General features: G+C 40.1%; 3 protein-coding genes across 4 annotated transcripts; 2 read left to right on the top strand and 1 right to left on the bottom strand.

The window, feature by feature from the left end:
- Nucleotides 1-3,791: 3,791 nt before the first annotated feature.
- On the bottom strand, nucleotides 3,792-58,243 carry bltp3a (bridge-like lipid transfer protein family member 3A). 2 transcript variants are annotated; one of them, XM_056249767.1, is made up of 21 exons: nucleotides 58,077-58,243; nucleotides 36,944-37,106; nucleotides 36,796-36,834; nucleotides 35,483-35,574; nucleotides 31,857-32,046; nucleotides 27,862-28,002; nucleotides 27,360-27,530; nucleotides 26,061-26,241; nucleotides 24,980-25,066; nucleotides 21,932-22,102; nucleotides 21,548-21,696; nucleotides 18,457-18,607; nucleotides 17,942-18,135; nucleotides 11,710-12,971; nucleotides 10,272-10,456; nucleotides 10,039-10,184; nucleotides 8,597-8,753; nucleotides 7,360-7,625; nucleotides 6,473-6,581; nucleotides 6,304-6,389; nucleotides 3,792-5,327 (listed from the first exon to the last, which is right to left on the bottom strand). In XM_056249767.1, the coding sequence occupies exons 1-21, from the start codon at nucleotides 58,118-58,120 to the stop codon at nucleotides 5,217-5,219; spliced, it is 4,095 nt and encodes a 1,364-aa protein (XP_056105742.1). In that variant the 5' UTR covers nucleotides 58,121-58,243; the 3' UTR covers nucleotides 3,792-5,216. The 2 variants fall into 2 exon arrangements, with proteins under 2 accessions (XP_056105742.1, XP_056105743.1); XM_056249768.1 differs by having other exon boundaries at nucleotides 21,548-21,693.
- Nucleotides 58,244-59,247: 1,004 nt separating this feature from the next.
- On the top strand, nucleotides 59,248-82,914 carry ap4b1 (adaptor related protein complex 4 subunit beta 1). Its single transcript, XM_056249766.1, has 11 exons — nucleotides 59,248-59,374; nucleotides 59,847-59,977; nucleotides 60,666-60,890; nucleotides 65,191-65,321; nucleotides 67,133-67,280; nucleotides 68,304-68,800; nucleotides 75,878-75,961; nucleotides 76,218-76,321; nucleotides 78,161-78,368; nucleotides 81,515-81,787; nucleotides 82,377-82,914. Exons 2-11 carry the CDS (start codon nucleotides 59,865-59,867, stop codon nucleotides 82,805-82,807), a joined length of 2,214 nt encoding a protein of 737 aa, XP_056105741.1. The 5' UTR covers nucleotides 59,248-59,374; nucleotides 59,847-59,864; the 3' UTR covers nucleotides 82,808-82,914.
- Nucleotides 82,915-94,994: 12,080 nt separating this feature from the next.
- zgc:101663 (alpha-1,3-mannosyl-glycoprotein 4-beta-N-acetylglucosaminyltransferase C) lies at nucleotides 94,995-108,570 on the top strand. The gene is made up of 4 exons (XM_056249765.1): nucleotides 94,995-95,116; nucleotides 98,007-98,121; nucleotides 105,178-105,292; nucleotides 107,278-108,570. Exons 2-4 carry the CDS (start codon nucleotides 98,020-98,022, stop codon nucleotides 108,459-108,461), a joined length of 1,401 nt encoding a protein of 466 aa, XP_056105740.1. The 5' UTR covers nucleotides 94,995-95,116; nucleotides 98,007-98,019; the 3' UTR covers nucleotides 108,462-108,570.
- The last annotated feature ends 16,845 nt before the right edge of the window (nucleotides 108,571-125,415 follow it).

Genomic DNA, 125,415 nt, shown 5'->3' with positions numbered 1-125,415 from the left:
TAGGAACACCATACTAATGCTGTGTTTGACCCCCTTTCGCCTTCAGAACTGCCTTAATTCTACGTGGCATTGATTCAACAAGGTGCTGAAAGCATTCATTAGAAATGTTGGCCCATATTGATAGGACAGCATCTTGCAGTTGATGGAGATTTGTGGGATGCACATCCAGGGCACGAAGCTCCCGTTCCACCACATCCCAAAGATGCTCTATTGGGTTGAGATCTGGTGACTGTGGGGGCCATTTTAGTACAGTGAACTCATTGTCATGTTCAAGAAACCAATTTGAAATGATTCGAGCTTTGTGACATGGTGCATTATCCTGCTGGAAGTAGCCATCAGAGGATGGGTACATGGTGGCCATAAAGGGATGGACATGGTCAGAAACAATGCTCAGGTAGGCCGTGGCATTTAAACGATGCCCAATTGGCACTAAGGGGCCTAAAGTGTGCCAAGAAAACATCCCCCACACCATTACACCACCACCACCAGCCTGCACAGTGGTAACAAGGCATGATGGATTCATGTTCTCATTCTGTTTACGCCAAATTCGGACTCAAACCATCTAAATGTCTCAACAGAAATCGAGACTCATCAGACCAGGAAACATTTTTCCAGTCTTCAACTGTCCAATGTTGGTGAGCTCTTGCAAATTGTAGCCTCTTTTTCCTATTTGTAGTGGAGATGAGTGGTACCCGGTGGGGTCTTCTGCTGTTGTAGCCCATCCGCCTCAAGGTTGTGCGTGTTGTGGTTCACAAATGCTTTGCTGCATACCTCGGTTGTAACGAGTGGTTATTTCAGTCACTGTTGCCCTTCTATCAGCTTGAAACAGTCGGCCCATTCTCCTCTGACCTCTAGCATCAACAAGGCATTTTCGCCCACAGGACTGCCGCATACTGGATGTTTTTCCCTTTTCACACCATTCTTTGTAAACCCTAGAAATGGTTGTGCGTGAAAATCCCAGTAACTGAGCAGATTGTGAAATACTCAGACCGGCCCGTCTGGCACCAACAACCATGCCACGCTCAAAATAGCTTAAATCACCTTTCTTTCCCATTCTGACATTCAGTTTGGAGTTCAGGAGATTGTCTTGACCAGGACCACACCCCTAAATGCATTGAAGCAACTGCCATGTGATTGGTTGATTAGATGATTGCATTAATGAGAAATTGAACAGGTGTTCCTAATAATCCTTTAGGTTGCGTGTATATGACGATAGTGTACATAAAAATATAGTTACTCAACAGTAACGTCATATCACACACACTCGTTCTGAACAAAAGTACCAGTATCTATCTAATAAAATGTTGGTCATGCAGTTCTCAACTGAATAAGTGTATCATTAGAGAGAGCATAACTGACAGAAGATACACAAAGTTCAACTTTAAGAAACATTTTATTGATCATCATTGGTGACATTTTCACACAGTTATGGTTCATAGAACCAACAAAATATCAGTTTGGTTTCAATTTTTTGTTCCAGGACTTTAATGGTGGTGATGTAAAATGTTAAATGACATTAGCGTACTTTAATGAATAGATCAGAGGTCAAAATAAACATTCTATCCACAGCAGGACAGCAGGGCATTTACTGGGATGAACATGTGACATTCAATTAACCAAAAACAAGACAATCAGAAAAAAGATAACCAAGGACAAATCAATTCCACAATTTAAAACTTCCCATAAACCTGATAATCCCAGCAGAGTTTGCTGTCCAAAGTCATTCAGTAAACATTCAGTTTAGACAAAGCACATGCCATCTTCTGGAGAAGAATATGTATTCACTGTAAAAAAATAAAAAATAAAAAAAAAAACTCAGATGTTTCTCTAAAAATGCCTTTGGAGAAATAGTGACAATATATGGATGGCAGCTCGGATCATTTTGTGAATTTGAGAAATATTTGAGTTCATATTGAAATCTCTGACTTTTGACTACAGACTTTGGTATCTTGGCAAATATAACTTGAGATCTTTTCTCAAACTCTAGAGGAGAAATGTAAAATAAGTGTGTATCTAAAGGGCATTTCTGATCCTTAAAAATATATTGCAAATCATTACCTAGAACTACTTTCACTTTTCACACAGATGAAGAGACCAATCATCCTGCTCTTGAGAAAAGATCAAACTTAAACGAAACATTCGTCGTACAGGACAAATAATCTGATTTAACTGCACACAGAAATACAAGTTAAGTTAGTACCAACTACACAGCTAAAACAATCATTACAATTAGTCAAATCAGGTCAATATTTAACATATGCTCATATTATGCTCATTCTGATCACATATGCAGTACTCATCTACGAAAGTCAAATAATGACCCTTAAATAAATGATTAAATTAAAATTCTCACTCAACAGTCTGTGACCTTGATGATGTTGCACTTGTGAAAGATTTCAAGTAAAAATCATGCATTAAACACCAACATTTTTTTCTCTCTTCCATGCACTGAATGAAGTTTTTTGATCGTGAGAATAATGTTTCAATTACTACCGTCTACAGGAAATGTCTTTACAGTTTTTAGACAATTGTAACCGTTAGTTTTCCAAAGATTTTTGGAAGACATGATGGATCTTAATACACTAACAGAGAATGTTTAGTGTATATAAATGCTACACATTTCACTGAAAGCTGAAGCACAGACACACTGGAACCATCACAGGTTGATACAGAAACAGAAAGATAAAAATTAAGCGTCACATTTGAAACTAACCGGACACTTGCTGATAAATCAATCAAGATGTTTGAAGACAGAAGGATGTTGATAGGACATACAGGAGCCACGTTCATCCAGCTGTTTCCTATAAACCCACAAGATTTATCAGCCTCATAATACTGATTTAACATGAAAAAAGCCTCGTGACAGTCCTAAACATTACAACACACAACTTCAAGGAGTCAAAAAGCTGTAGTTGTAAAGCAAATAACGTACAGGACATCAAACAGAAACACGTTTCACGTCATCCTTATGTCACAGCTCCTAGTCAAACATTTTAAAAGGGGGTTAGCTCAACAATAAAAAATATGAAATCATTTCCATTATTTTTATATAAAACAAAAAATTGCCCACGTCATTGTTGCTCTACTTTGTAACAAACATCCAGTCACAAGAAACCATCTCCTCATACAAACAAAGTTCAAGTATGCATTAACATTAATATTTTAACTCTACGGATTAGTGAAATGTCTCAAAGTGTCTTATTTTCTGTAACAGACTATGAACATACATAAACACTAAACAAAACGATTGTGTGTAATTAATGCTGGATTCACGCCATGTCGCAATTACCCAGTTGACAATGTAACAACTCTAGATCGTTCTGAATGTGTGTTACATTGACACAAGCGACACTAATACTGAATAAAAGTGACTTCACAACTTCACAAAAGACCCTGTGCAGCAACTCGTGTGAACACCAGCATTGGGACTAATGCTACTTCAATGTGTGCTCATCCTTTCAGCAGTGCGGTATGAGACGTGAGATCTTACACTACAGGAAATGGACATGATCTCAATACAGAGACTCTGAGGACGTGTCGGTTAATACAAGTACCATCTGTTGTACATTAAACCTCAGATCAAGGGCGATATATAGCAGTGAACATTCAAGTCAAAGTGCTTCTGTTTCAGCTCCCTTCATCAATAACACACACATCAGCTCAACTCTACACACCGCACTGATTCAGATGAATAGCAGCTAATAAGAAACTTACTACACAGTACACTAGTCAAATCCGTCGCTCTGTTCCCTAAACCTACTAAGCTGCTTTGCAGTCTACTCTTACTAGTAAGCTTCAAATACAACATCCTCACAGTCATGGAACCTCATAAGTGACTGATTTGACTTTTGATTTATTATGTTTGAGAGCAGCATCATTTGCGGAGTACCTTTCGTATTAACGACACGTCTACTATGTCTCGATATTCTGTATATTAGGGCTGGGTATTGACAGATTCCACGAAGATTTGATTAAATTCTATATTGATTCGTTTGTATAAAAATACATTCCTTTTCTCAAAGAATTCCATATTCAATTGCTGTTTATTTTGAGGTATAATGATAAATGATATAGGCCTAAGACAGTTATTAGATCAATGTTTAATTAGAGGCTACTGTAAGTTGCTCTGTGAACGGTAGATTTCAAGACTCACACCTGAAAGTAAATGTGTTGTCAATCCCAAAAATTGACAGTGGCCCTGTTGACACCTGGTATTAAGATGCGTTTCGGTCGATCGGATCACAAGTGGACGACACTAAGGTGTAAACGGGTCTAAAGTGCTTTGAGCTTGACCACTTTCCACCGCTTCCAGAGGGAGTTGAAAACACATTCGACCGGATTGCTTTAGTAGTGTGAACGCTCATGTGGTCGAATGTGTTCAAACAGCCACAAAAGACCGTCTACTCTCCACATACTGACCTAATGAGTAACATTATGAGACGAGCTCTAGCCAGACGGGATTCAAACTGTCGGCTGAAGACCCAAGTTTGGTTTAAAGATGAAAAATGTACCAAGCACAATGTTCTCTCACCATTCCTGATTTCTAACACACACTCACAGCGTTCGGCGTGGTCTTGGTTGAAAGTGGACAAAAGAGACGGATTAAAACACCAGGTGTAAACGGGAATGTGTCCCCCTCGAACACTTGTGATCTGATCGACCAAAACGCATCTTAACACCAGGTGTAAACAGCATCAAATTGAAAACGAAGACAGATTTAAATTTTCGATAATCTATGTATGCTCACACTAGGTTTGGGAACAGAGCTTGTGTCTACCAGCACTACACAGCCTTGGTACCAAACAACACTCGGACGTGTCTATAAAATCTAAAAGCTTTACATAGTCCAGTCATGAAATCAAAAATGACTAATGTGCAAGAAGCATGCTGACCAGAAGTGAAGAGATGATCTATTGTGCGGTAAACAGGGTCTGCGGCAGCGAAAGAGCTTCACTTCAGTCCTCCTCCAACTGGAAACTTGGAGAGCCGATGTAGTTCAGTCACAAAGAGAGAAAGTCACTGTACAGGAAGACTGGGTGGAGGACGCCCACAGAGACTGAAGAGAGGAGATGGCGTCTGGACTCAGATGTTAGAGAAAGGGATGGATGAGAACTTTGAGTCAGAAAAGGCGAAGGTCTTGTTCTTCTGGTTTATCTACAAGACATGTTAGCTTGTGCCTCATTTGGATTGAAGTCTGGTTTCTTTCCCTTTGTACATCATAAGGTGAATGAGGGGTTGTGTTTCCTGACTTCCTGTAGCAGGCGCTCTCGGTCCGACAGAGCTTTCTCGAGAGCCGACTGGACGTCAGTGAGTTTGGACTCCAGAGACTGAACCAACAGAGAAACACGTACATATTACATCCATCCTGAACTAAATATTAAATAACAAATGATATCAGTTATGATCAGTTGAAGCACACAAACATACTAAAAAGAGACTATTTTAGAGAGAAGTTGAACTTGCAACAATACACCTTCATCCATGAATAATAAAAGACGTTTAGACTTCAAAAAGGTAATTAAGATATCGAATGCCACGGTTGATGTTCGAGAGTCTTCTCTTGTTCTCGAAAGGAATCATAGCCAAGCACTGGAAAATTACAATCACTCTATCGCTCTGAATTTGGATTTTGATTCCTCCGAAAAAGAACTCAATATTTGCACTCAAAATTATGAAAGTCCATTTTTGCCAGATTAGAAGAAAAAAATTCATGCTTTGGTAAAAAGTCATAATTACAACATAAAAAGTCGAAATTGAGATACTAAGTCATAATTCTGACATTCAGTAAAAAAAAAAAAGACTTTTCTGACAAAAAGTTGAAATTCACAAAAATAATTATGATATAATTATCAGGCAAGTCAATTATGACAAGGTTGATACGAGTCAAAATTAAGAGATAGTATGAATTTCTTTTTAGACCATGTCAAAATCTCATATTTATGCCTTAGTATCCCATAATTTTCACTTTTGTATGACTCACCTAATTTTTTAACGTTTTATCTCAATATATCATTTTTATATGACAATATAAAAGAAGAATTTTTTCTTACATGGCAGAAATGGGCTTCCATACAAAACTCATTCGCACTGTTTATTTCAAATATGGTGCATCAAGATGCATTACGTTAGATTTGATGCCCTTGATTTGTCCATGTCCAGCCTTACGCATCTTGACATGCCATATCTGAATTGAATGTAAGCACAAATGAGATTTGAAAACTACAATGAAAAGGGATATGTTCTAATAGGCCAAATATGGTAAATACAATGTCTCACTGCATTTAATCTCCTAATATACCACACCTTGCTCATCTCCTCAGCTCTGAAGCAGGATTGGTCAGCTCTCTCTTGGTCCACTTCTGTCTCAATCCCTGATTGGCTCTGCGCAGCTGATGCGTGAGAGAGAAACAGAGGCGGCAAACGTTAGTTCAACATCTGAGCAGCTGCAGTAACCCAAACCCGAAGGACTCACATCTCAAGCGGAGGATGCCGTCATCCAAACGCTCCAGCACAATGCCGTCCAGAGAGAAGAGCACAGGAACTGGTTGAGGAGCAGTCGGGAAGACTGGAGGATTATCATCCTGACAGAAAGAGAGAGAAACCAGAGAACATTTAGTCAGTTGGGGTTTTGGAGTAAGTTGATATACTATGATAGAGCAAATAATAAAATTAAACTAATATTGCAGTGTTTATTATTATAAACGGTTTATCCATGGACATCTTTTTTTCAGTTTATGCCTTCGTCATGTCTAACTGTCACGAGGGCGGGGCGACCTGTCACTCACACGAGATCCACCAATAGCAAACCACGACTATCCAATCAATTCCCCTTGAACAAAATCAAGCTCCGCCCCACATTTGTTCTTGTTCGAGAAGCCATTTCACTCGCATATACGTCACAATAGGAAAGAAAACACTTTCGCAACTTCTGTTTCATGTTTCACTTTAAACCAGCACAATTTAGGAGAATATGTTTAAAGTCCCCCTGTGATTTATTTGTCCATGTCGTGTTTTAATATGCTTTAAGACAAAATGGGCTAATTAGCATATTCATAGATCCGCGTATACTAAATGAGGCAAGGGTGTAGAGTTAAATTTTTCACAGGAAACAACGATTAAATATGTCATTTTGGTGATCAAAAGGGATACAATTACAGGGGGACTCTAAGAGATGCTGGAAAAAGAGACCAGAAAACATACAATGTCCTTCATTACCTTTGTCCTGTCTTATTACATAAGACGTTGTAGCTTGTAAAGTAAACAACTAAGCACATAACAGATCATCTATAAGGTTATCCCTAGTCTTCCATTAGCTGGAAATGATGAGAGATGTGGCCATTATTTGACCCTCATTCTGACCTTTAGTGTAATGGCAGTGTCCCGTAACCACAGTCTCATTGGCTGGGGGTCTGCGCTGAGCTCGTCCTCCAGGAAGGGTCCCAGTGTGTTTAAGGTAGAAGCCAGGAGCTCTGCCCTGCACCCTGTCAAGCACATCTCCATGAACCCCACGCTCTCGGAGAGAGGAGAGTGTCTGGCGGCCCGCGGGCCCATCTCTAGCCTGAGGGCCGCTGCGGGGGGGCGGGAGGGAGGGCGGGGGCCCGGAGACAGAGGAGAGGAAGCAGCAGCTGTGGCGACAGAGAGAGAGTGAAGATGTTCTGAGAGGATGTCGTGGTAAATCTGAGTATCACACTGCGTGTATATCTGCAAAGACATGATGTTCACAGCAGATTGAGAATCAGTTACCATAGAAATAAAGAGCGAGAGAGGCAGTTATTAGGGGTTGTTGCCAAGATAAATATACGGTACCCTGTGTGTTGTGAATAATTAGTGGTTTGGAATACAGACTTCATAACCAGGGAGTGAAAAGAGACGTACTATGAGTAGCATGGGTGTATCACCTGATCTGTGCCTAAACAACACATTTGCGAACAGGGATCGCTTTTCTGAACAGGGTGATCTTATGAAGCAGACGTGTCCAACATACTCTAATGGCAATTCAGAACAATTTTTCATTTTGGTTTATTAGTGGCTTCATTTAGTTTAACTCATTCATATGTGTCCGTACGATCTGCTTACATCCCACTGATGATTAGATTTAGGTGTGGACCTTCAAGCTTACTTTTTTCAAAAAAGTTTAAGTTTCTGTACAAATCACATCACACAAAATTGCCACCTCGTAAAACAGTTACGTTTTCTCATGAGATCAGGTTGGATGGGCCTGTAAACGCTCCCACAGAAACTGAAAGCGTCTTTTGTTTGTCCATTTCACATACAGTATATCATAACCGCAATCGCATGTACATTTGTCGACTTCTGAAAAGCTGAATTAGCACAAGGGCATTCAAACACCGAGGGTCAATCGTGGCGCTCGTAGTGAAAGTGATCACCAATGGAATACTGGAAACGTTTGGGCGGGCGATAAATGCAAACTCAGAGTTACCTTAAGTTAATGTAAAAAGGCGAGACAAAAAAAAAAACACTGTCAAAAAGAATGGAGAAGGATGTGTGGGTTATGCCTTGAAGTGTAAACACAGCCTTAATGACATCCTGACAATTCTTCTGCAATCACAATTATGGACACATTTAGCATCCTAACCCTGCATCAGTGTCAGTCCCACCAGCAGGTCTGTGAGTTTGTGGTTGCCTTGTTGTTTAGGCACAAGCTCCTGGGCTTCCAGCGCCACCACGATATCTTCACCGCGCATCTCCGTCAGGCACTCCATTCGACTCAGACACACAACTAACACAGACACCTGAAATAAAAGCAGAGCGTTCAGCAAAGATCAGTCATGCAACCAACTAAGAGTAAGGGAAGAAAAGACTATCGCAACTTCTGTTTTATGCCGACTTTAAACCAGCACAATTTAGTAGAATAAGTTTAAATATGGTGATAATCCAGCTTTTAATGTTGTTTGTCTATGTGATGTTTTAATATGCTTTAAGGCGAGACACTACAGGTGAATAGGGTAACATTTTTAAATAATAGATATCACCATGAAACTTTCTCAGTTGATTACTTACACAAGTTTTTGAAATTTGTATGTTTAATTATGCAAATTAGGCATTATCTCATTAAAGATGCATAATTTTGCATATATTTTCGGTAGATAGATCTGAAAATATGATAAAGCCAGGTGCAAAATTATTTTTTCAATTTGTTTACACACAAGATGAAAAAATAATTTCAGAGGGATTTCAGGATATATGCTTTCATTACCTAGGAAATCAAAATATACTGTCCATAGCCTTAAAAAGTCAATTCTCGCCATATTTTTTTATTAAAATGTCACATAAATCAGGCCAGGAATGATTTATAAACAAATCCCTCAGAAAATATCTTCAGAATACTGCTAAGTGTATAACTGGAAAGTTTGGTGTACATAGGTGCTACACAGGCTGAGATGTTTCTACTGGAGAATGACAAAAAACTCATTTTGAGAAAACAGCATTTAAAGATTTGTAATGTAAGAATTCATACTTTTTTTTAGTGGAAACAACTATTTACAGACACAATATCTTATCAAATCATTAGCAACAACAATACAAACCACCTAAATCACATTACAACTTATAACACAGCATTTATGGCCTTCAACTGAACAGAAAAAGTGTCAAAAACACACATCTAAATGTCAGAGCACGTCACGTGATGCATCTGAACGAATCACGTTGTCAGAAATTGACATCAGCCAATGAGATTTCGGTTTTAGAGTTAAATGCCCATTGTACTTTCACGATTGGTGGCTGATATATTAGGACGTAGGACGATATATTAGGCCTACGAAGTTATGACGAACTATGTGTGTTTCTCCACTGACCGTTCTGAGTTGTTCAAAGCATTTCTAAGGATGCTGATTGGCCGCTCTCTGACTCTGAGGTAAATATTAAATGATTTATAAAAGTATAAATAAAACATAGTACCTTGCTGTTTTTCAGACTTTTAGTCCGCGAGCACTGCCTTTTCTCAAGGTCTTCCATGCAGTGGACAAGTGGCAGGTGTTTAGGCATCTAGATGTCATTACACTAGATACAACTCACCATATCTTGGGCAATGTCTTCGATGCTCTGGGACAGAGAGCTGCTGAGGTCTGCGGATGACCCACCTTCTGTTCCTGGAGCGGGACTCACACAGCTTCCCGAGAGGACACCTGTACCATTAGGACGCAAAGACTCCACACCAGACTCTGAATCATAACAACACAAATATACATCAATTAAAGACACTGACAGATATAATCGTTATAGCTTTTAAAATACAAGTGCTTCAGTACCAGAGTCCATTAGGATGACAAAGTTTTCACTGATGTCACTGTCAATGGATAAGCCATCGTCCGCCAGACTACCCTCTAAAATGGCACTGTCATAGGAATTCTGGGAAGGCGACTGTTTCATGGAGTGAAGCCGCAGGTTCCCCATGATGGAGGGACTGGAATCCTCTGGCCGTGAGCTTTGCTCCCTACAGGAGCCATATCATGTTAAACACGTTAAAAGGTTAATTCATGGAAAAGTAGAACAATTCTGTCATGATTTACTCGCCCTCATGTCGTTCCAAACCCATAAGACTTTAGTTTATTTTCTAAACACAAACAAATAATTGTTTTAAGATTTATTTTTGGCGTTTTTGCCTTTATTGAGATGGGACAGTACACCGCGCTACATGTCGGAGCGCTGATCACGAGGCTTTTGGCTTCGACAAACAAAGACATTTTAAAAGAAACCTGTGAGATTTCTGTCCCTCCACTGAAAGTCCACACAACCAAATAGAGAGGTTTAATCTGCAGATAATTTAATTTAGGCTTTTATTTAAATATAACATTGAACACCGCACATACTTAATCTCAATCGGACTTTCCTGATGCATGGAACAAACCTCATTGGTTCTTACTTTCAATTAAGCACGTTTGAGCTGCCGTTGTCTGTATTTATATATGTGTTCAAATTATGTGAGTTGATCAATGTTTATGTGTGAATGAAAGCCTAAATTAAACCTGTTCATCATATAAAGCGTAATTCAGGAAACTTGAATCAAACTGTTCGATTCATTTGGATTACTTTTACAATGTCTTTATGAACTTTTTGAAGCATCAAAGTTTTGGTGAAAAGGACTTTCAATGGAGGACAGAAATCCCACCGGTTTCGTAAAATAAAAATAACAAAAAGAGTAAACTTTTCGAAGATGACCGAAAGTCTTATGGATTTGTACCAATATGAGAGTGAGTAAAGATAATATAACTTAATTTTTTGGGTCAACTGACCCTTTTAGACTGATAACATACTAACAATGAGAACATTTACTGTAACAATGCCCGAACACTTTCAAATACAGACCAATGTGTCTTCCTTAAAATATAAGCATTCACTAGAACAGCCACAAACAGCATCAGCTCTTTTCAATTATGTACTGTGTGCACTGTATGTGAGCTCATCTAAAAGATGGCCAGAGAACATATGATACATTGTTTCAAGCTTAATCACAAATTAAATGGCTCCTCAGATGGAATCAACCATGGCCAAGTTATAGAATTTATGGCCCTTACAACTATTTTAATTAGCTATGGAAAGAGTTCATTAGCAGTTGAATGAGATGAAGTGTGAATTGTGTACAGGAAAATTATCAGTATCAGCTGATTATCAGCATCAGTATAATTTGTCTATATCTGCAATCCTAAGATCAAGACCACAACAATGCAAATGGCTCAAATGTCTCACTTGTTTTGAGTGAAGAGTTTAGTCATGCCAGATCCTCGGCTGAGGAGGCTGAAGGCATCTTTCGTCATGGACAGCGCCCCTTTGGTGAGATCTTTAGTGACCCCTCTGGTGGCATTCAGGGCACTGGATAGCTCCCCCTCCAAGCTGAAAGTGGAGCTATGCCGGGACAGTAATGCAGGATTCACTGGAGAAAGCAGAGGAGACATGGCAGGAACAACGGCCTGAGCGTAACCATCCTGCCCTGTTTGTCCATCTATTCCCTCTTCAATGGCTTCGTAAGCCTCCTCTACCGAACCCTCCTGCTCGGCATCATCTTCTTGATCCTCGTTCCCTCGCGTCCCACTGTCCTCCAGCAGGCCAGGCTCACCACCATGGTGCGATGGCGAGAGATCAGAGTCCGTCAAGCTGGGAGTGTCCGTTTCCACTGGGGAATGGGCTTCTCCTGGCTCACACGTTGCAGGAGGAAGAAGTAGAGCAAACTCTATCGCCTCCATCAGGACCGAGACACAAACCGAAGGAGGATCTGAAGGTTTATGTGTGGATTGTCCCAAACCCTGGAAGTCCTTGGTCAAATCTCCAGCAAGTCGGGCAAGGTAGTCCTTCATCCGCAAGAGGGCTACAAATTGGTAGTGGTTGAGCCACATTTTGACAGGAGTGATCGATTGGGCCAAGATATGGATGGAGGCCAAAGGATAGTTGACTAGACCCTCGGTCTGGTCGAATTTATCAGATATGACGTCATTTACATGCTGTGGCGAGTCAAGGAGGGGATGTTTGCTAGAACCGGTGGGGGATTTTGAATCGCCATCTATACTTGAACAATGAGAAACTTTTTTGAAGGCAGAAGGGTGGCACAACCACAAAGACATGGCAAAGGGCTCCACAAAGGGAAGGGCTTTCCCTCTGAGCCCTCGACGAGCACCCTCAAAGCCTAGAGTCACTCGGGACAGACTGACAGACCAGACGTCCTGCGAGCGAGAGGGACGTTTGTGCTCTAACGACAGGGACTCGTTTTCCACAAAGCGTTGAAGGAATGCTGATGGCAGGGGATGTAGGAGGCTCTGATCGCGAGGGAACGGTTGGCAAGCTGTGGGATGGAAGAAAGGACAGGCGGAGAAGCTGCTGTAGGTGCTGTTGAGGTCCGAACGGGAACCGTGAGGAGAGTGACGCGTGTTGCTGAGGACGATTTGAGGAAGACTGATGCTCAATGACTGAGGGCGGTCTGGGTGATCCATAATGGAGGATTCCAGAGGAATGACCAGCTGAAGAAAACAAAATAAGTTTCAGCCAAAACACTTGCAAAATGTTATTAAAATCACAAAGAGGGTAAGGGTGGGTTGCACCGAAAAGGATTGAATTAAGTAAATTTATGTCTAGAATTTGTTGATCTGGGTTTTATTTAAATCGAGTTGTGTTGCACCACTTAAAGGAGAACTCCGGCGCAAAATGAACCTGTGGTCTAATTACACATTGTTACCTAGTCAACCGTTATCTGAGATTTGTTTTCATGATTATCGAATGTAAATAGTTTTATCTCTACAAACAGTTTAGCCTATAAAGCTAGTATAACGCTAGTATATTGGGCATAGATCAATGACAAATAAAAATCGCTGAACGAGCTATAAGATGTGATAAGGTGAGCGCGAACAGCAGGCTTGGATCGGCGTTCGTAGATCGACTGGTAAAGACTGTATTTCAAAGATGGCTTCTGCCTGTATATGCGAAGTTGACTGTATGTTTAAAATATCTTCTTATTAAACTGTCTGGACACTGACAAAGTTCTCAATGCTTCGGTTTGAAGGTAGGGACCCTCATTATGCTACCGTGCTAGTGTGGGGCTATTTTCAGCCTTGTTAGTGGTATTAACAAGCGATTTTTATTTGTCATTACACTATGCCCAATATACTAGCGTTATACTAGCTTTATAGGCTAAACTGTTTGTAGAGATAAAACTATTTACATTCGATAATCATGAAAACAAATCTCAGATAACGGTTGACTAGGTAACAATGTGTAATTAGACCAAAGGTTCATTTTGCGCCGGAGTTCTCCTTTAATTTAAAACACAGAGGATTACAATTCTAACTTGTGATTAAAACCTTCATCTATGATTAATTTTCTCCGTCATAATGGATTCGCCATTCTAATTAAACAGTAACAATGTTAAAGCAACACCAAGGAACTTTTCCTCTGCGGTCGCCCTACAGGTTGGAAGCGGAATTGTCCTCATTAGAACTACAGAAACGTGACCCGATCTGGCAATCTTACATAGCGTGGATATACCAGATAAAGGACCGCAAAGCGGTGGCTTAAGTGCATTTCACCATGTCATGACTTGATGAACCACTGAAACGATTTTGGAAACATTATTTGAAGGTAAAAAAATCCTACTTAGGCCGTGTGTCCACCAAAGCGTTTTAGCCAGCTGAAAACGCTAGACGCTCTGCTGAAAATGCCTAGCTTTGGGCGCTTGAGAGCGTTTTGGCAGCGCAGCGTTTTTTCAGTTGAGACGTTTCGTTGCTATGATACAGAATATCCGCAGCATAGTTTACTTGTAACTGATTTCGCAGATAATTTGTTTCATACTAAAAATTTATTTTTCATCCATTTTGTTCGGTTAGCTCTGCCAGTTGATGTCGTTGTACAGAAATAATGTTGTGACAGTTGGTCGGTGTGGTATTAGTCCCGCCCCTCCTCCACTGTGATTGGACGGCTGGGTAAAAAGTGACAGTGATGAGCGCTGCATTTACCCAAAGTTGAACATTTTTCAACTCTCGGCGACCAGTAAAAAGCGCCGAGCTCTCAGCGCTTCAGCGTGAAAAAAACGTCCAGCGCCTCGTTGTGCTCATGGCGTTCTAAAATCGCGGCGCTCCCATTGAAAACAATTGAAAATATACGCCAGGCGTGTGGAAAAACGCTTTGGTGAACACACGGCCTTAGTGTTGCTTTAATATTTCATTTCCTTTTTTTTTGACCACCAGAAACTCTCTCTCTCTGACATTAGTAGCTCTTGCTGATGAACGAATTAAACTTGTCAACTGTCTTTATAAACTGCTATGTAGAAAGACTGTTAAATAAAGGTCTGATCAAGTAGCATAGGAAGAGAGTGAACCGACTCCAGGCTACGGAGATGTGCTTCCCCTTTAAAAACATTTAAACAGTTAAAATAGTTTTAAGTTATGTCTCACCGCACAACATATACATCCCATACATGAGGAAAAATGTATTCTTGGTCAAAACCACCTATCGTGCAGGCGTGAATTAGCAGAAGGCAATCAATCGTTTCGCCTTCATTGTGAAAGTGCCGTTCGTCGGCGATTTGCTTAGCTTTATTGCGTTGTGCTCAGGGTGAAAGGGCATTTAATCTAGATTTAAGCTTAATACCTTATTGGTGCAACCCACTCTTAGATTGGGATTTAAAGTCCCCCTGCAGTCAACAATTTCACCCCTAAAACTCATCTTTGATAATCACTACATATGTAAATGTTTTTTCCTGTGAAAATAATTTCTTCATAACTTAAAATAGCTTGAATGTAACTCTACACCCTTACTTCATTAAGTATATGCGCAGAACTATGCTAATTGGTCCCCACCTCCACTCACTCACACCAGTTCGGACTACCTGATCCCCTCTGTCAACTGTAGTAAACGCTGCACAATGGCAAGTGGAAATATCAGTTTAATTCAGCCATATTATGTTCGAACCAAAAACTGATTCAGAAGAAGAAGAGTGAATTATACAGGCCGGTTCTGCGGGGGTGCGAGAAGGTGCCAAGCACCCTCAAACGAAAGCAAGAGCACCCTCAGTTGATACTATACTAATATAATATTGACTAAACGGATTTGGTAAACGCCCCCAGTGCATATTTGTGTTTGCGCTCAGGAGAACATCAAACGTTTTTATTTACAACGTGTTTTTGCAGCGTTGAGAAATGTAGCCAATCACAAACATGTTTGTTGATCTCTTGAATGCAGAAGCCAATCAGGTGTTTAAGCTCTATAGACCTTATGTAACCCCGCCCCTTTTCAGCGCTGCACTCGTAATGTTCGTTCTAGTGGTTTTTATTTCCACAGCATGAAGGTAAGATCTTATGGATTTATGAATGAACCGCTCGTTTTAAAATCTTTAAGGTCTACTGACATTTTTGTTATGACATCCACTTCAAACATTACAATGCCCATGATAAATTTCATTACCTCTACAATAAGCAAATCACCTTCCCTAGCTAATTACTCTTTGACAGTGGTGCCATAGAAAAGTACAGAGCTAACGCAAAAATCGGAAGTTCAAACACAAAATTCGAAAGATGTCTGCGCTCATAAGGTCTATATAATTGGAGGGGATCACAACCAGTGGTGGAAAGAGTAATAAAATATTCTACTCAAGTAAAAGTACTACTACTTCAATGAAATTTTACTTAAGTACAAGTAAAAGTACTGGTCTAAAAATCTACTCAAGTAAAAGTAAAATGTAGCCCATTTAAAATTTACTCAGAGTAAAAGTTACTGAGTTACTTTTTTAACAGCGGGGGTGGGGTGGGGGACTCTCCCGTGTAGGCTTGTAGGAGATTTTCACAGTATGATAATGTCTCAGAAAATATCACGGTTTACAGTATTAATGAATTATTAAATAAACTGAATTATTAAATTATGGTTATTATTATTATTATCATCAGTTAAAATGACAGTTAAATTAATGAAAACAGGGGTTTTTTTTGGTTGAAAAAATGCTTTTTCTATAACAAACTTGAAACCATTTGTTTGTTTTGTTTATTAAAATTTCAATAAAACATGTCTAATCAATTAAATTCAATTATTGATAATGAATTAGATTAACAACTTATTTTTTAACATTAATAATTTATTAAAATGTTTAAGAATTATATAATCCTATGAAATGTATTTTATTCAGAAAATTAATGTTTCTTTTAACGATTTAATCCAAATATATTATCAAAAACGGTGGTAATCAAATGTAAATTTAAACTTGTGTCCTTTTATTTTTTGGAGAAGCGCTGCAAAAACAGATTTACTAAATGAAACCATGGACAAAAAAATATATCCCTTTAAATAATGTTTAAATAAAATGTATTATTATTGTTGTTATTATTATTATTTTGAGAAGTACGTTCTATTGTAGCTATGCCTACAATAGTAATATATTTCGGTTAGAATTTCTCCTAGTAAAACGTACTTTTATTTTGACATGTTGTAGTGAAGACCTGTTTCAAAGTTTATTTGACAATGGTTTTTCTCAATTATGAAAATGCTCATTAGGCGTTCTCTCAGAGCAGCTCTGGAAATGTTCATGAATTCATATCCTCAAATGGTTTGTGAGACGCTGAAAACACCATGAACGTTACGCGTACTTGAGTATGTAGTAGACAAAGCGGCGCAGCTCAGCAGAACAAATAGGTTATATATTTACATGCAGTATTTTTGTGCTTAACTATTCACAGACCATGTCGCGATTGGATTTATTGCACAGTTCTACTTTCCATGTATTCATCCATCCATTATTTTGCGTGTTTTACGTGACATCTGCGTTGTAAATTCCATTTTCATGACTGGATTCCGGGATTCCCTCTGCATCACGTAAGTCATTCGGCCTTAAGTTATACTAATCGGGACATAGCCTAAGTTACCTTTATCTGCAGGAGGGATGGTGTCCTATGTATCCTCCTTTTGTAGCCACTTTGCGTCCACATTTTTTGCAAATTGGATATCTATCCTCGAGGACAACCACGCGTTTTTTCTACAAAGTATTTCCATACTGGCCATAATTCGCTTCACAAGAATTCGAGGGCGCTTCACTTTCAGCTTTCAGCTCAGCTGGGTCTGCGTCACCTTTCTTGCGCGTTTGTTCTCCCGCCCTTCAACCAATGCAGTTGTTTCCGGAGAGTGATTTTTTTTTCTCCCTTGTATAATTATTTTTTACTCAGTAACGGATATGATTTCAAATGTAGCGAAGTACAATACTTCAGACAAAACGTACTTAAGTAAAAGTAAAAGTACAGATTTGAAAAACTACTTAAAAAAGTAGAAGTACACAAAAAACCGACTCAATTACGTAACGCGAGTAATTGTAATTCGTTACTTTCCACCTCTGATCACAACTATAAACCATTCAGGTGTAAATGACACCAGATGATCAAATGTCTAGCACCACAAGCTTCTTTACAAGATCCATACATGACATTCCTTTCAAAGCCTGTCAGATTTCGTGGTTTACCTTCAGCTGTGTTGCATCCAGGCGGATATCGATGTGTTCATCTGTCTTGCTGCTGTCCTGGAGGTGGTAAAAGGCTTTGACCTGATCTAGGGTCCTGTGTAGACCCCGTGAAAACAGAGTCATCCACAAGATGCTTGGAGCATCCAGACACAGCTGCAGACCATTCAGCTGGGCATAAAGATTAGAGCAGGGCACTAAAGAGAGAGAATGGGACAATGGGTGGAAAACAAAAATGATAACTCTTTCCAAGCAGGACAGATCAAACTTCATTCTGGATGTGACTTTGTAAATATAAATGACATGCATCCGATGGATTTTGCAGAAAATCCGACCCGGAGACTTATAGAAATAGCAATACTGGCCTTCAGAGGTAATAGCAAAACCCGACAAGTGGATCATTGTAATGTGTGATTACAACCCCTTCACACACAGGCAATAAAAAAGGATTCATTTTAGAAGAAAAGTTACATTTAGCACCTTTAACAATAGTGATCAATGAATGTGAAAAATCCTACCTAAGACACCAGGAAGTCCAGGCTTATCAGGGAAGTAGTATTCAGTGAACTGAAGGTGAATTGCAGGAGTGTTTTCTGGGAGATGAAGGGATTTGCGGTTGCAGGAGAGGAGAGACTGCGTTCTCTTGCTGTGACGGCCCCCGGTGGACACCTAAACAAACAGATGTGTTTTACTAACAAACATACACATTCTGTGGACTTCAGCTTCCTGGCTTTCCCACATAATCTTTCCTTTTGCAATTTCATTTTCATGTTGTGCTCACCAAGGGTGCATTTATTTGACCAAAATGTGAAATATTATTACAATTTAAAATAACTCTTTTCTATTTGAAATTTTCAGCATCATAACTATAGGATTCAGTGTCACATGATCCTTCAGAAATCATTCTAATATGAGGATTTGCTGCTCAAGAAACATTTCTTATTACTATCAATGTTGAAAACAGTTGAGCTGCTTCATGGAAATTGTGATATATATATATATATTTTTTTTTTTTCAGGATTCTTTTTGATGAATGGAAATGTCAAAATAACAGCATTTATTTGAAAAAATATATATATTTTTAAGTCTTCACTGTCACTTTTGATCACTTGAATGTGTCCTTGCTGAATTAAAGTATTAATTTTTCAAACTGGAAAAAAAAGAAAGAATCTTAAATACCTCAAACCTTTGACCGATAGTGTAACTTAGGTTTGTTTGTGCCAGAAAATTTAGCAATGGCAATTTCAGTTCCAAAAGCGAGCTGTTGAATAACTTTATACTTAGTGAGCGCTAAATGCATACATGTAACATTTATCTAGTGCTGTTATATTCCCACATTGTATCTGTTTATTCACCCTTGATAACTCAACTTTGAGTTATAGCTTTAACAGTAAACACTTCGGTCTCTTTTGAGCTACTGAGACAACTGTGAACACAAGAAAACATGCATTATATCATAACTGACAGCACTGATGACATGTAAAAGCCCTAAGGATGCATCATGTTAAAAATTAAAGTCTCACATGGTCTTGTTGAGGCTATTGTTCTTTACTCTCATTTAACAAATACCATGTAATCTCAATGAAAATTTTCAAATACATTTTTTGTACTTGAACTTCCCAGTTCTGTGCTCAATTTGATATGAGCGTAGTTAACCAAACCATAACATCGGCAACATATCACAGGCTGCTTTCTCCTTGTGATGAAAAAGGGATGACATAAGCAGGTTTCTTTTGCAAGACGAGACTAATTTAGATCAAACTGACTTGTGTGTCACATAAAAAGTATGAGTAAACAAGCTTGTGGTAAGGAAAAGCAATAACAAAATGCATACTTCCTCTTTTAGCAGTCTCAGTGTAAGTCTATGCATAATAGAACAAAAGTACCCATAATTACAGGCTTTTATAATAAACGGTTTGCTGTAATATGCTTAGACATCTACAGTGTTGTTCAAGTCACACATTATCCACATCTGAGATTTAAAATCTAATTTAAACCTGGCAATTCAATTGTATATTTGTAAATATAACTTTAAAGTGCCCCTATTATGCCTTTTCAAATATTGCTTTCATGTAGTGTGTAATATAGCTGTTTGTGAATGTAAAAGGTCTGCAAAGATTTAAACATCAAAGTCCACAACAAATAAAGTTATTGTCTCCTAAAAGAAAGAATCGATTCGGAACTGCTGAAACGAGTCGTCAGTAATTCCAGTCTTGCTTCTTGCTAAAACCTACGTAGGGTTGTAACACATTTGCATAATGCCAGCCCACTTTGATACACTTTAAAGGATGAGAACACGGGCTGGAATTGATATGGTAAAACCGGTGCCATCATTACGGTTCGTATCATTGACTACGTTTACATGCAGCCAAATTTCGGGTTAAGGTCGGGTTAAGGTCCCTATTCGGGTTTCTGAAACATTAGGGATAACCCGTTTACATGCGTGAGCAGAGAGAGTTACTCCTGTATACATGGAATTGCAATATCCCGATGTAAACGCGACGCGCGGTTAGCGTCTGGACGTACGGACAACCTTAAGACGCAATATGCGTCATTTACGATTCTTCTTCCTGTATCCAAAGACAACAACAACAGCAGCACGCGGATAATGAATAGTTTGGGGCACATAGCGATCGCCTTTGTTTGCGCTTTGGTGCTGGTAACGTTACTGACCTCGCTCCAAAAGTATGCTGTGCTGCGTCTCGCCATGTTTACTTCCGGTACACTGCACGCGGGTTTTTGTATGCGCCGAGAAGTTTCTCTACTCAAAAGACCAAGATTCCTTGCGAATAGAACATGCGCAGAACACACATCACTATGGGGATATGCCGATGCGCGTTTACATGACCAAAAATTCGGGTTAGAAAAGGGGTACCCCAGGTATAATATCCCGGTTTTTAAAATCCGGGATATGAGCATATTCAGGTTTTTGCCGGTGTTTACATGGCCGTTCGCGACCGGGTTATTGCTAATATCCCGGTTTTAAACGGGTTATTGGCTGCATGTAAACGTAGTCACTGTGTATGAAGTGCTGCGGAAGAGCTGAAATTCAGATTTGGTAATGGGCGTTTGGTTTCCAACACATGCTGTAAGCGGAAGACCAATCACAAACAGACTGGGCCATCTGACCAATCAGAGCAGAGCAGAGCAATCACAACAGACTGGGCCATCTGACCAATCAGAGCAGAGTAGACCAATCACAACAGACTGGAGCATCTGACCAATCAGAGCAGAGCAGAGCAGAGCAATCACAACAGACTGGGCCATCTGACCAATCAGAGCAGAGCAGAGCAATCACAACAGACTGGGCCATCTGACCAATCAGAGCAGAGTAGACCAATCACAACAGACTGGAGCATCAGACCAATCAGAGTAGAGTAGGTTTTCGGAAAGGAGGGGTTTAGAGAGAGCGAATTCTTTATCAAACCGTTTCAGACACTGTGAGAAAAGAGGTGATGTTGCAACGAGAAAATGGATTTATTAAAATGGAGAAGTTTTATGAGAATATTGACTTTTGATCTGCATTGCATATAAGCATATAAAGGCTGTCACTGTCAACCGTGTGTCTCAATAACCTTTTTGTATGTTTGTGCAGTAGATGTCTCGAACCTGATGGATGTCCAGATCGTCCACGCGGATCACCATACAGCTGGAGCGAAGCTTCTTCAGTGCGGTTCCTGAGGACGGGGCGGCTGCTGATGTCCGGCGCGAGGTCGGAGTCCGCTCAGGACTGAAATTAGACAGTGATTCCCCGTCTGCTAAAAACAAAACAAGACCAATTCAAATTCAAATCATGAAATTAACAAGAGAACTTCTCAAAATGAAAACAAAACACGTTCATGACAAATACATACATTTGTTGAGGAACCGGTGCATCACTTCAAATAAGTTTTAGTGTTTAGACTACAAAATGATAAGAACTGAACCTCTTGAGAGAGAAAGCTCTGAGGTGACATCAGCAGAAAAGGAATGAGTTGTTATGAGAAAGTTTACCCTTGACTTTTTTGGCCGGAGAGTGTTTAGCAGACACATTTGGTTCTGTGTGAGGCCCAGGGATGCCCAGATCCTCCACGCTCCTCTGAAACTCCTGCAGCAGTTTGGCGGCCCACTGAGCACGAGACTCCATCGCCCCGCAGTGACGCTCCCAGTGCCGGCAGCCCTCACCTGTCCCGCACACAGCACATGTCACTGAACAGCTGGCTTCACTCAACTACACATCTGCCAGTTACCCTGCAGTCAACCAAAACAGTGACAACCTAAACAAGCTCAGAGCAACATTACCGTTCAAAAGTGTGGGGACAATACGTTTTTAGTTTTTTTTTCAAATAGAAATGAATACTTGTATTCAACAAGGATGCATTAAATTGATCAAAAGTGACAGTAAAGACATTTATAATGTTAACAAAGAATTATATTTCAAATGAATGTTCTTTAATAGCACGTTAAACTTCAAATGCATGAAGGTTTTGCCAATCATTAATATTCGGGTTTTTAGCGACCCGGATCTAGTATATTTAACATGGATGGCTCTCTTACTGCTGCAATAGTATAAAACTCTCCTGATATTAGAGTAACAATTATTAAAGAATAGAATTCGAAAGGGTTTAATTAGAGCGTATGCTTTTTACTGTCATCACTAGCTGGGTCTCCATCCAAACGTGAAGCGAATCAAAGGTCGCAAAAAAATAATAATTTGAGCGGATGACGGTGGTATTGGTAAACTAGTAACCAACTGTAAATAAAACACCATCAGCGGAAACAGCCAATCAGTCAAGTGGGGGACTGTTGCTTATCCAGCAAATGCATTTCCATCGAGTCAAAAACCACCTCAACCGATGTAAAGTCTTTTTTGTGAAATTTGATTTTTTTTTGTTGAAATTTGCAGTTTCCATTTTCGTTTCTGATGTGATACTTCAACATGTGCAGAAAAACAGGGTGATGGAAACATAGCTACTGTCATCATCAGAGCTTATTTCCTTTGTATATTCAGTGTCAGACTCATTTTCGCGATGTCAACCATATTCTCAAAACTATCATTTTCCAAGTCTTCATAATCAATATTTTGATCGCTGACAGCTTCTTCACCAGACCACTGAGCCAATTCATTTCGTTTTGCTGATGATTCTTCCTATTCTTTTGTTTTTAATAATGAGTAAAAGATCAGGTTATCATTGTGTATCAGACATTGCCACCTTGTAGGAATGAAGGTGAATTGCACTTATTCAGTCATAGGGGTGTAACGGTACACAAAAATCACGGTTCGGTACGTACCTCGGTTTTAAAGTCACGGTTCGGTACGTTTTCGATACAGCAAAAATAAAGAAATGCCAGAGAAATTTCTTATTTGTTAAAAGAAAAAAATATTTTTAAATAACTGAGTTTTCAGGTTTATAAATGGGGGTAATCTTTGAAGGATGAACAAATAATGTTTTGGTCATCACATTAAAAATAACATTTAAATATATATATATTTATATATTTATTTATATATTATTTGAGTTTTGAAGAGCTGGAAAAAGATGTGTGAAGTACTTGAAAGCAGTTCACTATTCCAGCAAAACTGGTTACAGTTAGTGTTAGCCTACTATATTAAATCCATGGTGAATGTTGCTGGTCTGTGGACGTAAAGTATTACTAGTTCATTCACGGCACAATGTTTCTCCTGGTGTCCACGTCAGCGCTGTTTGATCTAATAGAGATCTACGGTTAATAACGGAGAAATGTGAATGCTTCTCACTAGATCTCGCAGCGATGTTATTACTTCAGTGGCGAATTCAAATGTTTTCTTTACTGGATCTTAGCGCTGTGTTGTAACAGTGTCGCTTGATCGAGATCGGCGCGCGCTGCACAGATGTTGCTGGTCCGAACTGATAAATGATCCGTGAAGCACAATATAATGAGTAGCGCAGTTTCGTTCCGCTTTCATTACGCTTGCCATTTGATGTTGCGCAACGTTGTGGTGATCGCGCCAGCGCGAATTTTGTCGGCAAGAAAAATGGTCCAAGGAATCGTTCGGTTTGTATGCGTACCGAACCGGAAGCCTCGAACCGAAACGGTTCAATACGAATACATGTACCGTTACACCCCTATTCAGTCATCAGAGATTCAATTATTGTTATGCAGAAAAAAATATACTTACAACGTTACACACCTCGGGTCACACAAAAATGTATTGGAAAATAGGGCTGTCAAACAATTAATCACGATTAATCGCATCCAAAATAAAAGTTTGTGTTTACATAATATATGTGTGTGTACTGTGTATAATTATTTTGTATATAAATGCACACATGTATATATTTAAGAAAAATATGTTATTTGTATATTTATAATGTTTATATTTATATAAAATATACATTATATATATAGGCTACATTCAGTCTATATACAGTATATACATGCAAATATTTCTTAAATACACATGCATGTGTGGGTATTTATGTATTAAAAATAATTTTACACACACATATATTATGCAAACACAAACTTTTATTTTGGATGCGATTAATCGCGATTAATCGTTTGACAGCACTATTGGAAAACACATTCTTTTTAAACAACAACTCTTTGTTACATTGTTTATAATGAATTGATTGAGGAATACTAAGAAGGTTGATGTCTAACTTTAAATGAATAAGGAGCAGGGAAGTAAAATATAAAATCATAATAAATTATAATTGTTAAATTGTTTCTTCATCATCAAATCATCATATTACAATGATTTCTGACGGGTCATGTGACACTAAAGACTGAAGTAATAATGCTGCAAATTCAGCTTTGATCACAGGAATAAATTACATTTTAAAATACATTCAAATAGAAAAATATATTTACAACAGAAAACAGTTATTTTAAAGTGTAAAAATATTTTAGAATATTACTGTTTTGACTGTATTTTTGATCAAATAAATGCAGCATTGGTGAGCAGAATGGATTTTTGAAAGGTAGTGTACATAGTCAAGTGAATTTATATGGCGTGACCCTGAAAGCCAGAGCCAGAAAAGGCAACAGAGGGTGTACGATATGAATCCCGTCTGTCACCTGGTCTGTGGAAAGGGTAGTAATCCCAGCCCAGCTTCCGGAGGGTCAGCTGCATCGCACCCTGTGTTCCTGGAGGCGGAGCTTCATCTGTGTGTACAGGATAAATCACATGGGTATGTCAGTGTTATGATTATTTACCTAGCTAACTGCTAACAAGATAAGTTTAGTTCCCTTCAATTTTGTCATTATTTCATCCCCATGTGGTTCCAAACCTGCATGACTTTCTTTTTTCCATTAAACACAAAAGACGGTATTTATTTGAACTTCCAAACTACTTTTTTCCACGCAGTTATTTTTTCACGCTATGAAAATAGAGCACTTCTAACATGCCAGCAAATTTAAAACCACTTATTAAGTGATGGTCATATTCCCTATATTCACTGTAAAGCCAAGCTTCTAAGCTTTAAAACTACACCTATTTTGTGTTGGTTAAGCAAGTGGTTGTTAAGTAACGTGATAACTTATTAGCACCCCCCACTTCAGATTTAAAGTCCCCCTGTGGTGTAAATCAAGTTTTTAATGTAGTTTATATGTCTATGTGGTGTTTTTAATATCCTTTAAGACAAACCATGTGTAAATTCATAAGTCGACAGTATTGCTGAGTATTTTGAACCAAAGACAGTCTCAGAAACACGGTTTGAAATCGCTGGTGTTTCTGACGTCACAAACGACCCTGTAACCAATCAGATCAACGTGTGATCGTCAACCAGTGGATCTCTGAGCTGGTGTGAGTGAGTGGAGGCGGGGCTCATTTACATATTCATAGAACCGCATAAAATAAATGAGGCAAGGGTGTAGAGTTACATTCAAGCTATTTTTCAAGGACAAAACTTTTAAATATATACTTTTGGTGATCAAAGATGAGTTAAGGGATAAAATTGGTTAATTATATAAAGACAATGTTAAACATGTATGTACACAAAAAGTGCATTGTATCAAATGATACATTTAAATGTTAGCAAAACACAATGTAAAGTGGGTCCTAGTGAATTAATTACAAAATGTAATTTTCAATGAACTTTTCCTTTCAAGTAACTGGGTAGACATATAATGAAAGGTAACAGTGATCTGAATTCATTACCAGAATCTGAACTGCTGTCGTTGCAGATATGCAGGTCGAGACGGGAGATGAAAGTGTGGTAGGATGATTCTCTAACATCATGGAGGTCGAAACACTGGGCCAGTGTGTCGGGAGTCCCGACCGCTTCGGGTGGAGGAGGTTCAGTCCACAGAGAGTGGATCCCAGGAGAGGGAGGCGCAGTCTGGTGCACAAATACAACGAGACATAAACACACACTCCGGCACTGTCTGAGTCATTCACAGGGAGTGGCTGACGCTGGATGGGCTACACTCGGGATTTAATATCTTATAGACGGCTTTACACAACATTTACTTTGTTGAGCTGCTTTGTAATGACAATTGTGTTCAAAAGCCTCACTACAACCTTTGCCCCAAAACCTGAGGCAGTGCAGTGTAGGGCAAAGGGTTTCCTTTTCTTTTTGTTCTTAAAATCTAATGTGTCGATAAGAGTATCTCATTAACCATTAAAGAGGCTTTTGCACCGGAGGAACCTTTTCATAGTTCCTAGAACTATTGGCGGAAGTTCCCGGATTTTCCGGACATTCCTGTGTTCGCACCGCAGGAACTGGGAATGTTTTTAGTTCTAGGAACTCCTTTTGGAGGAACTAATTTAGCTCCTACTTCAGAGTCGGTCTAAACCAGCACTATAGGAACTATCAGTGACGTTAGTGTTCGCTGATTGGCTGAACACACGCGCGAAACACCAGCTCCCGCCATTTTTTAAAAAGCTGTGTAAACACACAGATTATAGCCTATTTACTCCATGAACTAACACTACGAACATGGAAAACAGTGACAGATGGCCATCTTAACCTTTACACTGAGGAGAAAATACAACGCAACTTTGAGGGGACCAAGCCAAACATGATTATGTATTTCTGCTGAGCTAGCGACACTGGACATCAACCACACAGCATACGCTAATGCTTTTTCATATACTGTCTTTCTATGTATAACAGTTCTATATAATAACGTATTAGACAGGACTGTTAGATAGATCGTAAACTAGTGAAGACGGAGAATGCGAGTGCTGTGTGCTCAGGCTCTGGCATTCTCTGGCAAAATAAAGGTCCGCCGCGCCGTCAAAATAAAAGTCACAACAACAAGCGCGGCTCACGTCACTTCAGAGTTCCTACTGGCGCAATGCAACCAGGAAAACGTTCCTAAGGGAACCATTAGTTCTGGGGGAACCCTAGTAGCTAGTTCCTACAACTGAGTTTCCTGAACTACCCGGTGCAAAAGCCCCTTAAGTTGTCTTCATATCATTTTTGAGATGGATTTAAAGGGTCCAGTGTGGCACCTGTAGTGTTTCAGCAGCCATGCTCTTCCTCTGCTGCGCGGACTTCTCCATGGCCTCACTCAGAGACTTGGCGTAGTGGATGATGGCCTTGAGCTGCGAGTCTGTCAGCACCCACAGCAAATCATCCAGTATGAAGAGCAGCTTAGAGGCCAAGACATTACAGTCCTTCACCTGAGACGAGGAGGGTAGTAACGTCAGCACAGAATACATGCCATTCCCCTCTGATTAGGGCTGCAAGATATACTGACATCAAACCAAAATCATGATATAAGGTTAGTGTGATTATCACACCGCAAAGGCTGTGATTTAATTCAATAAATATACAGTGTTATAAAATGATCGTGATTTTAACGGTAAAAGACTGTAAAAATGATACAGTGAAAAACTGTTAACTGTTAAAAACCTAGGACTAGTTTAAAATGTTCTCATGTGACTTTGGCAAACAAGTGATGAAGAGGGTTTTTCTGTGAAGAAGATGTGTAAATAGATATGAATAGTGTACCCTGCGTTTGAGAGCGATGCGTATACGCCCCTGGTTGGTGATGAGGCGCAGTGGCGTGCTGCCCAGATCCTGTTCGTCACTCTCGATCGCATCTGCCTCAATGCGCAGACTCTGCCAGTTGATCTCCTTGAACGTCAGGACCTGCAGGACACCAGAGTAAAGGCCAACACACTCATGAAATGAGTGAACACATGAACACAGGCAAGTCATGTCACTAATGCAAGCTTGGCCAGCAATCATGGAGATTTTAATCTTTCCACATTGAATTAGAGTTAAAAGGTGGTGATTCCAAGATGGCAATCGAATGGACTTTCTTCAAAATAAAACTATTTTCCTTTTAAAATCCGTCTTTGCTTTCTATTATTGTCCTAACCTTTATTGCACTTACATGTAAACTGTCATTGAAATACTGCCTAACCTATGTGCAAGATTTAAGAGAGGCTGTATTACCTACAGGAGTAGCAGGGCTGCACAGTTTTTGGGGGTAAAATGGCACTGTGATATTTAGATTTTCTACCATATATATATTGCGATATGAAAAAATACAGAGATTTTAACTATATGACTTTGGAAAATTAATCATTCTTGGAAAAAAGTGCCAACCCTTTACTTTGGCACTTACTTTGGGTACCAAACATCCTTTAAAGGATAGTTAATCCAAAAAATAAAACCGTTAAATATCGTTATTTAAAAATATATTAATATTTTTATAAACTAAAAATATATTTATATTTTTATAAAATATAAATATATTTATATTTTTATAAAATATAAATATATTTTTTTTCCTTACTATGAAAGTCAATGGCTACCAGCAACTGGTTACCCACATTCTTCAAAATATCGTTTGTGTTCAGTAGAAGAAATTCAATTATGTTTTAAAACTTGAGGTTGAGTAAATTATGATTTTTGGGTGAACTATTCCTTTAAGGGATTAACGATTTGGGAAAAACTTTAAATTTGAATGTTCATAAACAGAGTTATAAAATAATAATTATTATGATTTTTATTGTGATTATCATGTGATTTTCATGAAAATAAAAATGAAAATATATTACTATTGTAATAATCCTATTGTTATGTGAAATAAAAATAATATGTTATGGTATAAATGTAAAATTCGAATTCTAATATATATATTTTTTCAATCATTAAACCCCTCATGCTTTTATTTTGAAGGTAACCTGCAGGGAGCCCTCCATGTTTGGCTACAGGTTTATACATCTCATTTTAAATCTGGTGAAATGGGTGATGCGAATGGCATTCCCAAATGCACGATATAAGCGACCCAAGTGCACATGCAGAGCTGGGGTCTGTGTGAAGCATTAGATCATGAACTGCTCACAGTGCCACGTTTAACTCTTAAACCCACAGTGCATTTACATTTTTTAATTAAATTGCAGACTTTGCAATTTGATAATTGCAGCCAATGCGATTTAAATGTTATACATTTTTGATTTATGAACATTCTTATACATATTGTGTATATAACAGTAGTCGAGAAAACTGTCAGACAAGTGTATTATGAAAACGGTTACACTATTTTACAGTACGTGTACTAACCTAAGAAAGTACTGGTTATATAAGGTAACTACATGGGTTAAGGTTAGGTTCAGGGTTAGTTCCTAGTTATTACCCAGTTATTGTAATTGCTATAATAAGTACATAGTATGTACATGTGGAACAGGACTGTAAAATAAAGTGCTACCATGAAAATAGTGTCAGTTTTGATTTCATGATGGCTAAAAAAACACACATTACAATCGGAGCATTTGGCTTTCTACACCACTGACTGTGGGCGGCGTAACCCTGAAGGGCGAGCAGAAGCACAGCTCTATATTAAGAAAGCAGGAGAGGTCATCTTTGAGTGTAACATCCATCTCACATCTAACTGCATTACAGCTCATTTAGAAGATCTGGCAACCTGAAGACTCAGTCCATATATCAAAATGATTGGCCGGATTTCATTACCTAATGCTGGTCTGGAAAAGTAATTAAGAGGGGACTTCATGAGCATGTGCTTCAGTGAGTGGAGAAACGCAAGTGAAAGAGGAACAAATGGAGGAGAAGTGAAGCGTAGAAACACTTTGATCTGACATCTGTTGATCTGTGCTGCTTTTGTCCCCTTTTAGATTATGTAACCAATGCTATTTTTCTCCCTTATAATGATTCACTTGCTCTTTAAAATGAAGAAGCTGACAGCTCATACTGAAAGGTGTTTTAACCAGGGTAATCCCTTTTAATGCCACAAAACCCTAATGAGGACATTTTTTGCACTTCTTCAAGCTAAGTGCGACAAAAGTGTTGCATAACCTCGGGTGCTCCTTCCAGCCGGTGTCGTACGTGCCAAATTGAGGGGTCAGCGTTGCAGGACAGCCCAACATGAACACCGTACACCTGCTTATAGGTTATAAAATGCTAAACCGCCGGTGATAATCCAGCTCGTCGCGAAATATTCCTATCATGCCCGAGCGATGCTGTGCATTTGGATACGATCAGATACGTGATCATACAAAAGGAATATCTTTATACCGTATCCCAAAAGAAACAAAACGGAGAAAAGTGGTTGGCGGCAATAAATAGGCAAAACGCATACATGCATTCCTAGATCAGTTAATTCGTTAGGCGTAGGCTATATTATCACATTACATTCTTTCGTTTTCAAATACCAAAAGCTGATCTTGTATTTTATTTGACACTTCTTATAAATCGTTAGAAACACAGGTTGAGAGAACAGTCTCAATGACAGTTTATCATACTACAGTGACAGTCAGTGATAAGTATAAAAAAGTATATAAGCATAGGCTATTATTTCATTTTTCTTGGATCAAACTAGATTAAACAAATTCATTAAAGATACACTTAATTAGGGTGACCAACAGTCCTGTTTTCCCAGGACATGTCCTGTAAAGTGACGAAAATGTCCTGGTTTTCAAAAAAATCGCTTGGAAAGATCAGCTCTACAGCAAAATATAGATGGGCAAACAAGGATGAGGAAGAAAAACAGGATAAAGAGGAAGAAAACTAAAGATATAAATATATTTTGTTAGTTCGTTTTTGTAAGTTTGTGAGAGCTATTTTTGTTCAATTTGGAGGTATTTCTTTTAGCTATTTATCATTTATATATTTATTTTTCTAATACAGAAGAGACATTATTTCTATCATTATTTCATTGATTATTTTTGAAACCTGTCATAATAAAACATGTTGAGTAACCTCTGAGAAGCCTATCTGAATTTGTGTCTTGTAATATAACAATTTTCTATCCATACAGAGGAGGCTACTTTAAATGTATTAATTAATAAGGCATCTTTGAGTAAATTTCGAGTATCATCTGTTTGCCGGGCCGAGTGTTTTGGTAATCAAAATATGGTCACCCTACACTTAATCTTGTTGGTGATTTTGTTTCCCCTGTAAACTCAGTTTAAAAATTATTACAGGTACTATAATTTGGTGATAAAAATACATTGACCAACCTGTGCGGTGATGATTGAAAAATCATTTTCTTTTAATGAAGCTCCGGTGTAGCGTGATGGGAAGTGAATAAGGTAGCTGTAATGCCACCGAAGAAGTTTTTCTACACATTTAATGCCTGTAAAAAGAACTTGTGGTGCTTCATATGGATATATGATTCCGTTATCTTCCTCTTGTATATTTATTTTTATGATACTAATAATAAGTGCGATGACATGACGTGGTGGGGGAAAAAATCGATTCTGTTCAGTATCGAGATATTTTGCACCATGATTTTGCGCATGCAATTATATCAATACTGTAGCGCAAAGTATTGCAATATTTAGGCTAATTATACTAATAATTATAATATTAGTATAATAATATACTAATAATTACATAATATATATTACCCACGGCAATGGATCTATGAGTAGCCGACAGATGTATTCCGTCAAAATGGCTGACACGCGGCTAGGGGTCACGTGACTGGGAGATCCCTATACTGTTGCATAGCACTGTCTCTAGCGTCTGTACTGTACCTCTCCTGTCTTAGGATGTGTAATGCGTGTGTGCCGAAGGTCGCTCTTCTGCCACGCGGGGTTGAGGCTGCAGCCCTGGAGCTGCCAGAGCTCGAAGGAGGCGTGAAACGCTCGGGCCTGAACTTTAATCGTGATGGAGTTGATGATCACAGACATTCCTTCCACAACCTTCTCAGCGAAGCCGTACTCACTGCGGAGACAGACCGCACACATCCGTTAGACAGAACGATCAATCCAGCCTTGTTATTGTTCACTAAAACCAAAACTTTTCAATAACTGAAATAAAATAAAAGAATTAGAAGTTGCATGGGAAAATAACTGAAATTTATACGTTTAAAGGTAGGGTAGGCAATTTCTGAGAGGCTAGCAATAGCAAGCTAGCTTTGAAAGCATAAAGCCAGGGACACACCAATGGTTTTTGAGCGTCGGCAGACATGGTTGTTTAGAGCCGTTGGCTTTAGTTGAATGGCGTCCGTTTTTTTGGGGGGCCGATTCAGCACGTAGATTCCCGTCGGCCTTCGGTGAGAGAAAGTACTCTGATTGGGTCTTCAGCTTAGCGAACAAGTCAGTGCACAAAGATAAAAGCAAAACAGCGAGGAAAGAAGTCAAGACGGTACAGACGGAAAGCTTTTCTGATGTTACGTCATCTTACCTGAGTGTTCCGGCGCGAATATTTTAATATTAACATGAGCGGAGTGGAATAAAGAGAGTGATCAGCAGGGTTGATATTCAAAACGATTAGCACGTGCTGCTTTGTTTACGGTTTGTGTGTCTGCAGCCTGCAGTGTCAGTTTCCCTTTTTAAATGACGAATATATCTGCAGAAATAGTCAGTTGTCTCATTTACACGCAGGCACAGAACGAGCATGCCAGTTGACAGTCGGCTGTAGTTCTCTCTGTGTGTTCGAGTGCATATTTTTTGCCCCGAAGCAGGCGACGCGAGACGACAACGCAGTCGGCTTTCATCAGCGCTAGTTCTTTGCCGTCGGTTTGGTGTGTCCCTACCTTAAGATCCCACTCTCCCTTTTCAGAGCATCTAAAAGCCACGCCTCCTTCAAAACACATGAATACACACAGTAGAGGCAAAGCCACTAGATGACAAGCCTGCAACCTTTAGCCAAAAAAAAAAAAAACGTAACGGCTAATGCTAACGCTGGTACGCAGGAAAGAAGAGGCCGATTTTTATGAATGGATGTCAATGGAGAAAATCGTCACTACACTGAATAAAATGCTTTTGTGAGGAAAGTAAACACCTTACCATTTAAGTAATCGACAGCCTGTTCACGAATCTTTAAAGCAACACCAAGCAACTTTTCCTCAGCGGTCGCCCTACAGGTTGGAAGCGGAATTGTCCATTACCGCTGTCGTAAATAATTTAGCTTACTGTCGCACGCGCACGCTCGCTGTTTATCCAGCACCGGCTTTGGAATCAACAATGGCAGACATCCCAACCAGCAAGCAGTCATTTCAGGGAGGTATATCTTGGTGACTGGATTGTTGACCGGGAGGGGGTTTGAAGGCACACTCGTGAGGCACACTCGCAAGGTCTCTCGCTCTCTCCCTCTCTGCCGTTCGCGCGCTATGTATGCTATACGCGCAGTATGTTCTGTCTCGCATGCACGCTCTAGATTCCGGTAGGGATGTGCACGAATATTCGAATTTTCGAATATTCGATCTGTAATTATTATTCGAAAAATAAAATACTATTCGACTTTTACTACGTTGCTTTGCTGGCCGTAAATGCAGTGAATCCATGATAAATCCCAAGCACTAACTCGCAGTTATAATTAAATGCACTCGGTGGAGCTATGGAGTGTGTTAACAAGTTGTGTTGTCGTCTGCCTTGCGATTTTGGAATTACTTGAAAATGATCTTTCTAAATGGAATTACTTTTGATCAAATTAATTAATTAATCTGAGTTATAATATCATCACCAGAATAAGAATTCACATGAAATCCAAACAGTTGAATGAGGAAAGGCAGCTGACCAACACTGCATTCACGACTGCAGGTAAGCGCAGCTGGACCCCGCGTGATCCGAGATGATAACTTATCTAATAGCTAAACGATTTTGAGACATATACTTCCTTTAAGTTTCGTTGAGGGAGACCGGTTTAAGAACAGAAAACGCAAAGTGCTGTTAGAAACTTAGAACACTTATCTTTGTGCCTCTGAATTGTCTGTCAGCGCAGCGTCTTTTCTCACTCGAGCATAAATTGCTGGCGGCGCCCCTGCATGTGGATATTGTTTTTCTCAATATAAACGTGAAACAATATAAACACGATAATCATATGCTGACTCGAGTGTGTGTGTACGTTCTGTACGATATCTGGCGCAATCTGCTTTATTTAGGCGTTTTTTTTCCCATTCGCGCTGCTTGAGCATGCTTTTATTAATGCTTTAGTTTTTTTTATATTTTTTTGTTTACACATAGGCCTACTGTTTAATGTTTTCAACTAAAAGAAAACTTTAACATATATTGTAAGCTTGTTGTGTATATTGCCTAATTGTAAGCTTGTTCAGAAATGGTGACAAAAATGTAAAAAAAATTAAACTTAAAAAAATAACGTCTTTTTCGTTAAACATCATTTAAATAAACGAATATTCGATTTTTATGAGCCCGAATATTCGAATGCAATATTTTTTTTAAATGCCCATCCCTAGATTCCGGCAGATCTGAACTAATTTGCGGGCATCAGGGAGACACTATCAATATGAGGGAGACTTGAGATGTCTGCAATGGCCATAGACAATTTGAGGAAGTGGTGGGGGAAGTGACGTATGCCGTAAAGCAGTCGAGTTTTGTAGTTCTTTTTGTGCTCGGGTTACTACCCGAAACCTGAAGTTACAGTGCCAGTAAAAGCGACACAGACCACGTCAGGCTATGGCAGACGTGTCATTTAACCTATTGTAAGTCGATGTACCATCACAAGGGTCTTGGAAATAAATTATGAAGGTTGAAAAGTTACATAGTGTTGCTTTAAAATGTTTTACGCTAAACAATACTTTTTTTTGGGAACGATATATAGATTTTTACTATGATAAAAAGGTTAGACTTGAATTGTAATGACTATAATAACTGCATGGTATGCATATGATATGACGCTGATATTATGCATTTTAATGAATAAAGACAAAATTTACAATTTAACTATAAATATTGTCTTATATTGTATGTTGTTTAGTTAAAATAAAACATGAAGTGTTGTGTCAAGTGCTGTGTGCCTAATGATGATGATAAAACGCTTTTTATTCATTGATGATAAAAAAAATACATATAATTTTAATTAAACATTCTGGCTTGTTGCTGATATTATAAAGAATATTCTAATGGTATTCTGTTTCCTATAGATTTGGCTTGTGTCCCCACTTCATAGCTTATAAGGGATCTAATTTATGGCCACCTTTTGAGGAATCATTTGTTTGTAGTACATTTGTGCGATATGTTTTACTCTGCCAATACTTGGTATTAAGTATTGATGCTTGACTTAGCAAGTACCACTAATGAATCTAAATGTCACTGTGCACGATGGAGAGGACATCATAGGGAGCTTTCAACACTCTCTGTATGATTTGTAAACCACTGTGCATTTGTATACTAAAAGGAGGACGGCAGATCCCTCTGACCTTTGGCCTGCAGTGATGGCTATTGGAGAAGGGCCGTTTGGGGGCCGCGGTTCTTCACAGGTTCTCATTTCAACTTCTACTTTATCCAGGAACTGCAAAAGGAGAGGAAACAGAATTCAATGGGTCAGAACTTCTGATGTATTGTTAGTCACTTGTTTATTATGATCTACACTTCTCAAGCCATACATAATCTATAGAATATGTAAGAACGGGAATCTCCCTGAAATCCCTGAGTGAACACTAGCTAACTTTAACTAGTTGATCTAATGTATGGGATGTTGTAAGGGTAGAGCATTAATGCACAACATGGATTCAAAATCTGCATACAATTTTTTCATTCCTGAGTCTGTTCCGAACACAAGCTTATAAAACAGTCTTAACTTAATATTTTTCAACTAACAACATATTGTATCTGATTAATAACTTCTCATTAACATGTTGAAATTCCAAAATGTCAAAATTCTGAAGGTTATTACCATGTTATTATACATTAACCCCCTTTTTATTAATTATAAAATGAGAAATTCTTTGAAACTTCACATTTTACATGAGCTAAAGAAAATCACTGCAATGCAAGAAAACCTTTAAAAGGTTTTTTTCACTTTTAGATGAAAATGGTGATCAATTCATGCTGCAATCGTTCATCAATAGTTGTGCATATTCATGTTTATCAACAAAATTCAGACGCAAAAGTGAGTGAGATATGATTTTTTTTTACAGAATTGAGACAAGATCACGTTACAGCCTCAGTTAATACCCAATTCAAAATGTTATTTTATGATTATATCTTATATATATATTTTTTTTTATTATGTGTATATTGATAGTCTTTGCTCATTTGCAAAGTTTTTAGTAGGGGAACCAAATTATCAATGCATATCATACAAGTCAAAATGGATCGGAATGCATGAGTGTTAAAAAAAGCACAAAAAGTCCCAGACTTATTCAACCTCATCATTTGCAATGACTTACTAGAGGAGTTCATTCATTCTCACATATTTTGCATTTGTTTATGCTTCAGATCAACTGCTACGGTTTGCCATTAATCTCTGATTGGTTTGTTTAAATTCTAAAACTGCTGAAACGCCAATGGAGAAATTAGCTGTAGACCAAGCCACTGAAAAACTGTACTGTCATTCTTGCACTCTGTCTGACCTTATCAGACACTGTAACATCTGAGTGAATCACAAAAATAAAATATAGGTCCTTTTGCAGAAGTGAAAAGGGACTGGAGATCATGTGATAAACATGGGGATGGCAGAATGTGACTGAGCATGACGTAAGAGTGGAAACACACTCGGGGAGATTCTTACCAAACATATGGGACTGGTCTTCAACTTCGTCCATTGTATCTGACATGGGGGGAAAAGACATTTAACTACAGTTCTCCAAGCTATAACGTTATTCATGACAGTTATATCCTCTCACAGCTTGAGGTTAATGATGATTCCTCCACCCTACCCGTATAGCAGCCTTGTTGCAGTAGACGCGGGTGACGGCCAGCCAGGTGGGCAGATCCAGCATGTTCTGCAGGACCTCCTCATCCAGCTCCAGGTTGGATAGCTGACCCTCTCCCTTCAGTGTGCTCAGGTTGATCTTATCTGGGGAGAGGTTCTTAGTGAACCTACACAAGACCAAAGCACTGATTGCTTAGATGGTTTAAGAGTTATGAGTCAATAAGGGTCCACCATTAATAAAAGGAACATTTGTTTAAAATTCTGTTTAAAACATGTAAGATGTTCTTAGAACTCATGTTTTACACCATTTCCAAGAAGATTTTGAATTTATTATGCTTTTATACATGTAAAATTTGGTTTAAGGCCCCGATATACTTAAAGTGAAATCGAAGAACTAACAAGTGTGATGTCATTTCGAAAAAAATCAGGCCAAAACGAAGTTCGCTTCAGGAGTTTGAAGGGGTATGGAAAGGTTATGGTAAGGGGCGGGACATTTCTCAAACACACTCAAAGTGCTTGACCAATCACAACACACTGATCAAGCCGACCAATCAGAGCACATTGTGCTTTTCTGAGAGACATGAACTAAACAGACCGATGCTGACAGACTGGGAAGAGAGGAGCTGCAACAATGGAGAATATATGAAAAATAATATGTTTTTTGAACATTCAGTCATGAAAATCTATTCTAGTAGAGTCCAAAAACAAAATCAAGACTTTGTAAGAGGGCATAGGCTACATTTCCCGTTTAATGACTTGACAAATGTCATACGGTGTAACCATCAAGTAAAAAGTAATAATGTATTTTCCTTTCACCTTAAATACATGTTAAAAAACACAATCATTTAAGAATTATTTCAAGCATTCAAGTATTTTAATATTATATTTATAGTATATAATAGTGTATAAATATTTAATATTTAACATTAAAAAAATAGATATTTTACAAATGAGTCAATGAGAAATAAACAAATCCATACTATTTTATTTTCTCTAGTATTTTATAATTAAGAAATCGTTTTAAATCGTTTCCTTAGTCAGTTCATTTATGTGGACGGTTGTGCCACCTGACATTTTGTGGGTTTAAGATACCAAAACATAAAATAATATTTATTATTTGAATGAACTGAAAATTAATTCAAACTAAGTAAGTTATGTAGAATAAAGTGATGCACGTCAATAATTGACAAATTATTTTATATAATGCAATTAGACACAAAAAATCAAATCCATGTCATGTCATTGACCCAAATGTAATAAATTATTAATTCATAAATAGTATTATGTTTATATTTATGTTATACATTATATTTATGTCATCCTTAGGATAAAACTTAATAACCAATAACATTTCAGGTCATGGGAACATATAAAAGTCATATTCTTTAAAAAGTCTTGATCTTCGTGTCATCTCCATTTCATTCCCCACTTTTGACGCGATTATATTTTAAGGAACTGATGTCTGAGCTGAAACGCCATCACAAAGACAGTCATTGACTAACTGTGGGTAATACGATTACAACAGGCCTGCAGTAAGACTGCTTTAAGCTCACGGGAGCGTTTCTAACCTCTGCCCTCAAAACCTGCTGAGATCACAGACACAAGCACACAGAGCACATCTAATATTCACTGTACAGCACTGCGGTCACCAGCCTAAACGCTTCCTAAGATGAAAACAGCACATCCACTGTAAACGCAGAGCACAGAGTGGCCGCTTCAAAACACTGAAGCGTTTCATGCATTTGAATGGGAAATCTCCATCTGTTCAAAGACTTCAAAGATGAACCCAGCCTTCAGAAGACCAAAGACAGGGAAAATACTGCCATGCAATATTACCACACCACTTCAGTCACATTTCAACATGGCGCGGTTAACCGTATATGCTGCGATACATGATTGTGATTCTCTGTGATGCTTTGATGTGTTATTGTTGAGGACAATGAGAATTTAATTACACATCTTGCCGTATTCAATACTTCAGAAGTTTTCTAACTGAGACTGAAAAAAAAGTGCAAATGAGAATTTTTGGCTTAAGATTTTTGGTCACTGTAAAGCAAAGAGCAGCGTGAACATTCCTCAAAGCTTCTCCTTTTGTGTTTTACTGAAAAAAGAAAATCACACAGGATTATGTGACTGTTATTCTTCTGAGAAAGAGAGAAAAGGAAACAGGGCGATTAAAGTTACCTGAAACTAAAGCGATGCAAAAATATTTGTTTTACTTGTAATAAAGTAAGCTTTTACTGAAACAAAGTATAAAAAAATAACTTAAACTTATTTTAATCCGGCTAGTTGCCAAGGTTTCTGTTTTCTATAACTTTTTATAACTTAATGTACTGAAATAATTTGTTCAAAACTATATAGACATTTTAAAAAGAAAGTAAATAAATAATAAAATCGACAAAAACAATCAAATTAAAATTAAAACAAAAATAAATAAATATAAAAACGTACAAAATATCAGTAAAACTATAATAATATCTCAAGGGTACGTTTACACGACAACAATGTAGTAAACACGGAAAAAGTTTTTCTTTTGTATTTTCACGTACAGACGACACCGTTGTTCACATGGATCAGTGAAAACGACAAATCGCTGTATTATTCATGCCAGGCCAGTAGGTGGCGATGTCACTTTGTAAAGAAACACTACGCTGAACACATAATACACATGCGCATTTTCACAAATTCACGTTTTTGTAGTTTACAAGCATACGATAACAGTATAAGTTTTCAAAAACGTGCACTTTGAAACCCGTTTTCAAAAGTTTGCATTTTCAGGCCCCCAAAACGGCGTTGTCGTTTAATTGAACGCCCAAAACAAATAAAAAGTTGTCCGTTTTTAGTTGAAAACAGTGTAGTGTAAATGTCCCCTAAAATAACACTGATATTAAATAAAATAAGAAGAGGGGAAGACAGTAGAAAAGGTTGCAGGAGATGATGAAAGAGTTTTCTAGTCAGAGTGACCCAGTTGACATAAAGCAGCGAGAACAGAGAGGATTATGGGACAAACAACAGCCAGACGTCTGTAAACTCAGCACGTCTCTGCGGTCTCCAGGTGTGTTTATCTCATCCGTCGTCTTTCTCTATCTCTTCTGCTGAGAGGGTTAGTCGCTTCAACGTAGGGCTGGGTGATAGCAAAAAACACAACATCCTTTTGACATTTATGCCTGGTTTCACAGACAGGGCTTAGATTAAGCCAGGATTTAGCATTAGTTCAAAGAACATTTAAGTAGCTTTTATAAACGTGCCCAAGAAAAAAAAAAAGCATTGGTGTGCATCTTGAGACAAAACATTCCTTAAAACAAATATTTTAAGATATGTCAGTGCAAGTTGCTTTCAGTTAAAACACCTCAAACAAGCATTTTAGTCTGGGACTAGACCTAAGCCTGGTCTGTGAAACCGGGGGTCAGTGTTTATGTATATGCTCATCGTATTTATGTATTCATATTTCTTAAAGGGATTTATTTTTGACCGAAAAAATAAAATATACTTCTATGCTCCACATAATGCGAATGTGTATGAATGTAATCCAGACGTATACTACATCAGCCATGTTGTAATGGCGAAAAATAATTACTCGCAAAGTAATTACTTACTCAAAATAAGTACCTACTCAAGAGAGTATATGATTTCAGACGCAGCCCAGAAATATAATAATACACCCAACAAAAGTACACTTGAGGGCAGATTTACTAACAGCTTACTCCAGCGCAAACCTTCGTTTGGCGTTAAAGAAATACCGTTAGGATTTACTAAAGACGGTTTAGTAACCGTTAAAGAAATACTGTTAGGATTTACTAAAGACGCAATGGGAGGAGAGTATTTAAATGAATCATGGTGATTTACTAAGGTTTCCGTTTGTCAATTGACTGGTGTTTGCGGCATTATTTACTACCCCGAAAAAGCACGTCTTAATTCCAGATGCTAATTTGCGCTGCTCTTGGTAGATTGCCTTGGTCATTAAGGAAATGACCCGGTTGCGTCTGTGTTCTTTCATTTGCACATCGTCACGCGCAAAACTTTCCACTCCCATCGGCGCTTTTAATGGGATTGACGTCTTATGCTAATTTGACACGTTTAGTAAATGTGGCCCTTGAATGGCTAAGAGGGCTGGATCTGGTCATATCTCCTCACACCATCATTATCCATTCCTCCTTTCTTACGCTCCTGTAGTTTCCCCCGTTCCTCTCCCACAGACCTTAACAAACAGTGTGAAAACTACTAACATATCAGGCTGATGACCGTAGACGAGACTCTCAGTAATGCGAGTTCAGCGTTCTGTGAAGAGACCACAGCCACACATCACGCAAGCCTAGATTATAAATACTCCTTTCACTAAATCCTTCCTTCTCAGAAAAAAAGCCCCCAACAACTTGATGACAAAAAAGCCTTCTGTTAAAAGGAGTTTCTGTGCGACTACAGCATCAAAGCCTCGGGTGTAATGGTTAAAAACCCCCGATAAGGCGATTTTCCTTCCTTTGTAGACATTTCTAACTGGGCGAGATTGGGCGTCTTTTTTTAATAGCCAATAGCCATTACTTTATGACACAATCACAAGCCAAGATTTGCTAGTCGGTTGCAAGTGGTATTAGAGGGAGAGGCGTTCTCATTATAGAGATTTGATTGGACCCCTGAGTGCAAGGCGAGTCATCAATATTCATCAATATTTTTTTCAGTTTTCTGGGAAGATTAAGACTGTACATTTTAAATGTGTGTAACAGCTTGAAGCTGATTTTGTTCATGGGGTTCATGGCCTGATAACCATAAGGTTGCTGGGTTCAATCCCCAGATAGAGCGAGTCACTTGGCCAAGGCACTTAACCCCAGGTTACTCCAGCAGGATTGTCCTGGTTATCCATATCACTTAGCAAATGAACAAGCAGATTCAATCCACTTCAGTAGTCTTGGCTGTTCAGTCCCACTCACACACTAATGAAACTGCAAAACAACAGCCGGGACAGAAAAGAAAAGAAGAGATTTGTACAAATGTAAGAGGTGCATGCCTGTGCAACTCGCCAACACGATGATCAAGGTGTTCTGGACAGTTGCGTGATATTCTGGTGTATTAAGCCCTTGTATTAAGATTCAAAATCAATAATCAAAAAATTAGGGCTGGGCAAGTTAACGCGTTATTATCGCGTTAACGCATTTTTTAATTAATGCCGACAATGTTTTTTATCGCACGTTAACGCAGTTTTTTTTTTATTATTATTTTGAAAGTCCGTTGCACACTGGCTCTGAATACACATAGGCCTACAGTCAAACCATGATCACAGGAGGGGTGGGATGTTGGTCAGCCAGCAAATAACCCACCCAAACAAGCAGTGGAGAGGCTTTGGCAGGTTCTCTCAGGTGAACAGAAAGGGAGGCAGCGCTCCGCGAGTGAATGACAGGCGCTCCATGGATAGTAACCATGGCAATGGCTTCTGTGCGCTACGCAGCTGTAGCCTTTTTAATTTAAATTAAAATTATACATAACTTTACCTGATAGGCCTGCGTTTAGTTTAGCGGAGATGCTCTGCCCATGTGAATTCCCTTCTGTTGGTGACGTCCTGATAACTATTTAGATTGGGAAACTCAAACAGCGAGCCGAGGATCAGTCTCTTCCAATGATTTGTGCTGCGCGTCGTGTAGCTACAATAGACAATTCAACTTCGGCAACAGGAGAGCGCGGGCGCGTGCGTGAGGCGAGCATGACCGCAACAGTTTCACAGGAATGCACCCGCTTGTCGCTGCACCTGTGCTCGACCACTTCACCTAGCTCACTCTAGGCTGATTTATAATTCTACGCCGGAGCCTCTAGACTACGCGTTGGTTTTCATTTATACTTATGCGTCGTTGTCCCCCTTGACGCGCAATTACACATGCAGAGGGAGCATGCATGTGAAACCCGGGGAGCGGTTCTAGCAATCACAGCGCTTGCGATACGCGTAGAATTGACGCATTGTTATTTTTGGAGAGGTGCACGTCAGGGTACGCGCGCTACACACAGCAGTTACGAATCTACGGCGTGAGTTCGACGCAGAAGTATAAATTGGGCTTTACATCTGTTTAATGTAATCTTAGTGTACATGGGAAACCATGTCATGACCAAAGCTAAGCTACTATCAGAGAAGTAACGTTGGTCGACTTATATCTGTAGTGGTCATGACCTCTGACTACATATACTGTTTCTGCTGCTCCCTGATAAAAGATACCTGTTGATACCTGTTCAGAAAAAAAAAAACAAGAAAACTGGACTCGTTTTAACAAGCTAGATAAAAGGTAATGCCCTGGCATGTGGCATAGCTTTGTTTTAATATTTGATTTGATTACATTAATGTTTAAGTTGAGATTTACAATAAATATTTTATTGCTACTGTGTAAAGGTAATACTGCTGGAATAAAGCCCCTTATTTGTTTAAAGTTTTTGCAAACCACATGTTATTGCACTTTTGTGTATATAGCAGTACATTTAAATCAAAAGTGCGCAATACACTACTTTAGAATTCATTGTTCAGTCTTGCGCGTAACAATGCAATTAATCGCGATTAATCGCAAATATTCATGCGATTAATCGCGATTAAAAATTGTAATCGTTGCCCAGCACTACAAAAAATATATTTTTATTTTGGGTCTGTTCAGCTGCCTTTAACCATGATATATGCGGTTCAAACTGACCCAGAAACATCATAATCGTAATAGAAATTATTATATATAACAGGAATCGTCACCACCTTTTGCCCCGCTGGCGACGGTTTATGACCCTAAATGAGAAAAATGTACAACATTTCAAGAAAAGTATCATATGTTAACCAGTATTTCCAACCATTCAAAAATCTTAAGGGTCAAATTGACCCACAACCCAATACAAGAGCTAGCCTAGATATGGCCCCTTTAATGTACATCTATTGGATTTGTATTTTCTTCAAGCCAAAAATCATAAGTCTCATCAATAGGGGTGGGAGAAAAAATCGATCCATCGATGCATCGCGATTCTCTCTCCAACGATTCTGGATCGATTCTGAGCTTAGTTTTTAACCAGATGTGCGATGACGTTGAGTTTGCTTTAGAAACACCCGTATTCTGCTTGCTTCCAATTCCTCACCAGTGTTGGGGAAGCTACTTTGAAACTGTAGTTTGACAAGCTACAAGCTACTCGTTAGTTAAAGTAGTTAAACTACAGTCAAGCTACCCTTTTGGAAAAGTAGTTAGCTACACTACAAGTTACGATCAAAAAGTAGCTAGCTACATTGAAACTACTTTTGCTTTTTTTGAACAACATATATTATAAATAACTGAATAAGTGTCTGAGGAATGTTTTAAGTAAAATATTTAGTGTTTAAAACAATGCAATACAATTATGATTTTTATTGTTTTATTACACACAACACTCAAATATCTCAGACTGTTTGTCAAAAGTGCAAAATTGCAACAAATACAACATTGCAAGAACAAAATTTACATCGAACGTAAATTGCATGTATAGACTTTTTCTCAAAAATACCGATTGTGAGATGGTTGCATTTTGGCAAGAAAATACATTGAACAAGCGCTCACATGTGGCACTGACAATGCACGTTAAACTCGCTCACATGCAGTGATGGAGCTCGCAGAATTTACTGTGAAAGAAGAACCTGAATCACAAGCTGGTTGTGAGCACAGTTCGGTTCGCTCTGGATCCAGTCACAACAAATCTATACAGCAATTTAATTAGATCAAAGCCTTTGTCGTGCGATAAACAAACTAAGATTACATTTTTTGTTCAACTGAAACACGATGGCGCAAACTTTAGTTTAGTGGTCTTTTATGTTCATTACCAAACTGGCGGACAGATCATGCAGTTCATTGTAATTAAATCAGAAATAGAAATCTGATGTAACATTACAATAAAGCAGGATAATTAATACATTTAAAATGGCCAATAATCACCTGTATGTGCGTCCTTAAATTTGTGCTTGAGGTCTTCTGTACGTCAGTGAACCGTTAGCCGCAAGATGCGTGAATAAACAACAGGTGGCGGTAATGGCAAAACAAATTAGTTTGTAATCTAACAAGAAGAAGAATATCCTTGCATCGCGCTGATTCGCGCAGGCTCAACAAAACACAATGTAGCTTTTGCTCGCGCTACACCGCTACTTGCTGCAAAAAGTAGTTAGCTACTGGAAAAGCTGTTTAAAAAGCAACTGAGCTACTGCCAAGCTACTGAAATATGTAGCTAAGTTAGTAGCGTCGCTACTTGTAGTTAACTACTCCCCAACACTGTTCCTCACACACATACACCACTCGAACCTTCCGTAAATAATCTTTCATAAAGTTCGGAAAGGTTGAAGCGAATTACAAGGACATTCACAGGCTTCATTGCACAGGATACGCTGTGAGAGACGCGCGCTTTCTTTGATGTTACACTTGAAGTGTGCTGTCTCGCCCGTCGGTATTTTCCTTACAAATGTTCTACGAAGTCATCATTTATGTGGTTTGGAATGCAGTGGACTTTATTTTTTAAAAATGAACTTCACTAACAGAAGGCTGCTTTCAATTTCAAATGCTGACGCGCGCTTTGTTTGTGAGACTGCTCGCGCATGCGGCTGTGCGACTCCGCGACTCCGTGTAGTGGTTTAATGTAGCCTAGTTGTGCAAAATTAACGTAAACACAGCCAGTTATGTCTTAAGGGATTAAACGGACAGGACACACCGCCTTACTTCTTTTATTTCAAAAGAGATGCGTGCGTGAATGCAGCTTAATAGATCTCCCGCAGTCTATGATGTCATGGTAAAAAACAACAGTAAAGATGAAGAAAAATCACTCACAGTTCTTGAATGGAAAACGTTCAGATAATCTATAGGCTACTGAAAGCACTTTTTGTTTGTTGTTTGTTATATTTTTCTATACTTATAGATATATTAGTTAGCCTATATTAGTTTAAAATTCTTAACATACAACTGTTTTAATAAAAAACAATTAATTTGTAATTATTTTTTAAAAAGTAGGCTACTTAATTACTTATGTAAACTAATGAATTAATAAGGGGGGGGGAATCGGAATCGATCCGATTCCAGAGACTCCCAGAATCGGAATCGGATCGGATCGTGAGGTGACCAAAGATTCCCACCCCTACTCATCAAGTAAGGCCAGTTCACACCAATAACTATAACGATAACTATATTAGCATCCACACCAGTAGACGATATCATTCTGATTATTCTGATTAATAAAAAGCTCACTTCATCCTTCATTTGTAGCATAAAAATGCATTACATGTCAACATTTAATATTGAGTGGTAGAGGTCTGCTGAAATCCCTACCCCTCAGTATGAGCACTAGTAGTGATGCTTGCCTTAGTAAACACTACTAAAGAGAAGGTCCGGGAGTGTGTGCATATCAAACAAGCATAACGGCTGTCAGCTGAACGAGGGAGAGCTGGCAGAGCTTCAGCTGAGACGCCGAACAGCAGGAACTAGCATGTGCTTTAACACCCACAGAGAGCCTGCTGGGAGATAACAGCCCAAACACTGCTTGATGTAGAAATGATGTAGAACTGTCTTCCTCATTCTTTGGACATGAAATGAGAGTGGTTTGTATCTCTATGCCAGAATATCGTCATTATATCAGATTTAAGGTTTCAATTATTACTAGGGATGCACCGAATCCAGATTTGTGGGGTTCGGCCGAATACCGAATCCACTGGTTAAGATTCTGCCGAATCCGAAACCGAATACCGAATCTCATCCTCAGTTCATTAACACAGTAAACACATTAATGAAGTAAACAAAGTGGATTTTTCATTTTATTTTATTACTGTAAATAATAAACACTACTTTTACTTTTATAACTGTAAAAAAAAAAAAGAATAAGCAACATTATGCATTTTAACAGCAGCGATGTTGTGTAGCCTAGAGTCCTTGACTCCTTGCCACCATGAGACAAATTGGCATTGCAAATTGAACATGTAGCTCGACTTGAATTGCCTTCTTTTCACTGAAAGTACTGCCAAACAACACTTTTTCTGCTCACGAGTTCCATTTTCACTTTCTCACAGCCTACTGCATTCGAACGGTCCACCTGCTGTAACGACGAGTGGAAATAAGGTGTGGCCCCTTTAAGAACTGCGCGCTCCCTGTTAAACTGTCTGCACTGCAGTCCGTATTGTATATTCCGTGCGCCTCGAACACATGCCCATGTATGCAGTTTATTTCTGTTTGATGCTCATTTTTACCTTATTTTGTTAAGTAACGCTGTGGACGGTAGAACGTGTGACAGACAGTTACACAAGTTCGATTGTGGAATAAAGTGCGAGTTGTGAGATGCCAATCGCCTCCGTGAGTCTGTCTGGCCTCTGCAATAACTTTAGCTGTGAGCTATCCCTATTTTTCTTCCTGACACAACGCGTTACACTACAGGCTTGTTCGACTTGAACCTGAGCGCTGCACAGACAGATCAGTTTATGACATCAAAGTACCGCGAGAGCAATTCAAAAGCATAAGGAGCCGTCTGCTCTCTATTCGTTCACGCGGTACTTTGATGTCATTCACTGATCGGTGACTTCGACGTAGCGCGCGTAGGGCAAGCCTAGGGTTCGGTTCGGTGGAAAAAAATTATGAGGTTCGGCAGAAACCGAACCCCGTTAAAAAGCCCAATATTCGGCCGAATCCGAATCCGAATCCTGGATTCGGTGCATCCCTAATTATTACAGAGTCAATTCCACTGGAGTGAGCTGGGGTAAAATGTCTTAAAGGTGCAGTTAGCGATTTCTGAGAAACGCTGTTGGATCGGACTGAGCACCAAAACACACTTTTAGCCAATCAGCAGTAAGTTGCATATACACTCATTAGGAGGGAAGTGTTTGTGAATTTGGGGGCGGAGCTATAAGGGTGTGATCCTTTTGGGCGTGTTTGTTTTGGTGATTTCAAATATCAACAGCGTTTCTGGAAAATCGCTTACTGCACCTTTAAAGGATAAGATTGCTGATTTCAACCAGCTTTGTATTATTATCCAAGTAGTTATGTAAATCAATCAATGTTTACTCTTCCTCTGTATTCCCTGAACCCAGATATCCTTTCTTATTTTGTTATTATCTGTTGAACTACAAGTTTACATTTGACTTAAACAGGCATTTAAATCTGGGACTAGCTTCTACTTTGTCTGAGTGTTTTTCCCGTTTAGGGTTTTAGAATGTCCTGCTGTTTTTAGTGATTGAAATACTGCAGAGGTAGCCTGGTTAAAACCAGACCATTCTCAGTTGTAACTGAGTTATGGTCTGGCAAAGCATCATAGACAAATCATTTCCAGAGGGGCGTTATCAACGGACGTCGCGGATAGACCTAAACCCAATCAGAGCGATGAAGGAGATGGCGTATGCAGAGCGGTGGAGAAACATCCCCGAGTGTTGTTCTTTGCTCGGTTTTTAACTAAAAGGAAACGTTCAAATCGCTTAAAACAGACGCGATAGCTGATTGGAACGAGTGATGTTCGACGGCGGCATCCATCTTTGTAATGTAGGCTACAAAATCTGCTTCAAAATCCCAGCGCTGTCGTCATCGTGTAAAGCCCGCCCCAACGTTTCTGATTGGTGCCTCGATTTCGGCGGATTGGAAATGAGCTTGAATGAGCTCTTTGCCAGACTAACTTTCAGAGCAAATCTAAATTTGCCGGAAGTTGTCTGGGTTTTCCCAGGCTACTGCAGAAGGTGCGGTATATGGATCTCAAGTGCCAAAAACTAGCATTTTGTTCACATATTTTAGTTTTTTGAGAGATCTAAATATTTAAGGTTTGAAACAGATAGAAAATTGGCAGGCCTGTGCTGGAGTTCTAGGGATGACTGAAAATTGGGCAATATTAGGAGTAAGCGTTATACTATGGAGTCACCGAATCATTCAGCCTGGACCAAATCTGATTCAGGACAACCTTTCCTCTAAAACCGGAATAGGGAAAAGAGCTTTCAGTTCAGCAACACTTCAGCAGATGCTTAGTTTTGTCTATACTGTAAAGTCCCTTACAGCACACATATTACTAGAACCTTGAAATGAAAACGAACAAGGAAAATATAGAATAAAATGTAATTCAAAATATTAATAAATACTATAGTATAGGGCTTGTAACGGTACATGTATTGGTACCGAAGGTCACGGTACGGACTTCACGGTTCGGTGCGTTCAGTCAGACGATGAATAGAGTCACAGGCGATACACACTCCAGTCCAGAAGGGGGCGCCCACGGTAATGCAGCGCTGTTCGCTAACCGCCACAACCCGAAAAAGAGCAGCAGAAGAAGAGACGATCTACACACTGACCCAAAGCAAGAGTTCAGATGCACGCTAGAGCTTGCTAGTAGCCGATACGCCGAGTTTAGATTCATATTTGTGACGCGCTCCACAAACTTCACGGAAAGGGAACCGGGACGGCAGAAAGCGGCATCCTGAATCGAATGTCTTGCTCTTACCTGTATGACCATAAATGATGGAGTATTTTAAAGCTACACTGTGTAACTTTTTTAGTTTATTCCGCTGCCCGCCTCCTCGAGTTTAGATTCATATTTGTGACGCGCTCCACAAACTTCACGGAAAGGGAACCGGGACGGCAGAAAGCGGCATCCTGAATCGAATGTCTTGCTCTTACCTGTATGACCATAAATGATGGAGTATTTTAAAGCTACTCTGTGTAACTCTTTTAGTTTATTCCGCTGCCCGCCTCCTCACCCACACCCGCTCCAGAGACCACATCACCCCCGTCCTACAACAGCTTCACTGGCTCCCTGTACAACAGCGCATCCATTACAAAGTTCTGCTCATCACTTACAAAGCCCTCAATAACTTGGCACCTCCATATCTCACAGACCTCTTGCAGCATCACTGCCCCTCCCGACGCCTCCGCTCTGCCGACTTGGGCCTTCTCAAACCCATCACCAAATCAACACACCGAACTTTGGGGGACCGAGCATTCGCCATCGCTGCCCCCACCCTTTGGAACTCACTGCCCATCCACATCAGAAATTCGGACTCACTGACCACCTACAAAAAACTGCTCAAAACCCACCTGTTTCACCTTGCCTACAATTTATAATAGCACTCTCATCATTGACTGTTTGTTTGTTTGTTTGTTTCATTTGTAAAGCGTCTTTGAGTTCCTTGGAAAGCGCTATATAAGACTTGTGTATTATTATTATTATTATTATTATTAGCTAAAAACACTTAGTTCTTTCAAAAATATATGTGCTCATTAATGTATATTTACTTCGTTCAAGTAATAAAGTATTCTCGTGAGTGTATAATATGCCATTGAAAATACATACGGGTAAGGGGTTCAAATGTCGGTCGCCATGTTGCCCCTCCATCTTGAAAGTACATTGGCCAAAGAGGGACATACCCGTTAATTAAAGCTTCGCCTTTCGCGTTTTAACACTCGATGGCACCGTGTCGAATGTATAAAAACCTGAAAGCCTTTTTGAAAGTCTGTTGCTGATGGAGGATCACTCTTATTCTCGAGGATACGTATCAGAGTCGCCAAGGAAGCGGAAAAGAGAATTAAGACGGCAACGCAACAGGCAAATCAACAAGACAAAAGTGAATATTGGAGTGGCCTTTGAAAAGGACGCCGACGTTGCCTGCTTTCTTCTCGACAGGTAACGTTAATTAATCTAGGACTACATTGGCAACCGTAGGAGTTAAAACGAAATCGGAATTGAGAGGAACATAAACGAATCGGTTACCTAACGTAACCTCGGTTCTCTCTAGAAGAGGGAACGAGTATTGCGTAAGCTAGCTTACGCTGCGGAAAGATTCATCTTTGCTGAGATATTGAAGCCAAAAAATTATTTCATAATTTGTATCCATTGACAACGCAGTTCCTCTGCGGCAGACCTAGAGCAGGCTAGCTAGCAGCTCATTGGTTCGCTCAGAGAGAACTGCTTAAGCCTATGGGAGAGCGGGGCTGAACCCGCTTCCAATGAGAGGCGCCCGCGCGCTCATTGCGTCATGGCCCGCCAGAATGGGCGTGGCTATGGTGTATATAACAGTCTCTCCCAGGCTTATATGTTGATTTATTTCAGCGTGAAGCGAAACGCTAGTAGCGCAAGCACGGCCGGGAACGCAATACTCGTTCCCTCTTCTAGAGAGAACCGAGGTTACGTTAGGTAACCGATTCGTTCTCTTACGAGAGGTTCTCTCGTATTGCGTAAGCTAGCTTACGCTGCGGGAACACCTGGTCAACGCCGTGCGCGCTATGAATCCACTCATGAATCCCAGGGTGATACCGGGGGATTTTTAACGTGGAGTGAATGTATTATGAGGCCGGCAGAGCGGGCACATGAAGTGTATACATAAGCATGTATGAGGCCGGCAGAGCGGGCACATGAAGTGTATAAGCATTTAAGGAGAGCACAAGGGGCGAACCGGTTGTGTGAGGGACTCCCAGTAATGCAGCTTCTTAGGGAGCTGGTCGTTAGACAGCTAGTAATTTTGCCTGCAAGGCGGGAACTTCCAAGTTGTAAAATCTGACAAAAGTGGACGGGGAGGCCCATCCCGCGGCCACACAAATGTCATGAATGGAAATTCCACAGGACCATGCCCACGATGAGGCCATGCCTCTAGTGGAGTGCGCCCTGATGCCCAGAGGGCAGGGCAGGCATTTAGATGCGTAAGCAGAGGCGATAGCGTCTACTATCCATCTAGACAGTGTCTGTTTAGAGGCGGCCAGACCTTTGGTGCGCCCCCCAAACGACACGAAAAGCTGCTCAGCGCGTCTGAACGCGGCAGCGCGCGTAGTGTACAATCTCAGAGCCCGCACCGGGCAGAGGAGATTGGCGTCGCGCTCACTATCGGATGAAGGCAGAGCCGATAGGGAAATAATCTGAGCCCTGAACGGGGTACCAATCGCCTTCGGGACATAGCCATGTCTAGGTTTGAGAATGACAACAGAATCATTCGGTTCAAACTCGAGACACGCGGCACTGGATGAGAGCGCGTGAAGATCCCCCACGCGTTTTACTGAGGACAGAGCCGTGCTCAGAAAAACGGTTTTGAGCGAGAGGTATTTTAGGTCCACAGACTCGAGCGGTTCGAACGGGGGTGCTTTCATAGCTTCGAGAACTATAGAAAGATCCCAGATAGGAACCGAAGGGGGGCGCGGAGGGTTCATCCTCTTAGCTCCCCTGAGGAAGCGGATGACTAACTCGTCTTTGCCCAGGGACTAAGCGCGTCGGGATTCAGAGAACGCCACGACGGCTGCCACGTAAACCTTGAGAGTGGAGGGGGACCTGCCCTTGTCCAGCATCTCTTGAAGGAAAACAAGCAAAGACGGCACCTCGCATGACCGTGGGTCCAGATGTTTGTCGGTGCACCATTTTGAGAACACAGACCATTTAGACGCATAGAGCCTTCTCGTGGAAGGTGCTCTAGCCTGTATGATAGTGTTTCTTACTCCTTCTGGCAAATCGACGAATAGTCGTTGATCACCCATGCATGTAGCGCCCAGCGCCGTGGATGGGGGTGCCAGATCGTGCCGCGAGTTTGAGAGAGGAGATCTGCTCTGACTGGGATGGGCCACGGGGCTGTCTGTGACAGCTGAGTGAGCTCCGGAACCCAATTCTGACTCTCCCAACGCGGGGCTATGAGGAGCACCGAGTGGCGTGTGTCCCTGATCCTCTGAATTACCTGTGGTAGCAGAGCGATCGGAGGGAATGCATAGAGCGGGCGGCGAGGCCATTCCTGGGCTAGCGCGTCCTCGCTCCTTGAGAAAAATATTGGGCAGTGAGCGTTCTCTTCTGACGCGAAGAGGTCCACCTCTGCTCTGCCGAATAGCCGCCACAGTATTTGGACCGTTTGTGTGTTCAGGGACCATTCTCCTGAGGAGATGAGGTTCCTGGACAGTATGTCTGGACCGTCGTTCAGATGGCCCGGCACATGCGTCGCTCTGAGCGAGGGCAGGCGGCTCTGAGACCAAAGTAAAATGCGGTGTGTCAGTAGGAAGAGATTCCTGGACCTGACACCGCCCTGACGGTTGAGATAGGAGACCACAGCCATGTTGTCCGAACGGATCAGGACGTGGTGTCCCCGAATGAGCGGGAGGAAGCGCGAAAGCGCGTTCTCGACCGCAAGCATTTCCAGACAGTTTATGTGTAAGGGGCTTTCCTGTGTCGACCAATGGCCGAAGGCCGGTGAGCCCTCGCAGACTGCACCCCAACCCGTGTTGGATGCATCTGTCGAGATGACTTTTCGGCGGGAAAAGGTCCCCATCGTGACGCCCTGTCGAAACCATTCTGCTACTGTCCATGGCTGCAGCGCCGTGAGACATGTCTGCGTAACTCTGATCAGCTGGCGGCCCGTGTTCCACGCGCGGTGGGGTACACGGCTGTTTAACCAAAGCTGAAGCGGACGCATGTGCAGAAGGCCCAGCTGAAGCACAGCGGAGGCTGCGGCCATGTAACCCAGCATCCTCTGAAAAGTTTTCAGAGGTGTGCGGGTGCCCATCTGAAACGAGGCGGCCAGTCGCTGTACACTGCGCGCGCGCTGTGTAGACAGGCGAGCCGTCATCGTGACCGAGTTCAAATCTATTCCTAGAAAGGAAATCGATTGACTGGGTTGAAGGGAGCTCTTTGTCCAGTTGACAGAGAGGCCCAGCGTTTTCAGAGGGTCGAGGAGAACTGCGCGGTGCGACAGAAGCTCCGTCTGTAATTGGGCCAAAATCAGCCAGTCGTCCAGATAATTCAATATGCGCAGCCCCTGGCTCCGCAGGGGGGCGAGCGCCGTATCCATGCACTTCGTGAATGTGCGGGGCGCCAGGGATAAGCCGAACGGGAGAACGGCGTATTGATAAACATGACCCTCGAAGGCGAAACGTAAGAATGGCCTGTGACGGGGATTTATCTGGATCTGAAAATAGGCGTCTTTCAGGTCTAGAGAGATGAACCAGTCCCCCTGGCGCACCTGCGCGAGGAGTTTCCTGGTAGTGAGCATCTTGAACGGTCTCTTCATGAGCACTTTGTTCAAAGACCTGAGATCTAAAATCGGTCTGAGGCCGCCGTCTTTCTTGGGAACCAGAAAATAACGGCCGTAAAACCCCGACTCGGTCATAGATGGTGGGACTCTCTCTATGGCTCCCTTTTGCAACAGCGTCGCAATTTCTGAGCGGAGCGTGCCGGCAGCCAGCGGGCTGACAGTAGATTCGAGCCGCGCGCGCGCACGTGGCGGGCGGCGGCGAAACTGTAGCAGATAGCCGTTCTTTATAATGCTTAGCACCCACGGGGAAATGCCTGGAATGGCTTCCCACGCTTTGGAGCATGCGGCTAGTGGCCGAATGGCTATATCGCCCTGATTGCTGCACATAGCGGGCTGGACACAGTGTGTGGGCGCGCTTTGAATGTGTGTGGCAACGGGATTTGCACTCAGAGAGGAGTCTATGGGCCGTGAAACAGAGCGAGCAGAGAGGGGACACGCGCACGAGCTCGTGGGCGTGTTTATGTTCTCTGATATTAGAGCGGGCTGTGCCCGTTTCATGTGATGGGGCTCTGATAGAGACACGGGATATGTTATGCTTGTGTGTATGGGTGAGCACATGATTGTGGGCACATTTTCTACACAACTGGCAAATTTTCTCTTTTTGAGATTTCTCTGGGTAGCCGTAAAAACGGCTTTTTGTCGCTCGCAAGCGGGCTGGGACACCGGCTTGTTTGTGGCGGTCAACACTACAGCAGTCGGCGAAACAACGGGGACTGGCAGAGGGCGAAGCTTTGACGGCGGTCCGGCCGCAGCGGGAGAGCACCGTCATTTTCTTAACTTTGCTAGGCAGACTTCTGATGATCAGGCTTCAGCGTGATCTTAGGTCGCGGGCCCCGTGGGGGCGGCGGTCTGCGGCGGCTGTCAGAGCGAGAGCGAGGGCGGCCGCCCTGTCTGCGCTGGGCTGTTTGAGTCTGCGGAGGGGGGCGCTGTGGTGGAGCTCTGGCAGGAGGCTCGCGAGAGCGGCCCGCGGAAGAGCTAGCGCGGCGGGGCAGAAACAAATTCATCGCCTGAGTAGCTTTCTGGACCTCGGAAAAGCGATCGACGATTCCCGTGACAGCAGATCCAAAAAGGCCCGTCGGGGAGAGGGGCGCGTTAAGAAACGCGGCGCGCTCAGAATCTCCCATGTCGGCGAGCGTGAGCCATAAGTGTCTCTCGGCTACACAAAGGCTGGCCATGCATCTCCCCAGAGCTTGTGCGGCGGCTTTAGTGGCGCGAAGGGCGAGGTCCGTAGCACTTCTCAGATCCGTGACAGCGGGGGAGGGGTTTCTACCGCTTTCGGCCCACTCACGGAGAATATCGCTCTGTAATACTTGGAGGACAGACATAGAATGTAGCGCAGCGGCGGCCTGACCGGCGGCGGCGTAGGCGCGAGCATGAAAGATAGAGGTCGCTCTGCAAGCTTTCGAAGGAAGCGTGGGGGAAGAGCGCCATCTAGCAGAGGGCGGGCAGAGGTGTGCGGCGACCAAGTCCTCAACGGGCGGCATGGCTGAGTAACCTTTTTCGGCGGCTCCGTCCACCGAGCGCAGCGAGGCGGATATATCGGAGCGGTTTCTAGCCGAGAGCGGGGCATTCCAGGACTTCGTCAGCTCTGTGTGAAGTTCAGGCAGGAATGGGGCGGCCCGGTTGCACGCGGGGGTCGAGCGCCGATGAAAAAAGCTGCCGTCCATCCGGTTCGGGGCCTGCTCGGGTGGAGGAGACCACTCGAGACCGAGGCGTTCGACGGCCTGTGAGAGGAGGCGCATTAGTTCCTCCTCTATCCCGGCGCGGATCCCCGCCGACTCTCTCGTGGATCCGAGAGATGACCATTCTTCACTGTCTGATGCGAGCAGTGAACAGGAATCCTTCTCCTCCGCGGCGTCATCGGAAGCGACAGAGCGGCCACTCGGCGGCAACTGTATGTCCGGCAGGGGCGGGGAGGGAGAGCGGGAAGCGGGAAGCGGCGGTGGCGGCCCGCATGGTTCCGCAGGGGGCTCTGGCGGCCTCTGGGAGCGGCGTTTCTTCTTACGCGGCGGAGAGGGAGGCGGCGCGGGAGCGGATTTTGCTGCCAGAAGTCGTGCCCGCAGGGACGACAATGGCAGGCTCTCACAGAAGTCGCATCCTCCATCCGCGAGGGCGAGTTCTGCGTGCTCGAGTCCCAGGCAGAGAGCGCAGATGACATGGCGGTCTCCGTCCTCGAGAGGAGCGCGGCAAGAGCCGCAGGAAAAACGAGACATCTTTAAAAAGACGCTCGGCTCTTTTAGATATATATAGAGAAAAGAGAAGGATACAGTCGTCGGATGGCGCTAGCTTGCAGGGCGGCTGAAGGTGGCGAAGACGGCCGGCTTCTTCAGGGTCCGGGAGCTCGCTAGAGTGATGCCTTCTCGACGGCGACGGCTTTTCTCAGGACAGCAGAAGCGTGCAGCTTGCTGAAGATGAAATGAATCAACATATAAGCCTGGGAGAGACTGTTATATACACCATAGCCACGCCCATTCTGGCGGGCCATGACGCAATGAGCGCCTCTCATTGGAAGCGGGTTCAGCCCCGCTCTCCCATAGGCTTAAGCAGTTCTCTCTGAGCGAACCAATGAGCTGCTAGCTAGCCTGCTCTAGGTCTGCCGCAGAGGAACTGCGTTGTCAATGGATACAAATTATGAAATAATTTTTTGGCTTCAATATCTCAGCAAAGATGAATCTTTCCCGCAGCGTAAGCTAGCTTACGCAATACGTGAGAACCTCTCGTAAGAGAACTAATATTCACTGGATGGTCATATACCTTTCACCGCTAGATGGGGGTAAAAATCACACAGTGTAGCTTTAAGTAGTTTCTGCTGTTATAATGAGACATTTGGCATTGTGTCGATGTGTGTCGTGTGAGTCTCACTACAGTCCAGTGATGACGTGTGTGTCCTGGAAACGGGAAGCCTCAGGTGTCTCTTCACTCGCTGTCTCCTCTGGGAAAAGTGGCGTGGGTTCAGATGTAGATGGCTCTTTTTCTTCTTCTTGCTCAACTTTCTGTGATTTCTTGAAAAAGCCTAATATTGAACTTTGTGCATCCTCCATTGTCACGAATGTTAATGAACTCTCACGCGCAAAGAAAATGACAGCGTACGCACAACATGTTATTGAATCAAAAATCAAACCACTAAGTTTGAAAACAGCCATTGCATTTTACAGTGCAGCATTGGTCAATCTATTAGAGTAACAAATTCCTTCCGTTTTTATTTTAGGCAATCGGGAATCTGCTTTTTTGATCAGCCCTACAAAACATATGACCTATGCAAGAGTGCATTGTTTACTGCTTAGTGTTAACACTAAAGGAGGCTGTACTGCATCAAGTACCTCAGGGGGACGACTGTAATGCTCTACTGTCTGTTCAAAATAAATGAAAAGAAACCTAGCATTGTGGACTAGTTGCTTTCCTTGCTGGACCAAACTCATATCGAACCGTGACCCAAAACCGAAGTACGTACCGAACCGTGTCTTCTGTGTACCGTAACACACCCCATAACTATCAATGATTTTAAAGTAGCAGACACAACCTATTCCTGGACCTACATCTTCTGCTAGTTCACAAAACTTCTGTCGAACAAATATACCATCAACAACCCCTAAAATCAAAAGGAAATGTCTGGAATTGGATTGGTAGAATGTGCTTGATATTAATAATGTTCTAGGACGAGCAACATTTTTACAAAATCACTGTCTCTCTGGAGTCAGCTGAGGTTCAGAGCCTGAATCAAGGTCACGGTGCTGAATTTACTGATCAGACTAAATCAACAAAAACCAAAGGCATGGATAGTTAAAATATGTTGAATAGGCCTACACCTTTTTATTTTTGCTTAAACTATTGGCATATCACATAAACATGCTGATTATGGAGTTTTCCCCAAGCCTAACATGTTTAATATACTCTGTCACAGGCCCAGTGTGTGTGTGTGTGTGTGTGTGTGTGTGTAGGTCAGTTGTGTTGTTTCATTATAACACCAGCATAGATGCTGCAGTCTATTAGCATGTCAGCTAACTGACCCCAAATGTACATTTATATTCATTTCAAATTTATAAACTACAGGGACTACTACACATACTGAGCGTATGTATGTGTTTGTTTATTAGCTGTGTGATTGTTTGAGTCCCGTGAAAACACTGACACTGATGAATCAAAAAATGACACCCAAACAGCATATTACCTGGACAGATGCTTCAGGATCTGCTTTTTAATGATTCCGGCCATCCCGTCAGACTGGCTAACGTTACCTCTCCAGCATCTTCAGAAATCTTCTGCTGTCACACACACACTCACGCAGACACACACACAAACACACACTCACACTCCGCTCACGACTGACACCGCTGCTGCTCCAGCGCAGACTCTGCCAATCAGAATCACCGCAGCGACTGCGTGTCAAAATAAAAGTCCTCACTGAGAAAAAGCTCAACCACTAGAGGGCCTCAGCAATCTAATGAGGGGGCCTCAAGATGGAAAAAAAATAATTTATTAAAATTTAAATAAAGACAAGCATTAAAGTAAGATTTTTTTTTCTTTGAAGAATTATAAAAGTGTCATTTCTAGACATGGAAAAGTCGTATAAATTAATAAAACAGCCTAACACATTCGATATGTTTGTGCATTTTTATGTTTTAAATTTGTAAATATGTTTTATATTTTATAATTATGAATGTTTATGATTTTTTTAACTCTATAATATTTTATCAGATAGAAATTGTGAGTAAAAAAAATACTTTTAATGGGCCCTTGAAGTCAAAAGGTTTGAGAACCATCTTACTAAACTAAACTACTATAAAAGATATCTGGAGACAATATAATATATCACATTCTTAATGATACAGCATGCTGCATTAAAACTGCATTTTAAGCGAGTTCCAAAAAGTGGCCGGTATATACAATTATAACAAAATAAATGTTAAAGTTTAAAGTACAGTACTGCAATTATAATGAAAAATGTCTATTAATAAAAAATATGGTTCCATCATTACCATACATCATAATTGCTAATGTATGTTGTCATTTATTCCCATTGTATTGCATCAGAAGTCAATGACTGAAGCTTCTCGTAGTTTTATAATAAATCATGTGTACATAAGTACATTCATGAGTACACATAATATAGCAGTTCTATCAGATAACAACAGAAAAACAAATAAATTAATTTATTTTACAACCTCTATCATGGTTATTATATTACTTATTTTTTGTTTTAACTACAGTCATTTTAAGAAAAATATTTATTTTTAGTATTCAGATTAGTTTTATGTAGTGTAAAATCACTTCACAAAATCAAACAGATCAGCGGTGAGCTTTTATTTTGAATTTCGTGAACATGTTTCGAGATGAACAAAATAGTTTTGATCCTGGCTTCACGCTTCCTGATTTCTATAAACACGCTAATATTTCTAATATTCAGTTCTCGTTGTTTTCTTTTAGCTGCTTGTGTATTGATGTACTGTTTAGAAACTGATAGAGGAGGTATGTATGTTACATTTTATCGTACGTATTACTTTGTATCTGCGAAAAGCACATTAGTACTTTTAGAAAGGGAGATGATGCATGTATTGCTTTTGAGACAAACTAATAGGTATGAGCTCCATAAAGACAAGCTAAACAAATATATTAAATAACAATATATAAAGTCTGACAGCTGTCATCTTCTTCTGGTCTTTAGATTTATGCTGGTCTGTTACTGTACTGTCAGGCTGATTCCAGTGGTTGATTATGATTAGTATGTGTTATTATGGTGGGGTTGAGTTAGTTTTGTGTTGCTTTATTGCCAGACTGACACTTATTATAATTGATGATATTTGTTAGCATTAGGCACAATCCAAAATACATCATTAGAGAATAATTACATTACTGCACAACACAACACCAGCATGTTTACAGGGAATCAGAAATGATATTAAGTTTGTTCAGACTGTGTTCCTCTGCTTCTCTTTGGCAGGCGCCTGAAGAACCCACAATGCCTTATTTTGGCTCAGAGGAGACGGTGAAAGAGCTCAAGCGAGCTCTGGCCAATCCCCACGTCCAAGCAGATCGCCTTCGGTACAAAAACTACATCACCAAAGTCATCAGGTCCGTCTAGTGTTCATCTGCCTTTTCTGGTGAAGAGAGGACTTTCAAAAGCACCAAGCAATGGAAAACCTGGAAATATCAGAATAACATTTTATATATTTAAAATAAAAAATGTAGAGTTTTCCGGCCTGGAATACTTATGGAAATTAATAAAATCTTAAAAATCATGGAAATATCTATAGATAGATATACATATTTCTAGTTGTGCTCAGCTTGTAAATAATTCATCAGCTAGATATTGCTTGTGTAGCATGTAGAATATAAACTTTTGAGTCGGTTCTGAATTAATCAGTTTAACTGGTTTTCAAAAAATGTTTAATGATTTATTAGCTATGACATACATTATTTCTTATCCAGTAGTTTTTATCCATCAATCACACGTGACTGGAAAAGTCAAAAAGTGTGGGCATCCCCATTCCCTATAGTTAAAAATATCATGAAGTAATCTTGTATATTCTAAGCCTTCTGAAGAATATATTTACAGTATTATGTTTTAAGCATGCACAGCAAGTGTGGTGTTTCAGTGTGGACGAGAAACTTTTGGAAAAAGCTAAAAAATGCTAACCCTAACCCTAACTATTTTTAAATGTACTGTAATTAATGTAGATATATCCTGAGACACAACTTGTGAATTGTTGACAAAAAAATCATAAAGAGACTTCTCAGGCTGTTGTTTGTATCTTTGTAGGTACATGACACAGGGTCTGGATGTCTCTGCTTTATTTATGGACATGGTAAAAGCCAGTGCCACGGTCGATATTGTTCAGAAGAAGCTGGTATATCTGTACATGTGCACCTATGCCAGTGACAAGCCTGACCTGGCTCTACTGGCAATCAACACCCTCCGTAAGGATTGCGCTGATCCCAATCCGATGGTGCGAGGGTTGGCCCTAAGGAACATGTGCAACTTCAGGTTTGTATGTCTGGCATCATTTGTTTGTGTCTTTCTAGACCCAGAATATCAAGCCATCACCTAGTGACCTCATAACAACCACCCAGAACACCACAACAACAGCTAAGCAAGGCCACAGCAATGATCCAGAACACTGCAACAATTAGCCTTGCAACACCCTAGCAACTATCCAGGACACCTTAGCAATCACTTAGCAACACCCTAGCAACCACCCAAACACTGCAACAAAATCTTAGCAACACCATAAAAAGCCTCACCCTAGCAACCATCCAGGACACTTTAGCAATCATTTAGCAACATCCTAGCTACCACTCAAAAAACCAACAACTTAGCAACACCCTAGCAACCATCCAGGACACCAAGGTAATCACTTAGCAACACCTTAGCAACCATCCAAACATCTTAGCAACACCCTAACAAGAAACATCCTATCAACCACACATGACACCCTATCAATCACTTAGTAAAACCACCCAAACACTGCAACAGCATCACAGCACTAACCTAACAAGAAACACCCTCCCAGGACACCATGACAATGTCAAAACGTCAACAAGAAATGTCCCAGCAATGACACAGAACACCACAACAGTTGAGATGGTCCTCACTGCAGAACACGAAATCCAGGGGGAGGAGTTGGATCCAGATCCAACTCCTCCCACCTTACATATACCTAAACCTACCCATCTCCACCCCCTGATCCCTAACCCCACGCCTAATCCTACCCATCTCCACCCCCTGATCCCTAACCTCACCCCTAATCCTACCCATCTCCACCCCCTGATCCCTAACCCCACCCCTAATCCTACCCATCTCCACCCCCTGATCCCTAACCCCACCCCTAATCCTACCCATCTCCACCCCCTGATCCCTAACCCCACCCCTAATCCTACCCATCTCCACCCCCTGATCCCTAACCCCACCCCTAATCCTACCCATCTCCACCCCCTGATCCCTAACCCCACCCCTAATCCTACCCATCTCTGCCCCCTGATCCCTAACCCCACCCCTAATCCTACCCATCTCCACCCCCTGATCCCTAACCCCATCCCTAATCCTACCCATCTCCGCCCCTGATCCCTAACCCCACCCCTAATCCTACGCATCTCCACCCCCTGATCCCTAACCTCACCCCTAATCCTACCCATCTCCACCCCCTGATCCCTAACCCCACCCCTAATCCTACCCATCTCCACCCCCTGATCCCTAACCCCACCCCTAATCCTACCCATCTCTGCCCCTGATCCCTAACCCCACCCCTAATCCTACCCATCTCTGCCCCCGATCCCTAACCCCACCCCTAATCCTACCCATCTCCACCCCCTGATCCCTAATCCTACCCATCTCCGCCCCCTGATCCCTAACCCCACCCCTAATCCTACCCATCTCCACCCCCTGATCCCTAACCCCACCCCTAATCCTACCCATCTCCACCCCCTGATCCCTAACCCCACCCCAAATCCTACCCATCTCTGCCCCCTGATCCCTAACCCCACCCCTAATCCTACCCATCTCCACCCCCTGATCCCTAACCCCACCCCTAATCCTACCCATCTCCGCCCCCTGATCCCTAACCCCACCCCTAATCCTACCCATCTCCACCCCCTGATCCCTAACCCCACCCCTAATCCTACCCATCTCCTCCACCCCTTAGATCTGGATCCAACTCCGCCCCCTGGATCTCGTGTACTGCAATGAGGTGCTACTGCAACAGTTGGCCTTGCAACACTATAACAAGCAATGCCGTATCAACTACCCAGGACACCTTGGAGATCACTTAGATCACCCAGAACACTGCAACAACATCTTAGCAACACCCTAACAAGAAACAACCTTGCAGGCATCCTGGACACTTTAGCAATCAATTAGCAACACCCTAGCAACAACAAAAGACACCCTATCAATCACTTAGTAACACCCCAGCAACCATCCGATTACTGAAACAGAATCATAGCACTAGCCTAATAAGAAACACCCTAGAAACCTCCCAGGACACCATGACAACATCCAAGAGATGATCCAGCAATGACACAGAACACCACAACAGTCGGCCTTACTACTCAGGACACCTTGGAAATCACTTAGCAATCACCTAGCACCCTCCCAGAACACTGCAATAGCCTAGCACCACCCTAGCAACCACCCATGACACCGTAGCAATCACAACCTTTTGACCTTTCAAAACACCACAACAACAGCCTAGCATTACCCACTGGCATCATGGCTGTGAGTTTTGCATGAACTTTCTTTAGAAAATTGTGCCTAACAACTAGGGCTGTAACGATACACGATATAAAATCGAAATCGCGATACTCAGGTCCACGATCCTGTATCGCGATGTGAGAAGGCAGAATCGCGATCACAACCCTTCCAACTCCCAGAGTTATCCTTCCTGTCCAGAACCAATGCTACCACATCTTTAAATTACTATTGGTATAATTGGAAGTTAACATTATAAAATACGTAGACCTACACCACAAAACTAGTTGAGGATAAATTATTTAAAATTTGGCAATTTCAGCGTTATGGATGTGAAATTTGCAGCCAAAACTTGAAATATAAATTCTCAGAAAGTGCATTTAACACCAATATATTGACACTTCTGTGTATATATCCATAGCCTACCCCCTTAATAAAGTCCAGTACATGTCCAGACATTAGAAAAATATAAGTCTACACATGCATTTTATATTTAATATGAGGGAAATACACATGCGTACACGGACGCGACACAAAACTTTAATTTTTAGGTGGCAAAAAAAAATATTTTTTATAATTCTGTAAATTACACTGTACAAACTAAAAGTAATAGGCTACTAGGCTACCCATCGGATGAAGGAGGGTTGGCTCTCCCCAGAACATAAAATATTCGTTTTGTTTTACTTTTCGTGTTAGCATTAGTATTAGCAGTAAAAAACAATTTCGTGACAGTTCTCTGGAAGCGGCACTAAAACTTTCAGAGACCTCAAACAGAAAAGCACAAAGACTTTCTTTAAATTGAATTTCGTTTTGTATTAATTGTATTTCAATTTTGATAAATGTTTCATCAACCAATTAAATAAGTAGTAAATATAGCAGACAGATAATCACGACACAGAGGGGCCGGCGCGTGAACTGGAGCTCGTCTCATATGAATCGAAACCCAGTGTATAAGCCTATAGACCTGAGAAATATATCTACCGGTATATTGAAATGTCTACTTTTAAACGGAACAATTCAAAGCGAAAGAAAAAAGACTGCTCTCTGCTTATGTAATCCGTATGAAAAGTGCATTTCTCTCTGGCGCGTTCACTACTGCGAAGATCGCGAGTCAGCATCGCAACTTCGTCTTTGCAGCAGCTGACACTGACAGAAAACACTAATAAACAATTAAATGTCTCCTAGCTATATTTGACATATTCATAATCATTACTTTTGCCGGTTCTTTGTGTAAGCTTATAGGTGCTTTATTGACAGTGCCAGCCTTACGTTACATGAACGTGTCACCACCGCATCAGCACCGAAAACTGGAGATTTTTTTAGACAATAATCGCACAACCTATTTGATATTCTATAATTAAATACTCAGTGACTCATCCCAACCAACTATTTAAAAAAAATTAACTTGTAAGCGTCTTTTTACATGTTACATATCATGCGAGTCGTGACTACCTTTCCATGTGACGCAAGCTATTTGAAGAACGTGAAGAAACATGGAAATCAACCCAGAGATTGCGGACCCTCCCAATAGCCTACATTTCAGTCAGCAGTATGTCAACATTTCGGCTACACGGTGGAGAACAGGGATGGCAATCGTGTAATCTACAAGATCCACACAATTTGCTGTAAGTGTTTTAATAAGCTTCCTCAATTGAACGGCAACACGTCCAACATGCAGATTTATATCCTACGGAACCATCCCGAAATCAATTTAGTTGGAGCACAGAACACAACCCAAAAGCAGCAGCCTACACTGCCTAGTTTAGTTTAATAATTTGCATAGTTATTATTGTTCTTTGGTGTTCAGATTATACAGGTTTTTCCTAATGTTATTTAATAAAAATACCAGTATATATATATTTTTTTCTCTCAAAATCTTTTTTTTCACCCCAAGCCCCACCCCCGTGACAGAATCGCGATACGAATCGAATCGTGGGTCAAAAATCGTGATTCGAATCGTGGGTTTGGTGTATCGTTACAGCCCTACTAACAACATCCCGACGGCCTGTTAAAATCACAGTAAGGCACAGCCTAAAGTGGAATATTTCTTGAATAAATCCTAACAGACTGTATCTGCATGATTAATTGGCCTGTTTTTCAGAATGCCAGGAATGCCAGAGTACATAGAGCAGCCCATTGTTGCAGGTCTGCGAGACAAGGCCAGTTACGTAAGGAGGGTCGCTGTGCTTGGATGTGCCAAATTGCACAGTCTACAGCCCAACACAGACATAGGTAGAGCCAAGTGCTCCGTTTATCTGAATTTAAACAGTTGATAAGAAATGTGCTAAACATAATGTGATGATAACTGTTGCTATCCTATTTTGTTTTGGTTAATACATGTGCATTGATGCACATGAATACATGAACTGAATGATTTGGGTCACACTGTTCCTTTAAAGGAATGTTTTAAGTGCAGCGTCTGTGACGAATAACAGCATGTCAAACATCCTTAACTGAACAGAACATTTCTTCAACATCACATACTTGTAGATAACCTGTTGGCAGGGCTCCACACTGAGACCTAATGGTCGCATTTTTCAACCTTTTTTCCTGCCGGTGCAACTAAACTTTGTTAGAGGTCACGTTAGTGCGACCACCACGTTTGCCCACCTGATAAGAGCTGCCTTTTATGTTGCGTATGAGAAACGGCGAATGAAACAAGAGTGAAACGAGACTGCGCTACTCGATTGAGCTGTGCTGCACGGACTGTTTATCAGCGCGGAGCAATAATAGGCAACGCAACGCGAGCTCAGAACAGGTTTACTTGCGGGACGATCTCGAGCACGCGGCACCGCTACAACACAGTGGAGTTAATTCAACACAGAATTAACAACATTGCAGCGAGATCTATTGAGAAGCATTCAATTTCGGCGCAGAATTCTCTGTTATAAACCACAGACCAAACAGCGTTGACATAGAAACCAGGAGGAACATTGTGCCATGAATGAACAAGTTATAGAAGGCTTTTCAGTCCACAAATCACCAACATTCATGGTAACTGTAACCATGGTATTGTGGCAGAAATAGTCGAATTGTGTTGTTTTTTTACATTATTAATCTGAGGGTTCGTACAACCTTTTAAGAGTGAAATTCAAGCATTTTGCAAGGGCTTTCAAGTGCTTCACACTTTTTCCAGCACTTCAAAGCTCTAAATATTATGCAACTTTCCAATCCTATTTTCCAATATTATCCAAAATCCTAAATATTAGCCAAATTATTTTTGAATGTGATGATTTGAAAAACTAAATGTTTAAACATAGGAAAACTAAAACTTTGTAAACAAACACTATTATTTAAAAAAATAAAAGACACAAAATTACCACTATAACAGTAGATGGCAGCAGAGGACCACTAATCGACTTATTAGCCATTTCCACTCCCTAATATATGGAAAAATGTAGGACGTCATAAAAAACAAAAACCTTTTCTTCAAATTTTGACTGAATTACAACGAAAACAAGTAAAGAGCGCTCCTTTTATAATCACTGAAGCTGTCGGTCAGTTCAGTATGATACTATACAAGAACAATGGTACATTTAATAAGAGTAGAATATTTAAATTTTTCCCTGTAAAAATGTGGGTATTGCACGTTACTGTTGTTAATAAAAGTTACTTTTATCTGCATCTCAACTCAAGCTCAGTGCTTAACTGTCAAATGTGCATTTCCAAGAAATAAACTTGTAATGTTATTAGTAACTGCACTTACTAATGCAAAACGGTAGTAATTGTATGCTTAAATTACCTTTATGTTTAAGCCTGCCCACCCTCTCATATGTATGTTAGTCTGGAGCGCTGTTGGATCATCAAAAACAGGCCAAAACAAGGAAATCCAAGTTTGTTTATCACCATGATACTAAACAGCAGTACAATACTGTGGTATTCCCTGACTTTTCTGAACCTTCAGTGTGTTCATAGCCTCAAGGGCTTTGAATAGCCTTTCTATAAGGGTCCAGTTTATGTCTTTTACATGATGAATGTACAGTAGAGCATCTGAATGAAGTCTCTTTGGAGTCTACATAAGTGTCTACATTTTTGTCTTTTAGATGGCAGTATAGTGAACGAGCTGTATGCTCTTCTGAGGGACCCAGACCCTGTGGTTGTGGTGAACTGTCTTCGTGCATTGGAGGAAATTCTCAAAGATGAGGGTGGTGTGGTTATTAACAAACCCATTGCTCATCACCTTATCAACAGGTGTGCCATTTTTGCCATTACGTTTAATGGATCGTTCATCCAAAGAATGTAATTTTGTCATCAAAACTCAGCCTCATGTTGTTTCAAAAGAAAAAAACGTGTCACATTCTTAGAAATGAGCTCTTTGTATTCATGTTGGTTTCGTACAGTATGGTTATGTAATAACATATGTAATAACATTTTCCTTATAACATTTTCCTTATAACATATGTAATAACATTTTCCTTACACCTTAAATACAAAATATTTTTTACACTTCCTATTCATAAATATGGTTACATTTTTGCTGTGTTATTTTACTATTATTCATATACTATTATATTATTTATATTTTAGTTTACATTTTAACTTTAGTTTAAGGTGTTGTAATTTGTGTATGTGATTTTGCCATTTGTATTGGTTTTATTTTATATGCATATTTTTCTATTTAGTTTTTATTTGATTTAATTCAAATTTCAGTTTTAGTCATTTTAGTACTTAAACTTATTTATTTCAGCTATTTGGCAACATTTCTAAGCTTTTTATGTTACTAAGGTAAACAATGCTGTTCTTTTGAACGTTCTTCTGTTCTTCAAAAGAAGACAGTTTCCACAAAAATACTAAGCCACCAGTTAAATATGGAGTTTATTTTTCATGTACTATTTATATTTTAGTTTATTTCATTTTTTTCATGAGGAGAAAAAAGAAAAACACAAATTTCTTAATGTAATCTGCAATTAACAGGTTCAAAATGACAGAAATTAATACCTTAAATATAAAGTCATGCCTTTAATTAATTCTTCTATATAAAAGGTGTATCTAAATTCTACATATGTGGAAATTATATATAATGTAACTTCAATTTATTGAAATTACTGACCATGGTTTTTAATAGTTTTAGTTAACAATAACAACCACATTATATTTTACAACCACATTATATTTTACCACCCGAATGCTAACAGCATCACGAATCATGTCATTGACCCATTTAGCAGATTTTCTAATGACGGACTTTGTGTTTGTATGTGTTTTCTCTTTCAGAATGAAGGACCTGGACAGTTGGGCTCAGAGTGAGGTCCTCACCTTCCTGCTACGCTACCGCCCTCGTAGCGATGACGAGTTGTTCGACATCCTCAGCCTATTAGACGCCTTCCTCCAAAGCGCCCACGCTCATGTCTCAGTTTCCACGCTCCGTCTCTTCCTTCATTTAGCCGCCGCCCACCCGGCTGTGCAGGCCGACGCCCTCCTGCACACAAGCGCCCCCCTGCTGGCCACGTGCGGTTCTGCATCACGTGAACTTCGTTTCGCTGGGCTCTGCCACGTTCAGCAGGTCATGCGGAGTCAGCCGGGCCTTTTCGGCACACATTACAAACGCTTCTTTTGTGGTTACTCTGAACCGAGTTACATTAAGTTTCGCAAGATGGAGATCCTGGTGGAGCTGGTGAACGATGAAAACGTGGCTTTGGTTTTGGAGGAGCTGAGAAGTTACTGCACTGATGTGTCTCCTGAGCTCGCCCAGGCAGCCATTGCCGCTATAGGTAACACATCTCACAAATATACGTTACAACAGGGACTGTTACAACTTCTGTTTCATGCTGACTTTAAAGTTGTGCGCATTGTGTATAGTTTACAACCCTGCTTTGGGGGATTTCATTACTTTTAGTAATGCACTATAAATATAAAAAAGAAATGGATCAAATTTATTTTTCTAAAAAAATAATTTAAAAAACAACAATGAGCATCAAAACTTTTGCCAAAATTTTTTCCCTCGTTTTTCAAAAAGAGAAAATGATTCGGTAACTGGGTTGCACTCACTGATAAAAAAAAAGAAAAAAGATTTGCATGATAGTTTTTCTACATTTAATTGATTATCATTCCAACGTCAATTATTTGTCAGAATTATTTTTATAATTTTGTTGTATTTTAATTGTTAGATACAGTTGAGACCACTGAGGTGGGTCAGGCCAAAATCACCATTAAAGGGTATTAGTACAGAGTTTGACTAAACCTAGCTGCTTCATGCTAGGATATAATAATTTATCTAACAGATTTAATCAATCTTACTCTTGGGGATTACTCTATTTGAAACTATATTGTTTTCAAAAAAGTAAAGGGACACAATCTGGCATCTTTCAGTCGCTCATGCCGACTCTCACTAAATATCAGGGGTAAAATGTGAGGACACACAAGATTTTTATTTTTTAAAGTCCAATGAATTACACTAACCATCTGTTTGTCATTTTAAAAGTAATTGAATGCGCTGCTACATATATTAGATTAATCTCATCGGTGTGATTTGAACGTGCTTTTGCGCTTTAAAGCTTGTCACATATCACAACTATTCAGTGTTTTCAACCACATCATCTTTATTTTAGGTTTCAGACATTTAAATACACATAAGTACTAGCAAAACAATTCATTTATAGTTTGTAAAATACACACTGATGTCTATGGAAGTGGCAATAACATTCCTTTCAATTATAAATTGACAACGTGTTTTATTCATATCAGATACACATTGTGTAAGTAATTAAGTTATTCTGAGTTTACGTTTTTCTTTTCCAACTTCACTGGCCACTTACTTATTATTTCTGGAGAAGTGGATGAATTGACATGTTGTAAATCCGACAGATCCGATTCTCTGAACTGCGGCGCCCATCTCGCATTAAAGATCAGCTAACATGATCATTATAAAGGTTTTTAAATGACAAAACACATTCACACCTCGAGAAAGAAAAAAACTCAAAATTAACCAGTTTTCAAATACAATAAATCTAACAGATGCTAACATTGTGTTCAATGATGTTCATCACATATCTCTGTTAAAATCTCTGAAAATGTAGTTTAGGGTTTCATGACCCGCTGCGTTACTGGGGGTTCCCTCAATACGTCATACTCCAGGATTCCCCTGCAGTCGGGACATTAAATGCTTAACGTAGCTTAATGGACTAATACAGTGATATAAAAGACCAAACTCGCTCCTTACTGGGGATGTAGGCTATACTATAGGCAACAAATATTGTCACGTGTGTATCTTACTTCTCACTGCTGCTTCCTGATGATTTAGAGCTGCGGTTCTCAAACTGGGGTATGGGAGGTGACAGAGGGGCTACGCAAACAAAATGCTGAGTTTTGCCGTTCATTTAATTCTACCCCACCTTAAAACAACATTAAAACCTTGTCATGTGACGTCCTGAATTGCTCCCTTCACCCATTTTGGTCCATATCCGAATATGTATGCACAGTTACTCCTACTTCAAAATAACGGTGGTTCACATGTTGGTCATGGTGCTCTTTTTGAACTTGTTGTTTGGCTTAAATTTTGCTTGTGAAGTTAGGGTGTATTTTTTCTATGGTGCATCGCAATTTCCTCCCCATCATCATTTCTGCAGGTGACAGTCCCGTTGTAGACTGGGGTGGAATATGATACGAAAAACTAAATGCAAACTATGCAACTTGGTCTCAATAGTGTTTCCCAGAACTTTTTTCATGAATTCCTTAAAAGTTTGTACTGCCCCCTCAGCAAGACCATTGGATGATGGGTGATACAGACATGCGTTATTTCATTCCTAGACATGAATTCTTTGCTCGCTTCAATGCCAAAACACTGAGCGTTATCAGACACCATCATTTCAGGAATGCCATGTGTCCTGAAGCTATTTCTGAGGCACTCAAGTGTAGTACATGTTGTTACTGCATTTCCTGGATGTGCATAAATCCACTCAGAATGGGCGTTGACTAAGATTAAAAACATTTTTCCTAGAAATGGACCAGCATAGTCAATGGGCCTGTCCCAAATGGCACACTTTATATGCACTTTCGGTCTTGTGGACTTACAATGGCTGCCCAATGCGCGTGTCTGTTAAGTCCATGAGATCCAAGTCCAAGTCCCATTTGTCATTTTAGGTTTCAGAAGGGTGCTCGCGAGTGCCCCCTTTGCGGTTGAAATGCACACTTTTGCCGAGCTCCACAGCAGACTTCTTTCTAACAGTCGAAGTGGCGTTACGCCACTAAAGTGTGGACTCGTAGGAAGACCGCGAGTGTTTAGGTGTCATTTGGGACAGGGGCCTATATGAACTCTTCTCCAAGGCTGTTGTAGAAGACAGAGGGCCCCACAAATGGGCTTCTATCTGTTCTTGACACAGCACAATCTTTCACTCTGGCCTCAATGTCAGCATCTAAATTGGGCCACCACAGGTAACTCCTGGCCAGGCCTTTCATCCTTGACATACCTGGGTGAGACAACTGTAGCTGTTCCACATAATCACGCAGTCTAGAGAGGACAGGATCTCGGGTGGTCCAGTGCTTGATTTGCTGTGATGTTGTCAAAGGACTAACAACGCTGTTCAACGCATTTCCATGGTCCTTGCCTGCTCTGTAAGAAATGACATACTCATATGCCCTCAATATCACTGCCCATCTCATCATTCTCTGTGAGGCCCTCTGTGGCACAGCTTTCAGTTCTGAGTAAAGGTTTATCGTCTGTACAGATCACAAATTTACGGCCATAAAGATATTTATGGATCCCCCCCAAAACACTACATCTAAACCCTCTTTCTCCAGCTGCGAGTTGTTTATTTCTGCTACTGAAAGTGTTTTGTGATACAAACCCAATGGGTCTCTCAGTTTCATCTGCCATACGATGTGCTAACACGGCTCCCACAACGTACGCTGAAGCATCACAGGAAAGTACCACCGTAAATCTTTTATTCTTTTTTTTAAGCATTGTGTATTAACACACAGTTAGACTGCAGCAACTCTTGCTTGTTTGTTCCTCTTTCCAACACTAGGGGACGTCCTTCAAAAACCTGTGCAACGCAGCAAGCAGTGTTGAGAGGTTTGGCAGGAACCGGTTATAGAAATTCAACCATCCCAAATATGCTTTCAGCTCCGTTACTGACAATGCTGTTGGTGCATCCTGTACTGATTGGACTTTTTTGGGAATGGAATGAATACCACTTTATGTCCCAGGAAAATGATTTCCTTTTCCGAGAATTTACACTTTCCCCTTTTCAACCGCAGTACATGGGGCTGTGGTGTCTCTGTACTATACATGGTAAACACTTCTTCGGGCTGATCTTCCTCATCCTCTTGAAAGTAATTTGCCCTCTTTGATTGTTTTCCTCTCCCCCATTTCCAAGCTTTCCAGCCTTTATCAACACTAGTTTCTTGTGGTTTCATTCTAGCAAGCAAGCAACTTTATTTATATAGCCCCTTTTTTTCAACAACAGACGTTGCCCCAAAGTGCTTTACAGAATAATAACATGAAAGTCATACAACAAAACAGACATACATTATTCAAAAGCTAAAGAAAATAAATAAGTTTTTAAATAAGACTTAAAAGTTGTAATCGATGGAGCTGACCTCACGTGGAATGGGAGACTATTCCAAAGTTTGGGACCTACCACGGAAAAAGCACGATCCCCTTTTGATTTTAAATTACAACGAGGTACCTTTAAAAGTCGTTGATCGGAGGACCTGAGAACTCTAAAAGGAGAGTAAGGAACTATAAGATCACTGATGTACTGGGGGGCAAGGCCTGACAATGCCTTGTCAACAAACAAGATAATTTTAATATCAATCCTAAATTTGACCGGAAGCCAATGTCGGGATTGCAGTACCGGAGTAATATCTTCCCTCTTTCGCACCCCCGTTAAAAGCCTTGCCGCTGCATTCTGCACTAACTGTAGGCGGACAAGCAGAGTCTGGGGGAGACCGATATATAAAGAATTGCAGTAGTCAAGCTTAGATGTAATAAAAGAATGAACTACAATTTCTAAATCCTCATTAGATAAAAAATGCTTTACTTTAGCAATTGATCTCAGGTTAAAAAAGCTTCCTTTGACAACAGCACCAATCTGTTTCTTAAAGTTAAGCGATGAGTCCATGATTACCCCTAAACTCTTTACATGATTCTCAGTCTTTAGGGATAAAGAACCCAAATGATCAGGAAAGCAAGATGAGACGGGAGAGCCTACAATCAAAACCTCAGTTTTACTCTCATTCAATTGGAGAAAGCTGCTGGATAGCCAGAGTTTAATGTCACTGTAACATTCCTGTACTTTGTCCAACGAACAGGTATTATCTAGCCTCACAGGAAAGTAAAATGGGAGATCGTCTGCATAGCAATGATATGAAATGCTATACTTTCGAAAAACACTGCTTAAAGCTGCAGTCCGTAGCTTTTTTAAGTTAAAAATAATCCAAAATAATTATATTAAAAAAAAAATATTCTGCCAGTGGTCAAAACTATCTGCTTGCCATAGCTAGATTCAAAACGGTTAGCTTGTAATAATGATTTACGTCACATACGTACACAAAAAGAAGGAGTTTCGGCTAGCCGGCTATACTGCGCGTGACGAGATGTTTAGATGTATAGGCTTTTCTCGCAGCACTTTACATAATTAAACTTATGGCATCCAGAAAGATCCAAACAACAATCATCAGTGTCAACTGGAGATTCAGCAGTTATAAAACCCGAAAGACTTCGTACTTCGGATTTAAGGTGGCTAGAGAAAGAGAAAGAAACCGTCTCATGCGAACACAAGGATTTAAACATCGGCGGGGCTTTTGAAAAGTGCGTGAACTCCGTGTTTTGAAGGGGTTCAAAACGGAAGAAGAGACGGCTTTTTTCTGCTGAACAAGTAAGACATTTCAATAGTTCAATCGTGTAACAGTACGTTTTCTTAATTCACACAGTTATGGAGTTTACTTTGTTGTGCCTTTCTCGTTTTGCTATTATGGAGAATATGAATTCTGAACTACACAGGTAACCATAAAACACATTAAATTTAACATTAGTCACCCAATGCTGATGTGATGTTGTTAACATTAACAATTTGAGAACAAAGAAGGCTATAATTTGCACGGTTGCTGTAAATCGCGTTGATTAAATCTAACGAAGCTTATCATGTCGAATGCTTTTTCCCCCTTAGTTGGTCAGAATAAAAATGGATGTTACTTACTTGTTCAGAAGACATTTTCTTATGAAAATTCTTATGTTGGTCAAACTTTCAAAAAGTGAATCTGTGATTCTGTATGACAGTATCCACACAGCGCGGTGACTGACAGCACCACTCGCCTCAAAACACTGTGTTCATCCGCGCTGTTTCATGCCGATTTACAACCCACGTAAAGATGATAATTCCGCGAATCACTGCAGTTACAGATTTGGAACAGAGAGATGACGACAAAGAGGAAAAGCTACGGACTGCAGCTTTAAAGGAAGCATGTAGAGCGAAAACAGCAACGGTCCCAAAATCGACCCCTGAGGGACACCACAAACTAAAGGGGCCAATGTGGAAGAGAAGTCTCCCAGATTCACAGCAACTGTCCTGCCTTTTAAATACGAAGCAAAAAAAAATCTACATACTGTTTCACATGTCAGATTTGACCACAATTATAAAACTTTTCCTTGGCAAACTTACAGTCTTTCGGCCATTGGTTACTTCCAACTCATCGATAGCACTTTCCTGTAACACTCGACTTACTTTTTTCTCCTGTGTCCATCTTGAAGACAGTGGTACCCAGTCGATTTCTTTTATCTTTGTGCAAATCTGCCATATCCGTATTAGCAGCTTAAATAGCCTGAGCTTTTCTTTAGGTCCGTCTCGAACGATAGTCCATCTTCAGGCAGTTATCTCCGTTGTATGCTGTCATCATTAACACCACACACTAATCTGTCTCTCAGCATAACTGTGAGCGTGTCCCCAAAATTACAATCTTGTGCAAGCTTTCTCAGTTCGGCCACATATTCTACTATACTTTCATCAGGGCGTCTGTTACATGAATTAAACTTCCACCATTGAACAATTTCGCTGGGCTTTGGATTAAAGCGATCTCAGCAAACTCACCAGTTCCTCATAACCCTTTGATCCTGGTCTCTCAGGAATTAATAAATTCATCATCGGTGTGTATATCTGCGCTTCAACACAGCTCAAAAATATCGCTAGTTTTTTTTCTCTGGTTCCTCAACATCATTTGCCACGAAAAAAATGGTTCAATGTTTTCACAATACTCCTCCCATGACTGTGACTTCTCATCAAATGGAGCCATGGATCCCAACATGGCGTTTTTCTGTGCGTTTTTCTCTGCTTTTAACAGTGCTACAGCCCACAAACACAATGTGCACGACAGAAACATGTCTGTTTTACGCGTTATTTTCAACAAACCATATTATAGACTCGTCTGCAGTTTTAAGATGAACGCAGAGCAAGTGCGTGCCAAACAATGGGTGTAGAAGGATACAGGTTACACCCCTAATGGTTATATTTATTAAAATCATAAATGGATGATGCTTTGGGACAAGTTCATTTGTGTTCATTTGTGAGAAGTTAAATATGACAATTAAGGCCCTAATAAATATGACCCTAATGTCCATGTGGAGTAATCGGGGAGAACAGAAACAGGAGTGATGAACTAATTAACAACCTAGGAGACTAAACTAAGTTAACTAGGGAACTAAGGAAAATGGGAACACCGAAACAGAGCATACATGTCACACAAATCTCTTGTCCCATAATGTAAATCATAGTTGAATTATTTATCATTGCAACTTTGTGCTAAAATCACTATTACTTCTAAATGTATTATGTAACAATGTTTCTCTTTTCAAGGTCGTATTGCACGAACATACAGTGAGAAGTGTCTGGATATACTGACCGGACTGCTCGCGTTGAAACAAGATCACATCACTTCAGGTATGAGAGAAATCTGAGTCACACCTGTGCTTGCTTCTGGGGTTGTATATCTTTGGAGGTAATGAGTAAAGGAGATAGTCTACCTAAGGTTCCCCCCTCCCTAAAGGAAGTACTGTGTACTGTTTGCTTTCCACAAACCTTTTAGTAGGTGCTTTCTCCAGCCTGGCAAAAAGCTTTGTTTGCTAACCAACATTATCAGTTCTCCTATCGTACCTCTAATCTGTTGCTTTCTGCTTCCCTGCGCGTCTCTGTTCAGCCGTGATCCAGACGTTCAGGGATTTGGTGTGGTTCTGTCCTCAGAGTACAGCTGCTGTTTGTCAGACCGTTGAGGCCTGTGTTGACAATCCTCAAGATAGTGAGGTGAGATCATTCACCTGCTTTCTATTTTGATCAGACACAACAAGCCTTATTCTGCTTTTCCTTCACAATCCCATCCAACTCATCCATAACAAAATGGGAAAAATAAAAGAAATGCATACATTGGCAAATTATTTATTTGTCTGCTAATATAATGTCAAGAATTTCAGCATAAGTCGTGCAATCAAAAAGCTTTTAAGATCATGAGAAACACTAATTCAGTCAAACTTTTCAAACCGATGAATCCTGGTTCACCATTAGGTTTAAAGGGACCCTAAAAATGATGTTGGTGATGTTAAAATATAGAGATTTTAAAGGTTTTGGTTTAAACTAAGTTGAGAGCAGAAAGCTCAGTTTTGCTAAACCTTTACAGAACACTGATCCTATCACATCTGGACAATGGAAGCATAGTTTATGACCCATAAACATATCACATATCCGACATTTAGACTCAGTACCGCATCAACGTGTATGTCTGGGACAAGGGTCCTTCGGATCATCACCGATTCAAAGTCTGTATGTAGAGGTTAATACATTTATCTGCAGAAATTAGTTTTACATGCAGAACACTAGCTAAAGACCCACAAACACAATGCAGCCTATCATGCGGTCTTCTGAATATTAATTTTAAAGTCGACATGAAACGGAAGTTGTGATAGACTTTTCTTTCCTATTGTGACGTACAGTATATCCGAGTGAAATGGCTTCTTGAACAAGAACAAATGTAGGGCGGAGCTTGATTTTGTCCATGAGGAATTCATTGGATGGTTGTGGTTTGCTATTGAGTGGTGCATGGATGACGCATTTTTTGTATGCCAAAACGCGGAAACGAGTTAGCATTTTAGCACTTCCGGTGCCATTGTCTCGAAGTTAATGTTTTTTTTGTTAAATGGCTGAAATAAGGTCTGTGGTGAACACAAGCTCAAGATACTTTCACGTTTTATTCTACGACATTAAATCAGTATCACCCCACTCATGATTTATTTAAGCTGTTATGTGGTTGCTAACAAGTGGCTAAATGAGACTACAGAGGCTGTCAGGGACATTAAACGTCATCACGCCGAACAGGTAAACCCAGTCCGCTTTTACAGCCTCATTTTGCTTAAAATCGCACTCTTACAAACCTTGAAGTCATGTGAGCGTCGTGTAGTTCATTTCCAGCCTACCTTTAGATTTGTACTCCTAGCGACTGCATTTAGGCTTCAAAATTCATAAAAGCTGTGTTTGTGAAAATTATTTTAGACAAAACGTGTAAGTATCATAAACTTTTGTTGATCACAGAGCTTGTTTTTGCTATAATCGAAAAGCCTATGGAAAAATCCTATTGAGTTTTTGTCGAGGGAGCCAGTGTGATGCTAGCTTCCCGAATTGGTCTACAAACGTATGTCATCCCTGCTCAACTCTATTGGTGGATCTCATGTGAGTGACAGGTTATTGCCCCGCCCTCACGCCAGTAAACACGTCATCAGTGCATACTGCAATATTCCATACAAATGAAGTCCATTTGATTTCATGGTGACTTTGCTCCGGTTTCACAGACAAGGCTTAAGCGAGTCCCAAACTAAAAGGCATGTTTGAGCTGTTTTAACTGAAAGCATATCTTAAAATATGTCAGTGCCATTGTTTTGTCTCGAGATGCACATCAGTAATGTTTTTTTTTTCTAAGGCACATTTTTAAAAGCTACTGAAATGTCCTTGAACTAAGACTTGATCCTGGCTTAACCTAAGCCCTGTCTGTGAAACCAGGCCTTTAACAGCTGATCTAAACATCCTAAAATAAAGTTTTCGTTACATATGTCTGACCTATCAGAGAAGATCAAATCCTTGTCTCGTTTCTCACAGGGAAAACAGGCTCTGCTATGGCTTCTGGGAGAGCATGGTGAGCAGATCAGTAGCGCCCCCTATGTTATGGAGGGCTACATAGACGGGCTGAAGACAGAGCTGTCCTCGGCGGTGAAGATGGAGCTGCTCAGCGCCTCCGTGAAGATGTTCCTGTGCCGTCCTGCTGAGACGCAAGACATGCTGGGCCGTCTTTTACATTACTGTATTGGTGTGTAAAACATGTTCACAGATAATTTAGTCAAGTAGAAGCACCATTGGACAAAACTAGCTGTGTTTTTCTAGCTGAATACAAAAACTTTTGACTGTAGAAATAATTATAGTCTCTCTCTCTCTCTCTCTCTCTCTCTCTTTATATATATATACACTCACCTAAAGGATTATTAGGAACACCTGTTCAGTTTCTCATTAATGCAATTATCTAATCAACCAATCACATGGCAGTTGCTTAAATGCATTTAGGGGTGTGGTCCTGGTCAAGACAATCTCCTGAACTCCAAACTGAATGTCAGAATGGGAAAGAAAGGTGATTTAAGCAATTTTGAGCGTGGCATGGTTGTTGGTGCCAGACGGGCCGGTCTGAGTATTTCACAATCTGCTCAGTTACTGGGATTTTCACGCACAACCATTTCTAGGGTTTACAAAGAATGGTGTGAAAAACATCCAGTATGCGGCAGTCCTGTGGGCGAAAATGCCTTGTTGATGCTAGAGGTCAGAGGAGAATGGGCCGACTTATTCAAGCTGATAGAAGAGCAACTTTGACTGAAATAACCACTCGTTACAACCGAGGTATGCAGCAAAGCATTTGTGAAGCCACAACACGCACAACCTTGAGGCGGATGGGCAACAACAGCAGAAGACCCTACCAGGTACCACTCATCTCCACTACAAATAGGAAAAAGAGGCTACAATTTGCAAGAGCTCACCAAAATTGGACAGTTGAAGACTGGAAAAATGTTGCCTGGTCTGATGAGTCTCGATTTCTTTTGAGACATTAAGATGGTAGAGTCAGAATTTGGCGTAAACAGAATGAGAACATGGATCCATCATGCCTTGTTACCACTGTGCAGGCTGGTGGTGGTGGTGTAATGGTGTGGGGGATGTTTTCTTGGCACACTTTAGGCCCCTTAGTGCCAATTTGGCATCGTTTAAATGCCACGGCCTACCTGAGCATTGTTTCTGACCATGTCCATCCCTTTATGGCCACCATGTACCCATCCTCTGATGGCTAATTCCAGCAGGATAATGCACCATGTCACAAAGCTCGAATCATTTTAAATTGGTTTCTTGAACATGACAATGAGTTCACTGTACTAAAATGGCCCCCACAGTCACCAGATCTCAACCCAATAGAGCATCTTTGGGATGTGGTGGAACGGGAGCTTCGTGCCCTGGATGTGCATCCCACAAATCTCCATCAACTGCAAGATGCTATCCTATCAATATGGGCCAACATTTCTAATGAATGCTTTCAGCACCTTGTTGAATCAATGCCACGTAGAATTAAGGCAGTTCTGAAGGCGAAAGGGGGTCAAACACAGTATTAGTATGGTGTTCCTAATAATCCTTTAGGTGAGTGTGTATATATATATATATATATATATACACTCACCGGCCACTTTATTAGGTACCCCATGCTAGTAACGGGTTGGACCCCCTTTTGCCTTCAGAACTGCCTCAATTCTTCGTGGCATAGATTCAACAAGGTGCTGGAAGCATTCCTCAGGGAGTTTGGTCCATATTGACATGATGGCATCACACAGTTGCCGCAGATTTGTCGGCTGCACATCCATGATGCGAATCTCCCGTTCCACCACATCCCAAAGATGCTCTATTGGGTTGAGATCTGGTGACTGTGGAGGCCATTTTAGTACAGTGAACTCATTGTCATGTTCAAGAAACCAATTTGAAATGATTAGAGCTTTGTGACATGGTGGAAGTAGCCATCAGAGGATGGGTACATGGTGGCCATAAAGGGATGGACATGGTCAGAAACAATGCTCAGGGAGGCCGTGGCATTTAAACGATGCCCAATTGGCACTAAGGGGCCTAAAGTGTGCCAGGAAAACATCCCCCACACCATTACACCACCACCACCAGCCTGCACAGTGGTAACAAGGCATGATGGTTCCATGTTCTCATTCTGTTTACGCCAAATTCTGACTCTAACATCTGAATGTCTCAACAGAAATCGAGACTCATCAGACCAGGCAACATTTTTCCAGTCTTCAACTGTTCAATTTTGGTGAGCTCTTGCAAATTGTAGCCTCTTTTTCCTATTTGTAGTGGAGATGAGTGGTACCCGGTGGAGTCTTCTGCTGTTGTAGCCCATCCGCCTCAAGGTTGTGCGTGTTGTGGCTTCACAAATGCTTTGCTGCATACCTCGGTTGTAACGAGTGGTTATTTCAGTCACTGTTGCCCTTCTATCAGCTCGAACCAGTCTGGCCATTCTCCTCTGACCTCTGGCATCAACAAGGCATTTCCGCCCACAGAACTGCCGCTCACTGGATGTTTTTTCTTTTTCGGACCATTCTCTGTAAACCCTAGAGATGGTTGTGCGTGAAAATCCCAGTAGATTAGCAGTTTCTGAAATACTCAGACCAGCCCTTCTGGCACCAACAATCATGCCACGTTCAAAGTCACTCAAATCACCTTTCTTCCCCATACTGATGCTCGGTTTGAACTGCAGGAGATTGTCTTGACCATGTCTACATGCCTAAATGCACTGAGTTGCCGCCATGTGATTGGCTGCTTAGAAATTAAGTGTTAACGAGCAGTTGGACAGGTGTACCTAACAAAGTGGCCGGTGAGTGTATATGTGTGTGTGTGTGTGTGTGTGTGTGTGTGTGTGTGTGTGTGTGTTTGTGTGTGTGTACTACTGTTCAAAAGTTTGGGGTCAGTAAGATTATTTTGTTGTTTTTAAAGAATGTTCATCAAAGCTGCATTTATTTACTCAAAATATAGTAAAAATATAGTGAAATATTTTTATAATGTAAAGTAACTGTATATGTATTTTAAAATATAATTTATTCCTGTGATCAAAGCTGAATTTTTAGCATCATTACTCCAGTCTTCAGTGTCACATGATCCTTCAGAAATCACTCTAATATGATGATCTGATGCTCAAGAAACATTTCTGATTATCATTAATGTTGAAAACAGCTGCTTCATATTTTTGTGGAAACAGTGATAAATTGTTTTCAGAATGAAAAAGAAAACCATGAGTTCTCGTTCTAGTTTATGTTTTCAGTCTGTATGATTAATCCTGAGAAACTCTCACTTTATTTTGTAATACCTTTGACTCATTTAGCTTCTTGCTTCTGTGATTCACTTGTGATATGTTTTGTCCCTTCGCAGAGGAAGAGAGCGACATGTGTGTGCGTGACCGGGCTTTGCTGTACTACAGACTTCTTCAGCGTGGAGTTGAAGAGACTAGGAAAGCTGTAACTGGACCCAAATCTGATCCGTCCATGAGCGTTCTCACTGGTCGGCAAGAGGAGCCCATTATTCTGTGGGCCTCAACCTTCAACACACTGGGTCCGCTGTCTGGACAGGATTTATGCCTTCAAACTGTCATCACATCAGCCTCCGAGCAGCCGTCCAGCAGTGCAGAAGAGGAGCTGTTGCCAGGTAAGCAGACATCATTTTGTGTGATTTTTGTATTGTTTTATCAATTCATAATTACGGCCCGATTAAAGACAGTGCGAGGACCCTCTTTGAATTGCCCTATTTATTTCAATTAGAATAATAAAAAAAAAAAAAAATTTTTAAAGAGGACCTATTATGCTTCTTTTTTTTTTTATTGCAGAAAAGCATGCCGAAATTTTACCAAATACACATATCGACCAAAAAAAACCTGACTTTCTTTCGTTCTCACAACTTTCTTTACTGTGTAATGTTGCTGTTTGAGCATGAAAAAGTTACAAAGTTACAAAGTCCCTCCAGCGGGAGTTATTCTCTATATCAGTAACACTGTTTCTGAACTCCCTGAAACTCCATCCAATAGTCTTGAGTTTTCTTCCGCGTTGAGCGTTACTGAAATGGCCTCTTTAATTTGAATGACTTTATTTTATTTATTTTTACATCATTTAATTGTGCTTGAATTAAATATAGTTAAAGGATAATATTAAACATTCAATTTTAAGTTTTTTAATAAATTGAATAATAATACAACATCATATAACTGTCTGCCCTCATATAACCTTTCTCTGACTAACAGGGAGTAAAGATGTAACCCTCTCCAGCCCAAATGACACCGAAGAGGAGATCAGTCTATCTCTGGGTCCTCCTCTATCCCATGAAACCTTTGAGAAAATGTGGTTGGACTTGGAGATTCTCCACAGGCAAACTCTGGGTTTCCCTCGACCCAAAACCGCTGCGGATACTTTACAGGCGGCCTTACAGCTGGTGAAGATCCAGACTCTGGCCTTCACGCCGGGCGACACTGTGCCCTGGAAGGCCTACCTGTACACCAGGGGCACTGGGACCCTGATCCTCGCTGAACTGTTGCAGGAAGCCCCGCAGGCCCCTGGCAGCGAAGGAAGCTTAGTGGTATCTGTCAAACAGCAGCCCGGAAACCAGCACACCATTAGAGGTTTTGTAGCGATACTCAAGAGTGTGTTGCAGACTCTTCATTTTGATCATTTATGAAAACCATTGAAGTATTACCACAAGGACAATGGACAATGAATCATCTAATGGTCTCTCTAAACAAAAACAACGACAACAAAAAACTTGCAATAAAATAGTAGTATGCTGTTGGAATCTACAGACAATATTATTTTTAGCACTACATAACATTGGCTTACACACATGCACATGGGGTAAATTAAAACACACGTCTCTTTGGAGGTATGAGGAACTTCATAAATCAATATATATAATATTTTGTGTGTTATTCACAGACTAGTCAAACATTATACTTTTGTGTTATTCAATGAAGGCTATCCCGTCTGGTCCGAGCCAACAGAAGCTCTTCTGTGGCACAAGTCCCATAATTGTAATAATGGTTATGGGAGCAATGTGTCACAACACACAGTGAATCACACTCTGCTGTGAATGGGGTGGCGTAACCGCAGACCAATCAGAGAGCCGTTAGAGAGAAACATAATTTCATAATACATACATAATACAATAATACAATACATAATTTCCCAACAGAAATTAGCGTGTTAGTGACACCCCTAATATATGTGTATAATAAGGGTGTAATGATACCCTCATGTCACGATTCGATACATATCACGGTGCTGAACTCACGATACGATATTATTGCGATACTCCAAGAAACATAAAAGGTTAAAATTTTTTTACAAAATTTGGTTTTACATTGTGTGTGTAAATGAATAGTGCTGTAGAATTTGTGCTGGTAACCCAATGCACAGGACAATAGAGACAGAATAAAAATATTCATCATTCTGAAGCTTAAAATACAGAATTATTATGCTCTCTGTCACTGACTAGATATATTTATATCAATGTAGGCGATTTTTTACTGGTAACAAGACATTTGGCATTATCGGGACCCACAAATATTTCCCCATTGCATTATTATACAATATATTCAACATAGCAGTTTAAGTTAGTCCTGACACTAAAACTCTGAAAACTAGAATTCTTCATTTTTATTTTGGGTGAACTATACACAATAAATATTGTCACTATCCACGGTAGCCTATATATTGTTGCATTTTTGTATTGCGATATATTTTGACACGATATATTGTTACACCCCTAATGTATAATCTACAATTTCATAAATTTGCTTAGTCTTATTTGAAGTTTTACCAACAGGAGTAGAAGGGCAGTTTTTAAGCATAAGTTACATATATTCTGAAGCACAGAATATATAAAAAAAAGGACTATGATCAAAATTGAAGAATACTTTCAGATTCCTCCCTATAACAGTCGGCTTCCGGAAGCACTAACTCCATTCATTTTCTCCATAGGGATATTGATTTTAAACAATAAAAACCCACTGACGTACTGCGAATGATGTAATCGAGCGGTCTCCCTATGCTCTCAAAATACTAAAATGTTTTTCAATGATCACTACAGAGACCGTTTCAAATTTAGTTGTTAATTAACTTGATTATTGTTTTTGATTATCCGCTGGTTTCAGCAATTCTTCATATTTCTTTAACTAACTCTTTGAATCTGCTTTCAATAGGTACCAGTCCAGTCCAGTCTTACTTCCAGTCTTAAAGGGATACTCCACCCAAAAATGACAATTATGTCATCATTTACTCACCCTCAAGTTGTTGCAAACCTGTATGCGTTTCTTTCTTCTGCTGAACACAAAGGAAGATATTTTGAAGAACAGAAGTGAGAGCTTGACTACAACTGGGGCTGGATTTGGCGGTGCCGGTGAGGGTTATGTTTAAGCATGAATAGATTATTATCTATGCAGAATTCTCTGGAAAGAGACATTATGGCTAGAAAAGTAACAATATTGGTCACTCCATTTCATTTAAAGGTAATTTTCTAGATTCAATAAAAACAATGAATCTAATTATAAACTTGTGAAATCACATGCCGTCATCACCAGGGGTGTTGTTTTATTTTTCTCCAAGGATCCAAGATTGTGTGAAGATTTCCAAATCTTCTTTTAAATAGTGTATGAGCAACAACAATAAGTTAGAAAAATTTAAATTGTGCAATGAATGACAAATTGCATTAAAAAAATTAAAACTGACTCTCTCAACTGCAACTGTAGGTCTATACGGTTATTATTTTAAAGTGTTTAATCTATTTGATTTTGAAAAGGTTCACGTTCACTGTGTTAAACTCAATCACATGGCGACTGCATCGGACAATTGAAAATGTATATATTCTAACGTTTAGACACTGTCGCAAGGGGAATGCCACAGGGTTCAGTAGCTTCTGTCGTAAAAGTTGTTACCGTTCGGATTTGGTGGTATTCCACTCCTAATAATATATATGTTCCCTATTCAGTTCATAAACTGCTATGGCAGACAAAAAGGTATGATTCTTTGGCCAGAGAGGTGTGTGTGAAGGTGTGTGAAAGTGAGTGTGTGAAATATGGTGTTCTAAGACAATGAAGAGGGAGCGTCCATAGGGCAACGAGATGATCAAGAAGAAGATGTGGACCAACTAATGGTTTAAGCTTAGGATAAGAATTAAGCTTGTTTGTGTGATGTTTATTGATGTTTTATTTGGTTCAATCAGAGAGTAGGACAGAGAATTGATATAGATCTGAGATTTGAACAGCTGATTAATTTGAAATTATTTCAGGTACACGTAAATTGAGAAGAGGAAAACATTTTAATTCTGTAGAGTATGGGGACTCTAACTAGGTACATTACTGTAAAAATACAAATAAATAATTATATATCTACTTTTTTTTTTAATTTGTTATGGAAAGCAGTCGGGAGATTGAGTCACATTTTTCTTTTTGTAAAATACACAGCTAAAAGAAAATAAATAAACAACATAGCTTCCCTACTCTCCCTGACTAACCAAAAACAGGGATTCATATTTTACAAAAAGAAAAAGGTGACTCACTCTGCTCTCTTATAGCGTAGCTCTGTAACACTCCTTACGAGCATCAGGTGTGGCTAATAAACTGCAAGCAGAGTGAGGGAGAGACAGACAGAGCACATAACAAAAACAACAATATTTAACAAAGTAAAATACATATCAAAAACACTTTTTACATAATGCGTCCCCAGGACGTAACAAATTGCTAAAATAGCCAAAGAAAACCTTTCAAAAGGGGATTGATTTTGGGAAACATAGTTAATTCTGGATTATTATTAGTTATGTTAGAAATGTTCCTTTCATGTACTGTCTAATGTCTGTATTTGATATCTGAGAGCCGACTGCGGGTCTAGTCTATTCTAGGAATACAGCAACAGTGTTTGCTTATTTAGCCCAGCTTCCCGACTTGTTTTGTTTAGAAAGGTCTTCAACATATTAAAACAAATTATGTAGGGGGCACAAAGGTAAAACCTAGACCAAGAAATGTGACCCAAACATGTTCAATTTAAACCAAAAAATAGTCTAAACAGTTTAGACAATTCAGAGAAATAGAGTTTTTGCTAATAAAGAAAAATTCTGAAAAGCTTTCTAAATTCACAATAAAGTTACAGATTTAATGATCTGGATCAATGGATATGAACTATTCCACATTGCCAACAAATAGAGGCAGGACATGTCATGTCCATCAGTCAATTCTGGTAAAAAATAGGATGGTAGTATAAAGATGAAATGGCATGTCAGCAGCTAAGGCTATTCTCATGGCAAGAGCTGGTTGAAACAGAATTAATTTTAAAATAATGACATTGTTTAAAACAAAATAATACAATTACTGACATTTTTGTTAAGGATACAAATGGAAATTATAGAACTTTTTTATGGAGCCAGATCAGACTCATTAATAATTCACGCAAAAAATACGATTCACACATGCGTAGACAATTTCACATGCGTGAAACCTAATTCACGTACACACAAAAAAAATTCACGTGCGTAAAAAAAAAACATATTCACAAAAAGCAATTCACATGCGCAAAATAAAATTATATATTCATAAAATACATTTCACAAATGCAAAACACAATTCGTAGATATACAACTGTGCACAAAAACCTTTGAATCTTTAAAATGTACGAGTGTGTCCTTGAATTTGAATGTGCAAATCGTCATTCACGTACGAATCGCCTTGGATGTGTGTGTGTGTATTTTTGAGACTTTCCTGGCAGCGCTTACTAGTAAAACAGAGCAGTCGTACTCTTCAGCCAATCAGATTTAAGCTCATCAATCGACCAATCAGTATCACGTGAGGGCGGGCCTATCTGTATGTTACGTCATCAGCTTTCGACCAGTTCATGGCTGAGCAGAGGTAAGTGTAGTTACTCGTTCATTTCTGTGTTAACTGAAGTTAGAGATCAGTTGAAGCAATAGTTTATGAACTATTAACTGATGTAAGCAAGTGTTGTTGTAATAAGATGTCCCATATCGTGTCAAAAATGAAGAAGGATGATGCTTGTTTTGTTGTATTAAAGACAGCTCTCAGCTACAATCATCACGCTAATGATTGCAAAACAATCATCTGTGGTCAATACCCACCCTAGCTCTCTCAGCACTGGCCTCATCGAGATTGTTCTTATAATGGTGAATAGACCTATTTAATGAGCACCCAGTGTTTATTTGCTATTTGTGTATGTTGTTAAATTATTATTAACACTTGTTTCCCTGCATTTTTCAGGATTACTCACCTTTGGTGTGACAGCTGGATAGCAGTCACAAACATCTTAATCCATGTTGTTTCTTTATTCTCTTTTATACTTTTGTTTTTATGTCTTAATTGGTAACACTTTGCTATAACGTTTCATTAGTTAACATGAACTAATAATGAACTGCACGTAAACAGCCTTTAATTATTTTTTGTTAATGTTAATTTCAGCATTTACTAATACTTAATTAAAATCTTGTTAAAATTAGTTAATGCACTGTAAAGTAACAATAAACAGCTATATTTTTAACTAACGTTAACAAAGATTATCAAACACCGCAACAAATGTATTGCTCATGGTTAGTTAATATACATTAGGTAATGTTATTGTACCATATTGTAGTGTTACCAATATTCAACATGCATTTCCTTATGTTTTGTGCTGTATTGTCATCTTAAGGTTTTTAAATAAGGTTTTTTATTGTCATCTTAGGGTCTCACAGGACAATATTGTGAAGCATTAATTTTACTTTGCTTAGTAAAATAGGCAAATCTGATTTTGTGCTGATAAGACAAAGGTACTTATCATAGAGAGGCAATTAAGATTATGCGACTAAGATTACTCAGTAAACTCTATTCAAATACCATCACTTAATTTCCCACGTCCTCTGTCTGCACCTCTCGTACTATAGGTTTTTACTATTTTAAACAGGACAAAATCTGATATGTCCTAACAGAGAGGTCTACTGATGACTGGATTGAACACAATTCATTTGTTCACTTTTCACTTGATGTATTGCACTTATATTTATATACTTTAAAAGCAAAGCAGACTCTGACTGGATCTCACAACTCTGGAAGAGATATATATTTCTCTGTACTGAATGTTCATGATCTTCATATGTAACAGGAACATTAATCATGATCAAGTCATTTTATATATATTTTATTCCCAAAGAATTTCGGAAACGTTAAAATTAATAAAACGTGTACATCAAATTGAACTATGTCTTTGAATCTTTTCATTCTGACAAGAACATTTAATAATGCATGCATAGCAGGGCTGTATTCCTAGAGCGTGTACATATAGTCCGCAGGAGACAAATGAATACAGTAACAATGCATCACTTTCAACCTCTTGTTGAAACAACTGTCAAAATGGTTGGCTTGCAACATGACTGTTTTCAAAGATTTACAGTAGGAATGGTAAGATCACAGTTCTGGTTGTCTGCAACTTCATACATCATCTGTCTCGGAAATCTGAAACAATAAAACTACATAATATATGATGCTTAAAACAAAACATGTCTCCTATATATGCACGTCATTACATACATTATCATCAGTTGAATGTGGACAGGACATGAAAATCCATCAATACTAAAAATAAATGTTTATGTTCACATGTGGACTAAACAGCAGTTAATAAACTATTGCATCAACTGATCTCAAGCTTCTTTAACTTCAGTTAACACAGAAATGAACGAGTAACTGCACTTACCTCTGCTCAGCCATGAACTGGTCGAAAGCTGATGACGTAACATGCAGGTAGGCCCGCCCTCATGTGATACTGATTGGTCGATTGATAAGCTTAAATCTGATTGGCTGAAGAGTACGACTGCTCTGTTTTACGAGTAAGCGCTGCCAGGAAAGTCTCAAAAATACACACACACACATCCAAGGCGATTCGTATGTGAATGACGATTTGCACATTCAAATTCAAGGACACACTCGTACATTTTAAAGATTCAAAGGTTTTTGTGCACAGTTGTATATCTACGAATTGTGTTTTGCATTTGTGAAATGTATTTTATGAATATATAATTTTATTTTGCGCATGTGAATTGCTTTTTGTGAATATTTTTTTTTTCACGCACGTGAATTTTTTTTGTGTGTACGTGAATTAGGTTTCACGCATGTGAAATTGTCTACGCATGTGTGAATCGTATTTTTTGCGTGAATTATTAATGAGTCTGATCTGGCTCCATACTTTTTTTATTAGATTTTATTACACAGCTCCTTAAATAGATATGACTAAGTAAAACAATCGCCTGCCTGAATTAAAAGCTAACCAGATATGTTTAAGAAAAATGGTTAATTAGCAGTATCGGCCTGTTAAAGGCCTAATAGATCAATGTGATTCGACATTTAGCAAAAGATTATGAATCTTGACTCAAGGTCTAAAGTTAAAAGGCAATGTACTATGGTATGTTTAGTTGTTACTAAAGATAGAATTAGATTGCTTGAAGATAGAATGTTGGGAAGGAGATGAATAGATGAGAAGATGGTATTGGAATAACATTGGAAATTGGTTGTATTTTCATTACAGCTTAGGATGTTGATTGAAGTAATATCTTACAGGTCTAAGTAAAAAGTAAAAGTAAAAGATGTTGATGGAAATTTTATGGTTGTATGGTTTATGTTGATGGTGGTGGAAATTTTAAACTATATATTAAACTAACCATGTTAGACTAACATCCAACCTTATTTAACATCTAACATTTGAACAGAATGTACTGTTCGAAACCAAGGGAAAACATGTGACTTTGAGTGTGTGTGTGTGTGTGTGTGTGTGTGTGTGTGTGTGTGTGTGTGTGTGTGTGTGTGTGTGTGTGTGTGTGTGTGTGTGTGTGTGTGTGTGTGTGTGTGTGTGTGTGTGTGTGTGTGAGTAACAAATATGGGAAATGAAAATAGACAGATGTCTAAACTCGAAACCAAAAACAGAGTTTGGTAACCTTATCAAGAGGGCTTGTCTTGTGTATGAAGAACCAATCAAATTAAGTAATGTTTCATGTCATTTTTTGCCATACCTCCTTATTCTATAAACCTGTTGTATTTATGTTTTACTGGTGGGATTCTCAATGTGATTTGTCTGAGATCCTCCGGCCATGCTTATTGCTTCTTCTTGGGGGAAGTTCTCTGAGGAAATGTCAAGAACTCCCGGCCGTGATTAAAGCATTTAGAGGACATTTCCTGAAATCTGTTTGTCGATTATTCCTGTGTGGGAAGTAAGCTAGTTAGTGGAACAAGTTATTTAGCGAAACACTAGAGACCTTACTACCAAGTGATATTGTGGAGCGTGTTAGGAACACTGGAGACCATATTCCCAAGTGATAGTGTTCAATAAGGGGCGAGACTTTTAGGCGGCGTTAGATTGTGTCAACTCGCGCGTTCAGAGGTAACTTAACTGAGTATAATATTTTCAGGTATCAAGGACACCAGGATCAACCTAAGTCAGGTGCCTAGGGGAAAAATCTACCACAAGCCTCAGTGGGGAATCGGTTCAACACTACTGGAATTGCTCACCAGTTCAGTGCTGAATAGTGTAAGGATCTGTCTCAGCATACAGTGACTCGCAGTTTAAGAGAATTCAGATTGAAATAGCACTCTTGGTCGAGCCAAGAATCAAAAGGATTGGGAAATCTTTGCTGAGGAGCAAGTTGTGTGGACAGGAGAACTGGTCCAAAGTTAATTTAGTGATGAGAGCAAGTTTAATTTGGAGACATTGTGTTCTTTATCAAACTAAGGAAGACTGAACCCAAAGTGCGCAAGAAGTCAGTGGAAGGTGGAGGATGAAGTGCCATGGTTTGGAGGATGTTTTCTCCAGAAGGAGTCGGGCCTTTTATATAGCAACATGGCAGGGTGAATGCAACTGTTTATCGGAACCTCCTTCGGCAACATGCGGTTCATTCCCTGCAAAAATCTCCCAATCAACCCTCACTTTAAATGCAGGACAATGGCCCCCTGTCCTACTGCAAAATGGGTAAAGTAGTTCCTTGAAGCTAAGAACATTGAAATAATGAAATACCCAGCCCAGAGTCCTGATCTAAACCTGACTGAAAATCTCGCAAAATTCTTGCTAAAAAACCCCACTACAGTTACCAAACTGTGGAAGAGACTTCTGACCACACACGTAAAGTGGGGGCTTAGTACGGTGACGATCCGCCGACGCCTTGTTCCTGTCGCCAGTCAGAGTGAGGGCTTCTCTGGCGATCCTCCATGTATGGAGGCACCTCTGAATGAATGCATGCGCGGACGGAACAATGGCGTCGGATTCTTGGGAGGGGATTAATGGGGGCTGGTAGCCTAAACAGCACTGGGAGGGACACGAACCCGTAGACTAGACAAGGAGGGAGTTATGCGCATACTCGATCATGGTTAATCTGAAACTCCAAGACGACGATTCCGCAGACGCCACACAGCGCAAGACCCTCTCCAGATCCTGGTTGGTCCGTTCGACCTGAACGCTAGTCTGCTGGTGATATCCGGAGGAAAGATTCACAGTCGCCCCCAGCTGTCGACAGAACTCTGTCCAAAACTTAGACACAAATTGGGGACCCCTGTCAGAGACCACGTTCACCGGGAGGCAATGAATGCGGAAAACCTGGTCTAAGACAACAGTCGCTGTCTCCCTCGCTGAAGGCAATTTGGGGAGGGGAACAAAATAAGCCTCTTTCGAGAACCTGTACACCACAGTGAGGACTACTGTGTTGCCAATAGACGGAGGTAGGCCGGTTACGAAGTCCAAAGCTATATGTGACCAGGGTCTCGAAGGGACAGACAGCGGCTGGAGTAGCCCTGCAGGGGGTCGATTGAAGCCCTTGCCCCCAGCACAAGCTGGACAGGCCGACACGAACTGACGAGCGCCCCGTGCCATGGACGGCCATCAAAACCGTTGCTTGATTAAACGGCACGTGCGAGTCGCTCCTGGGTGGCAAGCTAGTTTGGATGAGTGACCCCTCTGTAGGGCGTTAGTTCGGACCGATTCCGGCACAAACAACAGGCTCTCAGGGCACCCTGCAAGAACCGTGATGTTGCGCAGCGCAGTGTGGACTCTGGACTCCACTCCCCAGGTGACCACCGCTACCATCTGATCGGGAGGCAGAATGGTCACCGGGAGGGTGGGTTTAACCTCAGCCTCAAAGATCTGCGAAGCGCGTCGGGCTTACAATTCTTGGGTCCCGGGCAATAGGAGATGTTAAAGTAAAAACGACCGACAAACAGTGCCCAGCGAGCCTGTCGAGAATTTAGTCATTTAGCGGTGCGGATGTATTCAAACAATAAAAGGGACCTCTGCACCCTCTAACCAGTGACGCCACTCCTCCAGCGCCAACTTAACAGCCAGTAACTCCCTATTCCCAATGTTGTAATTCCGTTCCGAAGGGGTTAAACGATGAGAAAAAATGCGCAAGGATGTATTCTGTCATCCGAAGATGATCTTTGAGACATAATTGCCCCCGCTCCCACCTCCGACGCATCCACCTCCACAACGAACTGACGAGATGGATCGGGAGTAGCAAGGATAGGAGCCGATACAAAGCGACTCTTTAAGGTTGTAAACACAGCCTGAGCCTGTGGCAACCAACAGAAATGTCTTCGAGGGGAGGTGAGATTAGTCAGAGGAAGGGCGACCTGACTAAAATGAATCGCCTATAAAAATTGGACAACCCCAGAAATTGCAGGACCGATCTACGACTATTTGGGGTGGGCCAATCCACAACTGCCTGTACCTTGGTGGGATCCATTCGGGTGAGAGAACAAATCCCAGGAACAGAACCAACCGTGCGTGAAACTCGCACTTCTCCACCTTGGCGAATAGCTGATTCTCAAGCAGCCGCTTGAGCACTCGCCTGACGTGCTGGACATGGCCACACTCGTTCTGGGAGAGAGATCAGGATGTCGTTGAGGTAAACAAATACAAACCGGTCGACCATGTCTCTGAGTACGTCATTGACTAGTCCTTGGAAGACCGCAGGGAATTAGAAAGCCCAAAAGGCATGACCAAATATTCAAAGTGCCCCGTGGGGTTGTTAAAGGCGGTCTTCCATTCGTCCCCCTCCCTAATCCGAGCTAGGTGATAAGCATTGCGGAGGTCGAACTTAGTAAAGATGGTCGCCCCCTGCAAGAGTTCGAAGGCCGATGGCATCAATGGCAAAGGATAGCGATTCTTCGCCGTGATGTAATTTAACCCCCGATAATCTATATAGGGGCGCAGCGATCCATCCTTCTTCCCTACCAAGAAGTATCCCACCCCAGCCGGAGAGGAAGAGGGCTGGATGATGCCAACTACCTGAGAATCATGAATATACTTCTTGTATATATGTTTTTAACTTTTATCGACCCCAAAAACATTTTTCAAATTGCCAGACATGATCAGAAAGATCAGGCCTTTCCTAACTGAGCATGCAACACAACTTCTCGTCCAGGCCCTGGTTATTTCTAGGCTTGATTACTGCAATGCTCTTCTGGCTGGACTTCCATCATGTGCAACTAAACCTCTACAAATGATCCAGAATGCTGCAGTCCGTCTTGTCTTTAATGAGCCCAAAAGGGCCCACGTCACTCCTCTGTTCATCTCTCTGCACTGGCTACCACTCGCGGCTCGCATCAAGTTCAAGGCATTAACGCTTGCTTACAGATCTACCACAGGCTCAGCTCCCTCCTAATTTTCACTCGCTCCTACGAGTCTACATCCCTACCAGAAGCCTACGATCGGTCAATGAGCGACGGCTCGTGGCACCATCACAGAGAGACACAAAATCACTCTCCAGAACATTCTCATTCACGGTTCCATGCTGGTGGAATGATCTCCCCACCCTCATCCGGAATGCAGAATCTGGCAACATTCCAAAAGACAAATCTTGACAAAGACAAAACTCTTGTGTGAGCACTCAACCTAAACAAAAAAAAAAAACCCTTTCTTTAGGCTATCCTTTAATCCTCCCTTGTCTGGCTTATGCTACTCTGAGCAACTACACAAACTTTGTATTTTGACTCTTCCAATGACTCGTTTGCTTTAGTCCTCATTTGTAAGTCACTTTGGACAAAATCGTCTGCTAAATGACTAAATGTAAATGATTCAATATATTGCTGTCCATTTAAAATGAAGATAGAATTTTATTTGCCTTCTGAAGAAAATGCACATTTTAATTACATATCAAAACTTACATATTTTATTTTAATACATATTTTATTTCCATAAATACACTTATTGTACTGTTGTGGTATGAATTAAAAATGAAACGGAAACTAGAAACAGACTTCTCATTCTCATATAAAGTGTAATAAACACTATTTACATACATTATACATGCAAATATATAAGCTAAAGCAGAAGTAAACATGCAGAAATAAACATTCAGAAGTAAACATGCAGAAAAAAAGTGTTTTTTTTTAAGGGATGGCTTTCTTTTTTTCTTATTGTGGTTAATTTAGCAAAACTGATACTGAAGTGGTGTGTCTGTCTTCTATCTTTCAACACATATTTGCACTAACACAATGTAACAAATAAAACGTATCATATTTAATTATTTATTTATTCATTCATTCATTTAGGCTACCTAAATTCAGAAAGCCAGTGGATGTAATTATATGATTAAAGGAAATCTACATATCAAGAGATATAAAAAAAAAAACCGTTTGAAACTTGTTTGATTGACTCATGACACCATTCATTTTCCCGATGGTAATACAACGCGGGCTGGGTAATACCAATCGATAAGGAAATGGCTTCATAGCCACAATAACCGGGTTAACATTTAACGACCATCAGTCCTCATGACAGCAGCGCTTGGGCAGGACCATCAGTTGGATAAACGCATAACAGATGATAACACACTTCTCCGAAGGAAAGAAAGACGTAGGCTATTAGACAACGACACTAGGAAGTGATCTAACTCGTGGACAGAGACATGCGTTTTCTCTAACGTTATAAAATATCACTTTAAATGTTTTACTTTTACTGCTGCATAGGCGATATAAAGGTAAGTGGATTAAATACATTTGTTTGAACTTTGTGTCAAAGCATACACTGCTTCACTGGACAATATTTTGGAAATAGACTTTTCAATTGATTTTTTTGGTATCGTGGATGCGTGGATTCAAATGCTTTTTTAAAATAACATTTTTGTAGGCTACTCTGACGTTTTCTTTGTAGATAAGAAGAACAAGATAAAATAAATTATATATGAAATGACAGATTGTTTATAGCCTACTGTTATAATAATGATAATAATAATATACAACTATAAAATGTAGCCTACTATAGCCTATATTTCTAAATATTTATTTTGGTTTGCTTTTAATGTGTAGGCTACATTTCCTAATTATGGTCTGGGTTGACTCTTCCTTTCACCAATAGGCGTATAAACAAAACAACTACCCTAACTTGTTTGCATTGTAAATGGAGTTTTAAGGAGCGCAATGTCCGTGAGCTCAGGTCAACACACATGCGAGATCTAAAACCTGTTCGCCTGGTGTATAGTCTAGCCTACTCTTCATTTTGCTTTCAGCTGTAGGCTATATTAGCAACAAACTATGTTTCGGTAACCAGGCAGGCGTGCTTTCATTCAGTGCCATTAGTAAAAGTGTAGAGGCGAAAGTTCACCTTTGCTCTGGAAACAGTAGGCTATGTCATGGTTTAAAGAAAGGGATGTTTCAAAATGTATCTGGCTAAACATGCAGTTAAAACACATAATGGCAAATCCTTTTTCTGCTAAACATTTAAGGATTCCTTTACAGCACAACCAGTTCTCTTTTAGGATTATTACTTTTGCTTTTAGAACCATTGTAAATTATGGTTTACAAACTATAAGTAATTTTACAAACAATGAGTCATTAAAATATAATGTAACCGTTCAACTTTTATAGTTTAAATTACCTTTCAGACTTACAATGACAATGAATCAGTGAAAACAAGGAAGTAATTATTACAGTCGCTATACGCTCCCTGAAATACCCAGGGAAGTTATGTGTGATCTAAGGCAAATGTGACATGCTGTCAGTTTGTAAACGCCCTCTCTCTCTCTCTCTCTCTCTCTCTCTCTCTCTCTCTCTCTCTCTCTCTCTCTCTCTCTCTCTCTCTCTCTCTCTCTCTCTCTCTCTCTCTCTCTCTCTCTCTCTCTCACTCTCTCTCTCTCACACACACACACACACACACACACAATCATGTGTACAGTAAAGCACTTTTAATGGTAGTCTACGGCAACATTCTGGAAATGTGTAGCCTATATTTTTGATCAAATGCATTTATTAACTACATATTTTTTATTTGAGCAGTAAATTCGTCTATGTAGTCCTTTTTGCTACTACTCTAAGCAGACTTTGTGCGTTACAGAGGTACAATACAGTAATGCCTACAGGTGTTTGTTTTTATTTTCCACGTAAACACACTATTGTTGTGTCATGTGGAAGTTAGCAGGTTTCTGGCTTAAGCAGGAGAAACATTGGATGTAAGATTAGTAAACCATTCTGTCACTATGTAAGTTTTGAATAAGAATATGTGTTATGTCCCTCAGCACAGTTCATTATTGAACTGGGGAAATCCATGGAAACCACAGAATTCTGGATTCTACAGAATAAATTTGATTAAATGAATAGATTAAATCAGAAATTATTGACTCCAAACACTTTTTGCTGAAAAGTGATATTAATTACACAAAAAAGCCCTAATTATTAGCTTATTTGATTATGCTAAGTTAAAAATAAAAAGTTTTTTTTCTTCACAAAATATGAATGGTTTTTCAAATTATATAAATGTATCAGCTTTAATGCACAAAATGACAAAAAGAAGTATTGAAAATGGATCATTTTACTTACAATCTGCAAAGGAGTGGAAATATATATTCAAATACGCCATTTAATTTCAAAGAACTTTACATAAACATAGTTTATAAAAAAAAAAAAAATCACAATCTGTAATTTCTTGATGCTTTTTGGATGAAGTAAAACAACCACAGATGTAGCAGCAAACCAGTGTTGGGGTTAAGTTACTTTCAGAAGCAATGCATTAGAATATTGTGTGACTTGGTTACTTTTTATGGAAAGTACTTTTATGTTTTTGTCACCTGGGTTGGGCTTGCTAAATAAATGACAATAAATGGGAAAACAAACTAACTTGCGTTACTACTTTGAAAAAGTAACTCAGATATTTACTTATAAATGTTAAAATAAAGCATTACTTAACTAGTTACTTGAAAAAAGTAATCTGATTACGTAACTTCAGTAAACACCTGGGGCAAGTTTCGCATTTTCTTCTGTCACTGGCCATGAATCTAACCTTGAAATCAGGATTAGGCTTAAAATAGTCATTCATATGAAAATCGGCTGACAATTGAACAAATCATTTTAATCTTGCTCAGAGGAAGATAGGAATCGTGTCTTTGTGTCAGTTTTTCTGGTGATTAAGGGATGACTTGTTCACCTTACAAATGGTTGTCGAAAGCAAAAATACCATGCAGTGCTCAACATATTTTGTGGGAAAGTGTGATGTCCCTATATGTGACTATTTTTGGAATCAGCACCCCAAATTTAGTAAGAAAATATGATGCAGGCCGATGTAATGCATATTATTATCATGTTCACAAATATACCTATCTTTACTCTCTTCTTGCAGCTTTTCCCTGCCCTCTGTTTGACAACATACTAGTTTGAGAAGCACTATTTTGCTCTTCTAAATGACAGTGTTGAATGTGTCAGCTGAATGGTTCATAATCGGACATTAATTATTCAAACTGGGTCGTGTGAATAATTGAACAATGCAGCTACTGATTAAAGACAATCAAACATGTTGGAAAAACAGCATTTGGAGCGACAAGTGACACAAGTAAGACTTACGATGTGTTTATTGTTGGTGTGCATATGTGTCTTTAACAGAAGAAGGTGGGTGATGAGATGCTATCTGAAAAAATCCGTCCTGGTCGGAGCTGGTCTTTTCATTTTGACCAGCGTCTACATCTACATGCAGAGAGCAGAATCAGGACAAGTCAAGGTAAGCGTGTGCTAATATGATTATTCATCGTTTTCTCACCCTCATGTCATTCCAAACCTGACTTTTAATTCTTTCACGGAACACGAAACAAGAATGTTGACTACCAAACGGTTTCCATTGACTTCCACTGTATGTCCACAGCAGAAAGAAAAAACGTCAAACAGGTTTGAAACGACAAAAGGGTGGATTATCTCTTCCAAGAAATCCACTGAATCTTGACTTACAAATGATTCATTCTGTTGTTTGTCTTGAGTCCCAAATAGACATTATGCACGACTTATATGCACTGTGTACGTGCGTAGTGTATGAATTTTATTCGGTTATTCTGTCAATCAACTCTGATAGTCCCTCCCCCTCTGTATCACAAGGAAAGCTGTGACAGTTGAAGTGTCCAACACATTCTGCATGTACTGTAGACTTGGAATTAAGCCTTTTTCCCCGTTATTATTTTATTCACGGAACCGGACACCAGTTATCTTGCCAAGAAAAATCTTTATTCGTCAGCATAGGAGAGAAACTTGAGAAGATGGTTGTATTCGTGCCAGGTCTATGTGTTCCCGGTGTTTCTCATCTCTATTTCTCCTTCCTCTCGCCCCGTCATACCGTAATGTTTCTCTGAGGCGGTACAGTAAGATTGAGCTTATATACACCACTCTGGGACTTACAACTTCCTTGTAAGGTGGAAAAACATGTTGTTTACGTTTAAAAATGGAACGTATACCTCATGCTTACACATGGTACAATCCACTTTCCACATTAAGAAAACGACTCATTCCAGAATTGTGGGTACATTTCAAGTAGAGAAAGAAAACAAAAAAATAAGATTTATTTTCCTGTTAAACTTTTTTTATTTTTAATAGAATGCAGTTTAAATTCAACATTGTCAATATTTGCTGATCTTAAACTTGTACGATTTAAAATATTAAGACCGAACATCAATGTACAATACAGAAAAATCTGTCAACTCTGTTATAGACAAATTGGGTTGACGATAACAGAGTTGACATTTTCCACCATTTTGTGCTTTAGCTCAAAATGCTAACCTCAAACCAGATACCACATGGCATGTCTAAAAACAGAATTTTATGGGTTTTCACCATATTATCGTTTTTTAAAAAGTGAGTGAGAGATTCAGTGCAATATCACAATAATAGATTTGACAAATACTTAATCTACTATTTGTGTATCCTAAACATTTTGTACAAATTAATGAGAGAAGAATAATGACATACTTCACTGCTTTCCAGAATTTCCCACCAGAGGAAGTGACATCCCTTGGTGCAATTCACATGCTTTTTCTACAAATGCTTTGGAGGGTTTATTTTGTTTTATAACAGAGTTGACCAGAACGTAGGCAGAGACACAAAATCTATTTTTTATTTATTAATTAAATTGCATATAATATATATTTTCTTTGTAATTGTTTATATAACTTAATAGAGTAAACACAAAAAATATTTGAAAATTAGACTTAATTGTTTCATGATAATTCAAGTTGAATGTATGAATCAGGAGGCAGAGACAGTCAATAATAGGTGGAGTGGGAGTCATTTAGTTAATATTTCCAATTAAATATTTTTCTAAATATACATAAAGCATTATTTTTTAGAGATAGTTTAATATCATTTGTGTTATTATTCAAAACCGATTAAAAAAAAGAAGGTTTATCTGGGAGACTCGAAATGTACCCCCAATTCTAGAATGACTCGTATACATTTGTGGTACGCTTGCATCAGTTGAAACATTCCTTTCCTTGTAAAGAACATGCCAGCTGAAGTATCATCGTTAGTGGAACATCTCTGCTCAGTGAACGTTGCATTGCACACATACCTCTAAGCAAAATATATAACTCATCCCAGATCTCTGCTCAGCACACATGTACATTACAACATACTCTGACTTTACAAAATACATTATGAAAATGAATAAAGAAAAATAATTTAAAAAAATAACATTAAAGGGATAGTTCACTTTGGAATTAATTTTTGGTATGTTTTAGCTATACCTCAAGGGCATCCAAGATGTAGGTGTCTTTGTTTCCGCAGTAGTTTCAATTTTGATATTTTTAGGTCAAACTGTTCTTGTCTGTCAGTCATATAATGCAGGTCTATGGTCACCACCTCAAAGAGCATGCACAGAGAAGTCCAAATTAAACATGATTTAATGACTCGTAAATGTAAGTACACATTGATGGCCTAAGACACGAAACGAGCGGTTTGTGTGAGAAAACGAACAGTATTTATATCGTTTTTACCTCTTGTAAACACAGCCACGTCCAAGTGATCTGAGGGCGCCGGCCAGTGCGCGAGAGATCACTTCCGGCGCTTGCCGGAAAAGTCCGAAGCGCCCGCGCCCTCAGATCACTTGGATCGAAACTTCTGCAGAAACAAAGACACCTACATCTTGGATGCCCTTGAGGTAAGCTAAAACATACCGAAAATTAATTTCAAAGTGAACTATCCCTTTAAACAGTACATTTTTAGTCTTCACAGCACTTCATTTTTAAGTGCATCATCCGGGTATTTAAAGGCACTTTTTGTAATATTCAGTGTGAACACGCTCACTCTATTTAGACTGGCATAGAATAATGCACAAGTACAGGAATTGGCACACACTGTTGCACACCACAAGTTGTACTAGCAGTTTAGTTTCATTGCAATGCTGTTCAGGATCATTTCCTGTTCATGTGAGGCGTAGCCCACTGTTTTTCTTCACTCACTCACAACAAAATGTTTCCTAAAAGTTCTGTACAAGCACATTTTTTACTTTTACAAAAGATCTTCTTTTGTGTTCAACAGAAGAAAGAAACTGATACAGGTTTGGGACAACTTCAGGGAGAGTAAATGATGACAGAGTTTTAATTTTTGGGTGAACTTTCCCTTTAAGTGTGACACCTAAACAGTGTGTAGGAACTCATAGTGTAATAACTGCACATAATGTAATAACGGCACATAATGTATTAAGTGTTACATTGAAATGTTCATAATGTAATAATTTTCTCAAAACGTAATGAAATCGTGAGCTCATAATGTAATAAAAAATTGTAAATTGTGAGAAATTTATTACATTATAAACTCACCAAAAACATGTAATATTTGCATAATTGTAATAGCTTTTAAAACATATAAAATATTAGTATTCTTAAACCACCTGCAAAATGCAACAGATTTAAATATTCATGCAATTATCATTATTATTATTATTATTTAACAAAGCATTATTCCTTTACAGTATATTTAACAAATCTTAAATCCAGTTTTAACCTGCCTACAAAATCCACCAGATTACTACTACTACTAGTAGTAATTTAAGTACATTAATGGTGCAAAAGTTCTGATTTTATTTTTCTTTCTTTTTTACATCACAAAACCAAACAGTTTTAGCAGAGGTGTGTGAACATTTTATTACCACTGCACTGTACATGATTGTTTGTTGTACTGTATTTTTCATTCATTCAGGCTTTTTTTGCTGTAACTTATATTAAAGTGAAGAAATGTTTGCTGCCGTTGGCTGAAGCAGATAACATGTTTTATCACACACACACACACACACACACACACACACACACACACACACACACACACACACACACACACACACACACACACACACACACACACACACACACACACACACACACACACACCCTCATATCTGTATTGATACTGTGGGGTTTTCTTCACAACATTTTTCCACAGTATTGGTATTTAACACTGTTTCTCATTTAACAGTATGTATACAGGATGTATAAAAGTAGTAGTAGAGTAGTAGTGGTAATAATAATAATACTTGTCTGGTAGATTTTGTAGGCAGGTTATACAAATGCTTTATGTTTAATAATAAAAAAATAAAATAAAAATAATTGCATGAATATTTAAATCTGTTGCATTTCGCAGGTAGTTTAAAACTGGATTTAGATTTTTAAAAATGTACCATATGGGAATAGTAATATTTTTTTATGTTTTTAAAGCTGTTACAATTATGAAAATATGATGTTTTTGGTGAGTTTATAATGTAATAAATTTCTCATGTAAAAATTGTTATTACATTATGAGCTCAAGATTTTATTACATTTTGAGAAAATTATTACATTATAAACATTTTATTACAATTAAAATGTAATACTTATTACATTATGTGCAGTTTTTACATTATGTGCCGTTATTACATTATGTGCCGTTATTACATTATGCGTTGCTACACCGTGATTTACCCTTGAGGGAATGATTTATTTGAGGATTTCTTAAACACTTCCCTTAGGAAACCATTAAGTGATTCATGACAGAGACTCAGGATATGTCAAATGTCTGTTGTTGCCATGCACACGTTATTTGTTAACACGGATAGCGGTACGTTTTCACAGAAAACACAGAACATGGATAACAAAATCAAAAAAGAAAACTAAATATAAAAGAGAAGGAACAAACTAGATGGATACTCAAAGAAAGAAAAAAAATGTATTCATTTACTCAACCTCATGTTGTTCCAAACCCATAAGACTTTCCTTCATCTTTGGAACACAAATTATTCTATTTTTTAATGTTCTCTCATCATTTCTGTCTATTCATTGAAAGTCATCAAAGTAATATATATGATTCAAGCTGTTTCGGATGTTCAAACGTGAGTGCTTGACGTGCAAGAACCAATGAGGTTTGTTCTTGTGTGTGACGTATTCTAAGGGTTTATGATGTTTCACTTATTAAAAACCCTTAAGTAACACAAGGGTTATTTTCTGCGACACCCTAAAGTTTAAGGGAAACTTACTGTAAGTGATCTTAAGGGAAAATTACACTTAAGGTGCTTTATGCAACCTGGCACTGGACCTGGGTCTGTTTACAATTAAAAACGGAAAACTTTGATGTGTTTTGGCCGTTCATTTACATGACATCTGTCTTTTGGGGGATTGAAAACAGGTTTCAAAGGGCAATCTTTTTAAAACGATACCGTTATCGTCTCTGTGTAAACTACAAAAACATGAATTTGTGAAAACGGTGATTTTATGCGCATGCGTATTACGTGTTCAGTCTATAGGCACGTAGTGTTTCTTTACAAAGTGGCATCGCCATCTACTGGCCTGGCATGTAAATAATACAGCGTTTTTAGTCGTTTTCATGTATCCGTTTGAACGGGAATCATTTTGACAATGTTGTCGCCTGTACGCAAAAAGCGCAATGGAAGAACGTTTCTGTTTATAGTACATCGTTGTCGTGTAAACATGGCCTTAAACCGCCTTTCCACTGCACACGGCAAATAACAGCCAATGGATTCTTCCTATTGAAATGTTGTATAATGTGTGTGGCATGTGGATTGCAATTAAAGGGTCATGAAACCCCAAACCAAATTTTCTGAGATTTTAACAGAGGTATGCGTGTTGAACACCATTGAAGACAATGTTAGCATCTGTTAGATTTAATAATAGGGTTAAAATGGTTATATTTTAGTTTTTTTCCGCTTTTTTCGTCTTCCGGGTTTAAAATCTTCATCGTGTCCACGTCACAGGCTATGACGTGGCAGTGCACTGTGAATGCGTTGATGACTCATCAGTGTCTCATAATTATTAATGAGACTGAGTTTTCTTCCTATGAGAAGACACTGTCTCTTAATTATTCATGACACTACGTGGATCTTTCCAATGACAGACATGTCAAACTGTGATATCGCGTAGATGAGGGAGACAATCATGGGACGCAACAAGTGTTTGTTTTCGTGGTGCAAAAGTACAAGTGGGTTGAATATGTTTCCCCGCGATGCTGCCAGGGCTAGACTCTGGCTCCGGGCGGTTGGTTTGTCATCAACCACGGACACATCTAAACTATAGTGTGTGCCCCCAAAAAAAATGTAATTGGAGAATGGTGGACTTCGCCTGGTTGACGACCAATGCAGGTTGCGTCTTGCGAGTGATGCGGTACCAAGTCACGAGGACTTTTCTATCCCTTCAGATGTGTGTGAGTGTGTGTGTCTAAAATAAGAAGTCCTCCACCTCCACAGAGCCATCTTTATCATGGGAGTTCAGCGGGCGCGTAGATCAGTAGGCTATGCATGGAACTTTTTTTTTTGGAAAATTAATTATTTTCAAATATATGCATTTAGTGTCTAGATATAAACAACTATATATTTTATAATGACATTATAATTACACATGTAGCCTACATTAATATGTTTTAAATAGAATTACGATTACTGTAGGCTAATATATGTAGCAGGGCATTCAGTTACTTTTGAAAAGACAATAATAAAGTGTCAGTGTATTTCATTAGACTTAACTTTGCCAGCTATAAAAAAATCTAGCATTTCCTCGCGTTTTACCACTGATTTTTAGTGACAGTCGATATGCATGGGCCACTGGCGATGACAGTGATGGCCAAACCACACCCACTCCCTCGCTTCTTCTCACAGCCATCCACGCCCATTTAAGTTGTATTTTTAAAAAAGATTGTGAGCTAGACTTGAGCTGAAAGAGGGGGGTTTCATGACCCTTTAAAAGTTCAGTTTTTGTGGATACACATCTTTTGTGTTAAAATGTGTGACCCCCTGTTGCCGATCTGTTGTGAAGTGTGAGAAGAACAGCAATCCGACGACTTTGAAAATCATGTAGAGTGTACCCACCTTACCTAAAGCTGTGTTCACACTGCCAGTGACTCTGTTGTTGCATGTCGCCAGTGAGGTCGCTAGTGGACGTTTACACTACTGTTGTCTAGTAAAGTTTATGAATGGCATTCACGGATCTTATTCCATGTTGTAGACACCGAATCAGTTTTCTTGCAGCTAAAAACAAACATTTTGGAGGGAAAAGACTAGAAATGGAATCAGTACATACAATGCTTAATATTAGCGATGAACAAGAAACGGCGAGTGCCATCGCGGCTGGAAATCGTGTTGGAAATCTCCAGCTCTCCATTGAAATGAATGGGATCATGTCACGGCTGCGTGTCGCTGGCAGTGTGAACGAGGCTTAACACTAAACCCCCTGTAGGATCATGTTTGTAGGTGATGTTGATGTAATATGATGAACAAGACCTGTACATTTTATGATTATGTTTTTATTTTTTTCTACAGGGTTCAGTGAACTGGATTTGGGATAGAGAGACTTGGGTTGAAGATCTCCAGAGCCATTACCTGCATTTCAATGTTTCCATTAAAGTTCTGGCAGGAGACCTCCAGCAGTCCAAGAGTGAGTTCATCTATTCACAACTAGCAGAGAATTTACTGGTAGAAGTTTTGTTTAGATACAACAGATTTCGAAGAAAATGCTTGAAAATCGATGTAAAGATCTAAATTACTCGTAAAATAATCAACATATTTATGTAGAATAAGTGCATAAGTGCAGCTTGTGGGAACCATTCACACAAAACATCTGCAATACTTTTAAACTGATGATTAATGTACATGTGTGCTAGGCGGATGTCTTCGTTTGTTTCACCAGTTCTTAAAATAACTTTTCAAGCTCCATTCCGGACACTGGTCGCCTGACTGTTTCTTTCTGCAACACCGCATCCTGTGGTAGCTCTGCTAGACATGAAAGTTTTGTTTTTCAGTAAAAGGGCGTGCTGTATTGAAAACTAGCTATGTTCTTGAGAATTTATCTTGAAATGAATGAATGAGGCATTTATATAGCGCTTTCATATGTACTACTGTACACCCAAAGCGCTTTACAATCATATCAGGGGGTCTCTCCTCAACCAGCACCAGTTGGTTAAAAAGTATTCTCGTCTCTTGATAAACTTAAGGTTGAGCCACTGTAGTCACTCGGACTATTTTAACGATGTCTTTCATAACTTTTGGGCCGGTCAGTTTCGATCCCTTAAGAAGCCTATGGAGGAGTGATCCAGCTCTCAGATTTAATCAAAAATATCTTCATTTGTGTTCTGAAGATGAACGAAAGTCTTACGGGGTTGGAACAACATCCCAGTAAGATTAACAAAATACCAGTAAGATTATATATACTGCCGTTCAAACTAACTTCTAACTTCTTCCCCCCACCAGCGTTTTTTTTTTTTTTAAGTTGGCAGCCAGCACCAGCATTTTTAAGTTGGCAGCCAGCACGAGAATACTTTTGGTGCGCAAAAAAATAAACAAAAATAACGACTTTATTCAACTAATCATTTCCTTCTCCGTGGGCCGTGATATTTCACGTAGTGATGTATTATGCAAAGCTTCTAGGTTGCACGTCACACGCAGGCTCACTATTGGCCGACGCTGGTCATGTGTGTGATGCGTGACGTACAACCTAGAAGCTTTGCGTAGTTTCACTACGTGAACTATACTTGAATGTGGGTAAGTTTCATTAAAAAAAGCCAAATTTTGAACAAAAAGCTGAGAAAATCACATTTTCCGGATCGGATTGAGAACGATGATCAAAACACAGATCGAGTCCATCAACACCCCCATAACTACAGCTCAATCCTACAGCTCGTCCTGGGTCGACATTTCATTCAGTAACATTAAGCAGTTTTGATTTATATGCTGTTTAATGTTTGGCCCTGTTCACACCTGGTATTAAGATGCGTTTCGGTCGATCGGATCACAAGTGGACGACACAAAATACAGGTGTAAACGGGTCTAAAACGACCACTTTGGACCACTTCATACACTTTCGTAGTGTAAACACTCGTGTGGTTGAATGTGTTCAAACAGCCACAAAAGCCCGTCTACTCTCCGCATACTGACCTAATGAGTAACATTATGAGAAGAGCTCTAGCCAGACGGGATTCAAACTTTGTTTTCTAAAAACCTAAGTTTGATTTAAAGATGAAAAATGTACCAAGCACAATGTTCTCTCACCATTCCTGATTTCTAACACACACTCACAGCGTTCGGCTGGTCTCGAGTCTGTCCGAGCAGAAACTAAAGCTGCTGTTCTCCGTGTGTTTTTCCGTCGTCTCCGTTCGCCTTCATATGTTACCTGCACAAGCTTATTTGGCCCATTAGATTGAAAGATTTGAAAAAGCCCATACACTTCCCCGCCCATAGACCCTCCCCTCGAAGAAATCAGGACAGAAGTGGTTGAAAGTGGACAAAAGACACGGATTATAAATCCTACATAAATATAGCTGGAAAATTCCATGAATGGTTGGGAAAGATTTAAGACTTTGTGAACTTAATGAATCCCAGTAAACAACTTTGTAGTCACATCCCTGTGGTTTCATCCTTTTTCAGAGTACCTAACGGTGGGCCTCTCGTCTGTGAAGAGGAAAAAGGGCAGTTATCTTCAGGACACTCTTCAGTCAATCTTCACCGCGTCCTCAGAGGAAGAGCTGGATCAAATGGTGGTGGTCGTCCTTCTCGCTGACTTTGATGTGAGCTGGATCCGGGAGACCTTACAGAAAATCACAGATGAATTCCAATTGCATCTGTCGAAGGGTCAACTGCTTGTTATCCACGTCAATGAAGAGAACTATCCTCCCCTTACAGGACTGAAGAGGAACTTCAACGACGCTCCCGACCGCGTGTCCTTCCGTTCGAAGCAAAACGTGGACTACTCCTATTTGCTCCATTTTAGCAGTAACCTCTCCCAATACTATATCATGCTGGAGGATGACGTGAGCTGTTCGAAGAACTTTCTCTCCAGTATGCGTGAGCACATCCGTTCGATGGGCCACTCGAAGTGGGTCACGCTGGAATTCTCCAAGTTGGGCTACATCGGAAAACTCTACCAATCCAAAGATCTGCCCATTCTGGGCCGTTTCCTTTATAATTTCTACCAAGAGATGCCCTGCGACTTCCTGCTGTCGCATTTTCACAAATTGTTGATGCAGGATAAAGTCATTCGTTTCCGCCCATCTCTGTTTCAGCACATGGGCACTTACTCGTCATTTAGGGGGACATACAATCACCTGAAGGATGAGGACTTCATGGAAGAAGTTGCTGATAACCCTCCAGCAGACATTCGCACGAACATTGAGACTTTTGAGACCAATAAAGCCGAAAAGGCTTACAGTCAAGATTTAGAGTACTTCTGGGGCGTGTCCCCTATTGGCTTAGAAAACTACTTTTTAGTGGTCTTTCATGAACCGGTTCTTATCTCCCGTGTCCAAGTACGAACAGGATCGGATGGAAAAGATCAGCTGGTCTCTGCTGATGTGGAACTTGGGAAAACTCTGGTGAAAACAGAGTCTGCGGTGGATTGTTCGGGATTTCAAGCACTAGGTTCTCTTCAGAAAGGACAGTTTAATGAGCCCGATGTCCAGAAACTTGTGCCCGCAACCGTGGCATGTTTACGAATTCGAGTCACAGCAGCCCAACCGGACTGGGTTATCATAAACAGGATCCAGGTCTGGACTGTTAAAGCTGAAAAAAACACGAGAGAAGCGGTTTCTAAAGCTGTTCTGCGGCGGAAATGAATTCATTATCATCGCTGACGTAGATTTGAATCTTTAAAATCTGTGAGGATCAGGGATATTATTATAACTTAAACTAAAACTAAAAACATTAAAAAAAAAAAAACTGTTAAATGGAAAAAAAATATTTGATTCCAACTAGTTGCCAACATTTCTCATTTTCCTTTAGTAACTTGATATACAAAAAAAAGTAAAGTTAAATTAAAATTGAAATGAAAACAACAAAATTACCAAAACTTTAACTGAAATGAAAATGAAAACGGAAAATATAAACATAAAATACAATTCAAAATATTAGTAAAAACTATAATAATTGTCTTTATACAGCATAAAGTAATTTAATGAATCTGTATTTTGATTTTTGGTTTTCAAGCAAAGATTTTGTAATAAAGCAGAATTGGATATTCAAACTTTCAGAAAATATATGTTAAATTAACTTTATTTTTCTTACCCAGGTCTAAAATATTTTGTTGTTGTTTTAAATTTATTTTAACTTAAATACGTTGCATTTATTTTAATGAACTTAGTTTTAATGTGAAATTAACTTTGAACTTTTCTTAAAACAAATGATAAAAAAACTCAAAAGATTATTTTGATAACTTTTTGCAAGGTCTCCCAAGATAATACACATTCATTTTCATGCAAATAATGTTAGTATAACAGGACTTTAATGAATTGAATGAAGAATTTAGTATTTTGTACGAAGAATTCAGACGAGAGAAGAATTTAGCCTCTGGTCAATCTGCTGCCCTAAATATAAGTTACAAAATTTTAAAATTTTAAAAGATAAAAGTGCAAAAAAAAAAAAAAAAAACATCTCCTCGATTAATATAAATAAATATCAAAATATGAAGTTTGAAATATGAAGGCATGGTTATGTGGTTGAGTGATGAAAGAGGATACCAAGAAGTAAAGAACATTTTACAGTCAAAATATTTACATTTTGAGGCCTTTTTTAAAGTGAATGTTTGTTAGGAATATACTGCCCCCTGGGTGTAGTAGCCTTGACATACATTTTGAAATACTATTTTGTAATTTCATGGCTTTAAGCACCAGTTAGGGGGAAGTGCAGATACTGCACACACACACACACACACACACACACACACACACACACGTTGGGTTTCCATGTTTTATGGGGACCTTCCATATAGACACATGCCCACACACACACACACATATTTTAAATGAACTTAATTTTGTTCAGTATTTGGTCAAAAAACTCGTAGATCTAGATTTTATATATTTGTATATTTTATACCAAAGTGACATGTTGCATTCATCATGTTTCTGAAAATCATATCAGCATGTGTGATTTATCAAACTAAGCCTTAAAAACAGGATACTCGCTGACTACTGTATGTTCTCTCCACCTCAGGGATGATAGTAAGAAAGAACTTCTGTATATTTAAATGTTATAATTATGAGATAACTTAATTGCATAAAATTGTATGCTTGTTGCACAATTACATAACACCAGAAACCAATCTGTTTCATATGTTTTCTCTATGAATATAAGTGTGTTCTTTTTTGTTTTTGTTTGTTTGACTATTTTCTATTTGACAGCCAATAAAACACGTTTCATGGGTGTGGAGGCAGGATAATTTACATGATTTTTGACATTATTAAAAAAATAATAAAAAAAACTTTAGGGTGGTAGGGTGGTCTGTATGAGTTGTGTTTATGTGTGGGTGGTCTTTAATGAACTGTATATTGCAACATTTTATGTACTGTAAGTTATATAGGGAGTCCAAAAATCTGGATCCATAGTGAAAACGCATCTATTTTGCCTTTTTAACAACATTTGTTAGAATATTTGATGCTACAGGAAATTAAAAAGTCCTCATTCATTTTAAATTTAAATGTGTCTTTCTTTTAATTTTTTCCCCCAAATCCTAAAACGTTCTGTTTATTTCCAGGGTTAAGTGAGGTTTTAATTATTACAGTGTTCTCTGACTTGTGGAGCCCACTGTAGATACGGTGTATATTGTGTTAGATACATCATACACTATAGGTTTTGTTTTATTCATTACCAAATAATGTTATAGCCATTTTAATTGTAAGTGTGAACATAATTTAAAAATTATAAATAATATGCTATATGATAAATATGCTTTGCGTATTCTTCAACACCAGCCTCAATGAGCGGTCGAAGACACTCCTGCCTGTGGGAGTATGTGGAGTGGGTGCTGGAGCAGTGTGACCGTTTACCATCTGCCTTGCAAATGAGGACAATGCTCCATACACAGAGCCCAGTCAGCCTTCAGCCATACCATCAGCGGATCAAAAGCCAGAGCCCACCGCTGACTTGGAGCCCAAGCCCGCAAAAAAACCATTCCAGGCCCAAGTCATCTCAGTCTCTGCTGGTTCAGTCCAGTCTAAAGTCATCTCAGTCTCCGCTGGTTCTGTCCAGTCTAAAGTCATCTCAGTCTCTGCTGGTTCAGCCCAGTCTTTGTCTCTACTGGTTAAACCCAGTCCCAAGTCGTCTTTGTCGCCATTGAGTCAAATCAGCAGCACCAAGTCTCCATCGTCATCCAGACCCGAGCCTCCATCATCACCATTGGCTCTGCCCAGCTCCAAGTCTCCCTCCTCTGCCAAAGCCATCCAGTTCCTCGCCCTCGTCTCTGCTGTCTCCCTTAAGCCCCTCGGCTCCTCTAATGGATCCGCCGTGCTGCTCGGATTCGCCATATGCTTCCCAGTCATCAGCTCCGCCTTGGTGCGTGGATCCCTCAACTCAACCTCAAGCCTCAGAGCCCCAGACTCCACCTCAGCCCTCCGACCCATCGGCTCCACCTGGGCTCCATGCTCCTTCTGCTCCAACATGATATGTCATCCCTCAGGATCTGACTGGCTCCCTCATCCTTCTGGCTTCACCTTGGTCAATAGTCGCTCTGGCTCTGCTTTGGACTTCCGAGTCATCAGCTGCACCTCAACCCTCCATCCCCCTGGCTCTGCTGGGCTCCTCCTTCCTTCCGGTTCCTACAATGTCTTCACTCCCACCATCTCCCTCCTGGTCTGTCACAACCAAGTCTCCACCTTGGTCACACACGCCTATGGCTCCACCTTGGCCCTCCAGGCCTTCAGTGTCACCTTGGCTCTACATCTACTCTGCTCCACCTGCTCCTCTCTGGTCACGTCTCCACCTTACTCGGTCAGGCTCCTTATTGCAATGGTTTCTAATTAGTTCTCACCTGTTCCCTGTTCCATTAATGATCTTCGTCTGTGTTTCTTCGGTTCTTTGTCTTATGTTAACGTTACGGTAGTTGTTATCTTCTGTGTTTATTAAAGTCGTTTCTGATTGTTCATTCTGCGTTGCGCATCGTCTTTGGATTCTACTACACAGCACACCATTACATAAACATGCTATAATTGCTTATATTGTGATTTATTATATAACAATTTATATACACTCACCGGCCACTTTATTAGGTACCCCATGCTAGTAACGGGTTGGACCCCCTTTTGCCTTCAGAACTGCCTCAATTCTTCGTGGCATAGATTCAACAAGGTGCTGGAAGCATTCCTCAGGGAGTTTGGTCCATATTGACATGATGGCATCACACAGTTGCCGCAGATTTGTCGGCTGCACATCCATGATGCGAATCTCCCGTTCCACCACATCCCAAAGATGCTCTATTGGGTTGAGATCTGGTGACTGTGGAGGCCATTTTAGTACAGTGAACTCATTGTCATGTTCAAGAAACCAATTTGAAATGATTAGAGCTTTGTGACATGGTGTAAGTAGCCATCAGAGGATGGGTACATGGTGGCCATAAAGGGATGGACATGGTCAGAAACAATGCTCAGGTAGGCCGTGGCATTTAAACGATGCCCAATTGGCACTAAGGGGCCTAAAGTGTGCCAGGAAAACATCCCCCACACCATTACACCACCACCACCAGCCTGCACAGTGGTAACAAGGCATGATGCTTCCATGTTCTCATTCTGTTTACGCCAAATTCTGACTCTAACATCTGAATGTCTCAACAGAAATCGAGACTCATCAGACCAGGCAACATTTTTCCAGTCTTCAACTGTTCAATTTTGGTGAGCTCTTGCAAATTGTAGCCTCTTTTTCCTATTTGTAGTGGAGATGAGTGGTACCCGGTGGAGTCTTCTGCTGTTGTAGCCCATCCGCCTCAAGGTTGTGCGTGTTGTGGCTTCACAAATGCTTTGCTGCATACCTCGGTTGTAACGAGTGGTTATTTCAGTCACTGTTGCCCTTCTATCAGCTCGAACCAGTCTGGCCATTCTCCTCTGACCTCTGGCATCAACAAGGCATTTCCGCCCACAGAACTGCCGCTCACTGGATGTTTTTTCTTTTTCGGACCATTCTCTGTAAACCCTAGAGATGGTTGTGCGTGAAAATCCCAGTAGATTAGCAGTTTCTGAAATACTCAGACCAGCCCTTCTGGCACCAACAATCATGCCACGTTCAAAGTCACTCAAATCACCTTTCTTCCCCATACTGATGCTCGGTTTGAACTGCAGGAGATTGTCTTGACCATGTCTACATGCCTAAATGCACTGAGTTGCCGCCATGTGATTGGCTGCTTAGAAATTAAGTGTTAACGAGCAGTTGGACAGGTGTACCTAATAAAGTGGCCGGTGAGTGTATTTTAGGTATTTATTTAAATCTGAAATAAATTTCATTCTAAGTTTGAACAATGTTAAAATTATGATTATAAATGATAAAAAAATAATATATACAGTATATATACCTTCAGCCTTAATTATTCGTGGCATAGATTCAACAAGGTGCTGAAAAAACATTTCTCAGGGATTTAATGCGCAGGGAAAGCTGTCCGTGAATCGCTCGCCCAAGAGGAAAAATGTGCTGCTGCCAGATCTTGATCAACAGAAATCATGTTGTGTTTGATAGAAGACTAACTAGACTAAATCAAGCGGGAAAAAAGTCATAACGCTAACTATTTTCATAGTATTTCGTTTTCTCCATAAGGAAATTTATTTATAACAAAAACTTATAAACCGTTAAAGACAGACCTACTGTAAGCAGACATGTAACTATCCAAGCCTGTTAATCGATAGTTAATAACTTATTTCTATTTATATTCTTAAGGAAGACTTATGCTATATTTTTAACATACTTACATATCATTACTTATTTTATTTCTGACACTTCCCATGGTGTTTCTTTTTTTCATCTCTGTTTTAGTGTGTCTTTAGCCTGTGCACCAAAATGTTTAAAGGTGAAGGTTGTAGTGTCTGCGAAATTAGTGGAATTTCATCTTTGGAAATTAGCGAAATTACAAAAATACAGCATATTTTGTCCCTTTAACGCGTCACGCCTGAATCAACTCAACAACGTTTACAGGTGCTTGTGAAGGCATCAACAGGTATAGGCTGCCTTCAATAAAAGGTCAAACATATTACGTAAACTTTAGCTGTGTTGCTATGTGTCATAAGCATGTCAAACACTCTGTCTAGAGTGAACGTGAAACCCATCCAACGTATCTGCACCAGGTGCATTTTCGACATAACACAGACCCAGCCTACCCAGTTAACAAGAGTCGCTGCTCACCACTGCCATGATGCGATTCTACCATTCCAGCACATCACAAAGCTGCTCTATTGGATTGTGATCTGGTGACTGTGGAGGCCATTTGAGTTTAGTGAACTTTAGTCATGTTCAAGAAACTAGTTTGAGATGATTTGAGCTTTGTGATATAGCACATTATCCTGCTGGAATTATCCATCAGAAGATATATACTGTGGTCATAAAGGGATGGACATAATGGTCAGCAACAATACTCAGGTCAGTTGTGGCATTTAATCAATGCTCAATACTAAGAGGCCCAAAGTGTGCCAAGATAAAATCCTACACACCATTACAGCACCAGGAGCCTAAACCACTGATACAAGGCAGGATGGATCTATAGCTTTCATGTAATTTACATCAAATTCTGGCCCAACCATCTGAATGTTGCAGCATAAATCGAGACGCATCAGATCAGGCAACATTTCTTCTATTGTCCATTTTTGGTGATTCTGTGTGATTTAATTGTAGCCGCCTCAGTTTTCTGGTGGCCGGTGTGTCCTTTACTGCTGTAGTCCATCTGTTTCAAGGTGTGACGTGTTCAGAGATGCTCTTCTGCAGATCTCAGTTGTAACAAGTGTTTATTTGAGTTGCTGTTGTCTTTCTATCAGCTGAACCAGTCTGGTCATTCTCCTCTGACCTCTGGCATCAACAAGGCATTTTCACCCACAGAACTGCTCACTGGATATTTTCTCTTTTTTTTTCCAGACCATTCTCTGTAAACCCTAGTAAATCCCGTAGATCAGCAGCAGTTTCTGAAATACTCAGACCAGCCCGTCTGGCACCAACAACCAGGCCACGTTCAAAGTCACTTAACCTTTATTCCCCATTCTGATTCTCAGTAGTTTGAACTTCAGCATATTGTCTTGACCATGTCTACATGCCTAAATGAATTGAGTTGCTGCCATGTGATTGGCTGATTGTATATATATATATATATATATATATATATATATATATATATATATTAGTGCTGTCAAACGATTAAAATATTTAATCACGATTAATCGTATTAATGTCATAGTTAACTCACGATTAATCGAAATTTACACATTTTCATCTATTCTAAATGTCTCTTGATTTCTTTTTGTCCCATTATTTTTTTCTCATTTTAATGCTCTTATCAACATGGAAAAGTGGATCGGCTTGCTTTGTGCAAATGTTTTTTATTGAAAACAACATTAGCATATACTGTGTTCAATGTCACACTAACATTCTCACTTGGAGCAAATAATCTCTCACACAATGTAACACTGTCCATCAATAAAAGGGTGAAAGAAATACTGACGAGGTCCTGATATTGACGAGGGGGTGGAGAATTCGCATCAGCTGTGTGTGTGTGTGTGTGTGCTTGGCCATCATCAAGTGGTATTTCAGACTGGACGTCCTGCGATGATGATAGCTCAGTGGAGGGGGGATTATGATGTGGGGTTGTTTTTCAGGGGTTGGGCTTGGCCCCTTAGTTCCAGTGAAAGGAACTCTTAATGCTTCAGCATACCAAGACATTTTGGACAATTTCATGCTCCCAACTTTTGGCGCTTTTCCACTGCATGGTACGGTACGGCACGCTTCGGCTCGCTTTAAATGGTACCACCTCTGTTAAGGTTCCAAGCGTACCGTACCGATACTAAAATGTGACGTGAACACACTGCAGATCACTGATTGGTCAGACAGAATCGTCACTACCAGCGTCATTGTATTTGCGAGACATCAAACCCGATAGATTTAAATAGCCTGTAACAGCCACTGCTGTAGCACCTGTTTTAAAACTACTTGCTTGACTTGCTTGAAGAAAAAATAAAGAAAGAAAACTTCCAAAAAAGTACTGGCCGAATCGTGGTCAGTGGACGAAGTGCAGACGTTCCTCTCGTTGGTTACCGAGGAGCGGATAAACTATAACGATCAGACTATAATCCCACCCACTTTGAAGCGGTACTAACAGCAGTGGAAAAGCAAACCGAGCTAAAGCGAACCGAACATGCCGTGCTGAGCCGAGTCGTACCGAGCCGAGTCGTACCACGCAGTGGAAAAGCAAAGCGAGCCAAAACATGCCGCGCCGAACCGTACTGAGCCGTATCAGCAGTGGAAAAGCGCCATTTGTGAGAACAGTTTGGGGATGGCCCCTTCCTGTTCCAACATGACTGCATACCAATGCACAAAGCAAGGTCAATAAAGACATGTATGAGTGAGTTTGGTGTGGAGGAACTTGACTGGTGTGGAGTCCTGACCTCATCTCGTCCAACATCAGTGCCTAGAAGTTGCACAGTTCTAGAAGAATGGTAAAAAATTCACATAAACACACTCCTAAACCTTGTGGAAAGCCTTCCCAGAAGAGTTGAAGCTGTTATAGCTGCAAAGGGTGGGGCAACTCCATATTAAACCCTACGGATTAAGAATGGGATGTCAATAAAGTTAATGTGCATGTAAAGGCATATATATATATAGAACACTATATTGCCAAAAGTTGATATATTGTGACGGATCGTCTGCCTCTCCGTCATAATTAGCGCCACCCTGTCCCTTAATTCGCCGCCCTTCGCCAGGCTCCCGACTGGAGTGGGTGCGATTGGAGAGGAGGGGCGCTGATGAGGAGAATGGGCGGCGTGTGATGAGGCACACCTGACGAGAATGTAGCCTCATCACCGCTGCCTGTTAAATGCTAAGCGTGCCTCTCCTCGGGAGACCGGTCTCTTCCCTGTGCATACACACTGGTGTCTTCGTCGGTCCAGGAAGGGAGTGCGCGCTGCCGGAGCTGCGAGTCGCCGGACCCGCGGTCGCGTGACGCCGCTGACGGACCAGGATGCCGAAGCCGCCACTTCCCTCCGTTGTCGGGGCCGGGAGAGGACCGGCCGTGATGCCGAAGCCGCTGCCCCCTCGTGCCTCGACCCAAAGAGACAGGGAAGCGCGTGCGACCGCCGGACACCGCCCCCCTTACCTGGACCCATCCCATCTCTTCACTACCCTTCCTTCACGATTCCCTGGCACAACGAGGACACCAGATCCCCTTTTGTTTTAACACTTTATTTCCCCCATTTCTGGACATTTTATGTTAATTTACTTTAATAAATGCCTCTCCGAGGCCTGACACCACTCCCACTGTGTCTGTCGTTTGCTCCTCCCACCACAATATATATATATATAGGTATTAAATCTGAAATAAAACTGCACATTCACCCTTGACCTCTGACCTTGGCTGAAATAGGCTCCTATCTCAGCTGTCCCTCAGAAGATATGGCTGAGGAGACATCACAAAAAATAGGGATGGGTCATGTATCCCCGTGACCTAGTTTTTCCTGGAGCAACCAGCGTGTATCACGTTGCCCTCTAGCGTTAACTTCCATGTCCCATGTTCAACGTGACCAGGTCGACTTGCTGGCGAGTGTGAATGTAACTGATTGCACAACCATATATTGTCCTCCTGGAATCCTCTGTGCGCCCTAGAGAATCTTTAGATTATAAAGGGCTCAACTATCATCCTAATTATATAAACTCTGCTAACCCCGACAGTGTAATTATTGAGGCTGACAGTGCACTAAACATAGACTGATTCAGTTACAGTCACCTGGAGTCAATGCTGTGGTCAAACACACACATCACCCCATGCTGAGGCTTTTTTCTCCTGCGTTCTGTCATATTTCATGGCTCGGTTGACCTGAACAAGTGGATAAAGTGTCTTCCTTTTTTAATATGTATATTTGAAGGTTTCTTTGCAGGTAGGTCAACTGATTGATGGAGAGCTGTATGTATATAAGAGAATGAACTTCATTTGGGATTTGGAACTATAATTTCCAAAACCAAAAAATAAACTACTACTAGTATGTGTTATTTGTATTCTGATTTTACTATCTGTTTTTTACACAATCTATTAAAAGATTTTTGAGAATTATATTTCAATGTGTATTTTATACATATTACATGTTTAAATGAGTGTAATAAAAAAAAAGAACAACATGAACAAAACATTCAAAAATGCTAAATTCCTCATTATTGTCAGGTTGTTGCAGGTAGCTGAAGACTAGCAGTATAGTTGATTTATTTACAAATGTAACTTTCTGGAACATACAGGTAGTGATGTGACATTTGAACCGAGGCGTCGGAGCTTGTGTCGAGAAAAAATGGGCGGGCCAGATGAAGCCGCGATTCGAGGCTTGTGTTGTAAACGTGAAAATCACGTGACATGACAAACGAGGCCTCGGTTTGTGTGAAAACGTCATCGGTTCGGTCTGAGTATCGCTTCCGGATAAAGGGGGTTCGAAACTCGCGCCACCTTGTGGCTGTTTCAGGAGTAGTAGAAGCAGTTGTAGTAGCGTCAGAGAGTCAGAGTTAGAGAAATCTCATTGTCGTTATTGTGTCATATGTTAGGGCTGTATATTATTACACTATATATCAGGTTAGAATAGTTATTAATAATAATTAATAATTGTTATTATCAATTATAGTATATTATAGCCTTGTTATATTAATTAGATAAGATTATTTCGATTGCTTTGGAATTTTGGATCTGTACTGGACTGCTTTTTGTTTTGGATTGCCCTTTTGGATTTGTTTGCTTTTTATGACAGCTTCCTTTTTCCTGGTAATGGAGCCAGCAAGAAAGAGGAAATCCTCCCCTGTCTGGGCTCAACAGAAGCATCAGTATCTTCATTTATACCCGCTGGCACTGACATCCTCTGTTCCTTGTGAAAGGATATTTTTCCAAGGCTGGAGAGGTTTTGTCCAAGAAAAGGAATTGTCTAAACCCCAACACACTTCAAAAAATTCATTTTCTCAATAAAAATCTATTGTAATCCTTCCTTCATCCACCCCAAACTGCAGCGTTGAACCTTCGGGCGGCCATTGAGGCGAGGACCCTTCGGGTGGCCATGGCGGTGTTATTCTTTCAGGCCTCGGTGGGTCTTTGGCCGGCCACGGTGAAGGCGTATAGGCCCCCTCAACTTGACGCGTTGCTCGCTGAATGCTTAGCTTAGAAAGTTCAGCATCGATGTATAACGTCCTCGTTTCTTCACACGCCGTCAAATACCCTTTCTTCTGCCCAAATGCTCAGAAGAGCTTTGGTATCTTCGACAGACAGTACAGGCGATTCTCCATTTCGAGCAGCGATTATTTTGCACGATACAAAAAAGTGAAATGTGCATCTTACTTCAGATCATGACGTTCCATAACACTGATAAACTCCGCCTTTTACCTTGAGCACGCCTCCAGCCCGAGCTGGCCCGCTTTGGCCCAAGGTATTCGACGGGCCAGAAATCCTGGCCGTTGGCCCAGAGTAAGCCCCGCTCAAGCCCCGGAAGTGACAGTGGAAACGCGACTGGCCCTGGCACGCACTAGCACGGCTCGGCCCTGGCCCGGCAGTGGAAACGCGGCTATTGGGGCTCATCTTCGATTTTTTTTCTTTTAGGTAAAGGGTTGATCGTTCTGTCAGGTTGTTGCAGGTAGCTGAAGACGAGGACACAGGAATAGCAGTATAGTTGATTTATTTACAAATGTAACTTTCTGGAACAAACAGGAACAAAAGAACAAAACTCCAGGACTTCAGTGAAAACAACCATACAAGGACAACAACCAACAAACACTAAGGGAAAACACAGGGCTTAAATGAACAGGGACTAATGGAATAAATAACAGAACACAGGTAAAGGGAATTACTAATTAAACAGATCAGGAAACACTAACAGGACTAAACCAAAACCACAAAGACAGGGGGAAACAAGATCACAAAACTGGACTAAACACACTGAAAACGTGACAATAATTCAGCTGTATCTGACCCATTTATATATATCACAAGTCTGATCATTCAACCGATTGAGTTTAACATGTTTACTTTTAAGTGTCACAATGAATTATGTAATGAAAACATGTACAGATCTAATGACAGGAGAACCAGGGTTCAATAGTTCATTTAAGTGCTAAATGGTTTGTGGGATTATTATATTTTTTTCTATATATTAAATATACATTTAACCTGACTGATTCATATATGAATCAACCTGACTGTACACTACACACAAAAATAGGGTCAAACAGGTAGAAATTGCACTTTTTAGCAATTGATAATAGCAATTTCAAAATTGACACTGTTATGTACTTAAGGTGAAGAATAAGACGACACAGACACAAGGTGACTTTCACAGTAGGGTCTCCATTGTTTTACTAAAACTGAACTGAATATGACGTCACCCAGGTACGGGTAGCATAGCTATACATAATACATGACATCCCCCTTCTTAAGTTTAGAACTATTCAGCTTGTAACCATTATTACATATCTGAATTAAACAGTTATACAACCAAAATATAATTTCTTTGTTTATGAGACATCTTTTGAACATTTGAGCTCATTCTTTATAATCATCGATTTATCGAACATCGATTTCATGGCCACGATCACACTCTGAGCTGTTGTGTCAGACAGTTTGCTGATTTCTGGGAATTTAGAGTAGTAATCAACAGACAGTAAGTAATCTGAACCATTGTAATGGAATAGATCTGTGCCAATTTTTGACCAAGGTCTTCCTGGTATTGGATGTGATATCAATGGTTCTCTTGGATTACTGTTCTTGTGTGTGTTGCACACTGGACATTGGGAGACAAACTCTTCAATCTGCATTGACATGTTCGGCCAATACAGAACATCCCTGGCTCTTTATTTGCATTTTACAACTCCAAGGTGTGATTCGTGAATTTTCCTCAGCATTTCTTGTCTCAGTTTGTTTGGAACTATGAGCTTTGCAGATTTAAAAAGAAGTCCAGATGTGAAGCTTATTTCTTCTTTGAATGTCCAATACGCTTGAATCAGTTTCGGAACATCACTTCTTTCCTTGGGCCATCCATCCATGGTCATTTTGCGCAGTAGTTGCATTTCTTGATCAGCAGCCGTTGTAGTGCGGAAAACACTTAGCTTTTCTTCAGACACAGGCAGATATGTTGTTACCCAGCAAAGCTCAAGCTCTTGACCAAGCAAGTCTTCTGTATGCTCATTCAGATATGCACAACTTAGTGCATCAGCAATGTGCATTTCTTTACCTGGTTTGTAGGCTACCTTTAGGCTGTACCTCTGAAGTCTGAGAAGCATGCGCTGTAATCTGGATGGAGCTTGGTGTAGTGATTTCTTGAAAATACTTTCCAGTGGTTTGTGATCACTTTCAACTTCCACTTCCTTGCCGTAGATATATTGATGAAATTTCTCACATCCATAAACTATGGCAAGTAGCTCTTTTTCAATTTGCGCATAACGTTTTTAAGCATCCGTGAGTGCACGAGATCCATAAGCCACTGGTTTTTTATCTTGCAGAATGACTGCTCCGATGCCTTCTGAGCTGGCGTCAACTGAAAGTGTCACTGGCTTCTGTACATCAAAGAATTTCAGTGTTGGAGCATTTGTCAGCAAGCTCTTCATTTTTGCGAAGCTTTCTCTTTGCTCTTCCTCCCAGTGCCACTGAACATCATCTTCTAGCAGCTTTCGAAGAGGAGCACTGACATCAGATAAATTTGGAATGAATTTGGATAGGTATTGCACCATACCCATGAATCTCATGAGTGCTTGATTGTTTTCAGGAGGTGGCATTTGCACGATGGCTCTCACCTTTTCATCATCTGGCTTAAGACCTACTTCTGAGATGATGTGTCCAAGATATTTTATTTTTGATGTTCTTATCTGGCACTTGCTTTTGTTTAGTTTTAGATTCCATTCTCTTGCTCTTTCCAGCAGCTTGATGAGTCTTTGATCATGTTCTTGTGTTGTCTCTCCCCATACTAGGATGTCATCAATGACGTTGACCACACCTTCAAGACCTTCTAACATCTGCGCGACCGCACGCTGGAAGACTTCACTGGCTGAAGACACACCAAATGGTAAGCGAAGAAATCTGTACCTCCCTATTGGCGTGGTGAACGTGCAGAGTTTCGAAATCTCATCATCCAGTTTTATTTGCCAGAAGCCTTGATTTGCGTCTAGGACTGAGAATATCTTTGCTTTTGGCATGCTGGATACCACTTCTTCCACTGTCAGTAGAGGGTCATGTTCACGTTTTATCGCTTTATTAAGGTCTTGTGGATCTATGCATATGCGTATCTTGTTTGGTTTCACCACTGTTACCATGCTGTTCACCCACTCAGTCGGTTCGGTTTGCTTTACAATTACTCCCATGCTTTCCATCTTGTGTAGCTCTTCAACTATCTTGTTGTTTATTTTCAGGCTTTCAGTCCATTTGTCTTTTTCATTCTGTGTTTCAGTGGTGACTGTGTGCACATTTTTCATTGTTTGCACATCAATGGTTCCAACAAAGAAGTCATCTTGCTCATCACTTTGTTCACCTTGTTCTACAGTCTGTAATTTCCTGGTGGAGACTTGCATTCTGCACATTTTCGCAAAGTGGTTTCTTTTGTTGCATGCTTTGCAAATTTGTCCATAAGCTGGGCATTTTTTGTATTCATGTTGGTAACCACATCTTAAACATTTCACGTTTGCTTTGTGGTGACTTTCCATTGCATGCTGTTTACTTCTCTGTTCACTTTGCACTGTTTTTTCTCCTTTTTTCTTTATGTTTTTTACACTGCTTATTTTGTTCACATCTATTTCTTCAGCTAGCATTTTCATTTGATTTGACGTTAGCTCGTTGGCCCGGCAGGTGTCGATTGCTTTTTCCAACTTGAGGTCTGCCTCACGCAACAATCTTGCACGCACATTGTCGTCTCTTATCCCGCATACGATTCTATCCCTGATAAGTGAATCAGTCAGATAGCCAAATTCACAGTCTTTCGCCTTGTGTTTAAGATCTGTGACGTATGCATCAATTGTTTCTTTAGAACTTTGCGATCTCGTAAAAAACATATGGCTAATGTATGGCAGATTCTTTCTGGGCTCACAATATTCTTTGAATTTCCTTTTTAATGCATTTATTTTATTCACCTCTTCCTCCGTGAACTGGAATGTGTTGTACACTTTAATGGCTTCTTCACCCGCAATATGAAGAAAGGTAGAACACTCGCAATGAGGCACAACTCGAATTTCTGAAGCCATACCTTCCAATTCTCCGCCAGATTGCCGTGAAGAGACAAAGCTGATGGTGGCTGCAGTAGTGACATCTTTTCAGTTGTGCTTTTCTTTTCTTCTTCTTTTATTTTATATATATATATATATATATTATCCCACTTCTGACACCATGTTATGTACTTAAAGTGAAGAATAAGACGACACAGACACGAGGTGACTTTCACAGTAGGGTCTCCCTTGTTTTACTAAAACTGAACTGAACATGACGTCACCCAGGTACGGGTAGCATAGGTATACAAAATACATGACAATGTTGAAGCATGTTGAAGCTGGCACATGTCCGGAGCTTTAGTGAGGATTAGACATGGAAGACAGTGTCCAGGTGAACGACGCAACACGTGAAACAGCCGCTGTCTCCGTCTCTGCACAGACCCATTTACCCAGAACTGGGACATGGCAGGAAATGCAACACGAAGACAATTGATCAAAACCAGCATAAAGACGATCAGTTCGATATAGACAGAAAACTCTTCGAACGGGAAGCTCAGCAAACACACAATGTAAAAGGTGTAATTGTGCAGATTTCATCCAAAGTAGCTATTTCCACTTGATTTGACCCTTAAAAACGTTGTTTGTCAGTGTCTAATATCTAGACGATGTGCAGTCGTATTAAATGATATTTTGACTTCGAATAAAATAGTGTTTAACAATAAAATAATTGATTTATACCATGGTCTGTCTAAATACCCCGATTGGCTGGAATGTGTGCACTAAAACTGTTGAAAAGTTGCTGCCTTAAATTTGTTTTGTTTTTTCAAGCTTTTGACATTGACAGGGTTTAGACATAGTTGGCCAGTCTGAGCTAAGACAAATTGCCCAGGTGGCTATTCTCCACAGAATACACACTAAAGTACATTATCACAATATATATCACAAATAATTACCAGACAAAAAGGGGGAGAAAAAATAAATAAAAAATTACATCAGAAGTGGGTAGTTATTCAGTCCTTCCATGCCAGGTTCTGTATTCCCAGCGCTAGCAGATGTGTCTCTTCCACCCCAAGATAAGTGAAGAAGGGGTCCCATACTCTATAGAATTTAAAAGGTTTATCTTTTAATGCTGTTGAAAAAGCTTCATATGGAATAAGGCCTTTGGCTGTGTTAATCCACTGTGCTATTGATGGGGCTCGATCTGTTATCCAGCATACAACTATGCATTTGCGAGCACAGTGTAGTAAGATTTGAAAAAGGTGTGCCCCTTGGAATTTGGACGGGAGTTCCTGGCTCATCCCGAGCAAACATGTCTTTGGTCCTAATTGTAATGAGCAGCGAAATATGCTCTCAAGTTCCTTTAGGACGCCCATCCAGAATAGTTGTATTGTTGAGCAGCTCCAGAAACAGTGGAAGAGGGTTCCTTCTAGTCTTTTACATTTATTACAGAGGTTGGAGAGTTTTGGGTTCACTTTATGTCTTTGGGCTGGAGTCACATGCAAACGATGAACAATTTTCAATTGCATTTCCCAGGCTGAGTTGTTGGCTAGATAGGAGGGCATCTCACATACGGCTTCCCAATCAGTTGTCTGAATTTCTTCCCCAAAGTCCTTTTCCCATAACACCCTAGTTTTATCTGAGCTATCTGTATTTGCCCTTATCAAAATGTCATAGAAGATTTTGGATGCAGATCGAGATGACATAAGTTTATTTAATTGTTCCTCAATTGGGGACACGCATAGACCACTTGAATAGACTCTGAGATTTTTTGTTATGAAGCTGCGCATTTGGTGGTATACCAAGAAGAGCTTCTTATTGATATCATATTTTGCAGTGAATTGAAGGTCATTAGCTGTTTATTCTCCATCAAATCTCCTATGAAATGTATTCCTTTATCTTTCAAATGTATTAGGCCATCACTCATCCCCGGGGGGAAATCTGGGTTGTTATGCAAGGGTGTGAGTAGTAAAAGGTGGGAGCCAAGCCCTTCTGTTTTGCGTACTAATCTCCATATTTTAATCATATTTTTAAGGATGAAATTATCTTTAGTTAAAGTTCGCTGTGTTTTGGGCGACAGATATAGTAGATTCCGTAGAGGGATTGGCCCAAGAGTTGTGGCTTCTGCACTAATCCAAGTTGAGTTTGGATCGTTCAAGTGCCATTCCAGTGTAAATTGAAGTTGGGCAGAGAGCTGATATAGGCTAATGTCTGGAGCCGCTAGACCTCCACATCTACTCAAGAGTGTTAAGAAGCTATATCTCAGTCTAGGTCTTTTTTTCCCCCAAATAAAGGAAATAATAGAGCCACGCAACTGTTTAAGTGTTTTGTTAGGAATGAGAACTGGTAGCATTTGAAATGGGTATAGAAGGCGGGGTAAAATATTCATTTTGACAAGATGGACACGGCCTAATAGGG

Source organism: Rhinichthys klamathensis, unplaced genomic scaffold (assembly GCF_029890125.1).
Source record: "Rhinichthys klamathensis goyatoka isolate OS25496 unplaced genomic scaffold, OSU_Roscu_1.1 h1tg000062l_1, whole genome shotgun sequence".
In the NCBI taxonomy this organism is placed as follows: domain Eukaryota; kingdom Metazoa; phylum Chordata; class Actinopteri; order Cypriniformes; family Leuciscidae; genus Rhinichthys; species Rhinichthys klamathensis.
The sequence above is the reverse complement of the archived record's forward strand: the minus strand, read 5'-3'. Positions and strand labels throughout refer to the sequence as shown.

Coding starts and splice junctions, on each gene's coding strand:
- zgc:101663 (XM_056249765.1), top strand. CDS start 98,020: ATGAGATGCTATCTGAAAAAATCCGTCCTGGTCGGAGCTGGTCTTTTC. Junction 98,122..105,177: donor CAGAATCAGGACAAGTCAAG/GTAAGCGTGTGC, acceptor TTTTTTCTACAG/GGTTCAGTGAACTGGATTTG. Junction 105,293..107,277: donor AGACCTCCAGCAGTCCAAGA/GTGAGTTCATCT, acceptor ATCCTTTTTCAG/AGTACCTAACGGTGGGCCTC.
- ap4b1 (XM_056249766.1), top strand. CDS start 59,865: ATGCCTTATTTTGGCTCAGAGGAGACGGTGAAAGAGCTCAAGCGAGCT. Junction 67,281..68,303: donor GCTCATCACCTTATCAACAG/GTGTGCCATTTT, acceptor TTTCTCTTTCAG/AATGAAGGACCTGGACAGTT. Junction 75,962..76,217: donor ACAAGATCACATCACTTCAG/GTATGAGAGAAA, acceptor GTCTCTGTTCAG/CCGTGATCCAGACGTTCAGG.
- bltp3a (XM_056249767.1), bottom strand. CDS start 58,120: ATGGCCGGAATCATTAAAAAGCAGATCCTGAAGCATCTGTCCAG. Junction 18,608..21,547: donor ACGATCTGGACATCCATCAG/GTTCGAGACATC, acceptor CTGTTTGTTTAG/GTGTCCACCGGGGGCCGTCA. Junction 6,390..6,472: donor CGGCATCCTCCGCTTGAGAT/GTGAGTCCTTCG, acceptor CTCACGCATCAG/CTGCGCAGAGCCAATCAGGG.